Source organism: Sceloporus occidentalis, unplaced genomic scaffold, assembly GCF_023333645.1.
Source record: "Sceloporus occidentalis isolate IW3139 unplaced genomic scaffold, rSceOcc1.0.p SCAF_76, whole genome shotgun sequence".
NCBI classification, from domain to species: Eukaryota; Metazoa; Chordata; class Lepidosauria; order Squamata; family Phrynosomatidae; genus Sceloporus; species Sceloporus occidentalis.
In genome coordinates, this window is record NW_028317056.1 from 1,938,514 (window position 1) to 2,055,000 (window position 116,487).

The 116,487-nt window shown below is 43.7% G+C and overlaps 4 protein-coding genes across 5 annotated transcripts in view; 3 read left to right on the plus strand and 1 right to left on the minus strand.

Moving 5' to 3' along the window:
• The first annotated feature begins 10,240 nt into the window (after positions 1-10,240).
• On the plus strand, positions 10,241-26,642 carry LOC149285744 (rho GDP-dissociation inhibitor 2-like). The gene is made up of 6 exons (XM_089494991.1): positions 10,241-10,313; positions 17,140-17,319; positions 22,167-22,250; positions 24,520-24,596; positions 24,689-24,752; positions 26,443-26,642. The coding sequence occupies exons 1-6, from the start codon at positions 10,241-10,243 to the stop codon at positions 26,640-26,642; spliced, it is 678 nt and encodes a 225-aa protein (XP_089351117.1).
• A 3,215-nt stretch (positions 26,643-29,857) lies between these two features.
• On the plus strand, positions 29,858-36,954 carry LOC149285745 (protein disulfide-isomerase A2-like). The gene is made up of 11 exons (XM_089494831.1): positions 29,858-30,068; positions 31,805-32,011; positions 32,559-32,692; positions 32,938-33,075; positions 33,679-33,792; positions 33,974-34,099; positions 34,267-34,461; positions 34,707-34,827; positions 35,423-35,604; positions 36,697-36,783; positions 36,883-36,954. The coding sequence occupies exons 1-11, from the start codon at positions 29,858-29,860 to the stop codon at positions 36,952-36,954; spliced, it is 1,587 nt and encodes a 528-aa protein (XP_089350957.1).
• A 4,257-nt stretch (positions 36,955-41,211) lies between these two features.
• Positions 41,212-56,612, minus strand: LOC149285746 (axin-1-like). 2 transcript variants are annotated; one of them, XM_089494980.1, is made up of 10 exons: positions 55,735-56,612; positions 46,520-46,660; positions 46,124-46,220; positions 45,501-45,638; positions 44,608-45,164; positions 44,051-44,227; positions 43,597-43,842; positions 43,092-43,199; positions 41,771-41,938; positions 41,212-41,338 (listed from the first exon to the last, which is right to left on the minus strand). In XM_089494980.1, exons 1-10 carry the CDS (start codon positions 56,610-56,612, stop codon positions 41,212-41,214), a joined length of 2,637 nt encoding a protein of 878 aa, XP_089351106.1. The 2 variants fall into 2 exon arrangements, with proteins under 2 accessions (XP_089351106.1, XP_089351107.1); XM_089494981.1 differs by lacking the exon at positions 43,092-43,199.
• Positions 56,613-88,564: 31,952 nt separating this feature from the next.
• Positions 88,565-116,487, plus strand: part of LOC149285747 (uncharacterized) — a 46,760-nt gene continuing 18,837 nt past the window's right edge. Inside the window, exons 1-7 of the mRNA XM_089494832.1 lie at positions 88,565-88,684; positions 94,843-94,920; positions 97,828-97,893; positions 108,434-108,582; positions 110,593-110,677; positions 111,618-111,825; positions 111,920-112,340. Coding sequence (XP_089350958.1) covers positions 88,565-88,684; positions 94,843-94,920; positions 97,828-97,893; positions 108,434-108,582; positions 110,593-110,677; positions 111,618-111,825; positions 111,920-112,340 — 1,127 coding nt within the window. The remainder of the gene's footprint in view (positions 88,685-94,842; positions 94,921-97,827; positions 97,894-108,433; positions 108,583-110,592; positions 110,678-111,617; positions 111,826-111,919; positions 112,341-116,487) is intronic.

Here is a 116,487-nt window from a genome sequence, read left to right on the forward strand (position 1 = left end):
TCAGTCTCTGATCCTCTAGTGTTGGATTCCGGTCTCTTGTTGTAACTTCTCTCCTCCTTTAGAATATTCTCCCCTCCTGTCCTTTGTTAACCCCTTTATGTATTTAAAGTCTCTCCCCCAAGCCGGACACGTTGAGACCTCTCTAGTGTTTCCTGTGTCACGGTTCCTGGTTTGCACGCGCTAGTGAGTGGAAGCTCACACCTCCCCTGTGAAGGGCAGGGGGTGGGTATCAGCTGATTGGGTTGGGCTGACTTTTGGAAACCCTGCCTGACTCACACTCACTTCCACTCCTGCCACACTCAGGCTCGCAGCCTTCTGCCCAAACCCTGACGTTTGAAAAGGTAAGTCGCGGATACAATGTAACTCTTTTTATGCCGGAAGCCGTGGGGGCTTTGTGTGCCGAGGAATGTTTCTGTTTATCAGATAGATTGTAAGCTCTTGCGAACCAGGCCCTCTGTACCTAATGTATCGGTTTGTCTTAGTCTGTCCGTCCTGGTTTTCTCTCGGACCCTGCGAATGTAGGGACTGTACGAGGCGCTGCGGGAGTTGTTGTTGTTATTGGCGCCGTATAAATAAAAGTTCATAAAGTAGGAGCGACTGGTGTTGTACTTACAAGGCGTGGCAGCTGAGCTTCTGACTTCTTGCTTTCCCCAGCGTGTTTTTACACGATGTGAATGGTTTTGGGGCGGATTGCGGGCTTTCGCGGTTATAGATACGTTTGTCTGATTTTATACATCAAGTTCCTGGTTAACCCTTTGATTGTCGGAGTAGCAGATTATAGAACCTTGGAATATTCAAAGTTATGAGTATAACGGTTAAAATACAGCAAAGTATATGGCTTTGTTAATTAAATTAACACCCCTTTTACCTAAAGGGTTAAATATGACCGGCAGGGCAATCAGAGCTTTTTTTTTTTTTTTAAATAAATAGAGAGGGTTTTAAATTTGAATCTGGGGATTGTTTGCGTTGTTGTTTCGAGGGTTGAGCGTCAGCGTTTGGACCTGGGGTCGGCCGTACGCTGTATATCGCGGTGCTTAAGCTGCTGCAGAACCTCTTGTGAAGCTTTACGGGCAATCCCTTAATTTGTATTTGAAGTCAGATTTCATCGAGCGGGTGTGTGTGATTTTCAAGGTGTTCTGCAGCAGCTGTGGCGTCATGATCCTTCCAGGAAGTGGCGGTCAGATTGTTTTAAATCGCGCCTTTACATTCTGGGCATGTCTGTCCCTGCAGCTTCTTGACACAAGAATTCGGCTTCCTAAAACGACCTGTTTTTCAACAGAGATGGTTAAAGGAAGTATCAATGTTATATTTAGTTTGTCAGTGAAAAGCGTTAAAAAAAAGTAATCTATCAACCAATAGAATCTGCTGGGAGCACAGACCCACGAACATAAAACTACGGAAATACTTTACCTGGAGGGTGGTAGATAAATGGAGCAGCCTCCCAGCAGAGGTGGTAGAGGGTAATACAGCGAGGGGATTAAACATGCATGGGGTAGACATACAGCTCCTGAATCTAAGATGAGACCAACGACTGATTAAGGAGAAACGGGCGACTAGACGGGGGCCAGATGGGGGCCGATCTGCCGGCAGGGTCTATGTTAAATTTAAAGTATTAAAGGAATCCAGCGATGGAGAATATGCTAGAGCTTAATACGGTAAATAAGGGTTAATAATGATTATAATAAATCATCTGTGTTTATATTAAGTATCCAAAGACTTCTAGAGACTCGCGGACTCCGTGTGTGGAGGATTATTTATCGGATGGACCGTATTATTGCATGAGCTGAGCGCTGAGGGCACCAGTGGGGGAGGCCCATCTCGGCCCCCAGGCTTTTTGGTGGGATCTCAAGCAGCGAAGTTCTGGATTATATTTATTTATATAGCGCCAACAGATACCATAGCGCTGTTACAATAAAGTACTTGTACATAAGGAGAAGGCCCTGCTCATTGGAGATCACAATTATATATATATATATATATATATATATATATATATATATAATACTGCCACTCAAAAGTTTGGGGTCACTAATACATTTCCTTGGTTTTCAAAGAAAAGCACATTTTGTCCATTAAAATAACATGAAATGGATCAGAAATCCAGCGCAGACGGGGTTAATACTGTAGCTTTTGCAGCTGGAACTACATATTTTTTTTAAAAAAATTATGGAATCTCTTCATAGGCGTACAGAGGCCCTTTATCACTCCCATCACTCCTGTGTTCCAATGGCTCTTTATCACTCCCATCACTTCTGTGTTCCAATGGCTCTTTATCACTCCCATCACTCCTGTGTTCCAATGGCTCTTTATCACTCCCATCACTCCTGTGTTCCAATGGCCCTTTATCACTCCCATCACTCCTGTGCTCCAATGGCCCTTTATCACTCCCATCACGCCTGTTCCAATGGCACTTTATCACTTCCACTTTTAAGTACCCCAAAAAGTTGCGTATATAAATATAGTCATACTACAAAAAGTCATAGTTTTATTAAAGTTTTTACAGAATTTTGCAGGACGGGGTTAACGTCGCAGATTTGTTTTTATGTAATAATCCTTTTTTAAATATTTATTAGAACGAGGACAGAACGCTCTGAAAACGTTTGAATCAAAGAGACGTCGCGTAACTTTTGGGGCGAAAAACTTTAATTAAGTGAACCTGTCGCTTTTCCAAATCCTACATGTTAAAAGAGATTAAAATAAAAGACGGATATATTGGGAACTCCCATTATTCCAGCCGCCAAGTTCCCACTGTCCGTCGGAAACACGGAGCGGAAAAAAACTATGGACGGGTCGGTTTTACCGGCCCAATCAGTAGCGGTATTACTGGGCCTGCTGCCCCCTTGGACCTGCTGCCCCCTTGGACCTGCTGCCCCCTTGGACCTGCTGCCCCCTTGGACCTGCTGCCCCCTTGGACCTGCTGCCCCCTTGGACCTGCTGCCCTAGGCCGGAATATTCCACAGTACTATAGAATAATGCATATAAAAGTACTCGGAGTAACCCTAACCTGCCAAAGGAAAAAAAACTTGGGGTAGAAGCTGCAGCCCTGCAAATTCAGCTGCCCCCTCCTCCTCCATGATCTGACGTTTCTTGCAGCTGATTGGCTGTTTGCATGGAGGTTCTTTACACGGTGATATACTCAATGTGTACTAAGGAAGGAAGTCGCCGAGTATAATGTCTCTCCGGAATGTAACCAGCGAGCCGCTCCTTAAATCTCTCCAATGGCCGTCTCCGGCTGATAACGATTAACGAGATAAAGCCCCTTTCTTCACGTGAGAATGTCTTCCCGGAGCGTGGCGTGTGATGTTCCCGGGCTTTATTGCTCTCTCTCTTTCAGGAGACCGGGGCTACACGTTTCGGCTACTTTGCTGCTTTTGATTATCCTCGGATTCCTCGCTGTAGCAGCTCGTTGGCCTCCGTCCAGGGGGCCGCAGCGTGCGCATGCTGATAGGACAGCCGTGTGTGTGTTTTGATTGTCAAACAAGCGATTGAATTAATTATTCTGTAAGTGATTAACGAGCGGCGGGCGGATCTGTGTCGGGATTTCCATAGCGATCCGGAACAAATCAACGTTTTCCGTCTCTCGCTTTCTGGCTTAAAATAAAACTCTGCGGTTTAAATGTTGGGACTTCGTGTTCTGCCAGCCAAACAATGGATGAATTATATTGCGAGAAAACACCCGAGCCCCCCCCCCCCCCCCGGGTGCTCGGGGCCTTATCCTCGCATGACATTCCCAACTCTACGTCATTCACTCGCCGATACCGGATACGTTTGCTGAAAGGGACGCTCCGGCCTTTAAGTCGCAGGGCGGTGGGTTATGATGTCATACTTCGGAACGCTCTGGGTTTCTCCCGGAGTCTCCGGGTTCAAGGTCCGCTTCTCTAGGTCACCGTGGAGAAACTCTGAGATGTGGGAGTGGCACTGTGTCATGCTCCCCGCCTACTTCCCCTCCAAAAATGGGCGGTTTACAGCAGGACCGCCCACTGACTGCAGTAGGACCGCCAACCAGCATTACCAGGACCGCCTACCCATATTCCAAAAAGGAAGGGGCCAGAGGCTGGGTGTTCCCGGGTTTGGTGTTCTGAGGAGAGGTCGTCGGCTGGGAGTGGATCCCCCCCCCCCCGGAGCAAATATGTCACTGGCTACCCCTCTGTTTATGCCATTAATGCGAGATCATTGGGCAGTTAGAGAGATCAGAGGGTCTCCACTGAGCGGCCTCCGTTTCCAGCCGATCCAAGGAAAAATCCGGAATGGCCTTTCCGGTCCCAGGGGCCGCTCTTGAAATTACATTAATTAGTGAAATAATTACCTTCTACGCCTAAAGTGCTCAGTGGGGCAAAAACCTTTTTATTTATTTATTAAAGAAACCAATTTAAAACCGAAAAATCAGGAAAAAAATATATATATATTTTTACTAATCGTGCTTTAATATCAAAACATTTGCCTTTTTTTTTTTTTTTTTTTTTTTACATCAAAAATGGCAACTTTCACAAAATTTCAAGTTGGCATAGAAAAGAAAGTAACGGCGGAACAATTGGTATTAACGTTCTGCTGGTTGCTATGGAGACTGCACTGTTTAACCAACCACTGTTCTTTATACAAAAACCCTCTTCATTTTAACCGTTTATGGCGCTCTCTGCCTATTCGCCCCCCCCCCCCGACCCTGTTTATTATCACAGCTGACATTATAATACCTGGCGTCCGCCCACCGCTCTGTTTTTTCTGGCGTTATCCGCCATTGCGCAATAATAACCCCCAATCAGCTGGCGGCCCCTCAACGCCCCCCACAGAGCCCGCGGCGGAAAGTTACCGCGTGTTAAGCTTTAAAGAAATTTTTTTTTTTTATTAAAATCATAAAATCCTCCATTGGCTTTAGAAATAGAATTAAAAAAAGTAATTTTAATGAAATCCCTTATATTAAAGCCGCTTTTGGATGTGTGTGTGAATATAAAGTTATTTTTTACTAATTTATCAAATCTGTACAGGAAATAAAATAATTATTTAGCAGATTTTGTACCCTCCAAATGCGAAACAAAATTACCCAAATCTGCATGTTTTTCAGATCCTCTGAAATAAAAAAAATATATATATTTGTTATTAACTTTAGTTTTTAATTATTATTTGGTGCCACCATATCCCAGTAATACCAGGTAACTCTCAGGGTTTTTGCCCCAATCTCGGGGGCAGATTCTCCGGGTCACACAGTGTGGATCTGACTCCCTATTCCCCCCGCTGTGATCATATATAAGACCCCCAGTTGGTGCTTTTGCTCCCAGTATGTTATGGTTGATATCCCTGCTTGAATGCAGGTGACTCGGTTAAATGTATCTTTAAATAATGACAAGTGAAGGTCTCCATGACGACCGGTATTAGAGCCATTTGGGTCTACTGGCAGGCAATTCCACGTATCTACCACCCTCTCAGTAAAATAAATATTATAAATAGCGTGGCTTTCGGTCTTCTTGTGGGTCGGGGAGACAAAATTATTCTTTACAAAAATTTAATTTGGCAACTTTTATGAATTTAATTTGAACAAAAGCTTTCAACGTCAACCTTTTCTGGTCCCGGCCCAAACAAATCAGAGTAACAAGTTTAAAAAAAAAATAAAAAAAAAAAAAATGTTTGCGGTGACGGAATCCCCCGGCTGTCGGATGCGGCGTCTTCCGAAGGCTTTTTTTTTGGGGGGGGGGGGAGTTTGAGGCGTTCTTGTGTCCCCCGCGTGGATCTGTAGGCAGCTGCTTTATGTTTCATGAATAATTCTCTCGGCGTCTCCGTACGGCATCCGCTGGCAAACGCCGACAATAGATGCCTCCGCGGAAACAACCGGAAACTATCGCGTCATCCTGAGCTGCAGGAAAGCGAAAATGTTTGGACAGAATCAACCTTTTCTGAGGCGCTGCCACATTTTATACTAGCCAAATACTCAGCAACTGCAGCCCTCTCCAGACAGGAAAAAAAACCTGGGTTTTATCTCATTTTCTTCCAATAAACTCCCTTTATCTGCAGACCTGGAGCCGCCGTTGCTGTCAGTCATGTGATATTTTGGGTGACTTTCCCGACTCAAACACCACACCGAGCTGATGCTTTATGGCGATGCTAATGAAGTCCGTTCCTCCATAGACTTCCATTAATCAGAGAGTCCTGAGTGATTAAAACTCAGCCATTCTATTGGTTCCCATGTATGGGAATATCACATCAGTCTTATATGAAGGGTGAAAGGCTCTTGACTTTCATTATTCCTTTAACGATCCGGGTAAAGCAGTAGAGTCAGACTTTGTGCTTTTTTTGGGGCCTAATGAGCCGCTGTAACTAAACATTTATTAACGGAACATACAGGATCCGTGTATACAAACTGTCTGCGTGATTGTATTCTAATCCTTGTGTGTACATTCCAGCCGTTCTGTAGCTAAAATCATTCTTGGTCATAGAAACATAGAAGCTGCCGGCAGATCGGCCCCATCCGGCCCCCGTCTAGTCTCCCGTTTCTCCCGCTGTAAAGACTCAAACCTTAATCAGTCGTTGGTCTCGTCTTAGATTCAGGAGCCGTATGTCTATCCCATGCGTGTTTATTACCCTCTACCACTTCTGCTGGGAGGCTGTTCCACTTATCTACCATCTTCTCAATAAAGTAAACCTTCCTTCCATTCCATCTCGGCCTCTGATCCTCTAGTTTTAGATGACGGCCTCTTGTTCTATCGCTTGCTATCCTTTTAGGTTTCTCTTCCATCCCCTCTCCCCCCCTGGAGCCGCTCCGCTATATGGCTGAAATGCTTGAATGCTTGTTTCAGATTTACCGGGTTTTTTTGGTAAATTAAAAAAAAAAATACATTTTCAAATAAAAAAATAAATAAAAATGTAATCTCCTAAGAGGTTACAAGGTATCCGCTTTCTCTTCTTGTAGAGATCAGGTTCTTATTACTGAACAATAATGTTGCCATTTGGAAGATTTGCAGATTTTTTTTTTTTCCTGTCTGTTTTTTTTTTTTTTTTTTTCGAATTTCGAAATCTGTTCCGAAAAATTTAAATTGGGAAAACTTTTTCAAATGTGCAAAAAGTATCATCAATATTGGCAGGATCTGTGATAAAATGTAGATCTCTTCTGCCATCTAGGGGAGTTTTTTGTTTAAATGATTTTTTTTTTTATAATTTAACAATTTCAATGAAAATAAACCTCCCTCCATTGCATTTAATTGAATTTAGATTTTAGATTCTTGTCCTGGCTGTTGGCCCCTTTTTTGGGGGGGCTGAAGAGCGTTGACAGGGGTCTGCACTTGTCAGCATATGTCAGGCGTTGGGGATGTGTCACATGACAATTAAGCATTCCCTGGGAAAAAAAGAGCGAAACACTGAAAATTCCCAGATTTGCCTATTTACATTGAGTTCTGCCCAAGCCTGACTTAAGTTATGACATCATATCCTGACGCTCCATAAATGTAAGGCACGCAGTCTACGGTGACCCGTTGGGGAGATCAGACTGAATTTACCTCCTCGCGATCTGCCGTTCTTCTTGGACATTTACAAATCCCATTGGTCTACAAATCAAATTAAATTTTTTTTAATTTTTTATATAATTTTTTTTTTAATCCACAAATAAAGAAATTAGAATTTTAGCTCAACAAGTATTTTTTTAACGGGCACATTTGGTCCACAAATCAAATTAATTGAACATTTTTATAAAAAAATAAAAAACAAAAATAAAAAAGAAATTAGAATTCTACGTAAACAAGTATTTTTATTTGTGTGCGGAGGGGTTGGGGGGGGTATAGAGTTTCAGGTACCAAGTTGCGAAAGTTGATGTTTTTGCTTCTCTGATGACACCCGAGACCTCCTCTCCTGGGCTGCCGCTGGCCGAGCGAACATCCTGCAACTCATCTGTTTTCCAAAGTCAATATTGTGTTCCCCGAAACAAATTCCCAACGTTTTGCTAATCTTTTGTATTCATCTCCGATTTAAGCCTTTTTTGCATGAATTTGCAGAGTTCATGCTGGACGCTTTCAAATAACTTTTTTCTTTTTTTTTGTGTTTTCGTAACAAACTAATTGTTGGTGTAAAACGATTCAGTCGATTCCTTTTACAAAATTAATGATAAAAAATAAATAAATATATATATATATATATATATATATATATATCCGAATTATTGTAGTGTAAAACCCGGTCTCAATAAAAAATTTACGCCATTACATGAAAAAATAGGCTTTTATTTAGTAATGTGGGTTTTTTTTTGTGTTTTTTTTTTAAATTTTAATTTTCTTTCATTTTAGCAATCCTTTAGGAAATGTATTAATAATAATAATAATATTTATTATTATTGATATAATACAAGTAATATATATCAATATTGTTAATAATTGTATTTTTAGTGCAAAGGCCCTTATGTTCATGTAAGATTAGGATGGAGGGTATGGATCCAGTTCTTTGGTGGGATTGAATGTATATATTAACCCTTTAAATTCATTGCCCCTGTCACCTAAAGGATTAAAGCAAGTTTGTTATAAACATACCTGGGATTTTACCACAATCTCGGGGTAAATGGGAAGATTCTCGGGGTCACTAATTTGTTAAAAGAGGAGCAATATCGGGACAAGAAGTCACGGTCTAGGAAGTTTTACTTTACTGAGAGGGCGGTAGGTAAGCAGAACAGCCTCCTAGCAGAGGTGGTAGAGGGTAATACAGCGAGGGGATTAAACATGCATGGGATAGACATACGGCTCCTGAATCTAAGACGAGACCAACGACTGATTAAGGTTTGATTATTGGAATTCTATGTTTCATGTTCTCTGATTTAATGATATCTGAGATACTATACCACAGATGAAGTCCCTGCTTGAACACCGGAGAATTAACTCAGAATATTGCTTGACGTTCTCTTCGCCGTGATCTCCTGTGCTACGCATGCGCTGGGCTCGGTGAGCTGCATGCCGGTCGCTCCGTCTCTGCTGCAGTGATGTCATCTCTGCTCCTGACTGCAATAAACCCAGAGCCTGCCTGCTCGGGGGGGATACGGGGTAGAAGACCCCGCGTTAATTCAGCCTAAGCGACCCCCCCCACCACCCCAGTCCTGGCTTTTTAAAAATGTTTTTTCCAGCTCTGAGGAGAAAAAAAAAAGCCATTAAATCGCCTACTGTTTTTCCTCCCCAAAATATTTATAGACCCATTTTATGTTTTTCCAGGCTGACTATGGCTGCAGCCGTGCCGGACGGAGCCTTGTAGATGGTACTCGTTGAAATCGCGTACCTTCCGGCCCCGGAAGAGCTGGCGCTGCGCGGGGCGCGGCTTCGGCCGGCGGATCGGCTCGGTAACCATGTGTTTCCCACGCACTCTGCGCGCCGATATCTCATAACCGCGCATGGGCTGCTCTCAAACTGAGAGGCTACCGCCGAATACGGGACCTTGGTCACCTACGGCGCATGTTCAACCCAAACGGCAAACGTAGGAGTAAAGAGGAACCGTAGCCGGTTTAACACGCAAACTGCATACCTACAGGCGTGTGCTTAGGGCAGGTTGCCGGATTCCCAGGTGATCTTCTTGGTTTTGTACCGGTGGCTAACAAAGGGACCGCATGACGGGCGCCTTTCATGCACCGGGCGTGTTCCAGACGTGTGCGTGTAATCCTGGGCTTTCTAAGCATCCCCCCCCCCTTTGCTATCGCACGCAGCCATCCAGCCAGCTCTTGGGCATGACGGCCCCCGGGGCTCAGCACCCCCGGGTACGGCTCTGCAGCAGGAGAAGCGTTTGTATTCTGGTGCATGTGCAGCGGCAGCGATGAGGTCATTGCAGTCTCCGGATTGATAGAACAGCATAGGGAGGGGACGGGCAGGAGCGTGAGAGTGCGAAGGGAGGGTTACCGAGAGTGATGGGAGGGAGAGGGGGGCACTCCGCTAGCAAATCAATACCGTCTGCAGCCACGAATCCGATTTCCCCGTTACATCTCCCACTTGCCTTTTTTTTTTTTTTTCTTTTTTCTTTTTTTTTTTTTGCCATTCAGGTATTCCGCTCCGAAGAAAGATTTAAGAAAGGGAGATTCCTGTAATTTGTCTGATTTTGATGGCTCGTTAAGACGATATTAGCCATTACCTAATCCACGTATCCCCCGCAGGACGAGCGCTCGGCATCCGTTCGATATCTCGCTGGTGGCGTTGATTCGTCTTGGAGTATTTTATTTTTTATTTTTGGGAATTTTTTTTTACAATTTTATTTTATATTATTCTGGGCTTGAGCTATGTTTGGCAGTAAGCCTGCGATGCTCGGCTTCGATGTCTGTGAATTTGGTGGCCAGCTCTTGGAACTTATGTGGCTGTCGGTGTGTTATAGAGGTGAGCAAATTCTGGCTAACTCGTAGTAAATAGGGCTAAAGAGAAACGTAGTATTAGGATAGTTCAAGATGATTCTTCTGCACTACAATTGCATTTAATTTTTTTAATATATATATTTTTATTTTTTTTTTATTTTTTTTTACCTGTGAACATTTTGGCTTTTTTTTTATTTATATATATATATATATATTATAATAGATGGGTGTTGTATTTACCCATTTTATCTATTATCGGAAATGTTAACATTTTTTTTAAAAACCTTGTGATTTTTTTATTTTATTTTTTTTTCTTCATATTCTCAATTTTTGGGTTTTAATGTGTAATCAGGAGTTCCCGGTAGCAGAGAGATGAGTTATCAGCATATCCGGTGTGTCTGCAGAATGATAATAGCGAGTCCGGCACCATGACAGCATGACTAGGGAGACCCCCTTGTGCCTTTAAAGAATACACATTAACGATTTATTTAATTGAAAACTTAACTTGAAAAAAATCTGCTTAAATGTGGGACTTTATATTTTATATTTAAAATCAAATTAAAACAGAATATTACGGCTTTGCTTTGTTAAACATTGGAATTTGGAATCTTCAAAGTTCTCGAGTCGGGAATAAAAACGTTAACAGAATGTTACAATGTATCGAGTAAGAATATGCAATAAAGTATTGTTACGGAAACCTTTTATTATGTCATAGCTCTAAGAAGCCCCCGCTAATCCCCCGTAAGAAGGGTGTAGCATGGATGGGTAGATCTCTCCTGCACTGGGAAGGGTGGAAAGGCAAGGCATCTCCCGTACGGCGTCGTATGTGACCCCAGTAAGTGATTTCATCGATTTATCAAAGAATTGGCTCTTTCCTTCCTGTGGTCTTTGACCCTTTTGAGTGCCGTTGGGACCACTCAGGGTGTGGAACAAACTCTTGACCCACAAAGGTTCAGCTATACTTCTTTATATCAGGATTGATAGAGATTGCTGAACGGATACATTTCTTGTTATAAGGTTCACGCTTTTCGAAAACCCTAATTTTTGTCGCCCGCGCCTCGGCGTTCTGATGCTTTCTTTTTGGGATTAAATTATAAATGTTTGTTTAATTGGTCAAATTAAGGTTAAGTAAGAGAGAAAACTTCCACCAATCAGTTTCTGGCCTCGTGACGCAGGGATGGGTACCCCAATCTGTGTTTTTTTTAAAAATGATTTTCTGGGGACAGAAGTAGGACGAGGCCCGGACCAGGATGACGGAGAGAGGCGTTATAGTAGGAAACGGAAGTAGTCGGCACGCGCTACACGTTGGGCGGTGTTCCACTCCACATGGACCTACCAAGGAGGGATAGGCAGAGGGAGGCAATTGTAGTTACATTTTGGAGGAAAGGGGTGTAGATGATGGAGGGAATAATCTAGAGGAAAAGGAAATACTTGGATTTTTTATTGTCCCCTCCTGACCCCATTTCTTTAAATACGCAATGACCTTTCTTTGTGTTTGTGTCCTTAACGTTGGAACCTCATGAGATGTCTGAGAATGTGATGAACCCGGCCTCCATGGAGTACCCTTTGTTGCCCCATTCTGCAGCGGTCGGTGGCAGGAAGGGTGGCATTTGTGTGTTCATAGTCTGGAATGGCTTTTGGCTTTGATTCAGGTTAACTGCCAGTGGTCGGCCACCTTTTGGACTCAACTCTTGAGTCTAGAGTAGATAATAAACGTTTGACTCTGTTGGATGTCCCCATGCTATAGACTATCTTCTGTCTGATCATCAGTCCAGCTTTACGAGGACTTGAATGGGGCATCGAGCTGGGGGGGCTTCAGTAAGTCCTCTCTCTAGCCGTCCTAGAAGCAGACCTCTTGCGTTCCCTTCCAGATTTGCGTGATCGTGAATTTTTAGAACCAGTGTAGGCAAAGTTCTGCTGTTGGTGCTTGGGGCCCCAGGGGCCCTTGGGAGCCGATTCGATTTAGGAGTGTGAATTTTTGAGACATCTTCATAGAGCTAATAATCACTTTTACTACCACTTTGTGTCCTTGCGACAAAAGGGAGAACCCCCTTTTATAAATGGATCCATCAACACCAAAGGCTCACGGGGCAAATGGGTTTTGGATTAGATTAATACGCTGTGCATTAACTCCATGGATCAGCGCCTTATCTTAATTAAATTGTGTTCTGTGTTGGTAAAAAGCAGATTTTCTGCTGCCCTTAAGGTCTGGTTTTCCAGATAGAGCGCTAAGAAGCTGATTGATTTCTCTTATGGAGAACGTGCGTTGTTTATAGCTCTAAAACAAATACTTTAAAGAGCTTTACGTGGGCGACTCTGTGATGTCACGGGGTATTCTGCTAATAAAATGCCCCTTTGATACCCCCCTATATGTTTGCAATGCTGGTAACAGCACCAATAAATAAACATTTTCCACTTGGGGCGTAAGCCAAGAAGTTTAAACATAGAACCTGCCGGCAGATCGGCCCCCATCCGGCCCCCGTCTAGTCACCCGTTTCTCTTGCTGTAAAGACTCAAACCTTAATCAGTCGTCGGTCTCGTCTTAGATTCAGGAGCCATATGCATCCCCTCACTGTTCTAGCCTCTACCACTTCTGCTTGGAGACTGTTCCACCTATCTACCACCCTCTTGGTAAAGCTCTTTGAGGTGCCTCGCAAATATATTCCACTTTCTTATTGTTTAATTACGTTTTAATTATGACTAGGAAAGGGTGACCATTTCTATACGACGGATACGAGTTCTTGCATTCCGATCTTTGCTCTTCCCTGTATTTTTCTTGCTTTTGACGTCTTTATTACCATCCGTAGCTCTGCCAGCAGGATATTAGCTATCTGTCTGGCTGAGTGCCTTTATATCAGATTTATCCAGAAAGAAAGTACATTATAGCCGTGTCCATTCGAGCCGCGCCGGCTTTGTACACGTTCTTATTCTACGAGACCTTTGTTATCTCGATGATATGACACAGATGTGCTCTAGGGTTCTAGATCATCTTTGATCCGTGCAAAAGACCCGGCGTTCACAACATTCACGGCTGTTACATTGTTGCCGGTGAGAAGAATGAAATCTATATTGTATCTAACCCTCTTTGTCCTTGCCAAGTCTAGGGGGTGGGGGGTGATTTAGATGTTGGCTAAAATCTATCATGAGAAGGTCCCAATAAACAGAGTTTCTTGGAGAACATCAATGAGCTTTTTCCACCAAGGCCATCTGCTCAGGTGGTGATCAGAGGTCTTTCCTTTAAAAACCCAACGCTGTCTTTGATACAAATAAATGACGTTAGTGCGAAACGCGATGGGTAATCTTTGTATCTCATCTCCTCCGTGCTGGCAGAATGTGGCAGAATGATTGTTATTTAAATGATTATTTGTCCTTATCGTCCCTGGGTCTTCTCCAAGAAGGAACGCCTATTCTTTAATGCAAGTGCCGTCATCTCAGATAGAACGTTGGCCAATTTGGATGTTCTTACGTCTTTTAAATAATCTATTGACCGTATTTTGGCCAAAAACCTGCATTCAGTGATTTCGTTATCAACCGATACGGTCTGCCATTGTGAATGTTTGTTTTTTTTATTCTTTATTTTGGATTTTGTTGAAAAGAGCCAAACCTTTTAGAGGACTCCATCTGCTTTTGGAGATATTATCGACTAATGAGGTTTTAAAGAGGAAGAACTATTGCGTCTGAAGTTATTGCCTGTTTTGAGTGGTCCTCGAGGGTTAAACTGAATCGAGACGGGCTTTTGATGGCTCCTTTCAGACGGTCGGCCCAGCAGCTGACTTGGCAGAGATGTCTTGGAATCTCCTTCTGCGTTTTGTAGATTTGCCTCTCGTAGCCCCGGAGTCCTTGCCTTCATTATTACGAAGTGCGTTTTAATGGTATGGAAATCACGGAGTGACTCTTCTCAAGAGCTGTTCTCTGACAGATATATTAATCAGTCTGAAAATCCTTTTCCCATCCGCCGTGAAGGTAATGGGCCCTCTACTAGAGATAATATGAGGTTAAACACCGTTCTGAACAGATAATGTTTAGAAGGCTGTGCGCCGGAGGGGGGGGGCTCGGGAGAAGCTATTACATTTTTTAATAAAGACCCAAAGCCATTAAAAAGCATGAAACGGGAAATCTAAGAGGCCGGTGATGGAGGATATGGGTGAGAATAACCGGATGTCTGGGAATGAGTTGGTAATTTTTAGGATACTTTTAAACATTTAAAAAATATATATATATAATATATATCTTTAAAATTAGAGGAGTTGTTTGCCCATCAGGCCCCTCCACATACTCACTGGCACACCTTTATTCATACTTACGCAAACTGACACACGCACGCTAACACAAACTTACACTAGCGTACTTACTCATACTCAAAACACAGTCATGCTAACACACACTCCCTCACGCATGCTAACAAATATGCATTCATACTCACATGCACATTCATAACACACGCTTACATACACATACATGCTAACACATACACGCTAACAAACACACATACATGCTCGTACGCATAGACATTCATGCACACATACTTACACATTCATGTTCACACACTCTCATTCATTTATCTATTCTTTTATAAATTAATAAATATTCCTTCCCACCATCATCCCCTATCCTTACACTTTTATTTCTCTGGACTCTGTAACCTTGTGCTGCCTTTTTTATATATTAAGGACAGGAAAAAAACTTGAGTATAACATTTATAGGCATCCTTAAAAAATCCAAAGGGGTTAGAACCCCAAAACGCTGCCGTAACAAAAGGGGAGGGGCAAACACAACTCCATGCATCTGATTAGGGTTGCCATAATAGCAAATTTTTACACGTCGCTGACAACAAACCTATAAAGTCCCCGCAAATAATTATTTAGAGGCTGTGTTAATGTCACCAAACAGGGAGATTAACCCCCGGAGCACACAAATATTAAAGTGTCATTTTCTGTTGACACTTTTGTTATAAGAATATTCCAATTTTTATTGTTCTGTTGCTAGGCAACAAATGGCTATCCTCATTCGTCGCTTGTCCAAGATGTGCAGATTTCGTTAGTTGTAAACTTGTGTAGTTTTTATATTTCTTAATAATGTTTTTGTTGTTCCCAGTAGTGAGTCGGCTTGTGTTTATTGGGCATGTTTAACCCTTTCAGAGACACAGGGCTGGCTGCTCCATGTGTTTAATCACAGTAACAAAGCACAGAAGCTTTTTCTTTTGTCTCTATGGCAACAACCTATCAGTGACCGCTTTTGTCTCACATGACAATTAAGCATTCCCTGGAAAAATGTTACACGATCAGATAATTTCTGATTTATAAAGCGTCATCATATTCAGCAGCGCCATACAAATGGGCATGATGTGATGAAAATCTTAAATTCAGCTGTAGAAAAATACCAGACTTTACCAAAATTATGCAAAAATAGACGATACGAAGATGAGGGATTGGAGCACAATCTGCGTGCGTGATAGTACTTGAAAGAAGGATGGATTTAGAAGAGCGCAGATAAGATCATGCCGTGATGCGATATGCGGAAAAATCAATTTTCAGATTAAAAAGCAACTTCCCATCGGGCGGATAACTAAATTTCCCTCTGAGCTTAAAGCCTGAGTTTTATCAAAGTCTAATCTAGAGATAAGAACGTAATTATACCTCATTCCAAACGGATAAGTGAGAACTTTTTTTTTTTTTCTGAATTTTTTTTTTTTTTTTTTAACCCCATAAATACTAGAGGCAGGAGCTTAGTGTCGTTAACAAAAAAAATATAATAAAAAAAGTATCTTCGTATCTTCTGAACATCGAAACCTCATTTTCCAGTCTCTTCTGTTGTCATAAATTTTGCATGCTGTCTTCTGTTTTAATTATGTCGAAACACGCTGTACGACTTGTGCTGCGCGCGGATATTACAAGTGAAATCACACCGTCTCTGGAGGGGACTGCGATTCCACACTATTAATAGCCCAGATGAAAGGTTTATGCTTCTCGGCTGAGGCTGGGCGGGTAAAAAGTCTCATCTGTTCTGCTACAAACAATACGTTGTCTGACATCTGAAACTATGACCGCGTTCAACCGTTAATACTTAACAGGAATATTTTGGGGGGGTAGCTAACAAAAATGTAACAGCTGTGTGAGCATGCCGTCAGACGAATCGGGTGTCGGATGTGTTATTCCTAGATAGAGATCAAGAGAAGTATTCAATTTGTCATGGATGGTCTAAGTATCGATCCTCGGGGGCAGTCCTAGCCACGCCTCCCACATTGACTTCTCTCTGTTCCTTTACGGAGAGGGAAGGGTGGAGCTCCAGGAATCGTTTGCAAAACATTCCCTATTGTGCTCAAATGAAGTGAATTAATTTCAAATTCCAAAATTGAAACCCAAATTCTATTTTTATTTTTTTTTAAATAATATTTGAAATGGAATAACAGAATTTAGTGTGTCCTTCCTTCCAGAACAGGTCTCTAGCCGTGCGATCTACTTAGAGTGTAATATATATCCCACCGTGCACTTTTTTTTATTTTTATTAATGAGCTCCACAATGGTCTCTTAAAAAAAAAAATTAAAAAAAAATTCCCTAAAGTTCTATAAATAAATGAATAAAAAATACAAAAATAACTACGAAAAAACAACAACAAAACACTTACAATGTGTGTACCATTTTTTTTTTTGCATGACCCAGGATCACATACTTCCTCTTTGTTATCGTTAATGCTGATGGTTCCCTGGTCTTTGTCCCCCACGCTGTCTCGTCCTGTGACATTCTAGCGAGGAGTGTCTCGTATCATCGCATGCCTTGAATGTTTTTTGCTTTCTCCCCTCCCTTTGCCGTCATGCCTGGCATCTCAGTAACTTAATTGTCTTTTATTTCAGACATCATGGCTGATAAAGATGAAATTAAACCCGTCGAAGAAGAAGTAGAAGATGAATTGGATTTGAACTACAAAGCTCCAGAAAAGAAAACCCTGCAGGAAATTCAGGAACTGGACAAGGATGATGAGAGTCTGATCAAATACAAGCAGGCGCTGTTGGGTAACCTACCTGCAAAAGTGGGTAAGTGAAAGCACGTATGGCATTTAGGGGGGAGATGAGATGAAGCTGTGACAGGAGGCTCTGATTAAAAAGGAACCACCACTAATGTTTTCCAAAATTATTCGGCTGTTTTTTTTACCCCAGTTGTAGTTTTTGCCCCATAATATAATGTTTTCAGGCAGCTGCATATCAGCCGTTTGTATGATTATCTGATCCCCGATCTACTAAACCCCCCGACTCCTTATCATACTGCCTGTGGGGGGACAATAGAATGGCTCAGTCTTAATGACCCAGTTGGACTCTCTGACTAATGAAAGTCTATGGAAGAACAGACTTAATTAGCATTGCCATAAAGTGTCATGGTGACCTCCAATTCTACAGATAACAGGAGTTTATTGGAACAAAATGAGGTAAAAAAATGTCATGAACAACATTCCGGTGGGGGGGTTATATTACTGTATACAGCGCTGGGGGGGTTATATTACTGTATACAGCGCTGGGGGTTATATTACTGTATACGGCGCTGGGGGGGTTAAATTACTGTATACGGCGCTGGGGGGGTTATATTACTGTATACGGCGCCGGGGGGGGTTATATTACTGTATACAGACCGGGGGGGGGTTTATATTACTGTATACAGACCCGGGGGGGGGGTTATATTACTGTATACAGACCCGGGGGGGGGGGGTTATATTACTGTCTCTATATCCTATGGATTTTGGGCTACAAATTCGCAGGCAGCCAGCACTGAGGTTTGTAGTTGCCCTGGGCCTGCCTAGAAACAGAAGCCTTCAGTAAAGTGAATGATTTTTATTTTTCCTACGCAGCCATTGAGAGAAGACGGTAACGATCTGATAAATTATGGACGTCTCATGCAAAAAAAACCCCATTAGGAAATCACTGTTTCCTGATTAAATTACCCTTCTTTTGTTTGCCAGGAAGGGAGTTTATGCATCTAATGATCAGGGGACAGAAGAATACTTTGGAAATTAGGATATACAACTATATGGGTTGTTTTTTTTTGTTTAAATGACTGGTTTTATTTTACTCAGAAAATCGGCAAAGCAGGTTAAAAATAATAAACTTAATTCCTGTAATAAGCTGTTATTAATGTGCCACCCAGTGGATTTTCCCGCTGGTTGGACCATACCATTGTGTTTGTTGAGAAGACAAAAAACCTATGATCTATTTTTTTTTTTTATTATTTCTCTCTCCCTTCCTTTTTTAATTGTTTGGTTTTTTGGGGGTTTTTTTTAGTAACACATTTTGTTTCTGTTTAAAGTCTCTGTACTCTTGCTATATAGGTCTTCCCCATGTCCAAGAGCTGACATTCTAGCATCCTAAGGTGCCATATGAAGCTCCCCAATGGCGGAGGTTTTCACATCATGATTAATGATCCGCCTAGGCATGTGTGGAAAGAACCTGAAACCTGACCTGTCCGGAGAGACGTTTCAAGAAATTTTTGTTGGCAAAATTGGGGGGGGGGGGGGGAACAAACATGGCTGAAAAATCTGTCCTGGGCTTGTAGACCAATGTTGATTGGCTGGTGGTCCAATTTGTACGAAACTGATAACCCCTGAGCCCAGGGGCGTAACTAGACGCCTCAGGGCCCGGGTGCGAGAATCTGTTAAGGGCCCCCTCACCCCCCCCCAAAAACATGATTTTTACCCAACAATTTTTTTTCAACAAATTCAATTTACATATTGAATCATATCTGTAAAAAAATCAAAGAAAAAGGGGCGCATGTACAAAGGGCATAATCCAGGGGTGTCCAAGTTTTTTCTGCAGTGGGCCACTTCATCAGAATTGTATACGTGCGCGGGCCGCACTCATTTTTCACTGTGACAAAAAATATGGCCTTTAATAAAATATGCAGATTAAAATAAAGTAAAATGACACAAAACCTTTACTCTTCCTCCCACTGATTTCTGGGCCTTGAAAGTTTTGCAACTACAAATTCAGGATTCCCTGGATTTATTCTAGGGATGAACTAAAATGAAAATTCTGGACCAAAACATTCAGGGTTCACTTAGCCAAAACCGAAAATGACCCCCACCTTTAAAAATAATAATAAAAACTCACATGTTTAATAAAAGTAGGTAACACGCAATTGGACAAAATTAGCAATATGACTTGGCATGATAGGAGTGTGATTGCTAACAGCAATCACAGTCCCATCATGCCTAGGTTCCAGCACTTACACATCCATGCTATCACACACACACACACACACACACATTTATTCATATAATCATTAATTCACAGATTCATTCCCTCAATCACACACTCATTCAAACACCTTCCCCACCCCCTTACCTGCACTGCATCTCCCTTCGATGCCGCTCACAGACTTCAGCAGGGGGCGTGGCCTCCCTCTGCCTTCTCTGCTAAAGCACAGAGGAAGTAGGAAGTCACGTGAACTCCGCTTCCTCTGTGCTGTCCAGAAGACCCTCCCACAAGTAAGTAGCAGGGCTTGAGGTGCGGCTCGTGTAAGATCGGTTGCCCTGGCTGCCGATCTTACGCGGGCCGCACCTCGAGGTCTCGCGGGCCGCATGTTGGACGCCCCTCCCTTATTTAAAAAAAAAACGTAAAAAAGATTTCGGGCTGCCCCTTGGCTTGGGCCCCCCTGCCGCCGGGGCCCGGTCGCAGTCGCGACCCCGGTAGATCCGCCACTGCCTGAGCCATGTTCACGCCTTCTAACTTCCCTGGACCTTCGAGAACATGTCTTCTTAAGGCAAAAGCATTTCATGAACAAGCCCATCGGGAATGCAACATTTCTCTTTAGCTTATTTCTCGAACACGTACAAAAAAATCTGGTTAATAGAATCTTTTAGAAGAATAATGGGGTTTATTTCCCCCGTTTAATTTATAAAGCGTTTCCTGCTGTTTCTATACACATTATCGGGGCTTTTAGGGCTGTAGAACCCTGCGATACCCTCATACCCAGCAAACATTCTGACCTCCTAGAAAAGAGGGGCATCAGTGGAGGAGAGAGGGGCATCAGGGGTGAGAGGAGTATCAAGGGGAGGAAAGAGGCATCGGGGGGGTAGGGGCATCAGGGATCTGAGGACCATAGAGGGACTGGCCAAACTAAACCAGAACTCTTGGTAAGAACATATACCGTCTCCTTGGTGATAGCACGTTCTGTATTATACACGTCTGATCACGTATTAGCCGGTTTGGGATAATTAATGATTCAGGCCTCACGGCAATACCTGTGAGGCAACCAGATGGTTAATTTAATGTTCTGATTTGGGCAATTTGCATATTTATAAGGAAGCCTTATTATGCGTATTAAACATTGGAATTGTTAAAATCGGGTTCCTCGTGGGATTAATATTCTAGCGATTTACAGGTTCTGTGAACGTTCCATAGAATTCTCACAATGAAATATGGAAAAAATAACCATAAATTACGACATAGAAACTGAGAATTTGCCAGCAGATCAGACCCATTCGGCCCCCACTGCATTAGCTTCTATCACTTTTTATTGAGGGAGTGGTAGATAAATGGAACAGCCTCCCAGCAGAAGTAAAACTTCCTTCCATTCCATCTCATTCTCTGATACTCTAGTGTTAGATTCCGGTCTCTTGTTGTAATTTTTCTCTTCCTTTGGAATAAATTCCCTCCTGTACTTTGCTAAACCCCTTTATGTATTTAAATATCTCTCCCATCCCCTCTCTCTCTCTCTCTTCTCCCCCCAGTCTCTCTCTCCTCCCCGTCTCTCTCTCTTTTTCTGTTCATATTGCACAATTATAAGATTTTTTTAAAATCAGAAATATATATAATTTTATTCACCTCATTGCTCCACAGGAAGTAGGAAGTCAAAAATTACCATGAGGAAAATTGACCTAAAATGTGTTAGAATGGAACGCGTGTTACATTCGACATTTTTCCCACATTATACATTTCTGTGCGTTAAATACATATATGTAATGGTGTCTACCAAAAAAATAAACAAAATGCACATATTAGACCCCCCCTTACTTGTATCATGGAAGCGTCCATCTTAACTTCCTGTTTACAGAGACTGCAGGATAATTCCTTCCTGTTACCCCCCCCCCCCCCCTGCTTTAATGGAAGCGATGATTGATTATAGGAAACAATATTTCCTTGAATCATTATTTTAAGTGATTTTAGTTTAAGATGAAGCTCGGGAGCAGATCGCTCCTGACGAGGAGAGCTTCGCACCGGCCGTGTCCCTCCCAAGGTCTCCTCTGGGGCCGGCGAGGGGCCCCGTGGGGTCTGGAAACATAAATTTAATTGGCTTTTAGCAGCTGGTGTGATTTACTGATTAGAATGAGTCTCTGCCGGGAGGACGTCGGCCCCGCGCCGGATACCCAACGCCGTCTGGCTTCCCCTGGCTTTGTTGTTGTTATGAAGATAATTGGATATTTGGGTTCATTTTTATAAAATGAAATCTTGCGTCTATCCCGTATTTAATACAAAAGGGAGAAAAACCCACAAGACAAACAAACAAGATTTATAAAAAAAAAATATTTCCGTATGTCTGCGGATTTATTACGTGCGGATAAAAGGTTTTCACGTCTTGCGCCTCGTTGCCAGTATTTAAAATGGAGACAGAGGGAGAGTGGTTTTAGGGCTGGGGTGGCTTTTTGCCCTATTGCTGGGTATTTGTGTAACCAAGTGGGGCATTTAAAAGAAGAATAATGGGGTTTATTTACCCTGTTTAGTTTATAAAGCCGTTTCCTGCTGTTTCTATACACATTATCAGGGCTTTTAGGGCTGTAGAACCCTGCGATCCCCTCATACCCAGCAAACATTCCGACCTCCTAGAAAAGAGGGGCATCGGGGGGGGAGAGCGGGGCACTTGGCAGGTATTAATTTGTATTTCTTCTTTTCTGCAGATCCTTCTGCCCCAAATGTTCAAGTTACCCGCCTGACGCTGGTCTGTGACGAGGCTCCGGGACCCATCACCATGGATTTAACTGGTAAAGGCACATTTTATATAAATATTATAATATATCATTTATATTCCTTAATTTTAACCTGTAATCCGCAATGTTGTTTGCCTCCAACTTTAGATATTACAAGTTAATGCCCGTTTATTGCGCGCCATTGCCTGTAGCTCACAAAAGAACCTCACTCCATTAATATATAATAAAAATAATAAATGGGGTTCTCAGGGCCCCCTATAAACCAAGGGGGTGGGGACAATTGCCAATTTTTTTATTTTTTTTTGTTATTTTCTTTTTCTTACATTATCTGACTCCTTTACAGAGAAATTTAACTTAATGTTACAAACAGTAATACCCGAGATATATATATATTTATTTCTTTTCGTAAATTAGTCTTAATTAACTTTCGTTTCTTGGGGGGAATTAAATCGTAATTACCTTTCAGAAAGTCTGATGAATGTGATGATAAAACGAAGAGGATTTATTATCTTATTTAAAATTAAGATCATTAAATGCAACATTGTAACGCGCTCTGATTTCTCTACAAGATGAAAACGGGGAATTTTTCTCTTTTTTTTTTTTTCTTCCAGTTTTTTTGTTTTTTTTTTAGATTTGTGCATTTAATATCATATACTATAATAGTGCACAACACTGCCGTCTGCTTTATTTATACTATCAGGTTATACAAAACTGGAACGTTTATAGAATTCTTACTATGTGGCCCTGATTAACCTTTCAGGAGCCGTGGGTTTTAAAGTTATGCCTTTCCTATGCGTTAAAAAAATATATATGTGTATATATATTTTTTTGCTTAATTTCTTGTAAATTTTGTAAAATTTTTCTATTAAAATATTCTGATTATTCAGTCTTTGAATTAATTATTTAAACATAAGCATCATTTAGAGGTTTAACGGGGTAATTCCTGCTAAACTCAGCAGTTTTAAAATAAATGCGTCTCGCGTATAAATCCCATTTGGAATAAATGATGCCGTCGGATCTGTTTGGCGATTATTAAAACACATTTTTAAAACTGATTTTTGGGACATTAATTATTAATGCTCAGCCAGTATACCAAGTCTGTTCAACCCGGTCCGGGAGGGCCACAGAGAGGCCGAGACTTCTTTCTATCCCTGCATGAAAACAAGTAGTTTAATCAATGTTTAATTGTGATGTCTGTGCTTAAGCTGGGATATTTATACCTCCCAGCGGTCCAGATTTTAATGGGACAGTCCCAATTTTCATTTGCTTGCCCCAGGTAGTTCCCAAGATGTGACTTGGTGCCTTATTGTGGGGGTATTTGTGTAACTGAGGGGGGCATTTAGTAGAAGAATAATGGGGTTTTATTTACCCCATTTAATTTATAAAGCCGTTTCCTGCTGTTTCTATACACATTATCTGGGCTTTTAGGGCTGTAGAACCCTGCGATACCCTCATACCCAGCAAACATTTTGACCTCCTAGGAGAGAGGGGCATCGGGGGAGGAAAGAGGGACATTGGAGGGGAGAGAGGGGCATCAGGGGAGAGTGGTACCTAAATAGGTGAGGTTGGTGAAATGTAATGTTTCAGGTCGGTGCAATTAACTCCATTAAGCCGTATTGATTACCCCAAAGAGATGACGTTAGGGCCGTCGGCCTCGTATTCCCCCTGCTTATGCCCAGGTGTTAAATCCTCGTTCAAATGGCTTTTTATGAAAAATGTTTTATTGATTTTTGCGACCTCGTTACATTTCGATCGTTTGGCGGCGTTGGTGCACGCGTGCGATTACACAATGTTGCCAATAATTGAATTAAGTTCCCGTGCCGTGGATCACGTGGGGGCATCGAGAGATGGATGTTGTGGCTGACAGCCGGTGCTGATGAGGGTCCCAGGCGGTGTCTCTCCGTGTAACTAATGGGGGGGTGAAACGCTGCCCCCCCCCCATATAATACAGATACCCGGAGCACAAGCCCTCCGCCTCTCTCCATGGGCTTCTATTAGAATTAACGCTTTAATGTTCCCTTCTTCTACTAGAATAAATCGGGGGGGGGCTTTTCAGTTTCTGGGGTTTTTTTTTATTTTTTTTATTATTATTATTATTTTGAATGTGAAAAGCTGATAAAAATTAATCCAGGTATTTAAATTTGGGGGAAAACAATTAACAGTAAAGAAAATCGAATAGTCGAAAATTTTATTATTATTTTTATACTTTTGTGACAATGCCCAGCATCCTAAGCTTTTTTTTGGGGGGGGTCATTTTATTTTTTGGATTTTCTTTTCTATACCAAATACCCATGTTAACCCCTTTTTTTTGCTTTGTTTGCAGGGAACGTGACGGCTCTGAAGGAGACAACGTTTGTATTAAAAGAAGGCGTCAGCTACAGAGTTAAAATTTCTTTTAAGGTAACTACCGATTGTTTTTTTTTTTTTGTTTGTTTTTTAAGTATTGTGTATTTTTTGAAAATAATATTTGCCATTTTTATGGTTTGTATCAGGTAAACAAGGAAATTGTCTCCGGTCTGCGATATGTGCAGCTCACTTACAGGAAGTCAATCAAAGGTAAGCTTTTTATATATATATATATATATATATATATATATATATATATATAATCATATTCCGTGGCCGTGAGGGCATATGGGAAGCCCCTTTTATTTTATTTATACATGTACTGCCCACTCCCCGCCCCCTTTGGACATTGTCCGCCCGGTACCGCCCCCTTCCTTAATGTTTTCCTCCCATAGCTCTCCCACAGGGCGTTGAAGCCCCGCCCCTTCTTACCCTAATAAGGTAAAATCCTTCTTAATTTAGCAGTGGATGGGGCGGACTCTTGGCCAACATCAAAATAAAAGTGATGAGTCCAGACTGGCCATCAGCGGGCCGGTGCCCCATAGTGTCTGCGACGTACCTTTAATTTCCTGTGCTTGAGTCTTATCCTACATTAAGAGTGACACGTGGCCCCGTGTATCCAACATGCGTGTCATTTATCATGTCCCAGGGAGGGTTTTCATTCCCTATCTGTTCCTGGAAATGACCGCAGCTTCTCGCATCATCTTGTTCGTGAAAGATAAAAAAAAAAACAAAAAAAAAACGACATTCTGTTTTCCTCCCGTTCTGGAAGAGAGCTTTTTAATGCGTATGACATCATAGCTAAACATTCCTCTAAAATTAACCCCCCACCCCTTGCAATAACCGCTCACATGTATTGGGGAGAGGAATCTGGAATGAGAAGGTTTGAAATGTTTCAAATGTATTATTATTATTATATGTTTTATTTGATTTATTGTTAAAGGGACAGTTTAATGTCACTGGCACCCACATCACAGAATTTACTTTAAAAAAAAAAATTACCGTATTGGCTCGGATATAGGCCGCACTTTTTTCCCCCACTTTAAGTCTTTAAAGTGGGGGTGCGGCCTATATTCGGGGTCTAGCGCCCGACGCCCGGGACATGCAGTCCCGGGCGCCGGGCAGGCAGCGGGGTTAGGATACAGATCCCCCGCAGCGGTGCAGGGGACCTGCATCCTACTCCCCGATACGCTCAGACAGCCTCCCCTGCCAGCACTTCCCACGGGGGGGGTGCCGGCACGGGAGGTTGTCTAAGCGCATCGTGCGGTTGTCTAACCGCACGATGCGTTTTACCTCTGGCCCCCCGCCTGACTTACCGGAGCAGACTCCCGGGTGTCTTGCGAGGCCGGCGGGGGACATCTACGCAATACGCGTATACAACTTCCAGTGCCGGCACATCCGCTGAGTCCCGGCACATCCGCTGAGTCCCGGCACCGGAAGTTGTATACGCGTATTGCGTAGATGTCCCCCGCCGGCCTCGCAAGACACCCGGGAGTCAGCTCCGGTAAGTCGGGGGGCAGAGGAGGACAGTGGCAGCATATCTTGGGGAGGGAGGAGGACAGTGGCAGCATATCTTGGGGAGGGAGGAGGACAGTGGCAGCATATCTCGGGGGGGGGCGGGACAGTGGCAGCATATCTCGGGGGGGGGGGACGGACAGTGGCAGCATATCTCGGGGGGGGGACAGTGGTAGCATATCTCGGGGAGGGAGGACAGTGACAGCATATCTCGGGGGGGGGGGCAGCATGTTTTTTTTGGTGCTTTTTTTAAAGAAAAAAACTTTTTCTTTAAAAAAGCACCAAACTTTTAGGGTGCGGCCTATATACGGGTGCGGCCTATATCCGAGCCAATACGGTAATTTAAATTATATTTAAATGTTTTTGTGACCTGTCGTCCCAACAGTTGACAAAGAGACGCACATGGTCGGCAGCTACGGTCCGCGAATCGACGAATACGAGTTCCTGACGCCTCTGGAAGAAGCCCCCAAGGGGATGCTGGTCAGGGGCACCTACCACATCAAATCCTTTTTCACGGACGATGACAAAACCGACCATTTGTCTTGGGAGTGGAACCTCAATATAAAAAAAGATTGGAAAGACTGAAAGAGAAAAAGAGAAGAGAAAAAAAAGCCACATTTAATTCCACTCCTTAATTGATAATTATTGATTACAGACGAATATTAACGTGTATTAAAATATACGAGGCATATCGTGGTTTCTACATCTGTTTTCTAATAGTTAACTATAGTTTCTATAAAAAAAAAAATACGTGAAGACCGCGTTTAATAAAAAGGCAAACTTCAATGTGATATTTCTGCGGACAATGTTACCAGTCCAATTGTCGATAAAGTTAGGTGAATACAAATATATTTACAATGTTACTGTCGCTATAACGTGTTTGTGTTCCATTGATATCATTCCTTAGCGCCGTTGCTTTATGGGTAAAATATTTTCCTGGAGTCATTCGCGGCTCCTCTATGTATGATGCATATTCTGTCTGGGAGGCCAATTTTAACGTGAGTGGGGGCCCCCTTTATACAATCTTTAGGACCCAATGCAGGTCGCAATCTTTTATATAAGGTATACCGTCGGATCTAATTCAGATTATAGTCTCGGTAGAGCACACGGAGCACATCTTTCGGCTCCTGGGGGCCGCGGCGATTGTTTACGGACCCTAAACCCATCCCCTGCCCCCCTCCATACAGTCTGAGAGTATTAGGGGCCCCTAGAATGAGCCCTTGTTTTTTAGATTAGAGACATCCTGGATTCAATCCGCAAAAACATGATATGATGACCAAAAGAAAAAAAAAATGGCCCGATTTTAGGACATTTGCGTAAAATCCTAATTTTTTTTTTTTTTTATTCTTTAAAAAAAAATAATAAAAAAAAAAATCTTGTTTTTATCTGCTGTCAGAGCACAATATCGATCTTTTGATAGGTAAAATTTCATCGAAAACAAGTTAATTACACAAAATGTTAACCTTTTTGGTGGTGATTTTTCAACGGAAACGGGAAATAGAGATTGGTGCCAAATGATGCACAGAATGTCCCTTTTGTGTTTTTTTTTTTTTTGGACATACATTGTTGTTGTGAGCAATAAGGTATTTCACACAAGGAACACAGAAAAAATTAGTAGGTGGGGGTTACAATTACCTTTTGTATTTTTCTCGATTTTTGCCCCCCCGCCAAAAAAAGTGTGAAATCAACTTTAAATTTAAAATGCAATTTAAAGACTTTTTTAATTTTTTTTTTATTTTCTTTTCTTTTTTCAGGCAGCGGTGAGTATTTTGACTTTAGATGTTGAACGTACTGAATAGTGTCCAACACACCCTAATCCTGGCAAACAGTCCTGACATAGTAGCACAGAGACTATCTTGGCAGCCTCTTATCTCGCATTTAATAAATTCTAGCCGTCTGAGATATTCTGTTTACCGGCCCACACCTGACCAAGTACTACTTTTAACTTCTAATTTCCTTTTTAATTTTTGGGGTAAAATTTTGGAACATACCAAGTTCCGCAAAATTTGGCCTGCGCGTTTCGCTACTGAAGAATCGGTCTTTAAATGGCGGGGTGGGGGAGGGGGGTTTACCGCACATTGTTTTATTATTCATCAACTTTTTCTTATCGGAGAGACCAAAAATTCTGTGACTTTTGAGAAATCGACAGCTTTTTCTTAGAGGCCGCATCACCCGCACAGCACAAAAAAAAGCACATCCGAAACGCCAAGCGAAAGCCGATGTTACCGACGCGTACAGCAATATTCAGATCCGTGTAATCGCCTCCTTCCGGGGCTTTAATCCCCTCTAACTAAAAACAAAAAAAAAACGATTAAGTCTCAGGGAAGGATTAACCGCGCGCTTCACTCACGCGCCGCTGCCGAAAAATACAGGTTTAATCCTTTTGGGCAATGCGACTCTGTGCCATCAAAGGGTTAAATTATCATTTCTTTTGAGAGCGTATTATTAATTATACAAAATAATAATAAAAAATGAAAAAAAAAAAGACTCCATGGCTTGTAAGACCATTGATCCTCGGTTTGGGTAACCGCGACATTTAGCCGATAAGAAGTTGCATCGATGCATGAAAATATTAATTTTCTGTTTTCAGGATCCTTGGGGGGGGGGGTTGGGGATGGGATTTCCATTTTGGTCTGATAGTGAAAAAATATCTGTAATTTGAGTCAATAAACATTTTCTTTGATCTATCTGAACTGTCCACAGGCTATTTATTTGTTTATTTAACTTTTTTTTATATATATGTATTTTTTATTTTGTTATAAGATATATATATATTTTTTTAAATGATATATTTATTTAGAATGGGTTTTTCACTCCCAATCGTGGTTTTCTGGGACGTTGAGAAGTAAAATACAATATATATATATATATATATATATATATATATATATAATATACATAAAAAAAAGTTTTTAATCATAGTACGGTTTCTTGAGTTAATTATCTTACTGGAAGGCATCAATTCTATCTTTTCTTCTTTTCTCGGCCGGTCCATATAATAAATATTATGTTCATGCGCTATTGAAAGAGGCATTAACCAGACCCCCGGAGGTGAGACGCAACGGCGGAGACAAAAAAAAAATGGAATTTATCAACGTGATGCTATGCAGAAAATGTCAACACGGTGGAAAGTCCTTTAATTACATAAAAAAAAAAAAATCTACAATAACATTCCTAATACCAGTGAATAAGATCACATTAAAGGTTTAAATCCATGGTTTTATTTCCCTACTAATGTTTAAAAAATAAAATAATTTTGCGGCAGATTTTAAAAAATTTGTAAAAAAAAAAAAAAGCATAAAAAAAAATAAAAAAATGACATTAATTAATTTATTAAATTTTTCCTTTTCATTTTATACTTTGCATGGATAATGTAATTATTATTATTATTATTATTTTATTATCTTTTATTTATACGCAGCGCTGTATCGGATGGAATCCCCGATATACTCACATTTATTACTAGAACTACACGTTTATCCGACACGTAGCGGCGATTGTACATTTTATTGACGTTGACGGAGTTTATGAAAAGTTGCTTTAGGTCTTTACTCTTTCAAAGGGTTAAATGTGTTTCTATGTAACATGTAATAAGCGCGGGTCACCCTTGAGGATCTGGAAGGACACGGCTCGAGATATGATAGGCTGGAGTAAATATTTAAACTAGGTTTGATATTCGGCTCGGAAACCAGTAGCAAAGCTACACGAATCCCGGGTGACGGAGCGTCACGGCCGCCGAGACTTTATCTGCTCCCCCCGTGTTATTCCTCCGTCTTCGTGCCGCCTGCCTCCGTTCCGCCATGAGATGGTCTACGCTTCTTCTGCTCTGCCTGCTCTCGGCTCTCCGCGCCGGGGCAGAAGACCAGGACGTCGAGAAAGACCCGACGTCCGCCGAGGACGCCAGCGCGGAAAAGTCTGATGATATCCTCGAGGAAGACAACGTCTTGGTGCTGAACAAGAGGAATTTCGACAAAGCCCTTCAAGAATACCCCTTCCTGCTGGTGGAGTTTTGTAAGTATGGATCCACCTATATATATAAATATATAAATATATACATCGCCTTCATCCAACTTTGGTGGATCTCCTCATAGTTGAAAAAGTACATTAATGGTGGAGGATGATGGGAATTATAGTTTCAGAAAAAAAATCCTTGGTGTTCCTCGGCTCCACGGCACAAGAAGCCGGTCCACGTGTGTGAAATATTTTAACGATTTATTCTTACCAGAGACAGCGCCTGGTATTCCAGCTGCCACGGATTATAATTCCTCTAAACTCTCCGTCTATAATGACCATTCCATAAACAATCAAACCATTTCATTATTTATCCCATTGTACCGCGCTACGGAATTTGATGGCGCTATAGAAAACAATAAATAATAATAATAATTGTTTTCATTGTCAAAGAACAAATACTCTTACTATATTAGATTCCATTTTTTTGTGTTAGAATTCAGTAGATTCATAAATGTATTAATGTAGTGAATGAGCCAATATAACTGGTGGCGTCGGATGACAGCCGCGTGCAGTAAATCCCCGTGGAAGAGGAGGGGGCGTGTCTACTGAATACAAAATGGCTCCCTCCGTGCAAATGCTCAAAAAAAAAGTTAAATAAAGAAAGACAGGATTTTACTCCTGTGACTTTAGACGGAAGTGGAGCGCCGGCAGATCGGCCCCATTTGGCCCCCGTCTAGTCTCCCGTTTCTCCTGCTGTAAAGACTCAATCCTTAATCAGTCGTTGGTCTCGTCTTAGATTCAGGAGCCGTATGCCTATCCCATGCATGTTTAATACCCTCACCGTATTACCCTCTACCACCTCTGCTGGGAGGCTGTTCCACTTATCTACCACCCTCTCAGTAAAGTAATATATTGAAAAATTACAGACCTTTTTCATACAGTCCTCCCATGACACCGCCCATTTTTCAATTTCCCAATGAAAAAATGTATTTATTGCATGTTAATTAGGCATAGAAATATTTATAAAAAGGGAATTCAGCAAAACATCAAGAAAACATAAGTTATTATAAATATTATTTTTTAATATATCTTTGCTATTTTTTCTTTAACATGCCACGGGACGGAATAATTTTGACTGTTTGAATAATAAAATTGTTTTAAGAATTTTGAAATTTAAATTTTGATATATCAAATGTTTGCCTTTTGGAATGAAATTAAAAATCCCTTTATTAGGAAATTTGTAAAAAAATAAATAAATTATATATATATATATATATATATATATATAAATCTTAATTATTACTATAATAAAATATAAAATAATTAAGAGTTCTGGCCGGTCAGTAGGAGCCACCTGGTTGTTTCCGTGGGAAGAAGCATCTGGTCGCGTTAGATAATATAACCACAGAGGCTGAGCGCGGCCTTCAGCCTCCAGCTGCCTCCCTCCCATCATAAACAATTTATTTACTGCCCGCCTAAGGGAAACCCAGGGAAACAGCCCAATATTAACGAATAAATGAAAATCAAATGAAAAAATACATTTAATAAAAATTGAATACATCGGCAAAAGATTTTTTTTTTTTTAAATGGCAATTTAGAAAGTTGCTTTTTTAAGGCTATTTGTGTTTTTTTGGTGATAAAATGAATTGGAAACACATTTTCTATGTTACATTTGTAACATTGTAACACGTTGGTTTTTCGGCAGACAGTTATTAGACAGCCAGAGGTTTGGGAAGTCTATACATGCTGCCCAGTGGGGCCAACCTGATAAAATCACCGATCTCTTTCTCCAGATGCCCCATGGTGCGGCCACTGCCAAGAACTTTCCCCCAAATACTCCAAGGCTGCGGAAATCCTGAAAAATCAAACAGCAGAGGCCAGGCTGGCAAAGGTGGACGCGACGGAGGAAAATGACCTGAGCACCGAATTCAACGTCAACGGATACCCCACAATCAAATTTTTTAAGGGAGGAAACAGGACGGGGCACATTGACTATGGTGGTAAGAATGGGACTTCTAAATATTCATAAAAAAACACTCAAACGCAGTAAAACCTGCTTTTATCTCATTTTCTTCCAATAAACTCCCTTTATCTGCAGACCTGGAGCCGCCGTTGCTGTCAGTCATGTGATATTTTGGGTGATTTTCCCGGCTCAAACACCGCACTGAGCTGATGCTTTATGGCGATGCTAATGAAGTCCGTTCCTCCATAGACTTTCATTAGTCAGAGAGTCTGACTGAGCGATTAAGACCGAGTCGTTCTATTATTCCCCACAGGCAGTATGATAAGGAGTCGGGGGGTTTAGTAGATCGGGGATCAGATAACAGAGCGGGAACTCAAACAAACGGCTGATATGCAGCTGCCTGAAAACATTTATATTATGGGGGCAAAAACTACCAATAAAATAATGATGGGAGATCAGTTTAATGACAGGGATCACATTGTTGGGATGTTATTTCAATTATGTTTCATCAGCACAGTGCATGTGAACGAACGTTTCGGGTGATACAGAGTATCTCTAATCTACGTTGATTGTTTTATTCCCAGGAAGGAGGGACGTGGAAGGTTTTGTGAAGTGGATGCTGAGGAGGCTCAGTCCTTTGGCCCCCGTTCTCGATGATGTGGCCAGCGCAGAGAAGTTTGCCACCTCCGGCAACTCCCCTGTCATCGCTTTCTTCAGGGTGAGATACATTATATCCTCCCCTCTCATAAATGAGATATCAGATGAGTTGGGTCTAAATCCAATTCCTTTGGCAGACAGAAAGTACAGGGAGGGATTTGGGTCTCAAATTTGGGGATTCCTAATTACTCTGGCGAGAAAACTGTCCGGCTTTACCCCGAAACGCAGGAACAGAAAGGAACGCGTTGTTCTTGATCATAAATTCCAGAATAGCTGTTTTATTTCCTTTAATTTGTTATTTTACAGGACCCTGCCGATGGGGATCTCAAGCTGTTTAATGAAGTTGTCGAGAACGCAGAGGAATTTAACTTTGCTGTCGCGCACAAAGAAGAAATATTCCAAAAATTCGGGGTTAAGGACGACACGGTCATCTTTTTCAAAAATGTAAAGAAAAACAGAAATTCACATTTTTTTTCTCTCCAAAGTTATATGGTGACTGACTGTCCCCCATCTGGTGCTCATCTCCTGCTTTTTCACCTGCTCACTGCTGCCAGTCACTTATTTGATTTTTTTATTTTTTTTTAAACACAATTTTTTAGGTTTTACTGTTTGCGTGAAACTCCTATTTAGGAGAATTAATTTAAAAAAAAATTGGAAACCAAAATAATAATAATAATAATATAATTAATAATAATACAATAAATAATAATAATAAATCAGTTTGTCTTAGTCCATCAGTTCTAGTTTAATCGCTCCCCCTGAATATATGTTTTGTAAGAAGCGCTGCGTAAATTCTTGATGTTATATTGATAAAAATATTATTATTAATAATAATAATTAAAAAATACAGTAATAAAACAATACTATCTATTAATTTAAGAAAATAAATATTTCTAGCCGTTAGATAAATGAAATATTCTGTATTCAGCTTCACTTAACCCAAATAATGTTTTTTTTGACACAATTGTTTTAATATGACTTGTAATCGATATCCCGGCGTCGCGTTGATATTATCATTTATTATTTATGGGGGTTTTGTTTATTTAGTCTGAAGAAAAATACGAGTATAGTTTTGAGGAAGATGTTGGGCTGGACAAAGACGAGCTCACCCGATTCCTTAATGTGAACAGTTTGGATCTGGTGACCGAATACAGCGAAGAGGTGAGTCTGGGGTTCTGATAAATGATGTCATTCATGATCAATGGGCATTAAACACGACATATTTTCGGACACATTGTATATCATGATAAAGTAACTGTATTTAACCGGCAGAAATATATCTACATCTACACAGATAACATAGACTTTATCACATGAAATTATGTATTTATTTGCCGTGCAGACGTCTGAAAAGATTTTTGGGGCTAAAGTTGAAAACCACCTACTGCTGTTCATCAATAAGAGCGAGGAATACCATCTGGAACTGCTAGAAAACTTCCGAAAAGCAGCTGCCGAATTTAAAGGAAAGGTACGATCTATATATATATGAATATATAACATCATATACTCCACTTACTAGCAAGAACATAGTAAATTCTCTCACTGTATTAACCTCTACCACTTCTGCTGGGAGACTGTTCCACATATCCACCGCCTCTCAACGTATTTATTTACAACAAACTTTGCTGTTTCCAGGTCCTGTTTGTTGTAATTAATTCCAATGGTCCACATGCTGGTGTCCTCGAGTACTTTGGGCTGAAAACCACCGATATCCCCACTATTCGATTTATCAACATTGAGTTGGTGAAGAAGTTCTCATTTGGGGACGAGAAGATCACAACGGAGGCGGTTAGACTTTTTTGTCAGGGTGTCCTCGATGGCAAAATAAAGGTAGGGGGGACTCTTTTACGTGGCCTTTTTTTAACTATTTTTATTGTTTAAGAAATACAAAGTCATTAATGGGACATTTTCTATAATTGAGTAAATATTCTGACATTTTCTGTAGATTTTAAAAAGTTTAAGATATATTTAAATAGTCTCTCTCTCTCTCTCTCTCTATATATATATATAATTTATATTATAGATTCATTTATATATTTATTTATTTATTTATTTATTTTTGCAATATTTTGTAGCAAAATCTCATGAGCGAGGAAATTCCCGAAGACTGGGACAAGAATCCAGTTAAGGTTCTTGTTGGAAAGAACTTTGAGGAAGTGGCTTACGACGAAACAAAGAATGTGTTCGTAGAATTTTGTAAGTGTATAAAATGGCGAATGAGAGCTTTTTGCCTGGAATTCATTACATTTTGGGTTTTACTATATTTAAGGTGGGGAAGAGGAATGAATGAGTGTTGGAAAGTTGATCTACATTTTCCTTGCGTATTAATATTGTTTTGGAATAGTTTTTTAGAATTTATATGAATCAGTTTTTTTCCCCCAAAGTGTAATATTAATACTAAACATAAATGTTTCAGTCTTGCATATTTACTAAGCAAACACTAGGTGGCGCTCCAATGCAATTATTTTTATTACAGATTTTAAAAATGCAGAGATTGGCTCTAGAATTCCGGGGGCCCAACTTTAACGCCAGTAATAAAAATAATAACTAATACGATGAGGAAAGCAGTATTTCTGTTCACTCATTTGGAGTTAGCATTACACTGATACAACTTTATGAGAAATCTGGATTAAATGTAGGGTCTTTCCTTTTCATGCTCCAAGGGACCCCTGGGGGCCCCTAAACAGTTCCTTATTCTGTTCATATGGCAGCATCGCCCCTGTAGGTGGGGAATCGGTATTTAGTGTAAACCGCTTCGATATCTCTTACTGTGTTTGTCGTCTGGTGTCAGACGCCCCTTGGTGCACGCATTGTAAGGAGTTGGAGCCAACATGGGAGAAACTCGGCGAAAAGTACAAAGATCACGAAAACGTCATCATCGCGAAAATAGACGCCACAGCAAACGAAATCGACGGACTGAGAGTGAGGGGGTATCCAAATCTGAGGTTCTTTCCTGCCGGCTCGGGGCGAAAGGTAAGAAAATATCAGAAATAAGCTTAACGTGCAGGTGAGGAGCGCATCCCTTATCCGTGCGCGTGCACTCAGAGGACTAAGTCGCAGGGAGTCCGTGTGCCATGATGCCCCAGCACCCATTAAGGCCCTGGGGGGGGCGTGTGAGAATGAAATGCGTAATAGGCACGGAACTTACTGATCCTAAAAGACAGCGGAGATGAGACGTTCCAGGGTGCACCGGATCCTTCCAGGGCCACCAGTGCTTCCCAAGGGCCCCTTCTGCTTCCCAGTGGTCTGGAAGTCACCCAAGCAGTGGTGTATTTACCTTTGGCGCTGCCCAGACCAAGGTCCCTGGCTACCCCCTCCGTGGCTCCCATCTTCACTACAGGGCACCGGGATATGATGTCATGTCTTAAAGACACACAGCACCCGTTAATACAGTCTATGGAGACTGTTCCGATCTGCCCCCGGGTCATGCAGCAGGGGAACTGCCGCCTTAGGTGTAGTTGGCCTAGACCAAGAATACGTCACTGCGCCCAATAGCCTTAAACTTTGCAATTAGTGACATTCCACCCAAAAACGACACAATGAGAATTTATTGTACAAAATCCACAACCTTTGCACATCGACATCAGCAAAAGGGGTAGGATTAACATGCCAATCAGGACTCGAAAACAACAGACCAATTGGGGAAGGCGGGGCTTTAATACAGTAACCAATGAGAAAACAGAAGATCCTGTACTGGTAAATACATTATTTTAATGGAATTTCCACATCCAAATAAAATATAAAACATAAATGCATAAGAAACTCAATTTAGGTTTCCTCTTCTCCGCATGATTATTTCTCCCCATTGAGCTCCACAAAGTTAATTTTTAAGCTAAAATTCCAAAAAAATTACTCACAAAAAAGTTTATTATATTATAGGGAGTTTCCTTTAATGAATTTGGTTATTCTAAAAGCTGAGAGTTTCCCTTTGAGTCCACAAATTTAACTATTTTTGGAAAATATAGAAAAATATTAAAAACGCGTACATTTACATTTATATAGCTACAATCAGTTAAAAATACTTTTATAATTGGGTTTAAATACCTTTATTTTTTACATACGCAGAATATCGAATACACAAAAGAAAGGACAGTTGAGCTGTTTTCTGCCTTTATCGACAGCGGCGGCGTTTTACCCGAAGATGAGAAAAAGGTGAATATTTTAGGCCATCAAATTTAAGAAATATAATGTAAAATGTTATATTGTTTATAACGGATTTGAAATATTTTTGGATTTCTAATAATTCCACAGGATTCCCAGAGCGATAACTCAGCAGAAAGTAAAGAGGACGACAGCCAAGAGAAATCCAAGGACGAACTGTAACAGAGAATCGCGAACATCGGCAAGCGAGACGACGAGGCAGGAAATAGTTTACTTATTTAATGCGGAGGGGAAATAATAGCGAGAAAAGAAAAAAGCTATACATTGTTACAAATATATATATTTTTTTGTTTATCTCTTTTAAGTATAAACAATAAAAAGAACAATATTGTCCATAAGCGTCAAGATTTGTCTTTTCTTCCCAGAATTGTTCATAAAACAAAAAAATCTAATTACCCCAACTAAAGCGGTAACGCATATATCTGGGGGGGCTCCATTTTTAGTACCCCGGCTCTGACCATGGAGGCGACTGGGGGGGCATATGGCGACCCATCACTCCAAAGAGGACCTCGACTGCAAAAGGAAAAGAAAGATTTCTTACCGACGAAAACAACCCCATAAACTTCTCGATGTTATGGATTCTTCCATAAATGAGATTTTTGGTTTTTGGCCCCAAGCGGGACCCTTAGGCCGAGGTCCAGCTTTTTAAAAGGATGTATTCCCAGTTCACGCTACGATCGCGTCATAAGTATCACTTTATTTGTTGAGTTATAATTATCACCGATGTGAAGTCTTTACACAAGACTGGACAAAATGTGGTATTTTTTTGGAATATTGGCATTAACCCTACGTAACCCAAATACCGCTGTCTAAAGGGAATAAAATCCGAGGCATAGCGGCTGTGAACCCAGCAGGGGCAACGTTTCAGTAAAGAAGGTTAGACGACAGTCCTTTATGTTCTGTTTCCTTAAAGGGAAAGGTTAATACTTATTTTATTACTATTAGGGGCAAATTTACAACAATTACCCCACCAACTCTTAGTGGATAAAGTAGGCATGCGGCTAGAGGGTCGTGTTTTCTATACCACAAGACGAAAAACCTTAAAGGCAGCCCCACATCTTTACCCTCCACCGCGAGAAATATTTTTTATTGGGTCCCTACGGCTGCCTAAACCCAATGAAGCAGGAACAGGAAGAAAAAAAAGACAACAGAGAATGCGTACAAGAGTTTATTATTTCATTAATCTCCAAGTACCTTAAAAAAAAAAAAAATACAAGACAGCATTTTGTGGCATAATGATCAGTGACAGACGCTCTCAGATTGGCTGCTGTGCTTTTCAATTTTTTTTTCATTTTTTTTTTTTTTTTTATTTAAGAAAATGTACATATTTACAAACAAAAAGAACCCTTTACAAAATATGTGAAACTGGGGAGAAAAAATTGGTTTCCCTGGATAAAATCAAATTGTTACAATCCAAAGTTCTACATTTAAAAGGCACTCTGTGATGTACGCCCATAGGCGTCAGACTCCAAACAGAGAATCCCCCCCCTCCCCCGTTTTTTTTCCGGAATAACAGAGCACAAAAGTACCAGAAATCATTTGAAAATATCTTCAAAAGACTATTTTTACTTTGGCTTGAATTTGTGTTTCTTGTTGAATATTACAAAGCAACTGAAACATGCTGGAGATGGCGTTACATACAGTATCCGCTTTAACCATTCCGGATTCCGTTTTCGGACGGAAAATTACAAGCCGGGTGTGTGTGTGGAACTTTATACAATATTAAGAAGAAAAAAAAACCATGCATTTTTAAATGTTTTCGAACCAAAGCTCCTCCAAATTATATAGTCTGATGTATGGGATCCAAGCCCATCTATAAACTGCATAAGCCATTAAAGGACATCCCCTGTAAGCATACATATTATATATATATATATATATATATATATAGAGAGAGAGAGAGAGAGAGAGAGAGAGAGAGAGAGAGAGAGCGAGAGAGAGAGATTTTTTTTTAAAGGGCAGAAAATATACAATTCAAAATTACATGAACCAAAATAGAAAAAAGGTACAAGTGAGCCATTAAAACCACGGAAGTGATATAATACTTAAAAATACAGCTGTGTTGCACAAAAAAAATAAAAAAAAAATGATGTATAAATATAAACAAAACAAACAAAAAAAAAAAACAGGAAAAAAACCCCCCTGGGCAATATATACATTACCAATTGAAATGTAATTATTCTTTCCTCCTCCTGAAAATAAAGCAGCAATAGCACTTCGGATACAAACTAGATTTTGCCGATTGGCTACCAAGAACATTCCCAATATCTGGATAAATCTCGTCAGCGTATTTTTTTTTTTTTTCCTTTTTCTTTCTTCAAACATAATAACGAAATCTATGAAATAGCAGTGGCAAGTTTACAGTTAACATGCAATATATATTATTTAATATATTAGAAAACATAATATACAGAAACTCTAATGAAGCAATTCAGACTCACACGTGGCATTTGTTTGATTTCATAAAAAAAAAGTTAAACATTTAAAATATTTATAATTTCTCGAAAGCAGCTATTTACTGAATGGATGACTATAAAGGAATTTATTTCTACCGTTCAATATTTAGCTGAAGAATTTAAAAATAAAACATTGTACAGCTTTTTTTTTTATTAAACCAATGATATTTGTCTAAAATTGGATTTCAAAATTAAGCTGGTGAAGCAATGGGCCATCCAGAATCTCTCAAGAATATAGTTTTTGGTTATTACGTATGACTCAATTTTACTTACAGGAAAAAAAGCTATAAAAAAATGGGGCAATGTGTTTTTAACCCCTTAAGGACAATGGGCGGTCCCTAAACCCATTGAAAACAATGCATTTTGAGCCCGTACATGTACGGGCTTTATCATTAAGGGGTTAATGTGTTTTTTTAATTCCGATTGGTACACAGATTTATGGATATTTTAGAGGAAAGACTCCAATCATTTGGAGGGCAGCATTTTTGTTCTTTGAAGAATCACCATTTGGTCTTCTGATGCAAGCAGCACCAGAAATATCTGATCCCCTGAACCAATGTTTTATGTAAAATGCAGAAAAATAAATACATTAAAAAAAAACCTACTTTCTTTGGGTTGCAAGACTATTGATTCCAAAACACATCTCTCCTAAGGCTCTTTTCCCCAAATAATTAAAATAAAGCACTGTTTTGTTTTTTTCATTTAGTTCCTATTAAAATTACTTTTGCAGTCATGTGACAGACAGGGGCGTGGCCATCAGCACCACCGTGGTTTATAAAGGAGACCTGAAACGGATTACTGGGGTCTTAAAGCCATTAAAAACATTGTCCTTAAGGGGTTAAAACCCATTTTCTTAGCACGGAATAAGAACATGTATGGAAAAAATGGTAAGATATTCAATGTAACAAAGACAACGGCAACAATTATACTTAGAAGCCGAAAATAAATCCAGTTTTAGAACATAATATTTGACACCGTTTAGAAGCAGATGAAGACATCTCGATCATAATTTAGGTGTAAATTACGATTGAAAACAAAAAGTAATAACATTACGCTTCAATCTTCGTGTTCATTTTCAATGTATTAAAAACAGAATATGTTGAAAACCCTTCAGGGCAAAGCAGCTGCCAATTTGTATTTTGAAAGTCAGTTTCTTACTTTCTTGGATGTGGTTTTTATGAAAAATCCTTGGAAATGAGGGAAACTTACAAAGAAACACCATCTGTACAGACCGGGGGGGGGGGGGGGGATCCTCCGTGCTAAGCATTAAATATAAGAAAAATGGTCTTTAATACCACAATGTCAACCAACGAACCAGGAGTTTGGGGATAGGAACTACATTTATCGAGATGAGAAACAAAAAAAAAACTTTTTTCAGAGGAAAGTCTTGACACATAGCATTTGGTGAAAAATAAGTTATTTTTCCAGGTTTATTATAAGTGGACACACTTAAGGACATATGCAGTGTGTAACTTATATAAATATGAAATAGGGGGGATGGGGGGGCACCCCAGTTTAGTTACGGATATAAATTACGGGGCACAAAAAGTCAATGAATGTAAAAACTACGGAGCTTACAGATGGCTGGCGTCTGGTGACATGAGCACCGTATAGTGTTTCAATTTACATAAGAGCACTGTGACAGAAAACCGCTTCCCAATTTATTACAACGTATCAAAAATATGAAGATTTTCATAAACAAGGTCCTATTACAATAGCTAATTTACCTGTACACGGCTACATTACATTTACTAATCCGAACAGAACAGCAGAATTTGGGATTGCTAAAGGCTGAGCCGGGCGCTTGGATTCAACACGGCAGCCTCTGTAACAAGCCTCCCAAAAACACGTACCACCAGGTATCACGACACGCGATGTCAAAGAGACACGCGTGTGTATGTCATGGTACAGAGTCTTCTGCCCTGCGGTTGCTGCATTTCATACATCTTCAGATGTCGCTTCTTCAGTCAATTTTTTCCACTTTCCCGATGATTTTCTCTTCGTAAATGGGTAAAATCATATCATCGTCCCGCACCTCCTCGAATACCACTCCGCAGTCAAACTCGTCACTTACTTTCTTAAAATAATACCTGTAAACGGAGAAGAAATCTTAGAACCAGAAATCATACAAGAAATTGGTGTAAATGTCCCATTCTCTGTATCTTAGGAAATCTTAAGAAATGCAGCCGGTGTAAGATCATAACCCGGTGTAAAATCCACGTGTTGTTGCACAAAAAAATAAAATAAAAATGGGTTGCTCATACGCTAGTGGTGTTTTGGGGAAGCTCCAACCCTTTTACTCAAGAATATCAAGGTTATGTCAAGAGCAGAGTCTCGGTATTCCAGGGAAATCCCAGGGGGAAGCCACAGCCAACAGCCCGTTCTGAAACATCTGCCCCAGAGCCACGACTCGGTCACACATGGAATCAGCACTGAGTATCTTAACACATCAGAGGATATCCTGCGTCATCGTCGTGGAATACTGCCCACCGTTGTGATAAAACATGAAGCCGGAATTTTACCTGTAATTTCCTTTCTTAGTGAGTAGCTCCTTAAACTGTCCAAGGGTCACGACGCGCCCTTTAACCATCGTCCTGTAGGGTATGGGCTCTCCGCAGAAGTAGTAAGCCACGACTATGTTGTCACAGGGCTGTGGGGCGCCACTTCCCGTCTTCTTCTGCGGCTTCGACCTAAAATAAAGAGGCAGAAAGCATGTCATTCTAAACCAAGGTTTGCATGTTTTTGCCGCAGAAAGCAATAAGTATAACAGCAAAAGCCAAAACCTTTGTTTGATTAAAAAAAACCCCAAATAAAACAAGAGTTTCTGGATGTTACCCACCAGCCCAAGGGTCATAGCTTAAATAGCTAAATGTTGGCCAAAAATGACAAATTCCTTGTTTCCAAGCCATATAACGCCTTGTTGGGTCCATAAGAGCTGCATTGATGGGAAATTGCAGCAAAAACTCCCACTACTCTAAACTCAGACTTTGGAGGTGAGACTGTTAATGTATTTCAACCCAGTATTTAGACAATATTACGTTAAGCAGATAAACTACAACATCAACTCCGCTCTGGTTAAAAGTAAATGTTTCAATAGAAAGGTTACTGCGTATAATTAACACGCAAAACAAATCTTACGGGACTTAAAGGAGCCAACACAAAAAAACTGATTGCAACACACATTATACAATTTGAAATGATACAGAATTTAAAAGATTTTAAATTAGATCAATACCATGAAATATGTTGATCGTCCATGAAAAATATCCAATACTCATAGCCGTTAATTAATTTACAAGTTAAAAACCCCGCTTACCTGATTCTGATCGCGCGCTCTACTGCGGGATTCGTGTCGGTGACACCGCAGAGAGGGTTATAGGTGCGGTAAAAAGGCACCCGGTTACTAGATTTTACTGCAAGGCCAGCAAACACACGAGGCGTAGCGATAGCGGCCTAAAGTCATTTACTCAGAGGGGCAGCAAATTGGAACGCTACAGCAGAAAGCGATCACTTCCAATCGCTACCTTGTTCATTGCCCGTAGGAGAAGAGGATTTAATAGTAACGTCAGCACGGGTTTACCCCGGGTTCGGGGGATATATTCACAGACCAGCATAGTATGCATACTGGAAGGGAGCTGAAATCATTTTCAAACCACAAAGTGCAGCGTTAACTCTTTAGTTAAAATGTGTGGAGTATGAATACAGGTGTTAGAACTCACTAAAAAAAACTAGCTAGGACTAAATTGTAAAACAAGAAACACAAAGGAAAAGCCGCTACAGGGGAGGCGGGAAATCTTTACAGCTATAGACATGTGGACACATGAAAAAAAGAGTGGCACATACTGTGGCTCTGAGAGGTCCATGTCGGAGACAGCGGGTACCACATTCAGCAGTGGAATAAAAGGTGGCCTGACAGAGGAGCGGCCTCGTTGGATAACCTCTTGGACATACCTGGAGAACAACCTTAAATATTAGAGAAGGTTCCTTGTTTCTGCTGATAACCGGCCTCGGGGAAGCCTTATACGAGAAACTTCAAAACTACACGCAAGTATCTTTTTATTGTAGAGAAACAACCCTATTGGCACTGCGATAGAAGTCATCAGATGACCGAGGATTGTTTGCCCCTGATGGGGTATTCCACGGCCCCCACTTAATTACCAGCTAGTAGTAATAACAAAACTTTTCCCTTAGACAACACAATTTCGTGGTGACTTAACACAAAGCCAGAGAGCTGCCATGTAGGAGTAGAATTGTGGATAAAGAGGAATGGAAAAAATATTACACCCTTAAATTAACGATGGAGACTTCCACTAACCACTTGCACGAAGGGCCAAAAACGCATGAATACCTTTGTTTGAGGGAGACTTTGCCGGTTCTCTTTTCCTCCTCTTCTAGCCGCCTGCGAGCTTCTTCTAGCTGAGTTAAAGGATTGGGGGCAGGATTGGGAGGCATGGTAGGGTCTTGAATAAACGGATGAGAAGGCTGCACAACGTTGCGGAGCTGAGCACTGACCCAGGGATGGACTGCGCCGGGCCGCTCGATGGAAAGGGGACGAGGCACATCATGAGTAAGCGGCTTCTTGGCACCCGAGGAGCTACGGTCAAAAATGTGGAGGCAATTAGTACTTAGCAAAAAGGATTACCGGTGATCTTAACCTTCTCTTCTCCTTAGAAATGGTCTTGGAATACATTTAAATAATTATCAAAAGCAACACTTTTTAATTACACAATGAGCTATCCACGAGACACCGGTCACAGGCATCTTGACATTGGAAGAGATGCTTATGTAGGCACGTCACATACCTATGGACGGTTTTCTTGTGCCTGCTAATCTCCTTCTCTCCCTCCATTATCCACTGCATGATCTTCTGGTGTCTCTCGGAATCGTCGGGCACAGCTGGCACCTCGTAAGTGGCACTTTCAATCTTGCCTGAATCGACTTTCTTCGCATTCCTTTTGGCAAGCATGCTTACTTTTCCACTGAAGGATAAAAATAATCCCATCACTTATTGCATTGGAGCGGTGACCCATGCCGTGACGAGCAACCTACAAGTACTGGGTATGGCGGTGCCCACATGGGACGATGGCCACACAGTAGCCCAAGGTTGGCCACTTTATTCTCATTAAAGGGTCTCAACCACAAGCAACTAGGAAACAATTTGTGGATTTATATACATTTTACCTGGAATTTCTTTAAAGAAAATGATTGATTAAATGTAGCTTTGGCTTAGCATACTGAAAGAAGGTGCACGACAGCCATGATCCAATATGTTTGCATAAACATCAAAATTCTACAGTATGTAAGAATTATTGGCACAATATGGTTACTGTCCATTTAAACTAAAATCAAAATCACTTACCCATAACCCAAAGAATCCATAGGATTGGGAGCCATTCCCATGCTCTCTGCGTAATTGCGTGATTTGGTTGCATAGTTATGAGACTCTGCGTTCCAGGCAACGTTACCCTGAATCCTCTGTGCGGCTTCTGCCTCTATCTGATCTTTAGGCTTCAGCCCACTATGGGGATGGAGGTGATGATAAACATACTTGTGGGGGAACATGTTTGCAGTCTCTAGTTTCGAGCTAGACTTGGCTGAATGTTTGTTGTGCCCTGCCTGCATTGAGCCCATCGCTCCGGGAATAGTTTTGCTGGAGTAAACACCGTCCGGGGAACGAGGCTTGGGGGAATGCCGCCCCGTTCCTGGGGACTGGCACCCTGGTGTCTTCATGACACGCTGCACATGTTCATCAAGGATGGATTCCGGATTTTCCTCGTGCGCATCTCGGATTTGCATTCCTACGCAACCCATATCAGAATATCGAGAATTGAAGTGATGCAACGGTTGGCTTGAAGGCAACTTGTGGCTAACCATTGAAGGTGCAGAAGAGATGTCCGCGTCGTCCCCTTCTTCTTCCTACAAGAAGCACGTGTTATTATTTCTAAAACTTTAAACGATAAAACATAATGATTTATTACAAAAAGCCCTATGTGTCTCTCTCTCTCTCTGATGACCAAGTAGGTACACGTGATTGTCCGGATATATGCAGACAGAAAACATCTCACGTTTCTTCTTAACGGCAGATTAAATATAGAAAAGTATAAATATAAAAGCAGCCGTTTCACCCACAGAGCAATAAGTACATTATTAAGGACATTAATAGCGGATACAGCAGCTCAGCTCCACACGGCGTTCATTTGCAAAGCGAAACATGTTAAAAAACGCAGAGATCAATAAGAAGTGGAGACTCACGGCTCGAACGCGCTTTAGTCTTTCTTCTAATTTCTGCTCGGCTTCGCGGTCTCTCAGGACTTCCTCCAAGCGACTTATCAGCTGAGCAGCAAATTTTTCAGGATCGACATGTATATCCTTTGGCATTTGATGTGGACGCTGGGGAATAATTAAAAGGAATACATTAAAACAAAACAAAAAAAAGGGTAAAAATAGATTTTGAATACTGAGCAGCTATTCTAGAACACAGTGAGGGTAAAAGTATTTGCCATGAGACATGCGGGACAGCAAGCATTGCTGATTGACATGGGACCGCAAGAAAAAATAAAGTTCCACAAGCGTAAAAATCCAAGAGCGTTTAACCAGAAACAGGTCTCCCAGCATTCTTCCTTCATATAAGGAGAATAAACATCGCTACTTGAGGGTCTTCGGTTTAAGTTGATACCTTTTATTGGGCCAACATGAAAAAAAGACACACTAACATAAGCTTTCAGGATCCTAGAGGTCTCTTATTCAGATGATAACATCTTAGAAGCCCGCTGAGTTCGCAAAAGCTTACGTATTTTTCTGTGACGACTCAAACGGCATCAACTTTAACTACATTTAACATTTTCTCTTGGGTTCTATCCATCTTTCTTACTTACAGGAATGTGAGGTAGAGGCACACGTCCGTTTGCTTTGGCACTTTCTTGCATTTCCCTGCGATGATGCTTGCGCATTCTATACGGTGGAATCCCATCGCTGAAAGATGTTGAGAGAAATTAAAAAAGGAATGAGATTTGAGATTATCTATATATATTAAATGTCCTCGTATGATGCCTCTGTCCTGGCTGAGAAGTAAGGTAGTTAACTCTTGTGTTTTGTGCTCTCTCTCTCTCTCTCAAAGCCAAAGAGAACAAAAATAAATTTCGCAGCTGGGGATGGACACTAGGAAGGGGCAAGACTTTTTATGCTTTCTATCACTCGCAATACACTCTATTACCGATACCAGCTGCTCCATGGTGTTTTATGTTGTTTATCTGAACAGTTTGAAGACTTACACACTGCTGTCTGTTAAGGACATGGTGTCGGCATCACTTGACATGCTCTGCTGTTCACTGTCGTTGGCGCTGGTGGCGGGGGCCACCGCGTAGCCGGTATTGACATAGTAAGGGTTAACGGGCTCCCTCCACGTCCCAGGCCTAGGAAGACAAAATTGAAAAGCTTATTAACAAGAGGCTCACACGGTCACTGACACAATTTATGTGAATATGTATCAAGATACTGAACGTGAGGCTGTCACCTATAAACATTTCAAAGGACAATGAATTATTTCATTAATATGGGGCCTGAATCTACCTGAACCTTAAACTCAAAGAATGGATTAAAATTAAAGGGTTTCTATCTATTGTCTGCAAAAATCTATGGATACTTTTGAAAAACTCAAATACTTTTATTATAACTATATATCTATATCTCTATACACACACACACACACATTCACTGGCCACTTTATTAGGTACACCTGTTCAATATACCCAAATAGCTAATCAGCCAATCACATTGCAGCAACTCAATGCATTTAGAGATGCAGACGTGGCGAAGGCAACTTGCTGAAGTTCAAACCGAGCATCAGAAAAGGGGAGAAAGTGGATTTAAGTGACTTTGAACGCGGCATGGTGGTTGTTGGTGCCGGGCGGGCTGGTCTGAGTATTTCAGAAACCACTGAACTACTGGGATTTTCACCCAAACCATCTCTAGGGTTTGCAGAGAACGGTCCGAAAAAGAGAAAATATCCAGTGAGCGGGGGCTGTGTGACAAATGCCCCATGTCAAATACAGAAATAAAAGTCATACATATTGCAGTATTTTACTCATTAAGGATGACGACTGCAGTAAATTAATGCACAGAGCGCAATATTGCACTTTAATGTTCCCATATGTGTAAAGGAACCCTGTTCGCCCACTCGTGGGGCACAAGACACTCTGACATCTCACATATAACCCCAAACGGCAAACGCACCAATTTCCTTCACTTTGAAAAGACGAGCGATATTTTTTTTTTTCAAAGATTAAGAACCATTAAAAATATATTTATACTACAAAGCAAAAAAGTGACAAACAGATCAAAGAGATGACGGGGCGCATGGAATAAGATCAAAGAGCAAATCAATGACAAGGGCGAAGCGGTATGTACTTTACCCCCTGTGGGTCACGGCAATAAAACAGATAAATGCATCCCGCTAGTAAACCGCACGCAGAAATACAAGCGCTTGCAGGTGCCAGCGGCCTAAATACCCCCCCCCCCGGAAAGCGTGTGGCGTTAGGGGGACCGGAGCTAGTTTTCTTTATAAACACAGTATATGTGATGCTGGATGGGGTGACCCACACAGCGCGACGGCGGGTGAGATATATACATATTAGAGCGCTAACCCTGGGGATTGGGGAGGGGGCTGCTCATTTATCACACAGCGCTTTATATTACTTGCAATAAAGAACCTCATTCCGCTCTGTGCCGAAACCCAGCAAACCAGATCTCTACAAACGATGCGTTTCACAGACGCCCCAAACTAATGAAACCCGCCGGCCGGATATTCTTTATTGCGGAATTCTCCTGTTTAACCATTTTGTGAACCTTAGACGGACTTCACAAATATTGACCATGAGACAGGCAGCTAAACAGAGCCAGGAATACTAGAACAAAGCGCCTATATATTGGTGTGCGTCGGTCATCGTACGCCGATATGTATGGTCCTGTACACCAGTATGTACAGTCTTTTACATCGATACGTATGGTATTTAGCTGTTCGTCTCCTCCTCACCTCCACCCATTAGTAACGGTTCAGAGTTGAGCCCCTAAAATCTGTACGTTGAATAGACCCCCATCTCCGATATTAAGCTGTGAAGAGGGAATTATTGCGCTCTGTGAGTAAAATCTATTTTATATCCGGAGACAGCGCTGAAGATGAGGCCATCGCTAGGAAGAAGACATAGAAGAGAAGCCAACGGCCACCGAAGGAGCAGAATAATCATCAGCGCTGTATTTTATTCATTAGGATGACTATAGAGAAATCTTTCGGCAGGTTTTACAAATCGTGTTTACATTCCTGGGACAAAACTTATAAAGCACTCCGGACGTCAGGATGAAAAGTCGGGATATAACTCCCTGAGACTGGAGTTTGATGAAAGGTTAGTGGATGCCTGGCATAGCTACCCAGCATAAGTGACAGACGGATACAGATAGATGAGCATGCGGGGAAAACGCAGGACCATCCAAAGAATGCAACGAGTCAAAAATAACAAAAACGGCCAGGAAAGTCCAAATCCGGACTCGAAATGCCCTCAAAGCCGGGCCAAAGGGCACAAAAGGAGCCAGGTCACGCACCCACCATGCAAAAAAAGGTACAGCAAGGCGGCAGGACGCCCAGCAGCTGTTGCCGGCACTTTCCAGCGCCCCGACACACTGAGGCTGACTGAAGGTCATGGGAGTTGTAATTTAACCACAATATGTTCAGCTCATCTTCAACTCGAGAGGATAAACGACACCGACGACACCTGGTAAAAAGAACGGGGAAAATATGATTTCTACCAGTCTGGGCAGAGGGGAGGTTTTTTGTTTTCTCTATGGGAAGCCTCATCCAGCCCGGCAAACACTGCTTTACTGTAATGTTACATTGGGCCGGGGTTAACGCTCAGACGGGAAACGCCACAGAGCTTTATAAAAGCGCCCCTGCCGGTGTTCTGTATCTTTCAGACTAAAGGGACGCTCTGGCCGCCATTTGTGGCCCCTTAAATATTTTGTGTGGCTCCCGCTTGCAGAATCTGCCCCTTTCCACCAACAGTTCCCACTCAAGAAATTTGTTCAGCCAAACACATCCGTTGCCTGTGGTGTACTCACTGCCAGCGCCGGCTCAGCGAGAGCTCTGGGGGGTTTCAGGAGACCCCCGGCACATACTAATGAAGCACTTTAAGCAGGGGATGCTGCACTGCAGGAGGTCCTAAAGTCATTAATTCTATTTACTTATCCTAACAGAACAAGAATGCGTATTTAAATAACTAAAAACACTTCAATAAACATCTTCGCTGGGGAGGCCGAGAGCATCTATTTAAAAACGGTAGTTATATTAGTAACATAGAGGGTGCTTGAGTGCTATGTTTATAGGGGGAGAATATTTTTCTCCTTATGCCTTAACCCCTTCGTGACAAAGGCTGGTTTTACTTTTTGTACCCTTTGTGACAATGGCCGCTTTAACCTTTCTGCGCTGCTCGTGTTTAGCTGTAATTTTCTTCTTTCCCGTTTACTGAACCCACACACATTAGATATTGTTTTTTTCAGGACAAGAAGGGCTTTCTTTAGGTGACATGGTTTTGATTGTATCATATTATTTACTATTAAAAATATAAAAATATGGTGAAAAATTTAGAAAAGTGACTGTTTCTAACTTTTAGTTGAAAAATCTTTTACTCATCTATAAAAGGTAATGAAAAAACCTGCTAAATAGATTCTACTATTTGTCCTGAGTTTAGAAATACCCAATGTTTTTGTTTTTTTGCTTTTTTCTACACATTATGGGGCAATAAGTACAGGTAGCGTTTTGCTATTTCAAAGCCATTTTTTTCCAAATCTGGTAATTCTTCCCATGTGCCATTTCGGGTATCTTTGAAGCCGGCCAATGCAATTTACCCCATCAACTCATATATTTTTGAAAACTAGACAGCCCAGGGTATTCCAAATGCTGGTATTTTAACCCTTTCCAAGCACTAATTCTACCATCAGCCTTTGTCAAACTTTATGGTAGTAATTTTTTTTGCATTTGTTTTGTCGCGCACATTTTACTTCAGGTATGAATAAACAGGTTCTGGTATATGTCACTATCACAAAACACCCCAATATGTGTTTAGCAACATATCCTGAGTACAGCGATACCTCACATGAATGATTTTGCCTGGCTGTTTGGGGGCAAAAGGGCCACATTTGGGGCATGCGCATTTTCAATGTTGAACTTTGGCATTTGGGGATCCACTGCCCATGCCCTATTTGGTACATCTTTGAGCCGGGCCATTTCAGTGTGCCCAACAAAACCATATATTTTTGAAAACTAGACACCCCAGGGTATTTTAACTCTTTGCATGCACACACTTTACCACCAGCATTTTTTCAAAGTTTGTAGTAGTATTCTTTTGTGTGTATTTTTCTTCCACACACCTACTTTATGTATGAATTTACAGCTCCTGGTATATGCCGCTGTCACACGACACCCCAATATGAGTTCAGCAACATCTCCTGAGTACAGTGATACCCCACATGCATGGGTTTGTCATTTTCTTGTGGGAACTAAAAGGCCACATTTGGTACGTGTGCATTTTTCTAATTGGAAATTAGATGTGTGGCCATCCTTCCCCCCGTGTTAATTGGGACCTTGTTGAACCCGGCCAATTCAATTTACCCCATCAAATCATAAATTTTTTAAAAGTAGACACCCCATGGGCATTTAATATGCCAGTATTTTAACTCTTTCCATGTGAGAATTGTTTTAAGCTAATGTGCTAATTTTAGGACTTGCTCACAAAAATATATATTTTTTTTGCCTTTTTTAAAAAATTTTTACATTTTTTTTTTCAACTTGAAGGTTCCCCTGATAGTGACATCAGTGGGAAATTATTTTTACATTTTACTGGGTTTTTTTTACTATTTTTTTCTAATTATTATTAATTTTATTTTATTTTTTTATTTATTTTTACTAATCACACTGTGATTAGAAAGCTGAGCTCCATTGACTTGCATGGTTGAATGCAGTACCTGTATTCAACCTGCAAGTGGAGCCAGAGTTCTCTAGAGGGTCTGGAGACCATCTAGCGAACTTTTTCTTCTTTATCGTTTTTTTTCCCGGGCCGCCGCCATCTTGCTGATGGTGAAGATCACCGGCAGCTGCGGCTATGACCGCTCTCCGGAGCAGTCACAGTCCATCCTGAGGTAAGTGTTTGGTGTCGCTGGATGCCTCCTGATCGAGGCATTCCAGCGACACCATTTAAGTTTATCGCCTCCTAAACGCTTTTAAAACCGGCGCCCGCCGCCATACAATGTATGGCGGATGTTGACGCCCCGGGGAGGGGCCAGACATGGCCCCTGGTGCCGATCGTGGCGTTGCTGAATGCCTCGAGGTCAAGGCATTACAGTAACGCCGTTTGGGTTTAAAAATCGATCACGGATTTTATTCACCCGTTTTAACAAATGACAAATTTGTCGTAAACGACTTGTTTTTCCGTGACGTGCCCGGACCGGCCATTGTCATCAAGTGGTTAAAGGCAGCACTGTACACAGCAATATAAACCCCCCAGCGCTGTATACAGTAATATAACCCCCCAGCGCTGTATACAGTAATATAACCCCCCCAGCGCTGTATACAGTAATATAACCCCCAGCGCTGTATACAGTAATATAACCCCCCAGCGCTGTATACAGTAATATAACCCCCAGCGCTGTATACAGTAATATAACCCCCAGCGCTTTATACAGTAATATAACCCCCAGCGCTGTATACAGTAATATAACCCCCAGCGCTGTATACAGTAATATACCCCCCAGCGCTGTATACAGTAATATACCCCCCAGTGCTGTATACAGTAATATACCCCCCAGTGCTGTATACAGTAATATAACCCCCAGCGCTGTATACAGTAATATACCCCCCAGTGCTGTATACAGTAATATAACCCCCCAGTGCTGTATACAGTAATATAACCCCCAGCGCTGTATACAGTGATATACCCCCAGCGCTGTATACAGTAATATAACCCCCCAGTGCTGTATACAGTAATATAACCCCCCAGTGCTGTATATAGTAATATAACCCCCCAGTGCTGTATACAGTAACGCCTGTCGGTGACAAAGCGGGTTTTATCTCATTTTGTCCCAATAAACTCCCTTTACCTGCAGATCTGGAGCCGCCGTTGCCGTCAGTGATGTAATATTTTGGGTGACTTTCCCGGTTCAAACACCACACTGATTTATGGCGATGCTAAAGAAGTCCGTTCCTCCATAGACTTTGATTAATCAGATGGCCAATATTCACCTGTTTCATAATACTGTATTCTCTACAAATTGTAGAGTCTGATAAACAATGTAAAACTGGAGTTTCGAGTTTAAACAAGAAATGAACAGACTCGGCTTTCCCGACAGGCTATAGGCCCATTTTACATCGTAGCGGACTGGGAGAAATTCGACATAACCTGAAAGCTGAGAGATCAAATACAGCTTAGCAGCAAAGGCTATAAAAATAAAACCTTTGGGCAGCTGCTCCCGAGATGGCGAGTCCGGTAACCAGACCTGGTGTCGGAAAAAGCGATTGTAAAGTTCCACTGTTTTCCCGCACACCAGGTCGCCATAGCAATCAAATTGCGGCTTGGTGCCGACAGGAGACACGGGCACTTTTTCTTTCTGTAGTTCATAGAAACAGAATTTGCTGAAGATCGGCCCCATTCGGCCCCCATCTAGTCGCCCATTTCTCCTGCTGTAAAGACTCAAACCTGAATCATGTCTCCAATTGATCTCCAAGAATACCAGCAAAGTTTATCATGTCATCTATTCCTGAAGGCAGATCACGGCTGTTACTACTCTTCTGCCGACGTGTAATTTTTAGGGATCTGTGTGAATTAACTGTTGTACATTTATATAAACTTAGAGACATACAGGAATTCAAGTAAATATAACAGAAATAAATAATAGGGGGTCTAATTTCTAAGTGGTAAAAGGGGAACATTTAAAGGCAGTTTAAATGTGGCGCAATCGGTTAAAGTGATGATGTAATAATCAGTACTTTGCCCTAGTTTGTGGCCCCCCTCGTAACATCCATTCCAATGAATAGGGTGCCACATTGTAATAACACTTGTCGGAGCAAGTGATGTATAGGAAGAATATAAACATTTAGCCTGGAAACGCTGAGGGCCGTGCGGATTGCGAAATAAAACAGAGCTCTAATATGGAGAGCAAACAGCGGAGAGAAGCCGTGTTCGTTGGAGTCTCGCCAAGTGGAAAATCGGCAAGTTATGATTGCAGCGGGCACGCGTTTCCAGGAAAACCAGGCGGTCAGCTGATTGGGAGTTTAAACACTATTTCCACAGTATTGAGAACATCAAAGATATACACCGGGGGGAAAAAAATCGTGAGACCTTTTCCAAAATGATTGAACTTTTCCAATTTGTAAAAAAATAAAAATAAAAATAAAAGAAGTTGGAGAAAGTCCTAGCGGCCCCCGCAGTGACAGCCCCAGGACAGGGCAAATCCTACGGATATGTTTAAAAAAAACAAACTTTATTGATCAAGTCACAATTTTCACACGATGTGAGATCTAAGCCACATATCTACAATCAGGATGTTTAAAGGGACACTTTTAATGCATACGATAGCCGGGTGTCTCCTTTAAATCATCAGATTTGATTCAGACCCTCTCGGTTAATTTGCCGTCTTTTCTTACTGGCTTGCAGGAAATGTATGAACCACCAAGGCCATTTATTATGCGTTTTTTGTTGGTGGGGCTGCATTGGGGCGGCCCTTTAGATCCTATTATATAGACTATCAGACGCTGTTAAAAAGCTATAAGGAGAAATTGTTTTGTGTTGATAAGATGGCATAGCTGGGCGATGTAGGGGGGCTGTGAGTCTTAGAGGCGGTAGGGGGGGGGATTACGTTACTCCTTTTGGTATTTGAGACAAATGCTTGAAGCCACGAGCACCTGCAAAGTCTTACAAAACTCACGCACGGCTGAACGGCTTATATCACACAAACTATACTCGCTGCGGAGGAGCGTGTACGGCTCTCCACGCGTTACGGTTACTCGGGGAAGTGGGAAATCGGCTACCAATCGCTGGGAACGGGTAAACGCATCATTGACCGTCATTGAGAAGAAACACCATAATCCTAGCTACATGTCATCTAAACCATTATGATTAGAGCGGAGTCTCCGGAGCTGCTCTCACACGTGGAGTTAAACAGCCTGGCCGGGTCTCAGAAGGCACACGACGGCTCCTACATTTCTGCTGCCGGCGCCTGTTTTCTGCAAATATATATATATATATATTTTTTTTTTTGTTATGTTTGATTTCTCACTCCTAGGATGGTGTTTGCTTTGTTATTTCTCCACAGCCATCTCTAGACATTTTTATTTTTTGGGCAGATACGGGCGGCGTTACCAGCATTGACCTGGAAAATGCTCTGTTTACAGCAAAATTAAGCATTGAGGATGGCAAATAAAGATGTTTCTGTGATTAAATCCCTGTGTAATTGTTTTGATAACAATAGATATAAAACAAATAAATCACAAACATCAAGTTCATGTTAGCAAGTCAGAGGCTAATGCTAAGAGAAACATATGCCCATGAAGAAATACATGTATGAAAAGTGATCATGGACGATGTGGTGCAGGGTTTAGACAATGCTCCTTATCACTATGGGAACATATAATAAGCAGGATCATTCCTTGCATTCCTTCAGTGCTATCACTTCATTTTTTATACATAATGCCAAAAAATAAATAAAATCACATAACGGCAAGAGGGACCGGGTGTGGAAAACCTGAGGATGATGGGTACTGAAGTTGACTAAAGGGCAAGGAAATAACCCGTCGCAACAGCACAGTATAGCGTGCTATACAAACCATATTATATTATGATGTCCCTTTAACACACAAGACATAGCCATGCAAAGCCAGAGTCGCTCATTACATTTAGAATAACTATACAGGGGTAATTATTTATTGTTTTATTTAGCACCAACAAATTCCATAGCGCTGTACAATGGTTGGAGGTACTTGATATTATTAATAGTCTCATACAGACACAATAACACAATCCTGGATCAGAGACAGGCAGCCACAATGTTTCACACAACGCAACACTTGCAATGTTAAACGCTTTCTTACAAAATATCTGAATTGCCGAAACATCTGTGCTTTAATTTACATAAAAGGATGGAGTCAGACAAATTTAATAGCCATGACGAGATTGATAGGGATTGACATAAAAAGCAGTCTCCTCGAATTTGTCCAAATCAGAAAAAGAGAAACAAAACAAAAATTGGGGTAGGAGAGGGGGACGGAGAAAGAAGAAAAGCTTCCCAGAGGAAGATCTCTAAATATTTACAGGTTATTGAGGGTCATTCTATCGGCCATTCTTATGTCCTACAGATTTTTATTTTTTTTTAACACAGCCTTTTTTCCACGCCAGTAAATATCACTTAATTTTGGTCCAGTCTGGAGACTGTAGTTTAACAGCACACCTACCTGAACTCTCTTCCATCACTTAGTCTCCTGGTGGGGGGCGCACAATACGGAGTGGCTTCCAACGCCAGCTTCTGGTTAATCCTATTCAAGGACAGAGTCTCTCTCTCCCCTTCAGCTTCTACACCTTGGTCACACTTCCACTCCTCATCTTCGTTAAGGGTGGGCAAATATCCAGTGGGACCCTTCCCCGCTCCAGACCCAGAACTCTGATCACTATACACCTTAGGACTTTCTCCATCTGCCGTGGTATATTCTAAATATATATCGGATTTAAGGAACACGGGGTAAGTATTGTCCTCCATCATAGACTGAATTTCCATTTGGGCCTGGTCAAACATGGCAGGGTCAATCTGCTGCCGCAAGACACAATCTTTGATGAAGCTTTTAGTTGCTGGTTTGATCTGTCGTGACACAATGCCATTGTTGTCGAGAATGTATTTTTTGTATATCGCTTTGGCCAGTTTAAGCCTTTTCTCCACCTTGGAGTCGCTGGGTTCCAGCTTCCTAAATCCGCTGCATGCGAACCAAAAGTCAAGAAGATCGGCACAATTTTCTTGTTGCAAAAATGTTCTGAACAAGTTAATCCCATCCTGGTCATCCAACAAGGAGTGCAATGATTCTGCCCATTTTAAATATGGAGGTGTTGGGGAAGCACTGCCTTCCGGCTCGTAGCCTAAGTCCAGATCTGACCTCCTCGGCGTAGCCGTGGAGGTCTCATTTTTGATCACATCACTTTTTCCAGAATAGTAACTATGGCTGAACGGCCTGGGATCTGTTGTGATCAATTCTCCCTCCTCGCCCGGAACCGGGGGCCTTGGTGCGTCTTCAGTAAAGCTTCCCCCCAAGTCCAGAGGGAAACCTTTCCCCTGGACACTCATTTTGATGGCGTTTGTTTACACGGCGATAATTAATTCTCCAATTCAATTGCCGTACATTTGAAGAAGGTCCGAGATAAATACTTGCTTCCTGCGAGAAGAATCAAAAACAATGTTAATTGCCAAACAAAATGCTTGCATCTTTCCCTCCGGCTTAATCTCACAATTTACTGCATTACAATTGTTTAAATACAATAAAAAAAGGAGTTAATTAACACTTCCTTATCTGTATTACCGTACAGATCCGCACGTACATCCGAAATGACAATATTATGCCTTTGTGATAAACAATTCTTAACAGCCATTAGATAATAAAGTTTACACGACAACCGATCCAGTCTCAAGCATGATTAATATCCTACAGATGTAACCGGCTTGCAGTTCGGTCACCGACAGGTTCTGGCCATTCCAATACCCTGGGCTCTCCAAACCCAACATGGACATGTTGAACATTCGCCTCTTTGTATGACAAAAAGACCACCCTTAACTCATTCAGGGTTGTGAAACCAGTTGCTATGACCCTCAGGGAATGGCGTGTCAATGAAGACAATCCAATGAGAGGCAAAAAAGCTTTTCAGAGCGCTTCGGGGGACCGGTTAACTCGAGTATTTAAATGAAAATCAACACTGAAGGAATTAGGAATATTTTGGCTACAAATCAACCGTCTGCCACCGAAGGCATTTGCCAGCTGCTGTGCTCGCTGTCCACTAGAGGGCGTTTCAATGCCGGGGAGACGCATGAGAATTATGGGGGGGGGGGTCTGGAGCACCTATATATGTTTAGGATTTATTAAAACGCATCTTTTTATATACAGGAAAGGTTGATAAACAAGTTCCCCGGCAGTCACGTTATGGATTGTTTCATTGCACTTTTGAAGCCAATAATCTTTTTGCATAGCAGCTTTAATAAACACGAGAGTCAAATTATGTCCCAAGGCTCCGGTTAAAGAAAGGCAAATGGGAAGCCAAGGAAATTAAAAAAATAAAATTGAAAAGAAAGTGCTGTTTTGAGGATACAGACACCATGACATCACCCACCATTATAAATCAGTCAATAAGGTCGACAGGGCAGGGACCTAGAACACTTTCAGAATGATTTTACCAAAAATGACATATTCCACACATCGATTACACCTGCTATAGGGACAAAAGGAATTACATACAAAACTCAAGAATTCCGGGTGGGTCGGTGGGTATGATACACAGCGGCACGTACCGACAAACAATATCGCCTTTTACCAGAACCCGGGACTGTGGACCGGAAAGCACTACCTTTGATATCTTTTAGAGCTATTTTATAACGTCTTAAAACACAAGACGTATTTTCCACGGCGCCTCCATTCATCTACAAAGATTTATTATCCGCCTGGCCCACGAGAAGGGAACACCGGCTACAATCAACTACAATAAAGTAATCAGTACTTTGAACTACAATAAAGTTGAAAGATGAAGAGATAATATGAGCAGCAATAAAAAGTCTGCGAGGAACATGAAAAGATCTCGCTGTACCGATCAATTCATCATCCCAACGTTCAGACCCAATTCACGTACCATTAAAAGAAAAGAAAATACAATAACTGCAATAAAAAAATGGAACTTATTCCAAATATAAAACAGAATGACAAGTCAACTAAAAAAGAAAATCTTGAAAGAGATTTTACATGTTTAACAAATATTTCCACCATGAAAAGCTTTGATTTTAATAAAATACTCATAATTGTTTCTTTTATGCGCTGTGATTATAATTCAGATCCGGAACACAAACTGGAGTTGTTAAAAATACACATTTTATCCAAAATAAGTAAAACACTGTGAAATACTGGCGTTGCCGTATACAGAAATAAACATCCCTTATGGTAAATTTGAAAAAAGTTAATAATGCAATTTAAAACAATTAGAGAAAGCCCAGCACTAATCCCATTGCTTATCAGCGATTATGTAATGGCAGCGGGGGCAATAAAATAAACCTGAGCCCCAGAACAGCAGGGCAGGCGAGCCCAGGGGGGTAAGAGCCATAATAAACAAGAGAGGAAGTAAACAAGCAGGGCTTGGGTCCTGATCCCTGTGCTGGAGATCATTTTAGGAAAGGTGGGGGACTTATAAGGCAATAATTCCCTATATTGGGGGGGTTGCCCCTGATCGTGAGGAATGGGGGGCATCACTGCTCTTCTGTGGCACCTAGGAGGTTTAATAATTAAGCATTATGTAGGATCAATAATGGGATAAACAGGAATCGGTTAAATACGGGCAGGTATAGATCTGCATGGACCAAGGCCACCTGCCCCCCGGGGTACGTCCTGCTCAGGTAAGCTGGCTGCAGCTCAGGGAGGGTTTCTCACTATTCGTGGAGGGGCAGGCACCCCCTTACATCCCGGCTCTTGGGGTCTGCATCCAGCCTGGGCCCTATGAGGGGCGGTCGCCATGGGACCTTGGTTAGGTTAGAGGCCCGAGGCCTAGACTGGGACAGGAGCCCGGCCTTTGCCTGGAAAGTTTCCTCGCAGGACCCTGCAGGGGGGCTCGGGCCGCCAGCTCTATCCACTCCCTCCCACCACTCTCTTCAACACTGGCTTACCTCGGAACGAGCCCGGCTACGCTCCCGGGGCCCTCCGCTGCAAAGCCACCCATCAAGCTGCCCGCAGGAGGCGGCGGAGTGGCGTGAGAATGCGGCCGGAACAATACAAGCGCCGCTCGGCTGCCATGGCCCGTACAGCGCCGTCTCTGCCTCTGTGCGAGTGTGTGTGAGGAGAGTCAGCTGCGCGTGCGTGCGTGCGCGCCCCCGGAGGGCGAGAAGCGTGCGCGTGACCCAAGGGGCTCGCGTCACGTAGGGGGCGGGCGCGCTCTCACACGCAGACAGGTGCTGGCGGAGCAGCGCGCGGCATTTCCCGCCCTGAGCTCGAGACACAGAAAGGGGCGTGTCTAAGTCAACCTGTTCGCATGTGCGCGCCTCACACAGATAGAGGTGGAGAACCTGACGTCCCCTCACACACCGTATACGCAGGGGCCCGGGAACCAGCATGGCAGGAGACAGGAGGCCTAACTAATTACACACCTTATTATTACTCTTATGTATTAAGCGCTAACATATTCCGCGGTGCTGTACAATGCAAACATAGTGTGTTAACAAATAGATGTACATTTACACCGATGGACGCAACAGGCGCTGAGAACCCGGCCCATGAGCTTGCACTCTCTCATACAAAGTGTAATAACGGTGCCCGGCTCGTGAGCTTACAATCTAAGAGGCATTATATGGGTAACCGAGACAGAAGGAGAATGCTGAATAATATGGCAGCTTGTTTTTCTGAAAAAGAGACCTAAAACCTAATCTTTTTTTCACTATTAGCCGGTAAAAAGCATCCACATCGACTAAGAACTCCATTAAATAAATAAAAAAACGCATCAGGCTTTTGTATTTTTCTATTTTGCTTATTAATTGTTGTCTTTTAGGTATTTGTTACGTGTCGCGTACTGAGACGGCACACGTGGGCACCATTTCCGTCCCCTTTTATTGTGATAAAAATCTTTGCTGCCCCTGCTCGGGCATTCTCTATACCAGAGGTGGGTGCCAAATAACAGGGGTCCTGGCGCAAGAGGGGTACGGATTTCAGCTCTAGGGGCGGATACTGCATGCCCAGACTGTGCCTGCGCGGGTGCAATAACAACACAGCGGAAATGATTTGTCCGACCGTTTTTTGTGCACAAAATTCATAAAGATCAACAACGAACTTCAAAACAAAAATACAAAACTGATCCAAGCGGACTAGTTGGGTAACGCGTTTCACACTGGCCTTTTAAAGAGTTTACTCACATGGGATTTATTTTTTTTTGCCCTAAACCAACATTTTACTGAGAATTTTCACATCCGACAAATATTTAATATTTATTTAAAAAGGCGTATTAAAAACTGGATCTGGCGGAGGTTTCAGTCCTTCGTATCCGGGGGATTTGGACACATTTCATCCAAAAACCTAACCTTTTTTTTCCTATTTGCACAAAGGTGAATCCCCTCTTCGCTCTTTAATGAAAATATTTTAATTTTACACATTTTTTTTTCTCAGGATGGATTGGGCTTTCTTCATATACTCTATTGACACCCAGTGTAAAAAAAAATATAAATAGTAATAAAGGTAGAAAAATTAGAAAATAAATAAATAATAAATTGCACCAAAGTACAGAAAAATTCCCGGAATATGTTAATAACACTAATAAAAGAATATGCCCCCCCCTTTAAAGAAGAAATAAAAACAAAAGACGTTTTTTTTACCAAATAATCATGCACATTCTGAAAGAGGAATGTAAGATTGCTTTCTAACGCTATAAACCTCTATGTCAGGATATGCGGAAATCAAATTTTTTTTCTGTCGTGAAACAATTTGCAACATTGTTACCATTCCATTAAGGAGTGAATTGCGTTACACACGAGGATTGTCTGTGTGTGTATATATATATATATATATTATTTGCCTCTATTTATACCGCCAAGTATACGAGATCTACTAAAATTCTGCTAATTTAAGAAATGTATATAATAAACCTCCCCAACCCAATTGCATTCTACTATATCCTTTGAAAAAAAACAAATAAACAACTTTCACAAGAGCAACCATGAATCACAGGCGCTCTACCGTCTGGTACCGACACGGTTAAAAACGGTTTACGATATTATTGCTTAAGAATAAATATTGCCGTTAATCGCTATGGTAACGTTTAGGGGTTGGCTGCATTAAATCGGATCCGTTTTGTGTCGGCTAGATGTGACGTCGTGAGGTTTTGTGTTTAGGAAGGAATGTGTCCTGAAGGTAGAAATCGATACGTTTTGTGTAGGGTTCTCATTTCAGAACAAATAATTTTATTATGAGGAATGTGTTTGTAATTTTCCCAAAAAGCTTAGATAACACAGTCCCCCCCCCCCCGAACATGCAAAACTGGTTATTTGTCATTAGGTCATTTTTTTAGCATTTTTGCTCACGTGATGCGATGTACACAGGTGTCTTTATATGGCCAGACTACCAACATCGCAGATCCAGTAACTATTGTCAGGTGCGTTCATTTCTGCCAAAAATTGTGATTATTATTATTGTGATGTCATCCACACGAGTGTTAATAATATCCATTTATACGACTACATATAGCTTGTGCTTTGAGTTTTGCAGTGGAATTGATTTTAGAGACTTGTATATGTTATTAACCCCCCAGTGCTGTATACAGTAATAACCCCCAGCACCGTATACAGTAATAACCCCCAGCGCTGTATACAGTAATATAACCCCAGCGCTGTATACAGTAATATAACCCCCAGCACTGTATACAGTAATATAACCCCCAGAGCTGTATACAGTAATATAACCCCAGAGCTGTATACAGTAATATAACCCCCAGCGCTGTATACAGTAATATAACCCCCAGCGCTGTATACAGTAATATAACCCCCAGCGCCGTATACAGTAATATAACCCCCAGCGCCGTATACAGTAATATAACCCCCCAGCGCTGTATACAGTAATATAACCCCCCAGCGCTGTATACAGTAATATACCCCCCAGCGCTGTATACAGTAATATAACCCCCCAGCGCTGTATACAGTAATATAACCCCCCAGCGCTGTATACAGTAATATAACCCCCCAGCGCTGTATACAGTAATATAACCCCCCAGCGCTGTATACAGTAATAACCAACCCCCCCGCTGTATACAATAATGTCGGTCGGTGACAAAAACCTGGTTTTATCTCATTTTGTTCCAATAAACTCCCTTTATCTGCAGACCTGGAGCCGCCGTTGCTGGCAGTCATGTGATATTTTGGGTGACTTTCCCGGCTCAAACTCCACACTGAGCTGATGCTTTATGGCGATGCTAATGAAGTCACAGAGTCCGACTGGGTGATAAAACTGAGCCATTCTATTGTTCCCCACAGGCAGTATGATAAGGAGTCGGGGGGTTTAGTAGATTGGGGATCAGATAACAGAGCGAGAATCATACAAACGGCTGATATGCAGCTGCCTGAAAACATTATAGTATGGGGCAAAAACTACAACTGGGGTAAAAAAGAAAACAGAGCGATATTTTGAAACCTTATTTTTAATCTGATACTAGTGGAGGATCCGCTATAATCCCCAAAATGTTACCGGCACAGATAGAAAACCTTATATTGTGACCCACCATTCTTGGGCGCATTAGTCGGCATTGAGTTTGTCGGGGTGCAGGTGCTGGAACTAAACGTTCACATTTGGCCGTGCAAATAAATCCTGTTTCCCCTCTAATAAATCTCTCTGCAGTTTCACTTTGGGCTGGGCAACTGCGCGCCACCAGCTGTTGCTAGAAAAGATAAATGATCCAATCTACGAATGCCTCGACCTGTAGATCGGCAAAAGCTTTAAAAAGATTGCAAACTCAGCCGATTCCCAGATACGATGCGGCCCCAAAATCAAACATTCCATGTTCTAAACCCAGGAGGAGGCTTCCAGTGAACTATAACGCGATCGGCGCTCCGGAGTGATATAAGGGTTACTGTGATTAGTATATAATAATAAAGAAATGATTATGTGCCTCTTAGAGCGGCGGGAAGTGGGCGACGAGCGCCTCGGTCCCAGTGAACAAACGAGCGGATTTTAGCTTTACTGAATAAAACGCGCGGTCAGGGCAGCATGACACGGGAAGCTTCGCTTAAGCGTACAAACGACATCACGATGATTGCATCTTGTGTGCCAGGAATGGATTCTTACGGCGTTAGGAAAAATATTCACCATTCAGGGGCTCTGGGGCACTGAAACAAAAAAAAACTATACTAAAATTAAAAGAAAAAACCTTTTATGCAATTTATTTTAGGATTTCCTCTACACAGAAGGTGCCGCTGTGGAGCAATGACCCAGTTTATATTCAGCACCATCCCCTGATTACAGTAATACCCCACATATATAGTTTTTTATGTTCTAGAGGGCCACATCTATCCCTTACTTATTACCCCATAGTGTACCATTGCACCCCTTGTAATGTGTACTGGCGCTCACGCTGTTACCCGCGATCAGTCAGCACGGGCTTCCGGTGATAGGGCAGTCCCTGCCTCGGCTGGACGTGTCGGTACATCCTAAGAGACATCTTGCCTCACCTTTTATGGGTAGCAAATGGGTTAAATATTGTTATAAAGAGTTAATTAGTCTTCTAAACCAATCAAGTAAGGTAGAGATAAGAGGAGGAGATGACTTTATTGAAGGTCACCAGTTGGATTCACTGAAGGCAGGCAGGGAAGGGTTATTGAAATAATGCTTATATATATATATACATATATATATATATATATATATATATATCTCTCTGTAAAGACATTCTGGCTTCAAAGTTGACCTGCGTGGCAACCCCTCTAGGGTTATTGGCCAGCTGGGGGGACCAGTTGACTCTCGGATGAATATCATTTGGATTCCGTCACCTGTTTCTGTTTTGTGGTTTAGTGAAGCTGCTGAAATACTCTGTCATTCGTGGAGTAATGAGTAATTGATTCATATCTCTCTTGGCTTGACAAGTAATTCATTGCCGTCGACGGCCTGAAACATTTTCTCTCCATCAGAGGCTTCTGAAGTTTCATTCTTTCTGTTCCAATCTATAGCCCCGGCGCAGCTGAAGATCAGTTTGCCGTCAGCCATTGAAATAAAATCAGACAGCCAAGGAGTAATTGACCAGCTAAGTGAGACCATTTACCTACGATAAGTTCTGTTATAATTTACCGGTCTGCCGACCTGGTCCGACCGGCCCTTTGTGAAGAACTGTGGCTGCAGGTGAGGTAAAAGGGTGAGAAAGGTTGAGGGAGGGAGTGAGTGAGTATGTATAAGTGTGTGTTTGTGTTAGCATGAATGTGTTAGTGTGTGAGTATGAATGTGTGTGTGAGTATGAATGTGTGTGTGTGTTTGTGTGTTAGTATGAATGTGCGTGTTAGTGAGTATGTATGTGTGGTAGCGTGAGCGTGTATCTGTGACAGTGTGTACATTTGCCAGTGCATATGTTCCTGAGGGGCCACTCAGTTTACCTGCCCCTAGGCCAGAAGGTACCAGCCCTTCCCTGACTATGTAGCAGGTAGATATGCGGATAATTGCCAGCTCCCGTGACAATTGCCTACTTGGCCGGGAACATTGTGATTTGTCACTGGTTTCCCGCCCGTACCCCATTAACTCTTTTGCGTTTCTATGCTGGGATTTTCCCGTTTGCCTCTCGTGCCGCTCGTGGATTGTGATTTATTCACTAAGGAATAAAACGCAAGTGGTTTTCGTGCAGTAGTCTGTATAGTTCTGTGCGCTCTGGAGAAGAGTTTATTTTTTGCCAGAGATGAAGGCACGCGATGTAACCTTGATAAATGCCTGCATTGTGTACGATGTATCGCCTGTTATCAGCGGCCAGCAGGTGTGGGGCAGAAATCCCATTCCTCGCCCCGTTAGATTGCTATTCATTCTGCACATCTGGAAAAGTGTTCAGATGTCTCATCTCCCGGCGCGTGCCGCAGAGTTATTGGCACATTACAGCCGGCTTTCCGCCCCCCGCGATGAACGCTTCGATGCCTTTAATATTCCTCCAGCAGCAGCGGGACTTATACATTATACCTGTCCGGCAGACTATCCCTGATTCCGCCACGCGCTATAAAGAATTACTCACCGCGTTACAGTAAAAGAATTAAAAATTACTATGGTAACTGCACAACATTTAATACTTTGCAACAGAATTGCACTGCATACGCTAAAATAAGTGGCCTTGTGATTGTAGTTGAACAAAAAAGTCTCCTTTTCCAGTCATTTTACTTTTGATGTCACTACCCCAGCGACCAAGGCAAGTAATTGCAGTCTCTAGTAGCAGTTGGTCCATTTTCATTGGGGCAGCGTTAGAAAGATGTAAGGGCACGAAAGGTTTTGAGACTGGTGGGTCAGAGGTTTGGATGGAATACTTTACCGAGAGGTTGATAATAAGTAGTGCAGCCTTCCAGCAGAAGTGGTAGAGGGTAATACAGCGAGGGTATTAAACATGCATGGGATAGACATACGGCTCCTGAATCTAAGACGAGACCAACGACTGATTAAGGTTTGAGTCTTTACAGCAGGACAAACGGGCGAGTAGACGGGGGCCAGATGGGGCCGATCTGAAATGTACAGTATATATCTATGAGGATATTATCACAGGATACATTCCACAGAGTATCCTATTGCCATGCGGCCTCCCGACATGAAGCATCATCAGATGGTACCACAGGCTGTGGATCTTATTACTGCTCGTAAAGGCGAGGAGTGCGTCCCGGCCCGGCAGCAGCTGCTCTTACGGAGCGCTTTGGACTACAGGTCAGAATCACAAAATAAAGATCGGAACGGAAACTTTGCCGAAAGAAAGAAATCCAGGTAAAATTCTAACAATGGTGGGACCTCCACAGATCACCTCTAATGAGGAAATGCCACATTATTCAAAGTCTGGCCCTTCTAACACTTTTAATTACGAGTAAATATATTCTGTTGCTGAGATCGTTTGACTGATAACATCCACTAATTTGATTAAAACGGGAAATTCAAACCAAAAAGGTCTGCATAAATATCTTTGAAATGATCCACGGCTCTTCCCATCAACTTTTTTAGATCAGCTCAGCCCTCCCATAAATATATAGAGCATCACAAAACCACCCGGAGACCCTGGGAAGCTTCACCTGGAGACTTTGGGTCAAACCCAGAGAGCTCCCAGATCTATAGATCTGGGGGGTTATTACTGTATACAGAGCTGGGGGTTATATTACTGTATACAGCGCTGGGGGTTATATTACTGTATACAGCGCTGGGGGGTTATTACTGTATACAGCGCTGGGGGTTATATTACTGTATACAGTGCTGGGGTTATATTACTGTATACAGCATTGGGGAGATATATTACTTTATACAGCGCTGGGGGTTAAAAATGCACCCAACTGAAAGCTGTACTATAACTCTGTGCTGTAGGGTTTCATGCGCCTAGGTATTAGACAAGCCCTTTGGATGAATCGCTGGTTCTAAAGCCTGGTTATCTCTTATATTTCCACTAAGTGAAAGATCGCTTATGATAATCGAGTTTTTATCCAGTAATCATTTGAGGGTTATTACCTCGTTAAACTTATTGTTATGGCTAATGGAGAACTTTTATGGTGCTAATTGGCGGCAACTTTTATTGTTCCAAGTGCTCAGTTGTTACATGTCTGTCTACATCATGTCTGTCGCATCTCCGGTCTGCGTCGCGTAGACCTTGATCACAAATAAAAAGGGCAAAAATAATAATTTCATATCATCCCTTGGCACACGGGGAGCTGATTAATCTGTTCTTCATACAGAAGGACCCGGCAGTGGGAACCCAATAGATGCCAAGGGATGATCAGGGGTGGATGATCAGGAGTGGATGATCAGTGGGTGATCAGGAGTGGGTGATCAGGAGTGGGTGATCAGGGGGGGATGATCAGGAGTGGATGATCAGTGGATGATCAGTGGGTGATCAGGAGTGGGTGATCAGGAGTGGGTGATCAGGGGGGGATGATCAGTGGATGAAGCTGATTTCTAGGGGCGAGAGGCACAGCAGGATACAGGGGGTCTGTGTGTCTTTGGCTGGAAAAATATAAAAATCTTCGGTGTTTTAGGATTCTAAGCAGAGGAGCTGTCCAACAGCTATAAAGATAGTACATTCCCCCCCAGGGGTTACATAGATGCCCCTATAATGACTATAGGAGCCACGGAAACCAATTTTAACTTTTCTCCCAGTGCCAGACCACCATGTTGCATTGCATTTTTGTTTTCAAATCGGGGATCATTTTGCATTCATAAAGACTAATTGTCTGAAATAACTGATTTGCCAGACAAAAAAACTCACAGTTCTAAAGGATTTTCATTCTTAAACTAAGATAAGTTTTTAAGACCATTCACAATTCTTTTAAGTCATAATAATAAAATAATAATACATTTGAACAATGAACAATTTGGTGGCAAACAATCCTCTCCCGCTAAGGTATTGTGTAAAAAGCCTATAAAACTGGCTTACGCAAAATACGACATGTTAAAATACTCGGAAAATGCCGTTAAACGACTAGTCCTTTTTTTATTCTCCCCTCGATCAGGTGCGGCTTCTGAAAACCAGAGACGGTCCCGTCATCTTCTTTCCTATCGGTTGCCTTGATTTGGAGTAACAGATGACTCGCTAACCGAATTAAAGCTCCCTCTCATAAATGAGATTTTGTTAAGCAGCAGACAGAGCCGCAGCGAAATGGGATTAATCCTTCGGGGGTTAAAGTTCAGCTCGGTGACGGCTTCTCAACCCCCCCCCCCCCCCCGGCACAGTATTAAGCCGTTACATCTAAGACATTATCCTCTCTTATGTTACAAACACAGAAACAAATGTTACCGCCATCCCTCAGCAGCGACAGCTCGGAACTCCTAATTTACTAACGCACAACGCCGTCCATAAAACGCCAAAAGTGAAAAACAGCAATCCGAATTTTTACAGAATTTTGTTTTTTGGTGTTTTTTTTTCTTGGGACTTTGCAGTATGGCAAAGTTTGGGCCATGTATGTTTCTAATGGCAACCCTGATGCAAGCAGCCATATCCGATGGAAAGAAATCCAGCGACTCTATGTGATTGTTGAACGGGCGCACTAGATCTGCCGCTAGATTCTAAAGAGTTTGACGTTTCTGTTCAACCATTGGCTGGAACGCACTAAACCCGAGAGACATTTCTACCGCAAAGACAATATTGTTTGTTGTGGCCCCTGGCCAAGCATTAAAGAATGGATCTCTCCAAAAATAATTGAAAAAGGTAAAAATGTAATATGATTTAAGAGATATTTTTGGGCAGGATTAGCAAAAATGGATGGCGTTACTAAAGTTCTGTTTATTCCGGGTGGGTTGCGGAACGGCACCTTTAAATTTCTGAAAGACCTTTTACCCGACCTCTTCATATAACATGCAGCAAGCGGTAAGGGTACAACGCGGTTTACCTGATCCCCGAGGACGTCTCGCTCCATCTCTTGTCCTCTACGGCAGATAGGTTGTAGGCCAAGCCCAGGGACTTTGCCGTCATTCGGGGAATATTTGTAGCCCCCGTCTCTTTTTGGAAGCGCGTCGTATGGTCCTCCCGGTATGATGTAGCTGAGTATTTCCTGAGGACATTCTCTTCTCTTCTCTTTTTTCCTTTTTCCTTTTCTTTTTTCTCGGTTGCAACAGTTCTTTAAAAAGAGGAGTCAAAGGTGAGCACACTGTACGGAAACGCTACAAGGAAAGACGACAAGTAATGAGATTCTTCCAACATTCTTAAAAGCAAAGCTTCCAAATGTAAATGAATAAAGGGGAAAAGTGAATGTTACGTGAAAATGTTTATAAACCGGGGGGGGGGGGGCTGTTCACTAATGACAAAGATTCTAAGTGAAAATTCCCAAGAATATTTTTTCTAACCCTTTGGATTGACCATTTTGGGGCAAAAACGACAGCCTATCTAACTAAACTAAACTTCCCTCCTGTACTTTGTTAAATCCCATCTTCTCTTCCTCTCTTCTCTCCTCCGTCTCTCTTCTCTCCCCCAAGCCGGAGATATTGAGATCTCTCAGTCTTTTCTGACCATTTTTATCCTGCAAACTTCTCAACTCTCTCCAGAATGTCAGTGTCCCTCTGGAGATGGGGGGTCTCCAGGTGGGATCCGTAAAGTGTAAGTTTGAAGCCTCCCAGTGCCTGGAAGAACATGTTTTCCATCTCATGAAGAACACGTGGGGGGTATCTAGAGGTTCAGCCGAGCCCCCCCCCCCCGACATGCACAACTTTACATTTTTTTTTATTTTAATAAGCCTTCCTGGTTTTTAAGGCTAAAAAAAATTAAAAAGACTCGATTCATGTCGAAATGCCCCTATCGTAGGTGTGATTTCCTTCTTATATTAACCCTTCTCTTGCTATTGGGGATGATCTAATCGTGTGAGCACCAATGCCCTTCGGAAATCAGCGGGTTAATCCAAACCCGTTCACCTAGTTCCTTTGCTCTGTCATTATGCCATAATACAGTATTCATGACATGCTAACGACGAGCCATCGCAGGGAGGGGACACCGAGCTCTGCCACTCGGGTCCTATTATGATTGCACAAGCCGGGCCGTGTCGTCTATACTGATTAGTATCAGCCGTGCTAATTATACCCGGACCCCGCATCCTCGCATGCTTCCTGCTCTCCTATACCATAGAAAGTAAAGGTTACATATTCTCATGGATCAGGAACAATATTAATCTTTATCCTGCAAAATGTGTGGGTTAGGCTCGCAATGGGGGCAGCTTCCCCAATGGTCTCTACGACCCCCGGTAAATAACTGGGGAAAAAACAACATTTCGGCTAAATAAAGGGAAAATACATTGAACTGAGATCATGTTTAAAGATTGAAGAATCGCTTACTGTAATTTAATTTCAGTTTTGGGGTATTGGGGTAAACTTCTCCAGGTGGATGGTCCCGGCAAATTTATTTTTTATGATTTTACTCTCTCAAAAGCCCTAGTGGACAGAAAATCTACATTTTTTGAACATACCACCCAAATTGGGTTCAATTTTCAGAACATTTTTTTAAAAACTGCATATTTCAGTTCCAAATTTAGTTTCTTGATAAAAATGTATAGTTTTGATCACATGGAAATAACAAAAAAAAAAGATCAGTCAAGGGGTTCTTAAGGTAGCAAACGTAACTTTATAACATCATCCTCCGTCTCAAAACATCTTTTTTTGTGCTCATTTTTTAAAGAAATCTCAGGCTATAAATTCGTTCACGTACGCCGGTGTCCCGCTGACGATCTTTGTGGCGTTGAATCTAAGAGGGTCCAGCAAACGTAGACTGGATTAGCCACAGTGGATTAAAAGATTTGCGCCTTTGGGTTTACCCAAGAACATAACAATCGTTGTAGATGAACCCTTTGAATTTCTACAAGAAGAAGAAAAAAACTATTTTTTTTTCTGCGATATTCAAGAGTTTATTTTACGGGGACGACTATCACCATTCAGCTGTCTCAACATCTAAAGCCCTTTAAAGGATAAAAAGCATGAAGGAGCCAAAAAAAAAAACAAAACAACAAAATGCTGACTGGGGCAAAAAAAAAAAAAGTTATTAAACTGTTCTGCCGGCTATGAAAAAATATATTTCTCAAAATAAAGAAAATATAATTAAAAAAAATAATAAAAAATAAAATAATTAAACAATATAGAAATTTGAAAGAAAAAATCCCAACGGCTTAATGAGGGAAGGATGTCTACGGAGCTTCACTCGATACTTTGCCTTTCATATTTTTAGGGGGGGGATACAATTGTATCGTCCGTGTTCTATAAAGAACAGCTGATGCAAACGTCTTATCCTATAAAACTCACAGGGGGTAAATTTAGTGAATTTCATCATTTTTATAAAATCCCCCAAAAAGATGCAGTGTTGGTTTTCCTTTTTTTTACCGTAATATTTTCTGGAGAAATGGGTCACACAGCGGGGACTCCGCTTAATATAGACTACAACAGACGGCTGTCACGGCGTCCTGCGGGTCTCCTGCTTTACAGTTCCTGCGACCAGAATTCTGTTTTAAAGCATAAAACCACGGGAAAAAAAAATAACAAACACGAGACGTTTCTTCCAGCGCTCCTTTGATCTGAGACAGGTTTTCATTTAAATATCATGGAGGCCCCTTTTGAAAATATGTCCCTTCAGATGTTCCGAATAATGAGATTTAAAATACCATGATAAGTTTACGGCCCCCCAATTCTCTTTAAATACACCCTGACTTTGGGCTGTATTGTCGCAGCATCCGAGATCCCAGGAAAAAAAAAAAAAAAGAAAGGAAGGAGGGGGATGAAGGTGAATGGACTGAAATATCAAACTCTATAAGAACCCAGCTGGAAAGCATTGCTAATGCTGTTTGGGAAAAATTCGATTTGAAAGGCCTACAAAGGCAATTTTTTCCCCGTCTGATCCAAGACGATCAGCAACGCTGTCACTTATGATGCCTTTGTTTTGAAGGGCGATGGGGCGCTGAAGAAGAAAGCCAACGCGGCTTGAAAAACATTTATTAAAACACAGTCAATGGCGGATACGCGAGAAGTTTGCATTTTTTTCTCACCTGCTCCTGCTGCGTCCATCCCCGTCTCTGTATTTCGCGATCCGCCATCTTTGGGGCGCAGCCATTGTCCAGAGCCGCTTTGCAATATCCTTAAACCTGTTTTTTTTTTTAGTTTTGTTTTTTTTCCGGGGCGCTATGTGGCTGAAGGTGGGATTCTTGATTTTAGATTGCAGAAATGGATCTTCCGCCGGATTGGTCGAGGCTAGGACCCGATGATGGTCCTTAGAATCCAATTGTAACTATGGCAACCAGACCTCCCCCCCCGCCCCCAAAAAAAGGCATCGCATTTTATAATTGCCCGAGAAACCATTAAACAAAGCTCTTTTTTTATGAATGAATATATAACATGGCTCCTTTCATCTCGTTCAGAGACGGTATTCAAAGCGAAACGTTACGGCGGCGACATGAAAGAGCCGGCGCTTGGAGACATTGTGACGGCGCTACTTCCATTACATTCACGCTGATTAGAGGATAAAATCCGCTCGGCACTTCAAAGAAAAACATAAAGGAAACCAACAAAGTCAATAATGCCGAGCGCACTAAAAAGGAAAGACGCGATGAATGCGCACGGTCCGTCCTCCATTACAGATTTCCCCCTCCATCTACAGCTTGCATCTACGCAATGAGTCAGTAAGGTGCCACCGCTGTAGAAGATAGAGAGAGTGTGATATATATATATATATATATAAAGAAGGGGGCACCCCTGTTCTATGTATTAGAATCCCACTTTGTGTATCCCATGGGAGCAGCCATCTTAGATTCCTGCGCTCAGGACCTGCACGATTATTCCTCCCCGCTGAGCTGTCGCTTCTTCTTTTTTGTGACGTTACTCCTCCTCTTTGGTGAAAGCTGGCAGCCTTTGGAAGGGTGGGCTGAAGGCAAATTGGAGGACTTGAGGGTGGGAAGCTAATTATGATGTTTGCCACTTTTTGGGATATTTCATACAGAATTCGTCAATGATCAGTGATCCGTTTCTAATGATCAGGTGGATTTTTTATGAATTGTGCCCAAAATTTGTAGATTTGTGGTTGAAGAGAGTCACTGACCACACATTGAGCTCAGTGGCTAGTAAATATTTATGAAAGCCAAGGGAATCCATCCATTAAGTCCAACACATCAGAAAAGTCCCGCCCCAGCAGTAATATGTGCGTCTTGGGTCATGGATGCTGTCCGGATATGGTCCAAAGATATTTTTATACCATGAATGCTGGTGGCAACCTTAAAAAAAAAAACAGTGCCCATTGACATTGTCATCCACCATCAATAATGGGAAGATGAACATGGACCAGGTGGCTGCACCTCTAGACTCCCAAGCCTTTGGAGGAACAGTAGAGTCGTTGGCTGTGACCGCATTCCATCATCATCAATCCTTATGTCCTGGTTACTGAAAGTCTCTTCTCCCAACCTTCAGATCTCTTTGCCTTCCTGACCTCGGTCACTACTCTGCCTGACAGCCGACATTTTCCTGCCACCTGTCCTGACCTTTGCTTGGTCACCGGATGTTCTGGCTTCCCAATACATTTGCCCTTCGTCTTGTACCGATGACCTTTCCAACAAGATCCCAGCTCTTCTTGCGCCATCTTGGCCTCAGCACTTTGGATCTGCCTCATGTGAGTGAAATAAAGGATTTAGAATCTAATCTAATCGATTCGAAACTCATTTCTTTTTACATAATGAGGATTGATACAAAGTTTCAATAGCGTTACATCACAGTATCAATTGATTAAGAGTCAAAGTTTCAAAACCTAAATTGTATACCCCCCCCATGGTGAATACTATATCCATTACTTAAAATCTTAACCCTGTATTATTTACATATGGGGTTCGCTTGTCATTCACTGCAGCCAATAGGAAACAGCCGTACTGTCTCTCCTACTTGGGTGACACAAAAATAATATTTTTTTCTGTATTTTTGACCTATTGGATTCCAGTTTCAATTAGTTACCTCCAGTACGAGACTGGAGGGGTAACATTGGCCCTGGCTTTTTAAGCCCAATGGCCAATAAATCTCATATATTCTGCCAGGCGCCAAAGGTAGGTGGGAGTGAAAGGGGGGGCACCAGCCCACCAGCATTTTCCTGAAGGTTGATGTCCAGGACTGGTTACTTCAATAAAGCTACAGGATATATTATTTTAAACATTTTTTTTCTTTTTTTTTTAATAAAGGCAGGGTAGTGCAGAACGTGTACGTTTATAAAATATTTCTTAGTTTTTCGTGATTTCTTTCATTCATTTTTCATTACATTTTTAGGTCGTTTTATTTTGTTGTTTCCGATTATATTTTTTTCCATCCATACTTTGATTTTTGTGTTTCGATGCACGCAGAAAAGCAAATCCCAAATCCCATAAATAAGAAATGGATTTGTAGCATTAACAGTATTTTGCAGAGTCCTCGGCTTCTACGTGCTGTTTCCATGGAGACGTGGCCGGGTTTCTGGGTTGTATGTTTTTATCATTAGACAAACAAAGAATAGATTTTTTTATTTCATTATTTTTTTCAAGACACAATAACCATTTAACCTTCAGCTTGGTCAGAACAAGTTGTAAAGCCGAGGACTTCTTACCTTCCCCAGGGCAAATCGTACCGTCAGAATGTTTGGTATTAATGAAACAAACTGCAGAACAGACAAAAGATTTTACTAATTGTCCTCGTTTCACCCTGCGGAACGAAGCCTTAACCATTGAAATGTGGAGAACTGGTCTAACCTGGGAGCGAATAGACAGAGACAGAATTATAAGGGGGCTGAAGGCTTCTGTATAATGCAGGTTGATTAACTCCTTAATGACAAAGCCCGTACATGTACGGGCTCAAAATGCATTGTTTTCAATGGGTTTAGGGACCGCCCATTGTCCTTAAGGGGTTAAAGTCACCATCATTGATCAAGGTGAAGAGCACAAAGTCAACGGTCAAGGAAGGCAGTGAGAAGCCTCTGGTGGTCTATGTTCTAAGAAGAGGAAAGAAGATCTCCAGAAGTAAGACGGCGATTACAGGCATTTCGAGGTTTGGGTCAAGTGAACCCAATTCGGAATTCACTGAACGTCATTGTGGAATCTTCACACCATCTCCATCTGACCTGCGCTTCTACCGAACCCCTGCGGCACGGGGTCGTCCGATCCTTGGCGTAACCCATAGGAAGGAGATCTGGACCTCCACCTCCTTGCAGGACCACGAGGAATTCTAATAACGGATTTCTTGGTACCTCTGCTCCTCTGTCATTATAATGCAGCTTCCTAGGACCTCGGGCTTCGTGCGAGGATGGGAAAGCAGGACTTTCTCTCTTAATAATAGGGCATCAGGGATTTTTATATCTGTAAACAGGACCAGAAGCACCAAGCAGGAACCAGAGAGGTGATGTTCCTCCAGGATAATACATATCACATAATGAGATACGCGGTTCATCCAATTTAGGCTATTTGGTCAAAAAATATATTTTTTAAAAAACTGATAGGTGAAATGCTTCAAAAACTTCACCCTTAAACCAATCTGTACCTGCAGAGCAAAATGTAAAATGTATCTGTCAACGATTTGAACTGTTAGCAGTAGAAGGCGTCACAACCCACAAGAATAATTATTACCCAATTACTTTTACAAGAGGCAAAGATAATTTGTAGGGGACTGAAAATAATACTGCAAAATTAATTAGGAGTATTATTTATTAAGCCAATATATTTAAAGGGAAGGCCTAATGTCCCTGACACCCCCACTATAGAGAAAATCATATTAAAGTACTCTGGGGGTAACCCTAACGGCCCCCTATAATTGGATGACACCTGTGTGTGGGGTTTTCAGGAGACCGGCTTAAGGGGCGGGTCCCTTTAGAGACAAAATGGCTCCGCACATGGTTGCTCTTTCTAAGAATAAATCTGACCCTTCCGTTTTTTTACATGACACCTACCCTATTAAACATGGCCATCTTAAATTAATATTGAAATATTCCTCCCAGCCCCCTCTTGGCCGTAAAAAACAATCAGGTTTTTCTCATCTCTCGAAATTTCCAAAAATTGCATTTTTTTATTTTTTTTTGCTCTAATACTAAAAATTCAGGTACAAAAATAAATCCGTGGGCCATGATGTTAAGATGCTCGTAAAAATATGGAGCTCCCTGGACGTGCTAATGAATAATTCATGTTGTAGCGTGATTTTTGGCTGTTGCCTGGAGAGCCCTACCAGCAACGGAGCCGCAGAGCTATAAGGAAACCCAAGACGCCATGAAAACAGCGTATGTGAGTTTCGGGCGAGGAGCACTTACCATACCGAGCCCTGATTATTTACGATTGCCCGAGGAGAACTCCTTCCACCCCACGGTGGAAATATCTCCGAAGGTTTACTTGGTGCATTCCCTTCGTCTAACGATCCCTTTGTAAATTTCACGCCGTGTACATTTCACTAAAATACACTGACCCGTGACATTAAACTATCTGATGGTTTATTTTCTCAAAAAAATAAAATAATAATAATAATTCGGGGGTGGGGGGGTTGGGCCGCGGGCTACAAAAGGACACATTTTAAACCAATATGTCAAAGAAATTCCATGTATTTGTCAAGACTTTAGGGTTTTTATTCATGTCATATAAATATATTAAATTCCTGACTTTTCCACTTTCTTTTTATTGTTTATTGATTTTTATTGCACTATTGGGTTCAGAATCTGAGCATGGTTGGTGCCCGATGGAAATCCTCGGAAATCGGCTAAAATATGAAACTTATGAAAAATATGTAATTCGGACACATGCGATACGCTTTAAACTTATTCCAACCCCCCCACTTCCCAACCGGATTACAAGAGCGACTTCCCGGCGTAAGCAGAAGCTCTTCCATCTCTCTATTCTGTCCAGAAACACAGAACCTGCCAGCAGATCGGCCCCATCCGGCCCCTGTCTAGTCGCCCGTTTCTCCTGCTGTAAAGACTCAAACTTCAGTCGTTGGTCTCGTCTTAGATTCAGGAGCCGTATGTCTATCCCGTGCATGTTTAATACCTCACTGTATTACCCTCTACTACCTCTGCTGGGAGGCTGTTCCACTTATCTACCACCCTCCCAGTAAAGTAAAACTCAAACCAAATTCCCAAAGTGGTCCCACACACAAATTAAGATGTGAAATAGAGCGGGTTTATCGTCTATTCATCAGTTTACCGAACAGTCAGAGATAATGAAGGCGAGTGGGTGAGAGAGTGCGAGGCGTCTCGGGCGAGGAATGTGGGAAGCCGTAAGCGACATTCACAGTTGTCCCGCTCTTTCAAAAAGGAGATTAACTCGTAACAGATGGTTAAAGGGACGGTTATTCCCAGAACACAATGAAAATCATTTAACTATCGTCAGAGAAGTGGTGGATAAGGGGAACAGCCTCCCAGCAGAAGTGGTAGAGGGTAATACAGCGAGGGTATTAAACATGCATGGGATAGACATACGGCTCCTGAATCTAAGATGAGACCAACGACTGTTTAAGGTTTGAGTCCTTACAGCAGGAGAGACGGGAGACTAGACGGGGGCCGAATGGGGCCGATCTCCCGGCGGGTTCTAGGTACAGAACACGCTTGTAAAGTGACAGGTAAGCGGGAACATTTACCAATTTCCATGGCGATTCCATACATTGAAAAGGTCTGACTAAGACGAACCGATACATTTGGTGCCGAGGGCTCGGCTCGCAGGCTGACAATCTAGCGGGAATGAGGTGCGGAGGGACGGAAGGTATGGAGATCTGGTGAACGTTGGAATTTATTTACGTAATGAAGTCAATCATTAGTAACGAGACCAAATTATTCTTTTCTTACAAACCCTCCCGGCCTCGAGATATCTGAGCAGCGAATCGGGGAGAAAATGTAGACGGTGCCTCCCGGTGTTACCGGCCGGTCGGGATCGCCGGAGTCTGCACATGTAGGAACGCCAGCGTGCAGCCCGCATCATCCATCAGATAATAATCCATATAATAATTAACCATAACTAAAAAATATATATAATTAATAATAATAATGCGGTGGGTCCCTTTACCACAGCGGCTCTATGGTTTCTGGGCGATTTAGGAGAAGGTTGTGCATAAAATGACTTAAAACGGTTAATATAAAAAAATATATATATTTTCAGCAGGAATATGTGGCTGCTGCGTGTTTAGCTTATACTTATCCTACCCTGCGGGGAGGAATAAATAGGTGTCATTCCAGGTTAATGCTTTCTGCCAGCTTCCTGGCGTTACAGGCAGCCCAAGTCTGCAATAAACAATTTAAATTTGTCTCGGCGTTCGTTAGGATTTGATGACCTCGTCCCAGGCAGGTTACAGACCCAATCATTTCTTTATTACTATGCAGATGGCGTATCATCCGGAAACACCTCACCGGCGTGCCGTTAAGTATTCCAGGGTCCTCGTTACTACCCACAGGGGGGAGGCACTGGCGTATGATGTCATATATCGGCATGTGATGATAAATCTTGGCATATGATGTCATATCCTGGCAAATGATGTCATATCCCGCGTAGCATCTTTAATTGTACCAGAAACGCCGACCATGGAAGAGGAGGCCACTAGGGGATCTGCCTTAGATCGGCCCTAGGCCTGCCCCAAAGTTAAATTCACCACTGCCAGTTTGATTAATCAATGAAGCCCCCGATATACCTCAGCACCCCCGAGCTCCGGGGGCCACACGCGGACACACAATTCATCGTCCCCTCTGCCGGTCGCCAAAGGGGTCACAACCAGCATGCAAAATATTTATTGGGGATGTGAAATCCGGCAGGCTGCGGGTTCGTTTTTGGAGGATCGCCCGCTGATTTACATATTAGAACGGCAAAGGTATGTTTAATTCTCACGCTAACGAGCCGAGAGATCTCCTCCTGCGCAAAGCAGCCAGAGAATCGATGCAAATGCCGCTTCGCTCCCACGTGGGCCGCACCGATTACTATTAATTAAACATAAAGAGCGGGCAAAGCGGGGAATTATTCCACAATATTTACACCGTTATGTCATGAGATCCTCATTAGAGATAACGTCCGGCATTTCGTCTTCAAATCAAATGACTTCTTCGGGAGGCTTGACAGACACAAGGATTTATCCTTTAACCTAGGATTTAGGGATGAGCACTATTAATAATAATAAACATAATAATAATAATACTATTAATAATAATAATCATAATAATAATCACAATAATATTAATAATAATATAAATAATAATACTACTACTACTAATAATAATAATACTAATAACACTACTACTAATATTAATACTAATAACACTACTACTACTACTAATAATAATAATACTAATAATAATAATACTAATAACACTACTACTACTAATAATAATAATAATACTAATACTACTACTAATAATACTAATAACACTACTACTACTACTAATAATAATACTAATACTACTACTAATAATAATACTAATAATAATACTGCTACTAATATTAATAACATTTCTACTACTACTACTACTAATAATAATAATAATAATACTAATAACACTACTACTACGACTAATAATAATACTAATAACACTACTACTACTACTAAAAATAATAATACTAATACTAATAACACTACTACTACTACTACTACTACAGCTAATAATAATAGTACTAATACTACTACTACTACTAATAATAATACTAATAATAATACTACTACTACTAATATTAATAACATTTCTACTACTACTGATAATAATAATAATACTAATAATAATATGAATAATTATAATATAGTATTATTATACAACAGTAATGCTGTAAGGTTTTTATTTTGAATAAATATGAATAAATCTACAACAAATATTACGGCTTTTTTTATATTTGAAACATTTTTATTTCATTATTTTTGGTTCTATTTGAAGAACGCTGAAATGTTGCAGTGTCGGGTAAGGGCTGTTGTTTTTCTAATGAGTTATTTAATTAACGTGCCCAGTTGTTGTTTTCCTAGAAACAAAAAGGTTCAAAAATCAATATATTTTTTTAATTGGTGACCTTTTCATGCTTATTTTCTAAAGATCACTGATAAGAAATAACTGGATATTTTTTACCCCTAGTGAATCATAAAGGACAGACTGCGAGGTCATTCAAAATAAAGGAGCGAAAATAAAATGATGTAATTTCTGCTCTATTGATCCAATAGGTCCTAACCAAACCAAAAGAAATTCACATATTTTCATAAACCGCAGCCTCTGCGGCCAAACGACTTCCTTGTGAGGTTAGATTTTTTTCTATTTGTCGTGAGGCTCCCGCTGAACAGAGATTTCTTACAACAACAGGTGGTATATTTTCTACGAAGACCTTTAATATGTTAATTATGAGCGTCCCTAGAGACTTCGCGTGAATCCCACTTCTTTATTTTTCCATTGTGTGCTGTACATGGGTTTGCAATTGTTATTATTTATTATTATTATTATTTCATATTATTATTATTATTATTTAATAGTATTTTTTTATTTTTTTTACATGTATTTTTTGTGTCTTTTTTTTATTTTTTATTGCAGACATCTGATTAATAATGTTTCACCGCCTCAAAAAATAGAGTAAGGCTTACCAGTGAATTCTATTTTTTCCATATTCTAGTAAAAATAGAAAAAAATACTTAGCCCTTTTTCTACGGATCACGCATGTTTAGGTATACTGGAATTTTTTTTTAATAAACATTTAAGTATTTGTTGAATAAAAGATTCTAACACATTCCTAACTAACATATCCCTTCATTCCTACTGGAAAAAGAAAAAAAAACTAAAACTCATATTTAGGTCACATTTTGGCCCATTCAGGTTTTTTTTTAGTGCCCGATTAATTCTTCGCTGTAGTCATGTGATGGAAACAGAGGTCACTGATAGGTTGGAAGGCCGAGTTACCATGGAAGCAAAGAAGAAATTACCAGTTTGCTTACGTTTCTCCGCACCGCCTGCTATTGCTATTGCATATCAATTTATGATAAAAACATTTAATTATTGTTGACTGCTAAGCCTCATTAAGTAGACATGCCCCGTTCGGTAAGCTCTCGAAGAGCCTCCAACTTGAGCCACTTCACTGCTTGTGCTTCCTTACATTAAGATGGATGAGCGATTGTGATGGACGGAGGTCCTCGTGTCATTACCGCTAATGAGGGCAGAATGTCAGCGTCTCCACGGAGCACCGGCAAGCGGCTCTCAGATGAGATCGTAAATCTCAAGTCAAGAACCAGAAATGTCACAAACTGCATCCGAGAAACACTAATTAGGCAAATGTGACCTTAAACTCTCATTTGTTCCCCGCCGCCAACTAATTCCCATAATTAGGGTTCGTTCGATACCCTTTTGCAGAAGACGGGCCGGCAGAGGGCCGATACCGCGACATTCTTTTGGATATTTTTCAGTATTCCGGAAAAGATTCTCGATGGGGTTCAAGATCCCTGCGGATTGGCGTTGGCAGACGAACGTTAACAGGGGGCCGATGTGTGTCACGTCTGTTGTTGACCTTTAAAGTCTGAATATTTCAAGTCAAATGTTGTATTTGTGGCAGAACATCCTATAAATTATTGCTGTGTGTTTTCTCATAAGACGTGGCAAATAAATCGTGCAGCTCCACTTTACTTTTCATCTGTTCTCATAGAAACACAGAACCCGCCGGCAGATCGGCCCCATTCGGCCCCCGTCTAGTCGCCCGTTTCTCCTGCTGTAAAGCTGTTTTACTTTACTGAGAGGGTGTTAGATAAGTGGAACAGCCTCCCAGCAGAAGTGGTAGAGGGTAATACAGTGAGGGTATTAAACATGCATGGGATAGGCATACGGCTCCTGAATCTAAGACGAGACCAACGACTGATTAAGGTTTGAGTCTTTACAGCAGGAGAAACGGGCGACTAGACGGGGGCCGGATGGGGCCGATCTGCCGGCAGGGTCTACGTTGGAGTTAAGTGGGACAGAAGTCTAATTTTCTAACTCCAATAAGTAAAAACTTACAGGTTTGTGAAGCGAGACAGTAAGAGGGAACATAAAAGTATTATTATTATTACAGTCACTGTATTTGTTGGAGATCTTCAGAGAAGATTTATTCTGTGGCATAAGGCGACCAAACACCAAATCTGATCGACTAAACTCTCGCCGACGCCACAATGAATGTGAAAATTCTATTTAATTACTGAGCTGGTATTTTTCATCACTTTTAGGCGCTTTTTCTTGAGCTGCAAATCGGGACTGAAATCCATGACTTCACATAAATGTTAGGACCGCATAGAACAGAACTGAGTAATACCGCCACCTACTGGTAGGAATATGTCCACATATTTTATTTTGCTGAATATATATATATACTGGTATGTATATATATATATATATATATATATATATATATGTAAAAGGGTGAAGCCTAATGTTGATTAGTATTGCTTCGGACCTGATGAAGGGAGGATAACTCTCGAAAGCTTGTCTTTTTAATATTACGTTAGTCCAATAAAAAAGGTATCACTGCATACTCTGCAATACTCTATTTTTTGACATCGTATATATATATATATATATATATATATATATATATATATATATATATAATTATATATTATATTACCTTTATATTCCGCAGCGTTGTAGAATGGGAAAACATAGCATAGGAAGTATTATATATTATATAACAGTTTGGATTTACAGAAAATATATATAAATATATGCACACACTGTGTCATACTTGTGCGTCTCTACACAAAAAAAAAAAAAAACACCCAGAATGAAAGCAGGGGAGAGTCTAGTGTGAGTGGCACCTGGATGCAGTATTTCTTCAGCACCCATAACTAAAACACATGCACATACTAAGATACAAACTCACTCTAACGCCATACACTAACACACACTCATGCTAACACCATAAACTTTCTCTTACACCATACACTAAAATACACTTTAACTTCATACAATAACACATGTTAACACCATACACTAACACGCACATGCTGTCAGCAAATACTGACACACACTCTAACACCACACATTAACACCATACATACACTCACACATGCTAACACCAAACACTGCCACACGCATTCAAACATCACACACTAAAAACATATGCTGACACACAGATTCATGCTAACGCCATACACTAACACATAAACATGCTAACATTATACGCTTGATAACACACTTACACTATCACCATACACTTTCAGTTTTTTCTTAGATTTATTGCACATAAAGCTAACGTGCAGCCAATAACATTAAGTGTGAAGTGGATGAGATGTTTTGGCGTTTTTATATACTTGAGGCTGTGGCTGTATAGCTCACTATGCTGTATTGTGCAGAGCTCCACTTCTTCCATGCTCCTGGTCTCCTCCAATGTTATCTGTGCTACTGCAATTAGTGTGCTGAGCATGCAGCTCCCTGACACTGTGCACACTGATCGTGTAAATGTTTCATAAGTGACAATAATAATCAGATGTCTTTTAATAATTAGTAATCCTAGAGCTCACTCGAATGTTTGGAGCCTTCCTGAGATAAGGACGCGAGACTTTAAATAAGGAAATTTAGCTGCTGGAAAGCGCCCTGTGCTGGGGAGCAGCGGAATTAGCGGGATAACCACAGGGATAGTGCGGGGTTCTCTTCTGAGTTCCTTAAGTTTAATTTATCAGGTAATGGGACCAAGAGATGTTAAAGCGCGCCTAAAGGTTGCCATGTCAACTTGTGTCAGATCGATAACTCCTGCCAAGGACACAACACACAGGTTGGCACAAAAGACCTGGCATACCCCAGTGCCTAAAACATAAAGCGTTAATCTGTTAAAAAGTGCAGATATAATGGTCATTGATTTAGCCAAAATTTACAACTAGGCGTGGAAAACTAATATGAAAATTCACAATTCTGGAGAAACACATGGAGAAATGCTTTGGACTTGATAAAGGGAAGACTCTCGGAAGCTTGTTATTACAAAATACTGAAAGTTCAATTAAAAAAAAGGTATTACGAGATTCCTCAACATTCTGTTACTTTGCGTCCTCATTACTGGACCAATGCGGCTCCTCCTGACCACATTAATCGCATTATCAGCTCATCAGAGGGGAAAGCGGTGCAATTCCAGAAAATGAACACAAGGTGGCGCTCCAAACTAATGTCAGTTATTATTATGACACTGGAGGGGTCTGGGCCCCCACCTGCAATAAATATTATTATTTTATTATTATTTATTGTTTTGTATAGCACCATCATATTCCGCAGCGCTGTACAGTGAGTATATCCAATACAGATAAAAAATACCCAGAAACTTGATGGCCGACTGGGTGCGATGACATATGTTATATGTTATATGATATATGATATGTGACATAAGGACTTTTAATGATCACCTGCGAGAAAACGTCACTATTTGTTTCTGTCCAGAGTGATGTACTATTCGTTGTGTCATGTTTAGCCATTGTACAGCGCTGCTGAATATGATGGCACCATACAAATAAGAGCCCTCTTTTTGTTTATTTTCAGGGGCATTTAGTCGAGCTGCAGGGGCAGGTCTCTATAACCTATACAATCTATATGCACCTCCCCACCCGGATCTCTTATCCCAGTCACTGTGTCCAAATACTTCCAGTAATTACAGTAAATGTTCAAACTTTCATTATTCAACATGTTGTTTTTTCGTGGCTGGTGTCAGACTTACCGGACCTGAGTGACCCGCCGCTCATTCTGCACTCATTTCCACGACAGCTAAAATGTAACAAGACGCTTATTACAGTAACTGCTTTATAGAAATTAATTCCTCTGGACGTAACACATCGATCCATCTACAATGTATGAACAGCTTCAAAATGTTTTGTTTCCGGAACTTTTCAATAAACAACTCTCATTGCTCTCAGCCAGCTGTCTATCCTGCATTAGACGAGCAAGACAGTTTATTTGTATAATTAAGTGGCGTTCCAGCCTCCTTAATATGCATTATTTAAACTTGCAAAAAATATTTGCCTTTAGCGGAAGCTGCAGCTCCAGAGCTAGAACAGCCTCCTTTATCTTCCTAAGTTTCTCACCGCTCATCGGCTGCTGGGAGCAGATCTAGGCGAAAATCCATATGGGGCTATTCTGAAGAACCTGTACAAATGGCTAATATGCAGCTCCCTAAAAAAATTATATTATTTAAACTGCAACTTTAAAAAAAACAAACAAAAAAAAAAAAAGCGCAATATTTTTGAAAATGTATTTTTTTTAATCTGATACCCGTAATAAAAATGGTGGCAGATGCCCCGTTACGAGCCGTTCCGCCTGCCGCTGAATGCAACACAATTAGATCAAAGCGTAGCATTAGAAACCTCGTTCTTAGTCCTGCGGGAGAATCAAACCCGGCCCAGAAACAATTCTTTGATTACTAAAAAGGTTGCTTTTTTCATTTTTGTTTTTTTTCAGGGAATGCATAATTATCATGTGAAGCAAAATCAGGCACTGATCAGTTGTCATAGAAACGGAAAAAAAGTTTTTTGTTTTTTACCTGATTAAACCCCATAAAAAGAATAAAGTTACAGATCTTCTGAACATGCTAGACAGAACGCCGTTAAGTGGAACAGCACCTTTACAACAAGACAAATAAGCTAATAACGGCCAAATCCCAAAATGGACCGGAGCGTGAAGGGCCCCCCGGGAAGCTCTAGAGCCAGCGGCTGGACTTATATCAATATATATACTGTCTCGATATAACATAAATATTCACCGCTCAACGCGTGAGACGCGCGAAACCAGAAATTAGACTCTTCGTTCTCTGAATCCACATTCCAAACGTGTCACTACGATAAAAAGATGCTTTTTTACTCAGACATTTTCTGTAAGAATGCCGCAGGGCCGTGTTAGAATATCCAGAGGAGGGATCCAGGAGGTGAGGGTGGTAGATAAATGGAACAGCCTCCCAGCAGAAGTGGTAGAGGGTAATACAGTGAGGGTATTAAACATGCATGGGATAGACATACGGCTCCTGAATCTAAGACGGGACCAACGACTGATTAAGGTTTGAGTCTTTACAGCGGGAGAAACGGGCGACTAGTGGTTCTAAACATGTAGTCAAACATGCCCCACAAAGGGGTTGCATATCCTCACGGGAGGAGCGCGGCCAGAGAAGAGGAGGATTTGGGACCTGCTGTTCCTCCATGACCTTGTGAAGTCACTCAGCCCCCTGCACTGGAGCCATAATACTAAAAAATAGCTCTCAATAGGTCACAAAGTCACATATAAAGTATAGCTGAGGCCCCGCCCACTGCAATACCACTAACCACACCCCCTAATATAAACGTGCCCCTCGTCTAATGCTGCGTGGACACTTATATATTTCACGGGTCATAGCTTTGATTTTTCTATATAATACGCCACGGAATATGATGGCGATATAAAAACAATAAATAATAATAATATCATCAAAATAGCTATGAAGAAAAGGCGAAACATTTCTGGCAAAAAACTGTTTGTGGAGATTTTGAGAGCGCGTCACATGGTTCACTGATATTTACTATTTTCAGGATATTTCATGTTTTTTAATAATGTATTAATCGTATCGAGCAAAATATGAATGATGACACATATATTCGATTTATGGGGTAATTGGGGTTTGCACCCACAATTTCATTTATAATAAGTAATCATAACTATGTCGCCACGGCAACGCACAGAATCCTAAATAAAGACTAATCCCTGTTTTAATGCCCCGGAGCATCGTGATTGCGTTTAAAAGGGGGCTATTCTTAGATCGCTGAAAAAATGCCCATATATGGTAGTGGACATTTTTTAATCTACACTTGAGTGTTTTTGAGGCATTTACTTTTTTACGGTTCCTCGAGGGCCCGCGAGGCATATGATGCTAATTAGTTTCCGTGTTGCCGAGCGTTGCCATGTAGTGCCGAGTTACTAAGCGCAACGAAAACGCTGGCTGGGCTGTGGCCCTCGGGGGCCAAGTTGGACAGCCCTGCTGGGCATGACTGTGTTAGGCAGGTACCGGTCACATACAGTACAGTCCATCGCACATTATACGGTATACGGTATATCACATTGCCACACAGTGCATTGCGGAGGCTGCATACTATACAGGGTTAATACTAGTCCGGCGACTACACGGGGGCCGGATGGGGCCTGATACATTGTATACAGCACATTACCCTGTATTTGGGATACACACGGAACACGCCATCCTGTATAAGGGATACATACGGAACACGCCATCATGTATATGGGATACATACGGAACACGCTATCCTGTATATGGGATACATACGGAACACGCTATCCTGTATATGGGATACACACGGAACACGCTATCCTGTATATGGGATACACATGGAACACGCTATCCTGTATATGGGATACATACGGAACACGCTATCCTGTATATGGGATACACACGGAACACGCTATCATGTATATGGGATACACACGGAACACGCTATCCTGTATATGGGATACATACGGAACACGCTATCATGTATATGGGATACATACGGAATACGCTATCCTGTATATGGGATACACATGGAACACGCTATCCTGTATATGGGATACATACGGAACACGCTATCCTGTATATGGGATACACATGGAACACGCTATCCTGTATATGGGATACATACGGAACACGCTATCCTGTATATGGGATACACACGGAACACGCTATCATGTACATGGGATACACACGGAACACGCTATCCTGTATATGGGATACATACGGAACACGCTATCATGTATATGGGATACATACGGAACACGCTATCCTGTATATGGGATACACATGGAACACGCTATCCTGTATATGGGATACATACGGAACACGCTATCCTGTATATGGGATACACACGGAACACGCTATCCTGTATATGGGATACACACGGAACACGCTATCATGTATATGGGATACACACGGAACACGCTATCCTGTATATGGGATACACACGGAACACGCTATCCTGTATATGGGATACACACGGAACACGCTATCATGTATATGGGATACACATGGAACACGCTATCCTGTATATGGGATACACACGGAGCACGCTATCATGTATATGGGATACACACGGAACACGCTATCATGTATATGGGATACACACGGAACACGCTATCCTGTATATGGGATACACACGGAACACGCCATCCTGTATAATGGATACATACGGAACACGCCATCCTGTATATGGGATATACACGGAACACGCTATCCTGTATATGGGATACATATGAAACACGCCATCCTGTATATGGGATATACACGGAACACGCTATCCTGTATATGGGATACATATGGAACACGCCATCCTGTATATGGGATATACACGGAACACGCTATCCTGTATAATGGATACATATGAAACACGCCATCCTGTATATAGGATATATAAAGTAGACATTGCCATGTACCGGCTGACCGGCTTAAGGGATATAACACATGTACACATTGCATTATATAAGCAATACCGGCATATGGTGCATGGTACCCTGTATAAAGTATATATACAGCACACACAGTGCTGTGTATAATGTACTCGGTGCTGCTATATGCTGTACTCGGTGCTGTGTACGGTATACACGGCGCTGTGCGCTCAGCTCGTACGCCCCGCCCAGCAGCTGTCACAGGATCCCTGGGGAATGCTGCAGCCCACCTCCTCTCCCGGGCTAGCCCCGCCCCTCTCCGCCTCCCCCGCCCGCTCTCAGGCGCTTGGCTTTTCTTTTGTTATCCTGCGGGCGGATAGGGTGGGGGAGGGAGTGCCGGCTGCTGATTGGTCCCTCGCGCTGTCACTCAGCCGCGCCTGGCTCCGCCCCGCGCCTCTAGCCGGGCTCCTCACAATGTGTCATTAGCTGCGAGCGGCGGAAACGGCACCGAGCGCCACCGAGTGATGGGGGAGGGCCCGCTGGCCCCCCGGGAGCCCTAAGAGCCGTGTGGCCCCTGCAAAGCCCGCGCCCACCATGTCCGGGAAGGACAATCCGTGCAAGAAGTTCCAGGCCAACATCTTCAACAAGAGCAAATGCCAGAACTGCTTCAAGCCCCGGGAGTCCCACCTGCTGTCTGACGAGGACCTCAACCAGGTGAGGCCGGGCCCTGGGGGCCACACGCAGGGAGCTCTGGGCCAGCCCTGGAGTGGGGGCGCATGTGAGGCCTGGGGTTTGGAGTGGAGGCGATATGGGGGGCCTGGGCCTCAAAGGATCCCCTTAACCCGGCGCTTACAGGCCCCTTAAGCCTTTGGGTGCGCCGATAGGGTTAATACCCACCCACACCGGCGCACTTAAGGGGTTAACGTCAGGTTCTGCCTCCCCCACTGCTGTCTGTGTTAAGGAATTTTAACTCCTTGCAGTCCCAGGGTGGCGGACATGCACTGTGTGAAGGGGTTAATGGCATTTGTATGACTTCTCTCTGCCCCACCCCATTGCGCCACCGAAATGGTTAATGACACTGGGACCACTGCATAGGACATTAACCTGTTGTGTAGGATTGGCACTGAAGGGGTTAATGTCAGGGAATGACACCCCTGTTTCAGCGGCTTTTAACGCTTTCCATTCCAGGGTGGGTGACATGTCCTGGCACTATAGGGGTTAATGGCATTTGTATGGGCTCTCTGGTGTGTTAATGTAACCCCTGTAGTGTGACTGACACAGAAAAGGTTAATGATGTGTGTGGACTCTGTAATCACTGTATGTGGCCCTATTCTGTTGTGTCCTGGATGGCACCGACAGGGTTAATGTTTTATGTGCCATAGTCTGTTAGGGTGGTTTACCGCACTGCCAGGCTTGAGCAGTGCGGTGGTGCTGAAGAGGTTAATGCCATTCTGTGACCTTTCCCCGGGCACTGTGGGGGCTTTAAGGGTATCTAGCGTGGCAGGTTCTGTTACACCTGTGCCAGAAGCCCTCTCCTCCGTGGATTCCAGAGGAGCCTGCATTGAAAGGGTTAATAGTGCCTGGCACTGGACCCTCCCCCATTTCCCTTCTGTCACACTGTATCAGTGGCCCTTTAGCAAGGTATTTGACAGCACCGGACCCCTCCCCCACCCGCATACCTGCCCTTGTTGTCCTCGTAGTGACACCTGTGACAGTGACAGACGTGGAGGGCCTGTGTGCGTGCGCGATGCATTGTTAGGGGCAGATCTATCTTGATGTTACTCGTCCGGGGGGGGGCGGCTTGGCCCCTAATAATTAAATGTTTTCTACCCTAATAACTGTATACTACGGCCTGAGATCTGAGGGCCCGGGCCCTGCCTTCCCCTGTATACATTATTGTGTGTTTGTGTGGCCCCTTCTGCTGAGAAGTCGTTTAACCACCGAATCTCTGTAGCCCCCGAGTAGGAGGAGAAAAAAAAAATAGTTCCGTTTGCAGCAGAGAAGGGGTTAAGTGTGGACTCTTGGGCTTTATGGGTAGCACTTAGCAGTGGAAATTGCATATTTCCTCAATGCGCTGTCCTGGCAGCGGGATTCCGGAGCCGGGTTGCTGCCGTGGCGACTGCCGGCGTACGGGGAGAATTCCCAAACCTTTCCGCTGGCCCTGTCCCCAGGGAGCGGGTACCGGCTGCACCGGTTCAGGCCGCGGGGGCCAATGGCCCTTTCCTCGCAAGCCCCCTGCTATGTTTTTAGCAAACGTTTGGTTCGACGTGTTCTGGATTCCGGGCATTCCAGCCGTAGTGTGGCCCGTGCTGGGGGATTTACCCTTATTGCCCCCGGCTGTGACCCTGTCGGGATAACAAGTGGTCCCGTGTTTTTGTGATGAAATAAAAGAAATGTTTTTATAGCCCCCGATCATGCGCAGTCTCAGATTTCGATGCGTTGCCCTCAGCGGAGGCAGATGTGGTCCTTAGCGCTGCTGCTGTTATTATTATTATTATTATTATTATTATTATTATTATACAGAGGAATTGCCCGCTTCCCCTGATTTTTGCCCAGTTTTTGATTTGCACAAAGCTCTCTCGAGTCGTTCCTCTCCCCCCGCCTCCCACCTCGCGTCCAGACTGACGGCTCTACCCCGGGGCAGCTTGTACGTGAATTTTCAGGTCCCCGCAAGTTTCTTCCCACTTTCACACCTGAACCGAGAGCTTGCGAGCTCAACCCCCCCGGGGTAATGGAGGCCGCCTCTAACGCCTCCGCACGGGTAATAATCTTCCCCGAGATCTAATCGCCTCGTTGGCTCCTCTGTTTCCCGAATCATCTGGCTTTGCTGAGCTGTGTACGTGTTTCCAGTGGCTGAGGGTTGTGGGAGTTGTCGAAGCAGCCATTAGATGTAATAGTAATTCCAGGGCTTTGATCTCCTTGGCAGTCTTTCTGCCATCACTCAGCAGTTATCTCTCCCACTTTGTACCGCGCTACTGACTATATCAGTGTTCTTTTTAGCGCCTAGAAGTGCCCCCTTGGCAAAGCTGCCCCGGATCTGTGACGCAGTCCTGTTAGGGGGGCAGAAATGTCTGTGGCAGAGGAGGGATCTCGATGCCGGCGGACGCGGATCCTTCTCCAAGTCGTAGAAAATTCCGCCGACGGCGGCCATTAATCCTCCAGAACATTAAGCGGCTTCGTTTATGGCGAGCCAAGATATCTCCCGCTTTGTATCGCGGCCCCCGCGGGAGACAATAGGCATGTGAGCCGCAGAAGGGTGCGGGGAGGGCTGCCCACCTTGCTGTTCTGTTGGACTTCAACTCCTAAAACACTCAGCTGACGCCAGGGTCGCATTTAATGCTGGTTATCATTGGTGGTATAACACCAGCGATATTATACCCCCGGTGCCATCTGAAGGGGCCGATAAGAGATCAGGGGGGGTCACACAGTTGACCCTTCTTGGGATTAAAGACATGAACTATTGTTTTTCATAAACTCCGGTACCCCTTTTTTGGGTAATCCTGTGATAATGAGATTATTGCTTTAATTAGAATCCTGGCCGCCAATAGTGATTTATCTGCGCGGCCCGGATAATCTGCGATGCCTGCGCGCCGCGCGTATAAAGCTTCCAGAGACGCCATCGCTTTAACATAGAGGAGGCTGACTGTGATGGGAGTTAAATTCTTGCTCTTGTAGAGAAGTTCTAGTCGGTCACAATGTGTTGATCTGTTCCAAGCAGGACCATGGAGCGTGTCGCTGTACTGCGCCACGGAGCGTGTTGGTGTTTGGAGAGTCGGTGCTGTGGGTCTGTGTGGAAAGAGACAGATAAGTGGGTTGTACATTTCTGTGAATCGCCCCCCCCTCCCGGCAGCTGGTTTCTGTGTGGGCCGCGGCCGGTGACATAATACGGTAATCCACACGGCTGATGTAACCGGTAACCTCTGCCAGGAGCATCAGTCGGGGAGAGCTGGCTTCTGTCTGCACCGGAGCTCTGCACAGCGTCCTCTCGCAGCATCGGGCGTCTGCACGGAGCGCTCGCTGCGGGTATTACCCTAACTTTGCACCTTTTCGGGGTCATCGCAAGCCCTCCGGCACTGAAAGAGTTCCGTTTAGGCTCTAACAGGCAGTTTATGAAGTGGTAGGACCGGTGCAGTCACCATAGCAACTACTGGAATGCTGCCGCTCGCCTTGTGCATCGCTCCCGGTGTCTTATTTGCTTCGGTGTACACCTCGCCGTGCTTTGAGTGTCTGAATGCCCCCCGCCCCCCCCTGTAGGGTGCAGTTTTGTCTCTGAATGGGCATATGCATAAGATCTAACATAGAGCGTGTTAACTCTTCGAGTGTTTTTGCCCCAGTCAGGTACTTGCAGGGATAGCCAATTACAGCAGTCAGACTGCAGGGAAGCTAGGTCCTCTTTCTAGAATTTGATTGGCTGACACAAGCTCCTGAGTTCTTTTGTGTGACCAAATCTGCTCATTGATTGGTTGAAGGAGAATCCTGTTTACTTTCCTTTACCCCAATTCTCTGTGCTAAAGAGCGAATCAATCGATTGGCTCTAGGGGTGCTCATTATGCGTCGGTGCGCGTGGCGCAAATACATTCACAGGGTGGAATCATGATTTTTAACCCTTTAAACCCCCTGTAGCAAGACTCCCCCTCGGTGCTCGTTTCCCAGAGCGGCTGTGGTGCGATTATTTGCCCGCGTATCCCATGGAGACCGCAGGGGGCAGCTGGAAAATCCTCCTGACTTTACTGTAAACGGCCAGCGTCACAAAAACCCTCTAAAGAGACCGTATTGGAGAACGATGGCCTGAACGCAGACGTGCCGCGCGCTCTCGCAGAGAGTAACAGCTGTGTTCGGCTTCAAACCCGACAACAAAAATAAATACCCCCCCTGGTCTGCGGTCTGAGAGGGGCTTTAATGTCACATTTTTTATTGTCCTTTTTACTACGGGAAGCACCTCGTATTAAAGAGCTTCGCTCAGGTTTATAACTTTTATGTAGAGTCCATCTCTCGTACCAAGTGATAGTTGCCGGTAGGTAGCGCATGGTGTTTGGTCTATACCTTCTGCTGGCATTTTCTTTACGGCAGCGTGTAGATCAAACATGCCCGGCAGTCTGATTATTGCCTTTCCGTCCCGTGCGCACAGACCTGATACAGACATTGTATACTGTGCTTGAGCTATACCGTACCTTTTTTTTATAGGCAATGTGTAGATCAAACACACTTGGCTAGGTTTGGTTACCGTCTTGTCTCTTTTGTGATCACGTGATTTGCTTGCAGTAACGGAATGTATCTCTGTGTGTTTACATGTCCGTGTTTTAGGCAGTTTTTGTAGGTTAAAGCCGAACGGTGTAGCGACTAGTTTTTTTTTATTGGCTGTAAATTGGTGAAGCTCCGCCTCTTTGTAAAGTCTACTTTTTTTAAGAGGCTGTAACAATAATTTCAGAAGGGCGAATGGTTCATAAAACGAGGAAAGTCAACCAATAAACAGATGAGTTGGCGACATTTTAACCCCTTCCCGCATCCCTTCATATATGCTTCCTCACAGCATTATTTGGCTTTACGGCGTGTCGGCTCGCCGCTCGCTTTTTTCTTTACAGACTGTGTTGGTGTAAAGTGGATAAAAAAAGTATTTTTGTACGGAATTATCTTCTCTGTATATAACAATATCCTGTAAGGGGGGGTCTTCTTAGATCTGTCCCCCTGCAGCTGAGAACCCTAAAATATAATCCCGTTCCGGGGTGAATGACCCGGCTGCAGGGTCTGCGTCCTGTAAACAAGTCTTTGCTTTCCATCCACCAAATCGCGGTGTCGAGACCTGTGTAAGTAAACTGTTTATAAGATGCGCCCCTATCGCACGGGCCTTATATAGACATATGTATTGAGGCGGCTGGCGGCGTCTCCATGCACGGGAATCTTCAGGTGTCCCCCCAGTTTCCCAGCTCCTTTGCACCGTACGGGCCATGAAGAGACGTCGGTCTGTATGATGGGGGGGGCTGTGTAGCGTCTGTATGATGGGGGGGCTGCGTAGCGTCTGTATGATGGGGGGGCTGCGTAGCGTCTGTATGATGGGGGGGCTGCGTAGCGTCTGTATGATGGGGGGGCTGCGTAGCGTCTGTATGATGGGGGGGCTGCGTAGCGTCTGTATGATGGGGGGGCTGCGTAGCGTCTGTATGATGGGGGGGCTGCGTAGCGTCTGTATGATGGGGGGCTGCGTAGCGTCTGTATGATGGGGGGGCTGCGTAGCGTCTATGATGGGGGGCTGCGTAGCGTCTGTATGATGGGGGGGCTGCGTAGCGTCTGTATGATGGGGGGGCTGCGTAGCGTCTGTATGATGGGGGGGGGGCTGCGTAGCGTCACCGTGGCAGGACTTCCTCTCCTGTATAAACGGAGCGGAGATCTTCCTGCTGCTCTCGCTCTGCTTGTCACCGGCTGGCGGTGTTGAGGTGCATCTGTCGCCTTTGATCCAGTGCAGGCGCGGACTGCGGCGTTAGATGCTGTGCAGAGCCGCCCGCTTCTCGTGTAACAGGTGGAGGCCACGTGCCCGGCGGCTTGGCCACCAAATGCGGCAGCCTGTGGCATAAAGCAATAGTGTTTCCGTTTTACCAGAGCTGGGAATGCACAACTCCCACAAAGCTCATCCTATCCTGTATAGGAGCTGCAGGGTAACTGCTGGAGGGACGAGGGTTACCCGGCCAGGGTTTGGTCTCCGGATCGGGGACTCCGTCCTCAGGTGAAAAAGGGAGGAATAAGATTTTCACCCTTAGTACTACGTGTCGGCACAGCCTGTGTGTCTGGGGACCTCAATGACAAGTCTGCCCCGTGGGTGGGGGGGGTGTTTGTCTGGGGCCAGGGGCCGGTTTGCTCACACTCTCTTTTTGCTCCCCCAGGCCAAGCCCATATACGGAGGATGGCTGCTGCTGGCACCGGAGGGCACGGACTTCGACAATCCAGTGCACAGGTCTCGGGTAAGGCGAAGCAGTGGCACGGCGGCGCATGCTCATCCGCACATGTGACTTATCTGGGTCGACAGGTTCTCAATAAAAAGATATGAAATACGTGGCAAAATTTCTACACAATGTTTTTTGACGTAGGAGCTAACACTCTTCTCATATGAAAATAAGACAACAAATAGAAAATGGGGCATCAGACCCTGGAGAAATGAAAGGGTTTCTGCCTGTTTCAGGATACGCAGGGTTAAAGCTCCCCAACGGAGCCGCCGGTCAGTGAAAGAATCTCATTGGGCAGAATGTTTTTCTCCCGACTGACCTCATCGGCCGCTAACGGATTAAATATAGAAAATTAACCAATATATTAAAAAAAAAAAGCAGCAGAACCCACAAAACCCAGCGATGGTCGCGTTATTTCCACGGACCGCCTTGCGTGGGGTTAACCCTTGCAGCGCCAGCCCCTCTCATTTAGTACAATGAGGTAATAGGAGCCGTTTCCTTTCTGTAAGCGTTATCAATGATTCATCGGCCGAAGTCACACATTCTTCCCAAAATACATTTTCACCCAGAATAGATTTGTAAGGACGCTGCTTTTTTGTTTTTTTTTGGTGTCTGACGATGGTTTATAAATGAAATCTTTCTCATGTTTACGAGTTATTTGTGTAGTTACTATAACGATGAGCCCGTCCCCGGTGCTGTTTGCCCCGCTTGTGCTCCTTGGTGAAGATGGTCCTCGGGGGTTTTGGGGTTGCTGGTTGTTAGCGGGTAGCAGCTGGGCAGGGATGCTGTAGGCTGGGGGTGTCTTTGTTGAGCATGATGGTAGTTGTTTCCCTACACTAGATTCTGGGGGAGATTGGCTCCTTTTTCATATAAAGAGCCATTCTGGTGCAGAATTCTAAATGTGGAGCAGTCGCCATGGAAACCAGTGGAATTTCTACTGACTTCTCCTGTTTAGAACTTTGCTCTGGAATTCATGCCTATGGAGGGGGGGGCATTTAGGCAACTGTTACTTCCAAGCTAAAGTAGCCAATCAAAATACCCGGTGAGAGGGCATTCAGCTGCAGTAGTAAGTGCGGGTTTCGCTGAAGCTCTGTACACAGAACCTTTTAGTGGGGGGGCCGGTCTTCATGTTGCCATAATTAAGAAAGGGCATTATTACTTTGCTGTTTGCCATTTCTGTAAAGTGCAGTGAAGCTTTAGGTTGACAGAGCTGCAGAGAGTTTATTGATGGAGCTGTAGAGCCCCCTCGATGGGTTAAATCCACGTGGCTCGCTGACGTCTTGCTTGGCTAAGGGTTTTTTTTGTTCGTTTTCCACGTTTGACCCTGTGCGCTCCGCTCTTCTCTCTCCATGAACGATGCGCTTTGTGTGCTCGGGTTCCCCAACTCTGCCAAGAACCTCAGGCGAAGCCGATTCCTTCCCGTCTCCATGGTAACGCTCTGTGTACCTGGGCAGTAGGTGGCACTGCGTGGCCCATTGTGGGGAAGCCCACCGTCGGCCCTTCACCTGCCACAATCTGCGGCTCTCAGGTTGATGAGATCTCCCCCGTGCCCCCCCTTCCAGGATAACGCTGCCCTAAATTACCCCAAAGGAGGGGAGCGGGGCAGAGGTGCATGACAAAGCTGTATCCAGTGAAAGTGTTAAAATGTCCCTATTGGTAGGAATATGGTCAGACTGTAACCCTTTAAGTGCCAACGGCAGGAGCAATGCTTTTCCCTGCAACCCCCACGTAAAGAGTTATATATGGTGTAAAAACACTCTAGTTTTCTGTTGGCAAAAAGTGTGAATTGCATCATTTTCACCGTGTTCGCCCACAAAGGTGTTAAATTACTGGGTTTTTTTTTACCCGTCCCACATGTTTTTTTAGAGAGGGGTTGCAGGAAGGAGGCATTTATCTTCATCACAGTCCTCATAGCTTTACTTGGGGGTATTAAATTGAAACATATTAAGAATATTCAATGAAATTTTTTAATTTTTTTTTGTGATTTTTTAAAAAACAAACAAAACCAAACAAAAAAAAAAACAACAACAAAACCTATCGGGGGGGGGGTTGCAGACCCCGGTCGGGGGGGGCTCTAAGTGCAGCAGTGTTCCTGCGCATGACAATAAGCGCTGTTTGGCTGATGGGTCTCGCTGTTCTCCCGGAGCTCCTTGTTGTTGGCAGAGAACTATCAGGTCCTTGTTCCGCCGCTCAGCCCCGAGGGAACAGCGAGAGCGAGAGCGAGCGTTACCGAGCCGGCCACGGCAGCAGCATCTCTGCGATGCGCTCCTGCGCGGGGTGAAAAAACTCCCTTCCACGGACTGATATCCTATTCCACCCTGGCCTCGCCTCGGAGGTATCATTGGGTAAAGCGATACCCTTTACCTATCCGAATATCCTCTTGGGGACTTTAGTTGAAGTTGATACTGTTTTATTGAGTCAACAATAAAAGATGGAAGGTTTTATAGGCTTTCAGGACCTCAGCGGTCTCTTCTTCAGATGAGTTCTGATTTCCCATAAGCTTTTGTGTTGCCCCAATAAAAGGTATCAGCTTGGGGAAGACGGCATTTACTTGTCGTCTGAGGTCCTTTTGGCTGGCTGAGAGTGATGGAGTGATAGACGAGGCTGATGGGTGATTCAGAGGGCGCAGCGTTTTCATTGTTCTTGTGAATATTTTTATTGTTAAAAATGTTGTTTCTAAACTCTAACTAAAATTCTATGTTGTTGCAATAAAAGAATGTTTATGATGCTGCATTTCCGTGGCGATGCTGGGAGGGTGAGATTTTATAGCGTAGCGCATGTATTTACTTATTAATCTGCCATCGGTTTAACCCTTCTAGTTCCGGAGGGGTGAGCTGGGCGCTGCACAGCCGTGATTTGCTCCGTCAGACGCCCGGCGGCTCCTTTTCTAAAATTCACTCATTCTTTTCTTTGTTTCCGACCCAGAAATGGCAGAGACGGTTTTTCATCCTCTACGAGCACGGCCTGCTGCGCTACGCGCTGGACGAGATGGTAAGACGCTCCCATTTTTATATTTTTTATTTCTTTTTTTATTCGCTGTGATGTCCGCCGCTTATCTTTGTGCATGTGTCTCGGCGCGTGCTTCGTTAGGGCTGCGGCCGGTTGGTTGTGGAGAAAGATATCATTTTATGACCTATGGCAAGCTGCTTGGTATGTGCTGCTGCATTCATTTACATAGGGGCCCTATGGATTAACCAACAGACCGTCTCTGCTTCAGGCGGCGAAAAAATTATTCATAGGCTTCAGGCTTACATTTTTTGATGTTATCCACCTGACCGGTAGATCCCCCTCCTGGTTTTAAAAGGAAGCTGGGTTGTGGGGGACGACGCGCTTCGCTCTGCCCCGGGGTGCGGATACAGACACGTTCCTGCCGGGGGATATTTATGAAATGAAGCGTCTGGATGCGCGGAGTGAACTTGGCCATGAAGGGGGGGGGGGGGCATTACAGGTTACGCTCTCCAGGGCATTAAGGTGACTGTAAAGGGCCAAGCGGAGCAGCGGGGGCTGGTCAGCTTGCCGCTGGCTACTTAGGTTGGTTTGAAGGTGGCAGGGAATGTCGTCTGTGCGCGGCGACGGGGAGGTTATCGTCTGGTTATGGTAGGACGTGGCTGTGATTACGGGCCGTTGGGTGGTAACGATGGTCAGCGGGTTCGTTAATGATTTACTCTCACAAATGGAACCCGGAGGCCAATAAACACGAGGAGAAGCTGCCGGAAGGCAGAGACGCTGTTCTGAAGCTGCGTTCCGGCCTTTGATCTTCCTGCTTGTACGTCCCCGACGCGTAACTTTGAAGTCTTCATTATCTCGGCATGTGATGGACCTCTAAGACCAGCCGGCGCGATAAGGATGTGCGGGAATTCCTTTAGAGCCGGCAGGCGCTCCTTGCTTCAGAGGGCGGTTGGTGCGAAAGAGTTTTTTGCTCTCTGGCACCTGAAGGGTTACGGCCCAAAAGGGTTTTTTCTTTTTTAATAGTTTTTTTGCTGCCTGAAGCAGAGACTGTCTGTTGGTTGAACGGCGCAGCATGTTAGTACGTGCCGGGCCTGACGTGAGGCTCACCGCGCATTCCTCAGTCCCGTTCTGGCTGAGCACAGCGTCTGTCTGCAGGCGCCAGCAAAGAAAAAAGAGGTTGTAGCCACAAAATCCGTTCATGCAGGTTCCCCGTGCCCCTTACTGAGCGCTGAGAAAAGAGGAGGCCGAGCCGGCGTCATCAGAGAAATGAGGCCTTTTTATCGGGCCAACAGAATAGGACGTAAAGTTACATAAACTTTCAAGACCTCAGAGGTCTCTTCTTCGGATGGAACTAGAATCAAGTGGAGCCCTTCCCAGGGTCAGTAGGAGGTCTCTAGATAATGGAGCTGCCCGGCAGGAAGAATGCCAGCAAATAGCTGGGGGTGGGAAAGGGGCAAATGTATATGGGGGGCATTCTGCATCCTCCCCCAACGCATTTTTTTTTGGGGGGGGGAGACCACAATGGCGGGAGTTTTCGTTTAAGGCACCAACGTAGTTACCATCTCCTGGGCCCTGGAATATTCCGTACAGAGGAGGAAAACAATGAAGAGGCCGCTCTATGCATCAGACGGCCGGGTAAATTATTTATGATTTTCCTGGCCGAGTGCAATAAACTCCTGGTATCCATGGCAACATGATGCATGGAAAGGTAAGCAGGCATGGGAAGAGGCAGCGGCGCCTGTCTGCAGGGGAACGGCGGAAAGGAAGCTGGCGAGATGGGGCTGGAGCTTCCTATACGGCTGACAGAGAGCAGCGAAGGCCCATGTTCAGCCGACCTTGAGTCTCATCGAGCGCGTTAGCCGGCCGCTGCCCTCGGGCTGTCTGGTGATCGGCCTGTGTCCCGTTAAAGGTGAAAGCCGAGGTCGGCGATCTGATACCCCACAAACAAACGCCCTCCAAAGGGTTAAACGAGGAGGCCTGCATTCCCGCACGCAGCTCTGGGGTTTTATTGTTGCCCCGGGGCAGGTTTCTGTGCTGTTTGTCTAATGCTGATAATACCCTGACGGCCGACAGAGAAACTATCCTGAGAAAGGAAGCGGATGGTGTCAGCCGGGGTCACACGGAGGAACCGAGGACCCGGCTAGTGTCTGAACCGGTCCTCCCCCGCCGGGGCCACCCGTCCGCCAGCGACCCGTCAGCCAGGGCCGGCTGCCACTTCATTGATTTTTTTTTTTTGATTTTTTTTTTTTTTTTATATTAAATATACGGCTACATCTAAAAAAAAAAAAAAAAAAAAAAAAAAAAGGAACAAAAGCTGCTGAACGTGCAGGATTCTGGAAACGATGTATTTCTTCTCTGGATGATGCATTTCGTTCTGAGATTTCGGAGCTGAATCACCTGATGTTATATTGTAATAATAATATTGTGGTCTGGCTCATCGCAAAACAAATGCTGCTGGGAGAAATCCGCCGTGTTTTCCCCGATCGGCTGAAACAGTCAGCCATGTTTGTAATTTCTGGCTATTTGACTAATTAAAGGGCTATAAAGGAATGTGAACCCCTGAGATTAATGTCTCGCTTGGTTACAGATCCTTTTCGTTAACCATTTCTGTGCCAGCGGGTGAGCTTTCATGTTTCCTTGCCCCGTATCAGGCCTCGCGTTGGTTTCTTGCCAACGTTGGAACAGGGACATGGAACTGATGATGTACACAGCGCTGCGTCTCTGTCGCTGCCTTGGGATAAGAGATTATATAAAGATGCGCATTAACTAAGCAGGTCGTCCGGCTCTCGCTGATTTCTTTCTAGTGATGGCCGAGGCTGGACAGATCCCGGCTGGCACCGAATGTGTGCCGTCCTATATAGATGGTGCCCGGGCCTCCGTGTATAGGGGATGGATGTAGAGGAAAGGGCATCGTCCCCGTGTCCTCCGCACGCCTGGCTCGTGTAATATTACTGCGGGCTGCGGGCTCCTGTCGGGGGCTTTGCCCCTGCGGCTGGGTCTGTGCATCACATGAGGGCGAGCGTTAAAGGCACAGCAACCAGCGTGGCCGCAGCGTTCATCCCGCGAGGGGGCTTCACCAGGAGAGCGATGACCCCTCTAATTACAGCCAGATGGCCGAGGAAACGGCTCATATTAGGGTCCGGAAGTTTTTCTCATCTTTATCTTCCATCCGCCGCAGACCCCGTCGTGTTTGGTTGCTTCCTGTGGCCCACGGGAAGGGGGGGGGCAGCAGGGGAACCTTTGTCCCTCTGGATGTTTCCACACTGCCACATCTGTTTGGCTGAGCATGATGGGCTTTGTAGTCAAGGAATAGCAGCAGGGTGTAATGTGGGTGAACCTGGAAGACAAGCTACCTAACAGAGAAGACCCAATGCCCCCCAACTGGTCACGTGGATGTTGTTAAACTGCTATTCCCATCATCCTAGACATGGCAGCAACCGGCCCCGCTGTCTGTAAAGGTTCTGCTCGTGATGGGCTTTAAAGATGCGTCATGTGTTCCTGCGGCTGCTGAGGAGCCGGTCCGTGGGGTGTGAATGTGATAACCGGCCCTTAAACACGGATGCCTCACCCCTACCGGCTCGTTCCCCTCCTGAGCCTTCCTTTGCTCGGTATGTAGCGGGGGGGCAGGTTCTGCTGCAGGTCCGTAAACAAGGTCTGCCATGGAGTGTAAGCTGTGGGGTCAAGTCTAATGCTAATGGTAGGGATGTAAGATGCTGAGATGTTCAGACTTTGGGTGGGATTGGAAGCCTGAGGGTACGAGAGATAAGAGAACGAGTAAGGAGCAGGCCCAGCACTCCTATGATACTCTATCGGTCTGGACAGGAAATTGAATGGATGATGCTGGCTCTGCCACAGGCTGCCACCGATCCCCACTTTCTCATTACACTGACGGGAAGCACACGCAGCGGGTATTTCCCAGTAAAAGCGATGGCGTCCGTGTGAAGTCCGGCTGGTAAACAGGTGACACAGACGCTACGGGACTAGGATGCGGGGAGATTGGCGGGTAAGAGGGGGCCGCGCTCGTGCTGAATGATGTGGCTGAAGCTCCCGCCTGAGGGTCTGTATTACATGGAAGGGGTTAAAAAGTGATGTCATCCCCCAAAGCCCATCTGGCCCTGGTAGCAGAAGCAGTTGTTCTGGGAGCTGCGGGTAATTACCACGGAAAATCGCTCCCCGCAAAGCCTTGAAAAATGACTCCTTTTGAAGACGTTCCCAGCCATTCTTGGGCAAATTTCTGTGAATACGATGAGTAATGACTCCGAGATATCCTGTTATGGGCACATCCAGCTCGCTGCTCCCAGTTCCCAGCTGGTTTTACTGGGAGCGCAAGCAACTGATTGCTGACCTGCCGGGGGGATGTAAAGGGCCGCGCTCCGTGCAGAGAGGGCGACTCTCCGCGCTGCGCTTACTTCCAGTAAAAACCCGAGATACCTTCGTCACGATTTATCGGGAAGACATTCCGGAGCGGCGGCGTCGAGGCGGCGGTTAATTAAGCGAAGATTTATTGCTTCTGAGAAATGCGCGGCCTTCCTCTTTAAAACGCGTCCTCAGGGCCCAGTAGGGTTTCAGGATTTAAATCTTTCTTTAAATCCCGGACTCCCGTGTGGGGGTCATCAGCGCAAGGTGAATCGTAGGCACTCGATCTGTGTGTGGGGGCCACGGCCTGCCTGACAACTCCTTAAGTGTTACTGCCCAGACTCCAAGCCCACGTGAATTGTAGTCCGGCTGGGAGTCGGTGCTGCCTTCCATTGGCCTTGGGCACATATTGCCACCGTTATTCATTCGTTGCCATCGCCAGCCTATTACAACGTGTTGACTTGGCGGAGCGATCGTGGGGTTTGCCCGGTACTTCCTAATCAGACCTCCACGCGTGCGTCATCTGACACAGGGGGTATATTGTGTGTGTGTGTGTGTGTGTGTGTGTATTGTGTGCACGCGCGGTGTAGGTGTTGCTGGCACAGCCGATTACTTTGGCTCTGAAGGTCAGAGGCTCTCTATTTAAATACATTCTGGAACGCAGCAGGAATATCACTGAAATTAAAAATGGTCATCAGGACTCGGGAACAGCCTCCCAGCAGAAGCGGTAGGGGGTAATACAGTGAGGGGATTAAACATGCATGGGATAGACATACGGCTCCTGAATCTAAGACGAGACCAACGACTGATTAAGGTTTGAGTCTTTACAGCGGGAGAAACGGGCGACTGAATGGGGCCGATCCGGTGTTTCTTGTGACGACGTGTTTGGTAAATGGCGTTCTGGGAGCCGCTGCGGATGATGAGGCCGGGGGCTTTCTTCTGGATTGTATGTTTTGTTATCATTTTATTCGCGTCTAATGTGGGAAGTTACCCGGCTTTTAGGCCTTCGACCCTCGGAGGTTCCTCCCCCGGCCCCCCGCGGTCTGTGGGAAGCCTGCGTTTTGGGCACGATTCTCAAGCATTCCTAAATTTGGACCCCCCCCCCCCCCCTGCTGGCGGCTCGCCTAATTGACCCGGAGTTTTTTTTTTTGTTTTTTTTTTCTCTTTTCCCAGAATTAGGGGGCTTAATGGAGGACATCGTGAGACGGTTATTGTGGAGTCTCGAGTCTGATCAGTCACTTCGTTATACGTTATACATTATACATGGCACACAAAAAAAGAAACAAGGGGGTGCACAGCATAAAAGGCGTAAATATTCAGATTCCCGGGTTGCTCCCAGAATATTAATGACCAAGAAACACAACAGCGAGAATTCAGCGAAAATCATTCCGAAAACCTGTATCTGCGGCCTAAATCGGGGATTCCGTCACACCGTACGGCGCTTTGTCCCGCGCAACTCATAATACCGCGGCTTCACAATGAAATACGCGAGGTGGGGGAGCGCGACTGCAATGGAGTTTTAATAAACTTGTTTTATGTGATTCGGATCGTCGTCCGTCCCGCTCAGACTTCCAAGAGAAAACGCTTATTTTCAGGGAGAACTTTCCATTTCCATGTAATTTTTCCAAAATCAGGCACTGATTGGCTGTTGCCATAGAAGTAGAAAAGGCCACTTAGGAAGGAATAAAACGGTGGCCCGGCTATGGTTTATTTGCTTTAACGGCACCTTTTTTATTGGCAATAATTTCCGAAGACTGAGGTTTTACTCCATTAACACGTAAACCATGTTTGCTTGTTTTTTTTTTGTACCCGGCCGGGTCACGGATCACGTTTCTGTGTAAATAGATGGGGGGAGGGGGGTTCCGTACATTAAAGGTTTGGGTTTCTCTGCAGCCCTTGTTGACGTCTTACTCGCCGACTCCTGAGTAGTTACTCGGCTCGTAAAACCTGCTTTACAGATCCTCGCTGCTCCCAAACTGCTTCACGCAGCCGACGGTCTTCTCCAGGTATCCTGAGCTCTGACTTTTTACCTGCAGGCAAAGACAGCTGGGGTTTTCTTTTGACTCTGCGCATGTCCCTTTAAATAAATATATATCTATATATGTGTGTGTGATGGAACTGGCTCTGCTCCATCAGCCGAGTCTGGTCCCCCGGGGGTTGAATGCGGGGTGTATTTAGGGTTACGTTGTGTGGGAGCTGAGGTCCCTCCGCCGAGGTCTCTCCTGGGACACGGACGGTTAAAGTGTTTCTGTGTTTTCCGAGAGGATTCAAGGACGTTTTTTGCTAGAAAGTCGGCTTCTGCTGGAATAGCGAGCCGCGTCTGCAGGATAAAGGCGCTCTCGCTGAATGGCCTTATAAGGACACAGACCCCGCTCGGCCGCCCGCTCACACACACGGATTTGGTTATTTTGGGTAGAAGGTCGTGTTCCAATTTACACTCCGCCCCCCCCCACCCGGGGCATTTCATGAAATGGTTAATATATTCAGAACCAAACAGGCTACAAAAGCTCATTAACCCTTTCAATATGCTGCCCCCCCCCTTCGGGACACAGAACCCGATTACTAATTATTATTAGCTTTTACTTATATAGCATCAATGATTCCTGCCGTGCTTCTTGCAGTCCCTACGTTCAAAGGGTCTGACAAATCTAGAACCGACAGACTCAGATGAGCCGATACATTAGGTACAGAGCGTTTTGGATTTACTTTACGTGGGGGGGGGGGCACGTCCAACACTTCTCGCCCCATTTACCCAAGAACCTTTGCAGATCTTACGGTTTCATTTCCGCCGGAACCCCCGTGCGGTTTGCTTTTTGTACTCTATTGGCTTGGAGCTGAGTGACAGCTGCCCGGCGCTTCCAATATTTACTTCTGAATCCATTGAAACTGCCAGCTGCCTAACAAATGTTTTTAAGGACAGTCCTACGAGCCGGAGTCCTGCGCCGGTTATAAAACAATGCAAATATTTACAGAGCCGAAGTGTTTATATTGTCTGGCTATAGGGGATATCTAAATATATAGAGGTCATGATGCCTTTAAAACTATTTCTGGGCCAGATCAACCCACACAAAGATCCATCGTCCAAAGGAGTTTTTCAGAGCTGCGTTTCGCAAGCGTGGGGGCTTTTGGCGAAGGAGCGAATGACTCTCAGCCGGCAGCGAAAGGGAAGATGAGACTTTAAAAAAAGTGTTCTGAACGTCATTGAGAGGCTGGAAATATGACATTTCTCAACAAGAAGCGAGACCCGCTCTCCGGAGAAAATGCCAGGAATCTTGGGTCTCACACATCCAGTGTAGAATTAACCCTTTTTATTGATGTACAATAATTGTAACACGCACACACACGCACGCACACACGCACTCACACTCACACTCGAGTGTGCAATAAATAATTTAACGAATTGCAACAAAGTTACTCGGGAATGAACCTGTAAATCAAAATGAACCCCCCTGCGTTTCATATGTCATTGTGTTATTACTGAAATAACGTGTAGAGGGGGAAGCTTTGAGTGTCTGACCTTTAGAGCTTACAATCTACACACAGCGTGGCAGCAGACACGTTACCAGCACGGGCCCGACATCCATTACCGTCGCCTTGGAGAGCGTTTCTTCCCCGGCACGGAGCATCCGGTCGCCGTGATGAACGGTTTAACAACACGGTTGCTACAGAAGCTTTACCTTTCGTCCCCTTTGTTAGCCAAGGGTTTGGCTGTAGTTGCCCTCGTTTCCATGGAAACGCACAGGGCGACCTTCACACCTGACTGTCCCCAAGGGAATTGGCTTCAGGGCATGTTGCCCTCATTCCCTGTTTGCAGGCAGATGTATAGACCAATAATTGAATCCCCCATGTGGCATTGTATGCAAATGAGTTATTCTGCATTGTCGTAGCCATACTGCATATCATTTAATTGTTAAAGCATTGATGCTCTGATAAATTGTGCAAAATTCAACCTAAAAATGAACAGTGGGCTCAGTTAAAATGTGATAAATGCTGCTTATAATGCATACAGTGCTATAGGTTTTGTTTTTTTCCCCCCTTTTCTCACATTTTCTTTTTCTTTATTCCCCCTCCTTTTTCCTCTTTCTTTTTTCCTTTTTTTCCTTCCTCTTTTCAGTGACGTCTGATATAAAATCTCCCTCTCTGTCAGACGCTGGTTTTCAGTAGTTTCCACAGAAATTGCTGTTTCCCGCAAAATCCATAAAAAAAGATCCCTCCGCGCGGGGAAACGAAGCCTAGTTTTCTCGTGTTACGTTTTTGGCCAGACACGTTCCTGTTTTCTTCTTTATTTCTTATTCCCTCTTAGCCTGACCTAAAGCCAAACGCGCCGAATGCTTTTACCCCGCGCTTGGCAGGAGAACCCGCCGGGGAAGCGGCGTCTCATCACAGGTGACCCTTTCCGTGACGGCATCGCTTTCCTCGTGCGCCACGTGGCTGATTTATTGCGGGTTTAGAGGCGAATCGAATGAAAACATTGGTGGTGGGTAGAGCGGTCCTCGCTAATCGTCCTGCGCGGTTATATTTACAAAAATATAAAATTAACTATAAAAACTCAAAAGTAAGCAATTCCAGAGCGCCCCCCCCTTCCAACAGCTTAATGTTGGAAGGGTTACTCGGGATTAGCGGGGGGCTTCTCGTGGATGGACGGGGAGCCGTGTCTGTCAGTCTTTTAGTCTTCTAACCTCTCGTTTTATGTCCTGCCAGCCGGACGTCACTTTCGCCTCCCGTTCGCCGGGGTTTGCCCGCTGGGTTATTATAAGGAGGGTATTAAGTGTTTTTTACCCTCCGCACGATGCGCTGTCTTGCTGCTGATGCATTTGGGGCGACGTGACGTTTGCTGCGTTTATTTCTTGGTATATTTTGCCGCTTAGGTCCCGCTGTTATCCGCGAGATGCCGGACGCCGCTAGATCTGGATTAATACCAAATTCCTAAAAGCTAGCGACCCTTCATGCAGAACGCGTGAACATTATAAAGAAACCCGTCTGTCTCGTTCTCCTCGTCACGCTCTAAATTGTCCAGGGGTGACGGTTTTTAATATTTTGGTAAATTGCATCGATTGTTGCTTTCGTTATTGGATATAAAGAAATTAAACGTCACGCGTTCTTGTAATGAATCGGGTTCATGGTCGGTGTTTCGTACGGCTCGTGCTGGTGTGACCGCGATGTTTGGTGGATAAAATCCCAGTATAACACTTGATAATTTGACTGGTCTCCGGGTCGGTGTAACTGGGGACCTCGATTGCTTCCTGATGCCCGGCAGGGGGGTGACAGCCGGCAGGTACGGGACGAACTGTTGGGACCCATTTTCAATCAGAACGCACCGATAACCTACTAAGTAAAGCTAGATCTGGTGTGTAACCGGGATCTCCCACCTTATTGTTTTATTCCCGGTATTAAGAATGAGTTCTAAAAAACCTTGCTCTGTTTTTTCTTTTTACCCCAGTTGTAGCTTTTGCCCCCATAATATAAATGTTTTCAGGCAGCTGCATATCAGCCATTTGTATGATTCTCGCTCTGTTATCTGATCCCCGATCTACTAAACACCACGACTCCTTATCATACTGCCTGTGGGGAACAATAGAACGGCTCAGTCTTAATCCCCTAGCCGAACACTCTAACGAAAGTCTATGGAGGATCGGACTTCATTAGCATTGCCATAAAGCATCAGCTCAGTGTGGTGTTTGAGCCGGGGAACTGACAGCAACGGCGGCTCCAGGTCTGCAGATAAAGGGAGTTTATTGCCGCGTGACGGCTGGAGACGCGCTGCTGGCTTCTTGGAGGTTTTCCGGCGTTCGTCACATGCAGCGGATCTGGTTTTATGATACGGAATGTGTAACATCGTATAATGCGTCGTTACCGTGGTTATATGTGTGTGGGGTTGTAAAGTGTTACATTTCCGGTGCTCTTTGATGTCACTTACTCTCCAAACACTACGGCACATAAGGCTGCTCCTGACGATGCGCAGACCCCGCAGAGACGGTAATATGTAGCCATAAGTCAGGCTTTTATAAGCAATGTATATACAGGGCTGCAGATGCATATTTAATGGTTATGGGACACGCCACGGAAAGTCTGTATAGCACAGCAGGGGGCAGCACTGAGTATTGCACATATACACCTGACTTACCAAGCAGCCAATAGGGATACAGCTTTAAATTTAAATATGCTTCTGTAAAATGCATGAAAAATATTAATGTCCACTAACCACGTCTGATCTCTTGCTGTGCAGCCCACCACGCTACCCCAGGGGACGATAAACATGAACCAATGCACCGACGTAATCGATGGCGAAAACCGCACGGGGCAGAAGTACTCCCTCTGCATCCTGACTCCCGAGGAGCATTTTATCCGGGCCGAGAACAAGGAGATCATTAACGGGTAAGCGTTAGCTGGTCGCGCAGGCTGCGGGTTAAACTGGAGAGCTGATCACAGATACAGAGGGGAACGCGAAACAGAAGCCGCGTGTGTGCACAATGTCAGGCGGCTGCTGCGAGCCAGCATGGCCGTCCTTATTCTGCTAGGTAGAAAAATTTCCATCGTGTCATAAACGCGTTACATTTATCGGCAGAGCATGAACGCAAGACATTTTCCTTCGATTTGTTTAATGGCCAACAATGGAAAGTTGTGCAAGGTCAGGGCACTGACGTTAATGGGAGATGCACGGGGGGGGGGTTGGTTGGTATCTGGCTCTTGCTGCTTGCTAAGTAGATTCAGTAGCTTGCAAGCCGGCCGACTGGCGGGTTGTACGAGGGGTCAGTTTCTGAAAGCCGTCTGTACTGAGGGGCCATAGAAATTTAAGGTGTCTCAGGCCGGCCCCCAACCTGCGATCAATAGCGGAGGTTACAACGGGACCATTGTTAATGAGAAGCAACCATGGGGCAGGCTGCCATCTCACGCCGGACGCGGGATTAGCCTGGAGACGAGGACCATCACCGGGGACAGCACCTTAGACTATTACTCCCATCTTCCTCAGCCACTCTCTCTGTTAAAGGAATAGGAGCTAGTGTTCCATCACGGCCAACGTCCCGCTGATTGACAGCTGGATCGTAGCCAGTGATTAAGGCAGGGAATTCCCAGAATAATCCATCAGACCAGTAAAAAAATTCGGGTTTTCAGTAAACTCATGGTGGATTAACATTGGTGGGGGGGGGGGGGTTTGGTTATGTGAAGCGAGAGGCATTAGTAGCAGGAAGATGGAGGAGGCTCTTTGCAAGTGTTGGGGGCAGTTCTGGAGACCCCCATCTCCAGGAGGATAACGATGTTCACAGGGAGCGACTAAAATGGGCAACGGGTCGCAGGATAAAAATTAAGAGAAGAGAGATATGGGGGGGGGGCATTTAAATACATAAAGGGGTTTAACAAAGTACAGGAGGGAAGTTACAACAAGAGACCCAAATCTAACTCTAGAGGGTCAGAGACTGAAATGGAATGGAAGGAAGTTTTACTTTACTGAGAGGGTGGTAGATAAGTGGAACCGCCTCCCAGCAGAGGTGGTAGAGGGTAATACAGTGAGGGTATTAAACATGCATGGGATAGACATACGGCTCCTGAATCTAAGACGAGACCAACGACTGATTAAGGTTTGAGTCTTTACAGCAGGAGAAACTGGCGATGAAACTAGACGGGGGCCGAATGGGGCCGATTCTATGTTTCTGAGTATTTTATGCTAAATAATAATAATTAATAAATAATAATATATAATGGGTGTGTGAAGCTTTCTGATCCCGCGCATGGAGTTAGTAAAATAATCTGCCTCCCGGTTAATGTGTCCTTTTTTTTCCCTCCCGCGTGATTCTCGTTCTTCTCGCTGCTCCTCTTTCCATGTTCGTGGCGCTCGGCCATGCGTTTTATAAACTGTGAAGTGCTGGCTCTGCACGCTCTGTTATTCCCGTGTAAATTCTCCTGCCCGCACTTGAAACACTTCATTTTCTGGCACCCTGGGGTAAAAGGAGTGATTTACTCCCCTTCGCTGGAGTCGGGTCTTCTATACAGTTTTACCGAAGTCTAAGGGGTTAAACGGAGCTCATTAGACTCGCGTTTAATAAATACAGGGATGAAAAAGCAAAAGATGCAGCCCAAAAAATCCCGCTGCGCTTCTTACAGTCCGTACCTTCGCAGCGGATATATACATTGGGTACAGCGAGCCCGGCTCACAAGAGCTTACAGTCTAGAGTTTAACCGAACTGAATTTATACCAAAGTTACGGAATGTCTGAGCCAGTATTTTAGGAAACATCTGTGTGGGGTTCACTGTGGAACAGCCTCCCAGCAGAAGTGGTAGAGGGTAATACAGCACGCATGGGATTGGGGATCCTGAATGTAATGCGATGGGATTTGAGATGCCGTTTGGGGGGCTGTATCCCTCTCTCACCGGCCGTGCTTTCCCCAGGTGGCTGGAGATGTTAATCGTTTATCCGAAGACCAACAAACAGAACCAGAAAAAGAAGCGGAAAGTAGAACCCCCGACCCCGCAGGTAACCGACCAATTACCATCTCACCCCGTGTATCAACTCCGATAATTATTCTAAGACTGCCGGCGAAATAATGAACTGGCGGGGAGCTGAGCGCCCGTAAAAGATTTATCTAGACAGTCTAGTGAGGAAGTTAAATCGGCCTCGACCGGCTGGGTGCTACTCCCGGCATGCTCAGCCAGTAGGAGAAATTGCTCATTTTTCAGTCCCATAGTCAAATGCTTACAGAAAGCACTGAGGCTGATGGGAGTTTAACGGCAATCACCAAAATCTAGTATTCTGTGGGGGGGGGGGGGGAGTGCGGGGGGGGGGTTGCAGAGGAGGAGAGGCACACAGCCTGATGTCAGAGAGGGTCTAGGGTCCATCTGCAGCTTTACTATACATGGTAAGATCCCGCCAGCTCCGTGACTCTCCCCGTCTGACTCTCTCGCCCGAGCGCCGGCTGCGATGTGCGTCTGGGACTGACCAGCGTCTCTGGCTTCTGGGCTGCAGGCCAAACCACGATACCCTCCTTCTCTTCGGCTGTTAGTGATAGGAGTCCTCGAATAAAGTCACACTTATTTATGTCCTGATGTGAAATTGTGTTCATGGTCCTCGCGTGTGTCACACGGTTACCGGTAGCGTGCTGCTGGCGGTGGGGGTAATAAAGACCATGGGGTTATTGGGCACGCAGGACCCCCCAGAACCCCACATATTACAAATTACTTTTTTTCATTTCTTGTTCCTATCCTGAATTTTGTGAAGGTTTCTCCCGGTTGGATTATTCTGCCCTTTTAGGGGGGAAGATGGGAATTCGGGGAAAAAGCCCCACAGTGGAGTTTTTGGCCGATGCCCCCTCCTCATCCTACGTGTTTCTGTGTTGTAAACCTTTAGACGCGACGTGAGCTTTTTTAAAAAATAAATAAATAAATTTCTATCCTTTTCTTTCCGTTTCTGCTCTCAGGAGCCGGGGCCGGCCAAGATGGCAGCAACCAGCACTGGGATTCCCAGCGCAGAGAAGGTCCCGGCCACCAAATCCACCCTGTGGCAGGAAGAGTCGCAGAGCAAAGAGACGCAGGAGAGCAGCAGCGGCGGCAGCAGCCCGGGGCAGATGCCCTCATCCCTGAGCGAGCCCATGTCCGAAGGCAAAGCCGGTGAGGACTTACCGCGGAGTGTGAGCGGAGCCCCTTTAGAAGCCCCAGCCCCATTTATAACATTATCTACCTAACTTTTGATTTAATGTCACTTTTTTGGTCCAAGGTTTAGTGAACGGAGACCGAACCGACGGCGGACGCAAGACCCGCGTGGAAAGCGGCTACTTTTCCCTGGAGAAAACCAAAGACTTGAAGAGCGAAGAGCAGTCGCCTCAAACGCCACCCTCGCCCTCCACCCCCGACGCACCGACCAGGTACAGTGCCCCCGACGCACTCGGCACCGAACAGGACCCCTTTTCCCCCCCAGGTCACTGGCACTGCCGGCAGCCGCAGCCAGACGAGGGGTTATCCTCCGGGCATTGCCCTCTCTTCGTTGTTAACCGGCAGTACGCTGTCCTGGCCGACGTGCCTCGCGCCCGGAGGATCAGCCACAAAGAGGCTTTCCAGGTCGAGAAGAGGCGGCTGGAGCAAAGGAGCCGAGCCAGGAGCCCGGGGAGGGAGGAGGTTGCGCGCCTCTTCGGCCAGCAGAGAAGGTGAGTTACAATTTACTGTAAGGGTTAATTATTTGGGGGTTGGGGTGAAACCGGTGCGTTGCGGACACAGAAGAGCCCTTTATGGGGTTTTTATGCCTATAAAATGTCAGTCGGGTTCTAGTATCGGCTTCCAGGCCTGGTTTGTGACATTCGTGGCTGGCGTTAGATGCACAAAAGCCGTCACAGAAACACAAGATAAACCGCTTTTTATAACGAGAAGAATATAAATCCTGCAGTGACGATGGGGAGTTTCCAGCTAACGCGGGGTGCGCAGCGCAATACGCTGCATGACCCTCTGGATCCGAGGGGTTAAAGGCCGCTGTCCGTCCTCAGGCTGTTCCTTGTGCTGTTTGTCTCCCCCAAGCGGACGCGCACCACACTCCATCTTACGAATGGCGCTTGCACTACCTCGAGGGAGCTCTTGGCTGCTGCTACTAACACGCTTTGGTGCTTTTAATGTTCTCACTAACTGTGCGTTTGTCCCAAGCTTGGTTCTTTAATGCTTAACCCTTTCCTGGGCTTGGCACATTAACACTTTCTCTGCTAGAGGGACGTAGACGGCCAGGAACGTCTCGGTATATGTGGGCTTAGCGCTCACCATCTGCCGGGGTGTTCTCCGTTCTCTTATTAGCGTATTAATCCCAGCGTAACTCGACGGTCTCTGGAAGCGGCTGCGGGATTTGGGGCCCCTGAGTTTGATGTGGATGAGGCGGGTACATCGTAACGCGCTTCCAAGCGCCATGTTTTACGAGTCAGACTACTAACCTGCTAACCCTGCTGGGCACGAGAGCTATTCCTGCCGAATACCCCGATCTCACGTTACACACCCAGACGCGTGACGTCTCTGGTTGGTATTTAAACCCCCAGGGCCCCTGTCTAACCACAGCCAATCGCAGCGTGAGGGAATTAACCCTTTCCACCATCTCCTGAAACAAGAATGCCTTGTTTATGCTGTCTGGCCGTCACTAAATATAAGGGCTGTCCAGCGGAAATAGACCCTCTGCCGTGTAAACGGTTATTTGGGGCCACGGATGACGTCCGACGGCGGGGTGGAAGATGCTCACTTGTGTTCTAAGGTCACCCCGAGTCACTGAAGACATGCGTTTCACTTGGTTATCCTTTTTGCCTGTTCGGGGTTGGCGACTGAATCATGGCAGAGAAACAGAAAGCTAACGGAATAAACCCTGTGTCCTGCATGCTGCTTCATACCCACCTCGCTATGCTTTGCTCTATACCTTATGCACACGCTTCTCACTTTCTCAAAACCTGTCTGCCTGTTTTTTATCTATATATTAAACCCATACAGCATATATATATAGCAAGTAAGCAAACCCTTCGGAATTCCCAGCATTTATGTATAAATGTGTTTAAAATATGATACAATCTTCATCTAAGTTACAATAACGAACAAACACGCTAACAATTGTACCCTTATTGAATACATAATGTTAAACATTCACCGCGTGGGTTGGAAATAGTATGTGCGCCCGCTAGGCTAATCACTTCAACAAAAGCTAATTGGAGTCAGGAGTTCTCAAACCTGGAGCCAAATCAATGACATAGAGATAGTTTGACATAAAAAACACTAAAAAATGTTGTGTTTGTGATTCTCAAGAAGCGTCTTCTGATGTGAGCCGTGCCTTGCAAGAAAGAAACCTCAGAAGGCCTATGACCAAGAATTGTTGATATGCAACAAGTCCACAGTTCGACAAAGTGTTTGTAAATGGAGACGATGTAGTACTCACTAGGAGCGGGCGCCCGGCAAAGACGGCTCCAAGGACGCAACGCGGAACACTCAAGGAGGTGAAAAAGAACCCTAGAGTAACAGCTGAAGGTTTGACGGAATCGGTTAACATCTTTGTTCATAAGTATACCATACGCAAAACATTGAGCAGGCATTGAGTCCGCGGCAGGACCCCACGGAGGAAGCCGCCGCTCTCCGATTTTAAGTTGTTTGAAGAGCACCTTGACGCCGCACAGCGCTACCGGGAAAATATTTTGTGGGCCGATTAATTAAATCCCCAGCGCGGTGAATGTTTAACGGATGCGTTCGATAAACAGATGAAAGATTATCATTGTGTGTTATTAGCTGAAGCGCGTTGTTTGTCGGCGCTTGTGACTTAGATGTAGATCACATTTTATGAACCATTAATGCTGAAAATCAGGTAATTGCAGTCGGGTTCGTTTACTTTTTCTTGCCGCTGTATATATTATAACTGCAAATGACCACAAAAAATCACCTCCTAATATTTTAATGAATATAAATGTTACCCAGTAATGCACGTGGACCATAATGCACCTTGGTTATGCCTGTTACAACTAGTTGCTTGGGGCATTCTGTCAACAAGGGGTTAAACAGTAATGCTATTTTCAGACGTAAAAGTTATCGCACTCGGCCCATCCTTATATTGTATTACTTTAGAGAGTCTGCATTTTAGTTAATTTGCAAGTGTGTGGGGGGGGGGGGGGGGGGGCTAGCGATGTTAATTTTGTCTGTATGATGGATCAAGAAAACCAAGATGCGGTAAAAACACAGAATTATTCCCACCCCCACCCTGTACCTCATTCAAAAAAAAATAATGGTAAAACAATTAGATTTCTGCATTACTGTCCCTTTAAATCAGTAACTCCCCGTGATCCGGCTACATTTTTCTATTTGTTGTTAAACAGAGCATTTCATCCCCCGTGACAGGTGCGGCCGGCCTCCCCTGCCACTAAATCCGCTGGCTTCCCCCAACGCCAGGCGAGTGCAAGCTGCAGCTTCAATACAGCCGTCTGCTACTGAAAGAGCGTTTTGTAACATTAACCTGTGACTTGTGCAATATTTTTGCTAAATGGGGGAAACCTTTTTTTGTTGCACTTGCCCTTAAGAGCGTTTCCTGTAAAGCAGGAAGTGACTAGTGTACAAGGAAGTCACCCCCACCAGTCTGCTGAAATAAAATCATAGCATCTGCCGGCAGATCGGCCCCCGTCTGGTCGCCCGTTTCTCCCGCTGTAAAGACTCAAACCTTAATCAGTCGTTGGTCTCATCTTAGATTCAGGAGCCGTATGCCTATCCCATGTATGTTTAATACCCTTGCTTTATTACCCTCTACCACTTCTGCTGGGAGGCTGTTCCACTTATCTACCACCCTCTCAATAAATATTGCACACATTGTAAATATTTTTTTTTTTTTAAATACTGTATTTGTTGATTTACAGAACGCTCTTCTACGCAGTAAAGCTTGTGTTTTAGCTGTAGTTCCCACTCAGAAATATGACGGGGCTGTTCAGATCAAAAAACAAAAAAAATTATCCCGGTTGTCCACCTGCTTGTTAGTGATAAATGTCTTCGTTAAAACTAATGCCAATCGCTGTCCGTATTATAGATGAAGGTGATGATTTTGAGCTGATAACGTGAGATTTTTCCTTTTTGTGACGTGTTGCTGATCACTCATTCTCCAGCGTTGTTCTGTTTCCAGGTTCTCTTCCTCTGCACCTCCTCCTCCTGCTGCTGTGCGAGGTGGCCGTCTCTCTCTGCACCCCGCTTCGCTGCCATCTCGTCTTACTGTCCGAGCGTAGGAGACGAGAGACGCGACTTTCTGTCTTCTGCGAGAATCAAATCCGCCTGTTCATTATTTTATTTATTTTCCCCTCTTTCTCCAAAAACCTCCTCTGTTTGCCTTACCCTGCCAGGCAGGCCGTGGGTACAAATAGCAGTAATGTGTGCTTAGGTTGGGGGGTGACCAATAAGGTATTAACCCGTTCACTGCCAAATTGTTCTGCTGCTCTCTATAGCTCTGCTTGCAGTGGGTCCAGGAAATTAAATGCTTTAAAAAAAAAAAATGTATTTTCTGTTCAAATGTTTATTTCATTTTTTTTTACTGTTTTCCTACCTCCTTAAACCAAATTCGTAGCACTCTACCATGTAACGTCTTTTCCGGATCTTTGTTGGTGGGTCCGCCTGGATAAGCGTCTGTCGCCCAGCGTGCCCCGGCAGCCTGCGCCTCTGCCGGGGATCGGATCTCAGAGCCGCCTGCGCTGCGGGGAATTTCTTTCTTGTTTAACAAACGGCTCCGCGGTCTGCGCAGACAGCAGTGTAACGGCTCATAAACGCGCAGCAGAGACAGGCGCTTCTTTAATGCATCTTACGATCCTAAATTGGGGA

Bases quoted from the DNA above. Each gene is read 5' to 3' on its own strand.
- LOC149285744 (XM_089494991.1), top strand. From the start codon at position 10,241: ATGCTCGGCTTCGATGTCTGTGAATTTGGTGGCCAGCTCTTGGAACTT. The intron at 10,314-17,139 runs GTGAGCAAATTC...CTTTTATTTCAG, and splicing joins GCTGTCGGTGTGTTATAGAG to ACATCATGGCTGATAAAGAT. The intron at 22,251-24,519 runs GTAAAGGCACAT...CTTTGTTTGCAG, and splicing joins CATCACCATGGATTTAACTG to GGAACGTGACGGCTCTGAAG.
- LOC149285745 (XM_089494831.1), top strand. From the start codon at position 29,858: ATGAGATGGTCTACGCTTCTTCTGCTCTGCCTGCTCTCGGCTCTCCGC. The intron at 32,012-32,558 runs GTAAGAATGGGA...TTTTATTCCCAG, and splicing joins GGGGCACATTGACTATGGTG to GAAGGAGGGACGTGGAAGGT. The intron at 33,076-33,678 runs GTAAAGAAAAAC...TTGTTTATTTAG, and splicing joins CGGTCATCTTTTTCAAAAAT to TCTGAAGAAAAATACGAGTA.
- LOC149285746 (XM_089494980.1), bottom strand. From the start codon at position 56,612: ATGAGTGTCCAGGGGAAAGGTTTCCCTCTGGACTTGGGGGGAAGCTTT. The intron at 46,221-46,519 runs GTAAGTCTTCAA...AACATCTTTCAG, and splicing joins TCCTTAACAGACAGCAGTGT to CGATGGGATTCCACCGTATA. The intron at 44,228-44,607 runs GTAAGTGATTTT...TTTATCCTTCAG, and splicing joins ATGGATTCTTTGGGTTATGG to TGGAAAAGTAAGCATGCTTG.